Raw genomic sequence first — 121,896 nt, 5'->3', positions numbered from 1 at the left:
ATAGTTATATTGGTCTTTGCAGTTCCCTAATTCAAGTTCAAATTGATATTAGTCTGTATCTGAATCGAGGATCTAACATACTATTATTTTGCAAAATTTTCCTCTAAAGGATAAAAGAAATTACTACTAATTAAAATGGAAAATCTCAAACATTTTCACGAGCTATAGTGCATTCATCGCGATGAATTTTCGTCGGATTCATTGTGTATTTAATTAAATCGTAGGCATTGTCCGATATGTCGCGTCATATTGCTGTGAACGGGACGACTGATACCGCCTGGAGAAGAGAATCGCGAGAGCGCGCGCGGTTCAAACGTATGTAAATGGTTCGATCGAGTGTGTTACAGGAGAGAGAGCGAAGAGAAGAGGAGTGTCCCGCAATCTGAAAGTAACGGTACGCGCAATCGATAAAAAGGAACGCGAAACATCCGTCTCGTCCCTTCTCGTTGTAGACCCCGTGTTTTCCACCCCTCGGCTACGCCGGCGAAGGGTCAATGTCCGATCACGTGGTAAAAAGGGCGAAAAGCGTTTCCCGAAGAGAAAGAAGCTGAGAGAGACTGGAGAAAAAGAGCGAACTTGAACCTGCCAGCCGAAAACGTGGAGCAGCATCCACCAGGCCGCGTAGCAACAGGCATCTGTTGCGATAGAAGATACGATAGACACCCCGACACGCGTGCTTCATCCCCCTCTGCCATATCTATTACTGTAACTTTGTCCACTAATTAAAAATACTACTACTTATTCGAATCCTACTACGCAGATTATTTCTTTTAATCTTCTTTTAGATCGTCTTCGATCGAATCGTATTCTTCTATCGTTACAACATTTTTTACATTTGAGAAAAATATGAAAGAATCGTTATTGGTACGCGTCATGTTGCATTAATAATTGTAATCCAACGTTAAACGACTGTCGTAAAGTTAACACGTTTCGATAACTACGTAAAATCAAAGTCTGATTTGGTTACCGACTGATTCAATGGTACTTCCACTCTCTTGTCTCGTGGACGTTGTCTCAGAGGAAAGCAAGCGATACGCATCGTGCATTCACTAAATGCAATCAAAGTACTGGCGAGCTTTTATTTCAAGTGAAATTTGCCGCTTCCTTTACCTGGCCCAACGAGATTCAAAGTAAATCTATTTTTAAAAGATGAGAAAGTGCTAGGTAGGACACTTTTAGATAAGGAAAATATTACAAGATCGTCGTGTAAAAATTCCAAAGTTAGAAAGAACGACAGGTATCTGGAACCGTTAAGCTGGAAACGACTAACGATACTCGTGTTACAGTATACTGTTGGTTACGTCAGTTTCGAGTTATAATCGAAATACACGGGTATAGGCGGAACGATAAAGCAAAATATTTACGAAGCGGCGCGGAGAAAGAGGTAATTAAATAGAGCAAGATTTACGTGCAGGGCTCATGTTCTCGTGTGGTTTTTCACAAACATAAAATCGAGCGGTGTCAAAGCGCGCAACGCATCGCGCCGCTACACCTTTCGTTTAATTAAATCGTACGGCGTCCGAGACGCGTAAAAATAAATTACGCGCGCTACGTGCTCGTCGTATCTCCTCTCCGCTTCTGGCTAGCTTTCGATCCTCGCACGGCTATGTCCTGCAAACAGAACCGGCATCGTAGCTTCTAATCGGTAGACGGAGCGTAATTTAGTCGCGTATCGGTTTGGACGACGCGCGTGTCATCGGACTCGTCGCGCGGCGGGCGAAATCCCGGCGCACTTCGCCGAATCGTCCACCGGAAAATAGGCGTGGACGCCGCGAAAAAACGTGCTAGCCCATGCATGGAAAATTGTCCGAGTGGAATTGTCTCTGCGCGAACAAAGAAGGGAAGTGTGGTCCGAGGAGAGCGACAGAGTTGAAAGAGCGACCGAGACCAGCGAACGGAGGGAGGGACGAGCAAAACGGAGAACGGAAGAACGGGAGAGAGGAAGAGGGATAGTGAGAGAAATAGCAGGAGAAACAAGCAACGAACATGACAAACAGACTGACGTGGACTCGCTGAAAGCATGAAAGGATAAACGAATAAAACTAGTATATTAAGGACGATAAATCTGTTTTTCTTCTCTTTTTTCCCCGACATCGAGTAATTAAAAGTGCTCGTCCGGCGGGATTAAACGCAAACCGTACCAAGTCCTGTAACAGCGCTGATAGAAAAACTGGCTTTGTTTCGCTAAAATGGTAATTAATCCGTGCTCCATGGACAAATGAGCCAGCGAAACGTCGAACAGTATCGTTTCGCTGGCGTTTCCCGCGATCCAACCGCCAAGAACATCTTTTCGAAAAGATGTCATGATTATACGATCTTTCCAATCACTTTCGACTTATAAATTATTTCTAAATCACTTGTAAATAAATATTGAAAAATCTATCGATTCTATATACACATTTAATTGCTCACGCAACTGGTCAAATATTCCGAATATTCAAATCTGTAACAGGACATGGTTTTATCTACTTATCTATATATCTTTTCTAAAATGTGTAATTATTTGTATTATGAATATCTGGTTATTCACTTAGTGATACTGCGGAAGAGATTCAAAAAAATGTTAAGGGATTTTATTAAAAAATGAAACAATACCTAAAGTAAAATTATCTTCGATCAGAAAAGAATTAATAATTTAATTAGTACAACGTAATGACAATATTGATCGTGCTGTAAAAATGAAATTGCGCTTAAAAACACAAATCAGAAATTACAAAAATTTTGCAAACGCTAAACGAACAAAATAAAATTATCTTCTCCGTTATTATTAGAAGAATGTTCACATTAAGAAAATACTTGATCGATTTTCTGACCCATTGTATATCAGGTTAGAAAATATAGCGGTAAAGTCAAAACGAAGCGGAGGTTCGCTTCGAAAGGTAACCGAGGAGTTGTACTGGGCCGCAAACCCTTTCGAGTTTACACTTTATGCTCCTGAAAATCTGCTCTATGCATTATGTAGAGCGCTATACACCTGTTGTGCCGGTATTCCTTCGAGGACGAGATCTATTCGACGAGCTAAGTAAGCACAACATTCCTGCCGCGCGCTTCTTGGGGTAACGAAAGCGCGGCGGAAACGCAGAATGCCAAGTAGCTGGGATAGAACGAGACCGATTCGGCTGGAAAGTTACGGGGTTGCATCAAATTACGGCGATAATTACCTGTATTAAAATTCATTGCTTGTTAGAGTACGTTTTCTGCAATTTATGCGAGCCCTCTTGGATCCGTTTGTTTTTCCACGCTATTCCAGCGATATCGATTCTATCATATTGCCTTTTCTTAATTCTAAATTAACTTCCCCGGTATAGTAACGACTGTTTTAGCCAAATCGTTTGTCATATTTATTTTATATCGAATGCTCGGTGAATTGTTTAATCTTTAATTTGATAACCAAAAGTTTTCGCTCGGATACGCTCAACATATTTCTTCCATACTTCAAATAACATGGGATGATAATTTCATTTTCATACTTCTCTGAAAACAGTTAACTTTCCGTTTCTGTGATCCACTAGGAACAGTCATAAACAATTCGTGCCAAAGATTATATGAAACTACGTAATATATGGTGGCTACAAAAAGTATTTGCATACCGTTGTATTTATTATAGCATTAAACTCAAGTATATTAAATTTCATATCATTTAGCGGTACTTTCATACGGCATACAATACAATTTCATACAATAGCAAAAACTTTGACGCTATAAAAGTGAAATGTAGAACCAGATAAAAATGCGCTTTATTGAAAAATAAGAGTAAATGGGAATAATATTTTTACTCCATGTACACGTGGCTCTTCTACCAAGATTCTCAACTTTTCGACTCTATACATACTCGTGAAAGATAATTGCTTTTGGTTCTGCGATAAAGGAAACCTCATCTTGTTTATGATTTTGATTAACAACTTGTCTATGCGTCTGTTCATAAACCATCTAATTACTGTGTCTCACACGTATGGATACCCCCGTGATCAAATTAACTTATAAATGTATTTAAAACTTTCTTTTTCACAATTTCATTTTCAAAATAAAATAAAAATAGCCGGGAAATGTATCTTGTCATGTGTCAAAAAGAACATAAAAGAACATACAAAATTTCGACAATAACACAAAGGCTTTTATAACATAATAAGGCTTAAATAACATAATCCTTTCGCTAATTATGGTTTTGCCGATAAGAAAACCTGAACTGTATCTTAAAGAAGCGAGAGTCAATTTTGTCTCGGACTACGGGAAAATTCATCGGAAGTAAGATTGCACAGCGCGAATTCACCCTGTCCCTATGTGCTACCTAAGACACACGACCATCGTCGACACGATGCAGTGTTATCATAACCTAGTAACGCCAAATATTGATTTTGACACGTACACGTGACGAACCGCTAGACGACGTTCGTATATAATGCGGAGGGTAGGAGAGACACACGCCTACATTTAAGCATACATATTGGCGTGTGCACGCGTCTTCGGCGCCTCTGCCGTGTCTCCGTGCACATACGTGTGCGTGGTACGCACAACCACGTGGAGAGAGTACACACACCAATCACGTATCGTCGTATTCGTCGTATTCGTCGTACACACGTGGCGCGAGAAATCATTCCAATGTCCGTTCGATTCATGCACGCTGTCGTGTGTGCGGTGCGCGCGTCAAATTCATGTACCTACACATTGTTAAGACGAAAATTCCCGCTCCCCTTGTGCCTGTGTCCTACGCGACGCCATTTGAGACGCGTATCGAGTGTTACAGAACAGCGATACGCCCGTCCGTTTGCATTCGCAAGAGAAACAATACTGATTCCCACTACCATAAACTCAAGTAATTACAGGCATTTCGAAAAAATACAATATAAACGAATGATGTTTTCTTAGATAAAATTGAATTCTTCGTACGTGTTGGCCACTACTTTTGTAATTTTTGCAATCTGTAAAGAAAGGATATATCGATATGATATCCTTGTGAATGGTGAAAATATTTGAAATATCACTGTCGCTATAAATTTATAACCAATCATCCGAAATTAAATCATTATCATTTGGTTTTCGAGGCGATGTTTTCATAGGCGGTTAGTATAACTGCATATGCGCCATGTAAAAGGAGGTCATGGTACAACCAAATAGCAATAATAATGCAACTATAAGTTCCGTCCCACCACACGACATTCTAAAACGTAAAATTCATAGAAAATGAATTGCCCGCATTCGAGCGACATCTATTCATTCTTCATCGAGTGGACAACTATGCGATTGCAGGTTTCTGCATTTTTTATCCCACGTATTGGGGGCTCCACAGTCTCCATACCATTTTAGCGTTATTTCCAACATTACCGATTCAGCATAAGATAAGACTGGTTTTCCTGTTTTATACTTGACCGATCGGCGCGCTTCTCTACTATACCGACCATCAACTTTATCCCAGAACTGATTTATTATAAATGCAGGAAAACACCAAATGAATATTTTAGTGTTTCATACAGAAGAATTACAATATTAATCATGATCGGAATTAAAATTAAATCTTACTAATATATATGTGATGATATCAATAAAATCTCTACGATATCTGTTCATCCTAACACAGATTTAGATACAGAATTTAATACATATACAATGTACTGTAGGCTGAACTTCAAGAAACTTTTTAAATTTGTGAGCGTGATACTTTGTTCAAACAATTATAAAATAAAAATCTATATTTATGCAGAAATCAATGAAACTATTCGATGAACTTTCTAATCATATAATACAATCTCGATTGCAGCCAATCAGCTCGTATTATTTGTTATATAATTAATAATTGTATCACGTACAGTAATGCGATTAGTAATTATATATGAAATAATGCCAATTACCCGAGTCTCACCGCGTGGAGGTTGCTGCGAGTGGAGACTCTCCCTATCCACGATCCCATCCACCTCTCCTTTTACGCAAAAATTGACTAATTTTGCATTAAAAAGTTTAAGAAAATTCTTTTTTTGATGTGCATTTACAAAACGTTCAAACCTTTGACCGCTGTGCAAAAGGAACATCAAAAAATCATTTAAAAAACCGACGCGAATAACTAAACCTGACAGTAAAAAATATAAAACTTAAATACTATTACTACTATTATTATTAAATAATACTTTAATTATGAGTGCATTTAACCCAAAACTAACCGCATGCACCGAAAGCGTTGAAAGCAACTTGAAAGCATTGCAAGCAACTTGAAAGCATCCTATTTGCTAATTTCAAGAAAACCTCTACTTAATTGATAATCTAATTTAATCTGCCTAGTAAAAACCCAAAGCTCTCATGGGTTCTAACTGCACAAATATCTTAATATAATAAAAGGACTGGGAGAAGGGGTTTCTCATTTTATGAAATGATTTCTTCAAAGTATACCGTATATTTGTATCTTGAAATATTTTTTATCGCCTCTTTCCACTGTTCCTGTAGATATTTCTGAAACAAACTTGAATTTAAATCAATTAAAACAAAATGAAAAATTTTGTGTAGGCCCTACCTATCAGGGTCTAAAAAGGTCTTTATATGTATGAACCTACCTACCACGAATCTAGAGATTTCTTTAAACCCTACTCATCAGAAATCTAAAGGTCCTTTTATTTACCCTAACTATCAGAATTCTGAACTGCTTCTCCATGGGTTCTGATTAGAAAAATTTGGAGGCATACTTGTAGGGATCTCATATAAAAGAAAGCTATCTACACGAAAATTTAAATGTGATAAAGGGAAGGAACGGAAAATTGTTTAGAGCACTGTATGGGATATATGATATAATTGTTTTTCAGTCGATTTCATGATGGATTCTGAAACAGACTCAAACCACAAAAAGATTAATTCAATTCTATGAATATATGTAATTAACTACCAATGAAGGAGATTAAACATTAAACATATTTGTTTCTTCTCTTTTAATTCATATTATTTCGTATTTAAGTCGTTTGTTCATATGTATCTCCCAATAGTGATTAAAATTCCATGCGTATAATTTACACTTTCTACGAGTTAATAAATCCGGTTATAAAACATAATTATTGGATTAGTACATAAAAAAAGCAGCTGAAAGAAAGATATATTAGGCACAAGGAAATATCAAATCATCAAAACCTCAATTTAAACTTAAAAATTTGAATTTAAAAAATTGAACTTAGATCGAATTGAAGTACTAAGATGAAAAAAGAGCGATTAAAACCATGTAATTTATTTCTAAACCATCAAATGACCTTTCATTTGACAAAGATAAAAATAACTTTATTCACTAAACTAATCAATAACCAATTCATATCAGTTGTTTCAAAATATGACTATAATAATGGACATTTACTGTTATTAATTTTATGAAGATAAACTGAAAATTCTTAATTACATATGTCTTAGTACCGCAATAATATTAAAATATTTCACACCTTTTTCACTTTTCTTTAAATACAATAAGAAATTATATAATAATATCATTCAAGAATGATACTATGCCTCCGAAAAAATGTTCATCATTATTAAGTAAACATATCTTAGCAGTATTTCCAATCACAAATGCTCTAATAACAAAGGGCGCTGAAAAATAAATGACTCTAAAAACCAGAAGGACCATCAAAGTATCCACTCAATATAATCCCCGGCAACAAACCGTGAGTGGAATATTTATTCTATTTTGCAAACTTTGATTTACTATACGTAGTTATAAAATAGAAAATTCTCAAAATCAAATCGCGATGAATGTTGCATCATATTTGCAATATTAACTAATACATTATTAGCAAAAAAAAAAGGAAAAGAAAAAAGGAAAGAATATCTTTGTGTGAATTATTTGCGCAACATTAATATCTATTAATCTATGCACTCAGATTTAAATGTTCGCAACACTAATAACAGTTCAGCGTAGCCATATAAAAGGCTACCGGTGAAACCAGTGAAGATCTAGGAGCAGGAACGTGCTTCCACAATCCAGTGGAAGAAGATTGGGCATAATATAAACGCAACACTACTTTAAAAAACGCGATCATTCATCGACGCAACTCTAACTAGTAAACTAATTAAAACAATCACGATTGAAAGTCGCAACACTAATTCTTAAAACAAAAATAAAACTAATATCCATATATGAAGAAAAAGCTAGTTCAAATATTATACTATACTAGTACAAACTGCAATATTAAAAAATTAATGAAACTTTAATACTTTTAAATCTAATTTAAATGAAGGAAAAATGTTAAAGGAAACAAGAAAAGTCTAAAATGTATTACTCTCTTAAAATTTCTGAAAATTCATAATCAAAATTGCAAAAGAAAATCGCGATATCGTAATTCGCAACTCTAAAGCAAACACGATTATCATTTTATCGCAAATCTAATTCAAACCATAAACATTCTCTCGCGACACTAATAAAAAGCCGCGATATTATTTCGTAACTCTAATTCAACCCGTAATTAATCTCTCGCGACAATAATAAAAAAAACCGCGATTTGCCCAATGTGATGATGGACCGATATATACATCGGCCAAAAAAAAAGAACTACTACTACTACTACAAATACTAAAAACGAGCATATTAAAAAAGTAGTAACAAGAATGACTTTCCATGCTCTGGATGACCCACAGAATGGAAAACCATTAGTAGTTGCCCTCTTGAACGGCAGTTTGCCGGGCCTCTTCGGCTCATAGCCTCTTCTTGCTTCGGGCACAATGCCCGCTGAAACTTAAATGTAGGCTCGAGTCTTTCTAATCGCAAAATAAAGAATAACTTATAAAGGTAAAATAAAAAGATAAATCGCGAATGCTATTCCCAATGTATATGGACGACCAACGATCATAGCGATCGCTGTCCGTTCGCATATGCGTGCTCGAGCAATAAACGTTCGTTTCGGAACCTACTCGTACCCGCGACCACGACCGCGATATTCGAAAAATCGATAGGCAAGGCTCAAGACAAATGATATGCTCCATTCGTGATGCCAGCTTCGCCGTCAATTTTTCAAATCAAATATCCTGAAACAGGTTGGACACGCGAAAACGCGCCTACCCGACGAGAGACTGTGCCAACCTGCCCGGCCCTACCTACTTATAGTTAACATTCATACCAGAAAATATGCTACCTATCCTGCCCGGAAACCTTTATTTAAAATTTAAAAAAATGGCAAAACAAACACACCAACATATTCACTCCAGGGTTCTCACACATAACCCGAGCGCAAAGGCCTACACTAGAGAGACGTCCCGGGACGCCTCCGACACCCGAGTTTAGCATACAACTTTCACACTCTAAAGTACGTACCATTTTCCTGAAATCGACTGACGATGGCTAGCGACCATTGCGAAAAGTATGGTAAAGAATCCATATTTTGATTTTAATTAAGTATATCAGAATTTTAGATTTAATTAAAAATTCATCCAGATGCTGTATAAAGTATAATCATAATATATCATCTAAATAAATAATATTATTAGGATATACGATACGTAGTTCGATATTATTATAGGTAATGTAATAGTTAATATTAATAATATTATACTATTTATAATCTCCTATACATATTTAATGACATTATTATTGTAAATTGAAATTTAGAAGTATGTATCTACTTTAAAGTTATAATGAATAGCAAAAACGACGCAATTCCACAGCCTAACCATACACACACAATGTGGAAAATACGTCGCGCACGATACACTAACTCAACGTCAGTCGCTGAAAAATTATTAAACTTATAAACTAGTCATCATGCCCATTGTCTTTGTCCCACCCAAGTAGCACCTGAACACGTGAGTGAGATCCTGGCAACGAGCATGGGAGGGGTTAAATCTGAAAATCCTATGCTGAAAATATGATTAGCATATCTATTAAATTTTGTATCTTGCGGGCTAATATTCTTTCATTTTGTAATCTTATTTCGTTTCAAATTTTAATGACTCTGTTTATGCATATTTTAATTTGCCAATTTAATAAATTACTAAAAAGTTACACTTGAATGAAAGGAAAAAAATAAAGAATACATTTATAAAAAACAAACCAGATTAAGATTCAATAAATACAAATAGTAATAAATTCAATGTATAATAATAAACGTAGGGTGGGGGACCTTTGTTTGTAAGCGGTGCGTGAGATATGTAAGTATAGGTTTGTCAGATTCACACGGTCATTCACAGGACAACACCGTGTGTTCCAGGATATGTTTTCAAAACCTACGTTTACAAAAATAAGAAACAATACAAACGTAGACCTATGTTTAGAAATTTGACATACATATCATCATCTAATTTAATATTTAATATATAAAGTTGATTAAGAGATATAAAGCACGTAGATGGTAATTTCTAAGTTCGATAGAAAATAATATTTTTAGTCAAAAGATTATAATTAAATTATAATAATGAAAGAGAAAAGAAGGGAAAATGTTAAAGACGAAAGAAAAAAGGAAGGATAACAGTAGGGCAATATATGTATAGTATAAGGATAAAAGAGAAAAGATTATGAAAGGCATATCACCATAAATAAAATGATCCTCACAATCAACCAATGATCCGTACCAAATAAACTATCAATTATACTAAAATAAAGCAATATGTTTCGATCGCGAGGAAGCGCGTCAATGGGAGTCGTAAATTTCCGTTACGATTAGAATAATCAACACCACGAATAGATCGATTCCCTATTTCAATTAGGATAACAGGGGTGGTTCAATGAGTATAACATTGCGGTTAACAGGTTATAATATATATTATAATATATATATATTTTTTTTTTCAACAACTTTGTACAGAAGATATTTACGCTGTTGCGTAAGATATAAGTAAAGTAAATGAATGATTGATGGGTGAGAACCCGGTAAAGAGATGTTGACTGTTCTAAAGTCGATGAATCAGTCCCGAGATGTCGACTGATCTGTAATGGTATATCAAGTGTGGTCCGGTGACCATGCTGTTGCAAAGGAAAACTCTTGTTCGGTGGTGATCGCCTCATCACTGGTCGATTGCGGGTGGAATCCTGGGAAACATGGTAAAACCTACGTTTCCCCTATTTTTACCTGATGGAGCAATAATCATAAGGAACCTTTTGAATCGAATTTTTGGTTAAGCAAACCTGGTAGGTTATAAAAAATGGAGAATTACTACGTGGTGAAAATCAGGCACATCAAACAGAATGATACGCGTAGATTCCACACTTTTCGGTACTAAAGTGATGTTTCATCCCGCCAAATATTCGTCTAACTGACTAATCAATTGATTGGTTCAGGCAGTTTGGAATATTTTCAATCAAAACCAGCGCAAGAAATAGAAATATTGCTGTAATATTTATTTAATCAACGAAGTATGACATTTTCAGGCCATATATGTATGAAGAATTTTGAACGTTTTACTTTTTGCTTTAAAAAGCTGATATATATACATAAACGAACGATTCCTTGAAAAAACATTGTGATATGAGAGAAATAAAGAGCAAAGGAAGAAGAGAAAAGAAATGAAAGGGAAAGGAAAAAATGAGAGAGAATATAATGACAGTGAAAAGGAGAGACGGAAGAAAATAAAGTGAACATATCCAAATCTATATTATACTAACGTCGATAAGGTAGCACGTGACATGAAAATGGTAAAGAGAACAGGTAACCTCTAAAACGTGGGACATGAAAAAGTATTGTATGTCATGCTGTTATTCCATCCTATATCTCGTTTATGGTCTAGCAACATATATATTTATATTCGAATATAAAAGAGAATCTTCTTACATCTAACAGTACTAACTTCGGTGGTTAAATTGAATATAAATTTCTAAACACATCGCTTCAGAACATTTAACATAGTCCTCGCCTGTGTTTTTGATTTTTTGCGCAGTCGATATTTCAGAGGATTGGGTACGAAGAGCTATAAAAAATTGTGTCTACTCTAAATCTCAGATATTCAATAGTGCTTTATCAGATCGTTATTTATAGAATTGATACGATAAAAAATATTAAAATATATTTTGTGTACATGGAAAAATATACGCAACTTACGTTCAATTTTCCCGCCACTTCTCACGAGAGTCTACAGTATCTTTATCTGCTAATAGGACTAAAGTGTATAATACAACGCTAGATGGCGAAGCAAACTTATCTGTAGCTTGAAAATATCAATATTTTCGAGACAATTCTGTAATCGTAACCTGAGTTGCATGTAAAACAAACAGACGACAAGATATTTGTTTGTTTATCAAAACTCATTTTTATAATACATCATTAAATATTTTATGAGCATTTATAAGTAACAAACGAAAAACTTCTCATAATAAAAACAATATTGTTGTTGTACCGGAAATGACAAAGATTAGGAGGGAAAACAATATATTTTTGGCGAAAGTTCATAATTTTATCAATTCCTGTACAAATAGTTAAAGTTGTTATGGAAAATATGATCAGAAATTTATTATAAGGTTGCACAGCAGAATGAAATGATTCATTACCATAGAATAATTAAACCAATGAATAATGATAAATCGTATTCTCGAAATGATTCCGCGAAAAATGAAACCGCCATTTTAAAGCGTTCAAACACCCGTGGCGGCATTAACTTTCGACGTGTCATCAGTAAATATATAATCTAGGCTAAAATAAAAGAACTTAAACGCATAGAACGTTTAAAAAAAAAATTCAATTTATTTTGATGATGTTTCTGAAACAAATTTATATGGAATTTTATCGAGAAATTCGTCTTTCAACGAACCTGCCAGATAGGGTATAGTCGCCTTCAAAAGTATTTACGTCATAGCTGCCATAAACTCTAGGTACATGTGTTAGATGATAAAATCGAGCAAGGCGCTTCCTAAGAAATATTTTCCTCGTAAAAAACTGATACGATTTTGTAAATACAACGTCCTCCTAGGATCAACGGTTTTAAGGTTATGAATTTTCCAAGATCATTTATTCGATGCATCCTTTCGAACGTGTTGGTAGTTACTGTACCACTAAAGCGAGGAAGAAACCCAGTGGTCGCTTCGACAGTCGCGGCCTATTAAAATATCGCACTGATTGGATGCAATTACACGTGAATGTATCAATTTTTAGAGATGATAAATACACATTTGTTATATAAACTTATTACATATGTAATATAGTACAGATCACTTCATATCGTTAAATATATCAATATATAAAATTCCTTGTTTCGTAAACAAAATGTTAGTATTGTTATAGATAAAGATAATGAAGTTCACGATATAGATGATATGAAATATGCAAGGAAAATAAATTCCCATTTACAACAGCCATTGTTCATATTTAGTTTAGCCTAATGAAACTGGAATCGCAACTGATATTCATTGAACTACTAGTTTTTATGACATATCGGTAGAATGTATACTGATTGTCATATGATGCGACTATATGCCTGACGCTATGAATCTCGAAGTAGTCGCTTTGTACAGTCCATTTCGATAAAACAGTCCGAAGGATTGAGAAAAATCATATTTCGGTCTATTAAATTATATACATTATTAGCCATTGGGCGTTATAAGAAATTATAAAGAGACAAAAATTGATCCGGTTTGGTATACACAACATCTTCCCAAAATGTCAGGTTGCATTGTTATAGGTTATTGAGAATATATTTTCTGGAAGTGAAATAGTACTAGGTATACGAGTCGACTGTACTGTAGACGCCACCGGCAGCCACGAGCGGTCGCTTGAAGTACAGTTACAACCAAAATGTTTTTACAAACGTATTGGCGGAACGTCAAAATAGGATCATTCGATCGCAAAATTACGAGTGGGGCGTCATGAGAAACTTGTAGCTCGCAAAAAACTAACACGATTTGGTGTATATAGTATTCGTTTTTAACGTATCCCTGCCGAGATATCTGTCTTTGAAGTTCTGCAAAGGTAACGTATTTTCGACTCACTGTATAGGGTGACTGTACCAACGGACGCTACGGGAGTCCGCAGCCGGCATAGGTTCAGTTGGCAGCAGAACGCACAGCGAGAAGGTATACCATGGCTGATATTTCGAACGAAGAGCTTCGTAAAGAAATCACCGGTAAGTGGCAATATCCTTTGATTTACCATACTCTAGTCTACAAATATGATAAAATTAAGTTAGTAATCATTCGTGGTGCAAGTTATTGGTACGTTTGCGACTAGGAATATGTAGAAAATCGGGCTCTTTGCTCTTGCGACGTGACGACTTTAGCGCGCACGATGTGACGAAGTGGCGTGCCCCACGCCGGCCATTACAACCACGATTCATCGTATTTCCACTTACGTACAGCTTTATTAGAATATTGCATCTCCGAACCATTTCGTGTAATCTACTATTAAAATTTTTCTAAAATTTTTCGATGTCTTGGGAAAATTTGGATTCTTCCTTGGTTTTCTAGAAAATGATAGCTTTCCCTATCCTATCCTATAGTATACTGTATGACGCGTCTGACTGTGGTGGCGCGCGCCTGAAGCCATCGCATGCTTCATATCTCGCTCTTTCTCTTGTCTCAACGTCTTTTGCACCGTGAAAAGCGATCTCAGCATGGACCGTGCCCTCATTTTCTAGAATATTTCAACGGATCCTGCTTTTATTTTTTATTTTGCCAGGCCAAATATAGCCTCGTTCCTCGAATTTTACTCGCTTGTTATAGTTGCTGTTACAACGTATTCCGTTGTCATATTTACTCGATAGCTTTTACCTTTTCCCGCCGCCTCAAAATGGACACAATGTCCATTGATATTTGTTAATGCCTTTTTTTTACTCTGAATCTCTTTTACTTTAGCTGTTTATCGCCTTAAATTTTTGCTAATAAATTTCCGCCGGAATTGTAAATCACGCCACCGATACACTCGAACCTTTTAGCTATTTTCCATTATTCCAAGGTCCAATGTATTCTACGATCGATCAGCCGATGTAAAGAAAGCAGTTTTAGAAATACAACCAATTTATTACATTTTCGTGATAAAGTTAACTTTCAGAAATTTTTTTTCTCTATGATATAGAGAATCAGCAACCGGCACAATGAATGGTTGCCATTTTCGTTCAATATTTACTAGCTCCGACGCGGGAAACTACAATACGTTACCCTAACTTTCATGAAATACGCCGCATTAAAAATTTTTAGGTTATTTAAATAATTAGTAGCATTACGATAATTGATCTTTTATTAATAAAACTATTATTTGTTATATTTTATAAAATTTCACATACTTAACTGTTCATGAATAATGTATAAAATATAAAGAGTAGATTGAAAGTAAAGTCTGTATAAATAAATTTGCCTACCTTTTTTTAAATTTTGAATATTTGAGTTATCAAAACAATTTTTTACATACAATGCAACATTTGCATTTTTATGTTTAGCTATCCTTAAGGATGCGGATCTTACTACCATGTCTGCTAAAAAAGTAAGGCTACAGATTGAAGGAAAACTTGACATAGACCTCACCGAAAGGTAAGAACTCATTTAAAATGTATCGTCAATATTTAGCATAAATGTCTTTTATTAGTCATATTTATAATAAAGGAATCAAATTTTCAAAGATATTTATTAAAATTTATAAATATATACATATATTGTTTGGATACCACAGGCACTCTTGCAATTAAAATAATTCAAGTGTGAGTTTATGTGTATCCTAAATGAAAAGAAGGATCTCTGTGTGAAACTGTTCTCTTAAGTTTTTACCTCGTTCCTCCTTCAACATTTTCTTTGAAATTAAATATATTTTTATTAGTATGTTTTATTTTGTGTTTAATGTGGATTGTATAATAACTTCATGTATAGGAAAAAGGAAGTAGATACTTTAGTTATGGAGTGTTTGCAAGAAAAACAAGATGGAGCAAAGAAAAAGAAGAAGACTGCTAGTGAAGAATCCGAAGATGGAGAGGAGGAGGAAGAAGAAGGGTCAGAGGAAGAAGAGGAAGAGGAAGAAAAGAAACCAGCCAAAAGAAGTCCTGCAAAGAAAGCAATGAATAAGCGTAAAAAAGGATCTTCTGATGATGAAGAAAGTGCAAGCGATGATGATGCTAGTGATGAGGAATATAATCCAAAAAAACCAAAAGCTACCCCTAAAAAAAGTAGGTATATCACAAAATTTTCTGCATATGTACATGTTCATTGTTCTATAGTTATAACTTGGTATATTTTTAATAGATAAACCTGGCAAGAAAGGAAAGAAGAAGGGTAGTGATAGTGATAGTGATGAAGATTGGGGTAAGGTTAAGAAAGCCCAAGGTGGAGGAGCGAAGAAAGGTGGAGGTGGTGGTAAAGGTGTTGGAGGTAAGGGTGGTTATACTCGTGCTATCACACTATCTCCTGAGCTTTCTGCAGTTGTTGGTGCTGAACAAATGGCACGACACGAAGTCGTAAAGAAGATTTGGAGTATCATCAAAGAAAGGAATCTTTATGTAAGTGTTACTTTTCGTATGGCCTTTTTTTATGACATACTTTGTTTCTAGTATTCTAATACACTTTCTTATTTTATAGGATCCTAAGAATAAGCAATATGCAATTTGCGATGATGAATTACTGAAAGTAATTGGAGTAAAACGTTTTAGAACTTTTGGTATGATGAAGTACCTCAAAAATCACTTTGTAGATTAAATCATCCTTGAACCACGAAATCTGACAGGTTATAAACATTGTATAACGTATTCCAGGATGCAAAGTGCATCTCTCCATCTTTCTCACACGATACATACATAAATATACATACATACAAACACAAACATATTTCTTGCGACTTAAGACTTTAGCCATGTTTACATCATTCCGATGAATTCTGTTGTCCATGGTAGCTGCTTTGTCTTATTGAATGTTCGCAATGTAGCATCTTAATTTATGGGCATTATGAAAGATGTGGCTCGTTAACATTGTTAAAAGCTGCCCAAAATGTGTATGCAAATGATGACCCACAGGTAGGAATCCAAGTAGATTTGGTCAATGATATAACGGTATAAAAAGGAAGGGTCAGTACCATGGACGTGCGGATGATTTCGAAATGTGGAAAACATTAAAATGGCCGATAGTCAATAAGCTGGTTTTAAGTCAATGTATTCAGAGTTAATGTTCTATCGTTTACCTGGTGGTTCTTGTAAACAGTCCCTTTCACCAAGTATGAAAATACGGTGTGCCGTTGTGGCAGTATAAAGTAGCGAGAACTACTTTAAATTCTTTTTTATTTTATTACGTGACAGTCAATATCTGAAGAAAATTAAATACAAAGGATTATAATAGCAATTATTGCGTTTGTATTTATTTGGATTTTCTTTTAATCGAAAATTTCCGCCCGAGTATCACACAATATTTTCATCTTTTTATTTTTAATGTTGATTACTTTTCTGCAATGGATGTAACAGAGAGATAAACAGTTCTGTCAACAAAGAGAGAGAGAGAGGAGTAATGATATGTGGTAAGGCTAAAAAAAAAGTGCGAAAAAAATTAAGAGAAAGATAATGCGAAAAATCAACATCCTGTACCTCTTCTGTATAATTGTTATATTATACACTGAAATTATTACTAAGCGAAATTTAATTGTATTATCATGTAATTAATAATTATTGTCGTAATATAGGTTTCTTGGTGTAAAAAATTGACCTAACTCTTAAGATTTAATGGTAAAATAATGTATTCAGTGAAGGTACAATGCATGCATATTAAAAGTCACAGTATGTGCAGCATTATGCAATGTTGAATTGTAGAAAATAAGATAGGTTGATGATACGAGGTGTAGAATTAATCCTAGTGTGGATATTCACACCTCGTTGTATGGAAAAATTTGTGTATTTTGAATATAAATTAATGAATGCTGGCCTAAATTAATGGAAGCCACAAAGAAATCATTGCAAACAATTGACGATAATGAAAACACTACAGTGAAGATAAAGATGAACGTGTACACAGAATAACAAGTTATAATATCAGTTTGTTTTTTAAATGAAGAAAAGTACAGGTTATGCCCTGATATTTCGTAAATGTATTTGAAAACGTCATTAAAAGATATTGCTTTCATTTTTTTTTAGAGTGCCCTTTGTAGCTTCATTCTATCGTAGATGTCCTCGAACAATCCTATCCAATTCGTCCTTTAAACTAATATAAAATTGAATACATATTTATAAATGTTCGAGTTCGTCTTCTAAGAAAGATAGTACGTGTTGATTATCATCGCGCCTCCCCCGCAAGCCAAAGATATAAGTTAAGAGTTTCTTTGTGTTCATATAATTATCTCTCCTCGTTTGAACTTCTTTATTTCGGGGCGGAGCTGCTTGTACGTAAATACCGTATCGGAAATTGGATTTATATGTTTGCGTACTGCGTGTTGTGCATCGGCTTATAGTTGCCTAGAAAGAAGAGAATGAAATCTTCCCCTCCCCTTTATACTGTTTATTAACAGTACTTACTAAATGCAATGCTCTGTTTCTTAGTTCCCAAAGATTCGAAGAATAATTTTTGTCAATGGAAGGTGGAAGTATATGCAAATCTGTTTGAACCATTTGATGTTGACAAGTTTTTAATTGAGGTCCTTCTTCCGACAACCTTGTTAATTAATATTTATGTTTTAATAATTTCAATGTGTTTCTTTTTAAATATTTTAAATACTAACACTTCTTGTGTTTGTAGAGCTCGAACATCATCGTGTACTTGAAACAAATACACATATTCAACGTGATTGCGTATGTAATCAAGAGCCTCATAAATGTACCTGTGAAAACTTATTATTTATCCATTTATTTATTTCGATACACTTATGTTTTTATATTTTGATGAAGATACCTATCAGGATCTTGTCCGAATTGTTGGGCTGCTAAAATCGAGCAAAATACGTAGTATTTTCCTCTCCATTTAATAATACCGTTATTCGGATTTCCCGGGATCAATGCTCCGTGTTCACTAACGAACTTCCACGCGCAAAATCCTAGAAACTGATGATAAATTTATTAACCTAGGAAATGTTTTGTACAATCAGTCATTTAGCATATCTAGTTTACATAGTATATCTTACGCATAATTTTACCTCTAAATTTATATTTTCAAAATCCTTAGTTTCATTAGGGTGATAGATAGTGCACTCACCGCATTCCCCTGAAAAAGGAATTTATAATTTAATTTGTAGCTTTCTATGTCTAACCAATGTTACAATGTTAATTTGCAATTCATCTTATTACTTATTGGTTCACCCATTGATTGCTCCAGTCTTTCAGCATCTGTGAGGACTTCTTCGTTAGACAGCATATCGGTCAATAGCGGTTCGTTGTATGCATTCACGGTCTATTGAATGTTTGGTTCGTTGCAGCTCATATACATATATAATTATATATATAAAACAATTACCTTTGTACTCAGAGTTTGAAGTTCCCAGAAAAAGTTATTTATGCCACTTAATATAATCACCTCATCTTGAAGTCCCATCCATATATCTGCTAAGTCGATAAACTGTGGCTGAAGAATTCACGGATAAGACGTAATGTTTTTAAAATGAAAAATCATGCAAGAGATGTACAGTATAATTTCTTACATATACTTGAACAGTAGGAATAGCAGTCCTATATCTCACGGTATCATGAAGCTTAAACAGACGTCCTTGAAGACGTTCCATATAATTTTGTATTTCTTTTTCGCTTCGCTCTACATCGCTTAACAGTTTTCTATAACAAACAGGTTAGTTTTTGAAATTATTATCAAATTAATATTAACAAATCTTAAACGACACACCTGACGTAAATTTCTTGTTGCCGACATGCAGTTAACATTTCGGCTGCCCAATTCACATTCTCAATTGTATAAACGCCAAATGGTATTAATTCTCTAATGAAACATATTTTTTCGATGGCTGCAGTGAATTTATATATTTTTGTCATTAGACGTTCCAAAAATTCCATAATACATTCGCGCGTTTTTTTAGTAGCTTTTTGCAAAATAGCTGGCACTAAACAGATATTTTACATTAATGATCTGTTTTTCCATAATGTAGCAATCGTTCTATTAGTCGCCAAAGACTCACAATCGTCGATGCCTTCGCCTCCGCGTTGGTTATCTCTATTAAATAAACGTATTCCTGCAACTATGCACATTAATTCCATTAGCTGTTCTTCCTTCTCACGTTTAGACATCTTTACATACTGTTCTAATTCCGAAGGTTGAAAAACGCTTTGCAGTGCCACCGATACTTCTCTAAAAAAGTAAACTTTTACCTCCAATTAATAATAACCAGTATCATGAGAACGTGTTTTAATATTGTTACTTGAGTACAGAAGATACAGTAGGATTTCCAAGACCACTTAAGAAAGTAATAACCACCAACATCTTATGGTATAACTTTTCTGACTCCTGTTTATTCGATAATTTCTCAGTCTGACAAATTTCCGCCACTAATGGTCCAGTTTTTTGATGTAATCGCAACCTATGGCGCTTAACAGTCTCGTCTATACAAATTAAATATACATATTTCATTGTCCTATATTGATCATTTTGCATTCTTAAAGTTTATTTTCACCTCTATCATGATAGTGCTTCGCAAAATATAATTGACTTTTTAATATCGTTAAACTTGGTTTTTCTTGATCGCATATTTTTTCAACTATCGCTTGAATAATTTTCTCATTATTTTCTTCATCGTCTATCTTAATTTCATATATAGGATTTAATTGAAACAAAGTGAGCTGTAAACATGTAGGAAAAAAGCCATGTCTTGTGTCAAATTAATAATTATTTAGGTTAATTTAATATTGAAATTTCTCGCATAAAAGATACATACCAAAAAGGAAATAAAATCTTCAGTCACGTCTACCTCGTGTTCTTGACACGCGATCATTATACTACTTATTAATTCCCTTCGCAAATTTTCCATGATTAAAATCTAAATACAACTGATCATATGAATTAATATTTTAAGTTGCCGTCGACCGACTATATTGGTTTGCTTTCTAAAGTTTGATCGATATCCCAAACACGACCTTTTACATTCAAAGCTTAGTGCACGATTACTATTTTATCTATAAAAAGAAATGTCTTTCTTTTTTTAGAAATTTCGTATCGAAGAACTGAATTTTTTTAGCTTTTCTACCTTGATCATTGGACTGAAGATAAAACGACTTTTATTATATTTTTGTGATTTATAATAGTTTATTAGTTCCTGCGTACTTCTACTGTTAATTGGTTAGCAATTCATATTTGCAGAGGTCAAAAGAACGAACTCGTGAATAATAATTATTAAAGCGGAAAAGGAGAGAAAAAAATACAATGAAAACATACTGAATGTAATGCACGATTTAAATGCGGCTGTAATCGGCGCGCTTCGAGTTCGGCGACGTTCGTAGACGTTCGTAAACTTCGATGGCTCGATAAACGGACGAGGTGGGGGCCAAAGCTTCGTCAGAGGTGTCGCAACAGTCCAAACCGACGGAGCAGTCGGGTTGGGTGGCCAGTACGGTGTGGTGTGTGCGTCACGAAAGCAGATAGAGCACGGAACGCAAAAACGTGATTACCGGTTGTCATGACGTTCGCGTAAGCATTGTGCATTGCGATTCGCTGCCCAAGAAACATGTTGAGTGATATCTGGTGCTCGAATTCGCTATGTACCGTCAGTGGTGCGACGGTGCAGTGCAAATTAGTGCTGGTTTTGGTACTACTCGCGATTCTACCTGACGTATACACCGAGAGCCATGGTAAGTCGTTAAAATTCTCTCATCTTTGTAAAAAAAAAAAAAAAAAACAAAACAAAACAAACAGTCAGTCGAAGTAACCGTCGTGTGTCCTGTAGTTTTCAATGGCGCGATTATTCCAACCTCCCTCTAGCTTTGTTTGTTTGGATTACTTTATGTCTTTAAGAGCTAAAAAGTTATCACGTTCTTGCCTGCAGTTACTCACTAAATCTTGTAAACATTTGTATCTGAATTGTAATTAAGCATGCAAATTGTACAGGATATGTATTTGTAATATTTTTATGTGACAGTCGCGTACCGTTTAATTCGATTGATTATCATATATGCACGTTTATGCCTATACATAGACATACCTATATGTATTGAAGTTACACTGCTTCGATACACACGTTTCATTGTGGATCAGACAAATGCTTCTTCTAGTTCGTATCGTCGAGACAAAAGCTATCGAAGTAAAATACGAAAGGTAGGTCGAGAATTGTTTCGATCGTCGAATGTTTAGTCGAAGTTGACGTTCATTTTTTAAATAAAGTTGATGGAGAGGCTTGTGTATATTTAACGTATGCGCATATTGTAAAGCGCGCAGGGTGGTAGCTTTCGAGTGGCCAAACAATGCAAACCTTGCTAATGCGAATATAGTGTATTTTAACGTATACATTAATGCGAACGCGTATCCTTATTATTCGATATTCTCCCGATAAAATGCAATCAAGTTAACGTATTATCGTATTATATATTATAATAATTGATATTAGCAACAAAGAAACGTACAAAATTATAGCGGCCAGAAAAACAGGCGAAGAAAATCTTCGTTATGTTTCGGAAGAAGGATAAGCTAGGTGACGTTAGACGGATCGATGAAGATTTACGAGCAAACCATATACCTAAACAGATAATACTCCCGATCGTACCGACAATTTATAGGATATTCGGTTTAATTATTTATCAGGATAAGATGCATATAATAATATATAATATATACATAACTCTGGAATAATAACATACCTCTCTATAACAAAATATGAGACGTCTCATTTTCTTCTTCGATTCGCTATCTAGCATGGGTTGAAATATTATAAATATTAATATTCGTATTAGTCTAACTTTAGATTTCAGATTTGAAATCTAAAGAATCAATATTTGAAACTGAGATCTCGAAAGTTGGACTGGAAGATTTGGTCATTATTATCAATAGTTTAACAAACATAAGTGAATTAAATCTTTCAGTTGCAACCGACCGATTTAAGAAGCATTTCGCGTTATATTAGGATAAAAAACGAACGCTATGAAATGCACCGTCGCGTCGAGGCCATGTATAAGAGAGTAAACGGTTGACTCGTTGCAAGAGGTTGTTTCTGCGAGTTACAGGCTCGCTGCTTCCGTGAAACAATGTATGCTAACGAATCCGTTGAGCCCTCTCGAAAAACCTCGTCCTGGTTTTCCTGACAAAACAATATTTTTTGCGTTACGTTTCCTAAACACAAACGGTACACAAAAACAGGCTGCGGATAGGCGAAGAAAGCAGTAGCACTAACAACGGTTTAATTATTCGTGGCGGCGCACGATCTTGCGTCGTGTGTTCGTTATTTTCTCGTCCTTCTCGGAACGCTCACTAGTCCGTGAAGGTACTCGTAGAAAATCCTTGAAAGTGTGCCTATAGTCGGTCGGCTCATCAGTAGCTGTAGGCTTTCCGCGGTAATCCTGTCCATTCGTGAAACTTTTATCGATCTATAGCCTGTTGTTTTCATTCCTCTACATTCATACCGTATGTGTTATAAAAAAGTTTTTTGAAATTTCATTAACACTATAACGAGACACATGATGTCATAATAGTATTGGTGAAAATTGAAACCAATGTAAAAATGTACACGTATACTATTATTACAGAACGTTTACAGCATCAAACGAGATTAACGAAGATTGAACGTACATATTACTTTGTGTATGCATCGTGAAACGTTAAACAATATACATCCCTCTTTTACGTAGTTACGTTCATAATTGCTCTTTAATGTAGGCTAATTAACCGAGTACCATCAATAAGTATAGTATTACGAAGCTTGTTTATCGAATGTTGGAATAAAATAACTGCTGCATAGTAGAATATCGATGCAAATGATAACCATGGAACATTGACTCGAATGAAAAGTCAATAAAGACAGAGAAAGTTCGTAGGTAGTGGACGGATGTCTGGGACGTCCGGTGTGTTCGTATGATTCATTGGGCGAGACGAGCTTCAGCTACACTCAAAGTCAACCCGATCGTTTGCCTCTAATCGATGATTAATCCATCCTCCTTCAAGGCGTCGACATGGTCGAGTGGTTCTTCGAGTTGACGAGGTGTGTACGTGTATACCATCTCGTACTTTTTGGCTTGCGTTGCCCACATTATCTGCAAGAAGTTCGAGTCACCGTGATTTTCGTTTCTCCTGACGCGAAAATATTTTTCAGCGTCGGTTTCGAAAATAGGAACTTGCAGTATAAACTCTTTCTTTCTGTTACACTGTCGTTTAAAAGTATCCGCACACTGCTTCTCTTTGACAAGCTTATGGAAAAAAGATTTACTTAATTATTCTAATCTTTATTATTGCTATAGTTACGCATGGTAGAATACTATAGCGCAATGGAATTGATTTTAATCGTAATTTCTAATATTAAATGGTATTTTGTTCGAAAAACTCCTTGCCTGTAGATTGCTCGATTTTTCAAACTACGAATTAGACTAAGAATCTTTTTCTATAACAAGCAATCATTTAATTGGAAATTTATAAGAAATTTCGTTATACACCTTTTTAGCAAAATGATTAATTTGCATTTGATTTGAAAATTTGGAAAAATTCAGTACTATTAAAAACTAATACAAACTTACCAAATATACTCACAAATGGTAGTCGAAATAATTATGCGTTTCTTTGATTCGCTAATACTCAGATTTCAGAGATTAGCGATGCGTGACAAATAATAGAAAGAACGTCTCATCGTCTGTTTCTCAATCCATCGTTCCGCTTTCCAATCGAAGTAATTCAAACGAGTTTGAGAAACTCATTGAATCGTATTTGCGAATCTGTGATCTTCTACTGATTAATCTCTCCTTTTCATTCGATTTTCGATTACGTTTAATCAGAAGTCGCTTGTCTTTGCTCTTGTCTTTGTTCATTCTTAAAGAACTTGCTGCGATTCAAAAATGCGAGAGTTAGGGGTTAAGTAGAACGAACGATTACTATGACCACAACGCTACGATCGAGTCAAGCGAGAGTGATTCATGAATAGAATCATTCTATATTTACTTGGAACGAATTAACGCAATTTCCATGATCGTCAAACGACATAGTATATGCATACGGATTGTATCAGTGCGGCGCGACGTTCATTTAAGTGGTTGATCATAAATATAAGCGGCGTCTAACGGGGAAGGTCGATTCACCGCGACTTCCGCTTATCGGTGACTCCGCTTACTCTCCAACCAGTCGATTTATGGGTTCTCTCGTACTCTCGGCACTCACGACGTATACTACTGTTCATAAATATGTAGAAACTTTGGTCGATTTGGATTAACGATATGAATATTACTAAAACATATGGTAATTATGTGATTTAATAATTTTTCCCAATTTTCATTATTTGTCTCAAGTCTTTTCTTTAAAAGCTCTACTTACTGTATATCTTTAGACCGTATTTGTACAATTAGACTTCCTGTTAAAGGTCTTCGTGACAATATATTACAAGTATTACAACTTAATATCTTGTCTAAAAATTTAAACAAGAAATCAATCGAGGGAATACGAGAAATTAATATACCTCTTATTATTTTTATTATTAAGAAAGCAGCAGATTGTAAAATTGTTTTCTTAAGTGACAAAGGCGGTGCAGTCTAACACTTGCAGATTCCGTTTGTAACTTTATTTTTATATATTTTACGACGACCCCAATAGAATAAAAATCGCCCTGCATCTTTCTTACACTCTGTCAAAAAGTAAGTGTCCATATACTTTTGAATAGCACTGTAGAATTCTGAAATCGTTTTTCGTATGCCGATCGTGCGTTTCCTGTTCCCGGCGACCGATATTAGGATCCATACCGGTTTACACGTACCAGAGTTAATCAACGCCGATGATTAACTCTGATATGCGAAAAAAGCAATGTCGTCTAACTGTAAACCACGAACACGAGTTTCTCCGTTATATCGAGAAACATTCGCGCACGTGTTCTCTGGATGGAATGAAGGAAAAGACTCGCAATTGCGTAGTTCCATTGTCGTTGTTCTCTTGCCTTTGTTAACAGACACGTATCTGCCAATTTGCAAGAAGACTGTAATTAAGAATGAGTTTACGGTTGGAACAGTTGGTGATTAAAAAGTCTTATCTCTGTCGGGTCAGCGTTCATTCAAGATCGCCATAGCTTTTACATTCTGTTTGAAAGAAGAACATCCGAAATGTCGAAATTAAAACGACATGATAATTTCTTTTTATGGATTAATTCCCATAACCAATAATTTGTGAAATTTCTTTGTAAAATTCATTTGTTTTATTTTCAATTTTATAATTCTGTTGTTTATATAGAAAGACTTTAATCAAGATTTCATTAACGTTAATAACTTCTGTCTTGTAAAATATTACTAGAAATATTAATTTATATATGCAAGACAGGCTATGAAATTAGCTGAACGTAATTAACCTGTAGTGTTTACCTGATAGGTATTGTCATTTGGCTTTGAATGTTTGCAGTGGATAAATAATTTGTTTACTCGTTTCCACGAAATCGGAGAGAATACAGTATTGAACGCACGTTGATAATCGATGTGTATCAACGAATGCGAAAACCGTGAATAAATAGGAGAACAATACCGAATTCTTGCTTCTACGCGCAGTAATAATTAATCATGCGTTCTCGCCGGGGAAAATGAGTATATTGGGCCATGTCGATGATTCACTTTGTGTAAAAACATATTATCTGGATTTAATGACACGGCACTCGACATTGCAAATTAGTGATATGTATGTTGCGCAATTCGGGATTACTTGTCGTGAATTCTGCGAAAATGTTCATCCATTCTCTCTACTGAAAATAATTGAATCGAATCGAGCCCCGATAATCTGATCCAGTTCTCTTCGTTTATTTGAAAATCCAACGATCTCGTCGCGTGGATCGAAGCGAGACGATGTTAAAGAGTCGCGTGGAGCGTCCAACAGCGATCGAAAATCGTTAGAATGAAATACCGACGATTCATTGGACAGGGGTGATCGACGATTTTCATTTGCACGAGTCTTGATTAAACGTTCCCCGGAGCGTCTGTGACGGGGCAACAATGCGGCTGCGAGAAAGGCAATGGAACCTCGCCGCGCCACTTTACATTCTTCTTCATTGTCTGGCCGTTAAAACGAGCCGCGCCGCGCCGCGTCGAGATCACCGTCGGGCAAGGAAAAAACTGTCGCGGCGTCCGTGACGAGGATGCGACACCCCTTCACCCTATCCGGAGCCCGGAGGAGAAACGCGTCTCCACAAAAACCACACGCTTTGGATGTTTCATTTTTTGACATATATTGCCACAAGTATTAGAATATCTCTTTATTACCTACTTCAACCATGCACAAACCAAACTAATCAACTCCATCAGATTTCATCGTTTGATTCTAAAGAATAATTATTAGTATAATATATGGGCTATCCCAGGGTTTGATAGAGAAATATGTTCTATGGATATATATTCTAAGCAAAAAATAAACAAATCTTATTTAGAAAGTTGTAACAAAAATACAAAGAGAACGAAGTAGCAAACTTGCAGTTACTATGTTATGGGGCAAAAATAGGCTTAAAATTAACATAATCATAGCTGTGTTAAAAAATATTCCTCGCTCCTATCTATACGAAAATGACTTCGTCATCTAACTATTGCCATGAAGTTCATACTGATTTTATTTCGTCTTACTGAATTAATCAATCTTGATGTCAACTTAACACATGTATTGATATTTTGTGTTTGATATGTTTTTCTTGTTGAATTTATCGACACGTAAAAATCCAATGACGCGTTCTGATACTTATGGTCGACAGTCTATGTCGCAAATGGAGATTCTATACGTTTTTGATCGAATCACTGCTGGACATTGCGGCTGAAAGCTTAAACTTCGTCGGACAAGGCTTTTAGATAACGTTGGAAAGTTTTACTTCGTGTCCTGTGCTCCGCAACTCTTCTGCTCCTTTTTTAAGGAAATCCGGTCGGAGAATCGATGTTCCGTAGCGGCGGAAATCCGATTAATTAATCCCGGCCGAAATCATCTTAGATTTTTTTACAAAGTTCAATGCCTCTCGAAGGCATTCAGTTGCGTCAAAGATCGCAAACTTTAGTCACAGTTTTTAGTCACAGCGTATTTATTTGTTCTGCTTGGACCAATGGTCCGGTCGTGTTTTCACGAGCAAACTTATTCTATAACTGTATATATACATTCCATAACTGTGAGTTCTTTCACAGAACTTGATGAATTTGTCATCTATCAGTGAAAGTTTTATATCTTTGCATCGAATAGGTTTTTTCCATTTTTCACTCGATAATATTAGGTCGTCTGAAAAGTTTCTTTCTGTTTTATAAGGGAATAATGGATGCACAACATTTTTCGTTTTTCATTATTTTGTCGAATTACGTATGATCCATTTTGTTATATCAAAATAAAGATCACAACGTTCGACAGATTAGGTTTCATCTTTGTATAAAGATACGTTGTTGTAAAAGACGTGTCTGTAAAAGAAAGACACTTTTCGGACAACCTAATATTAAAGTACAAATTGTATTTCTCGTATCTTTTTCCTGAAATCTCCATTTGTAAATGAAAATTCAAGTTTTCGTGACCACAAATAACAATCTTACCTACCAAGTATCACGAGATTAGACTAGATATTCCTTATATTCTCGTATATTATGCGCATTCCGTATATTTTTACACTTCCAAATATCTCATAATTGCATAAATAACCTCAATTTATTTATCGTAAAATGTTTGCAAACACCGTACTGATACTATTCAGAAACATGTTTTCTGGCATTTACGTGCTTTAAAGAGTCTACTATATAAAAATATATTCATCATTACAATGAGAAATACGTGCGACGACACGATAATTTCCGCTATAAACGTCTCGTTAATTGTGCGGCAAGCGTAGTTAGTAAGAAAGAATAAGTCGATTGTATTTAAATTGCCGCTGCTGTATTTTATTCGTCGATTTTCTATCGATATGGCGCGTCAGTGTCTGCTACGATCTGCACAGAAATAATCACGCAGCGAAACCTGGCGTATGGAAATTGTTCACGGGACGATCGTAGGAAATCTCAATTGCTAGACGAGGATTTGAAGCAACGGGACGGGCGTAGGAAAGGCAAGCCGTTAAGGCAGGGCTCAGCAACGGGTCAAGAGCGTTAAGCTCAATGAGACGACGATCGAGGCGACGAAGAGGCTCGTGCCACGTGTGGGCAGAATTTTATAAACGATACGTGCCAGCCGTGGGCGAGCCGTACCAGCCGACGCATCGTTCGCAACATCCGCAGATTATCGCGATTTCAGTTGTTCGAAAAACCCCACGCTTCTTTTCGAACTATTCTGTCCACGATTTCTCCACGTTCAAACTAACTTTTATAGTTTCATCTTGAACAAACTTTGCTCGAGATCTCTTGAATCTCAGAGAAATCTCAGAGAAGCGCTACAAACTGCTTTCGTCCTGTTCAAGTTGATTAATGGTACTATTTGTAGTTCGTAACTCCTAGAATTCATGCTTCTACAGAAGTATTTAGATTTGAGTAAATTTTTGTAATCTATCCTCTCGCATTGTTACGCATAGCATGCTATTTAATCGCCTAATGTAGTTTAATATTACTTTGTCAGGTTCTATGCTTAATTACGTTGGAGCCCCACGGGTAATTGAAAAACAGAATCGAAAATCCCGAACAGCGCGATAGCGCTTGTCGTAATCGATTGCGCAGAGAAACAAGCGGCGCAATAGCGCTCGTCAATTTGTTACTTTCTGAAATACATCTATATTATTATATATGCGGACTATTAGTTTATAAATATCTCAAGGTTTGTTCAATAAAAATTATTGAGAAGATAACAATGAAATACAAAATATCGTCAGTTGTCCGTAGCGTTTAAATGTACTGGGACTTTCCGACACAAAATTTAAACAGCGCAATCGCGTTGCTTGGCACTCAAACGGTTAAATCTACATTCTCGTATCTCATCATTTACCATCAACAGAGAACATGTATTAAATAAGAAAATAATAATAATAATAACTTTAGATTATGAGAAACCGGAAATGAAGTTCGTCCTTAGTCTATCTTGTGATTCGGACAAGTAGTCGACGTTATTTTTGCAATCGTTAAAATCGTGTCACATTCGATCGGTCCGCTCGATTCGCGGGCGATGAAAGTTTCATCGATCGACCTTCGAGACTCCGGCAATGGGCAGAGTCCTAGATTCCTCCGCAGTGTTGGTGTTGCCAATGTCGGAATTGATTTTGAAACGGGCGTTCTTGAAGGAAAACAGGATCTGGTCTCCGAACTAAACGGTGTCTCTTAATCTCACTGTGTTTAAAAGCGCGTTTCTCTACGTAACATACGGACGCGGACGTTTACTGCGAGAGACGATCGTAAAGCTTTCCGCTGGCGAAGCGTTGAACGGATAGAACTAAAATAAAAGTCCAGCTGTGGCATATGGGCGCCACTATCACGGTTTAAATTACCATCAGTTTACTCTTTCACCCTTTCTCCATGGCTGGAGTTCTCGTGAACGAACCGGTTCGACGCCCAAGTAACCCCGTCACGCACATTTGAAATTTAAAACGAGTTACGCGAACGTTTAAACGTACACGGTCGAGGACGACTCTACTTTCAATTGTGACGAAAATACCGCTTCTATTCCTTCTTTTCTTATTCTGTTAACCGTGGCAATAAGATCTCGACCAATTGCAGTACCGCTAAGTTAACTAAGAACGCTAGAACTTATCGCCAAAAATTCATTGTACACTTTTTTATCGATTCTGTTCTTCTCGTTGGCAAGTGGTTACATTTTCATCCGAGGCTAAGAAATAAGTTTTCTTCGAAGTCCCATTGTGGCCTGATTTCTAGAGTTGCGTTCGTCCCGACATCTTAAACGTTGCACCGTTATTTCGGACAGTAGGTCGTGGCAATTGACACGAGGGACTCTCCTTGACTCCAGCCCTGTTTAACCATCCAGCCATATTTCAAGGAAAAATAAGTCAAACAAAGCGAATCACGATGAAATGTCCGATTTATTATTACAAGTTTAATTACTCGATTTCTCGAGCGTTATTTTTGCAATCTTTACATTGCTTATTTATTCACGATAGTCCTTTTATATTTGCATTGAGGCATAAAATTAATTTATTTTACTTTCTATTTTTCTAAAAATATATTAAAATTTAGCCACAAACCGAACAGGCAAATAAACTTGCATGACGATTCAGTGTTTCATTCAATGGTTTAAATCCATGATTACATCACTATACATTCTTTCTACTCTTTTCCTACTTTTCGTTTCCGAAATTGATCCGAAGTGTGGCTTCTAAACAATTCATATGTACTCTATAATTATTACTGTCCACGAAGTATGAAATTATGTGTCGATTAATTAGACACGATACAGGGGGTGTAAACAAGCAAGCAAAATTATACAGATGGGGGGAGAGAGGCACGAAGGTAGTGTTGACGATGCAACAACGTGGCCAGGCGGCAATCATCGAATCCCCTTAGCGAGTGGCGTTCATTGTACTTCCGAGTCTCATTGAAGCCCGGCTATTTCCGTCGAGGCTTTCCAAACACGCCGACCATTGGAACGAAATTATGCGACGCGTGCCAGCGGCCGCCATATGCTCTCGAATTAAGCTCGCTTTGCGAACTCGTGGCTTGGACCCGTGAATGCCCAGGAAACCGACGACCCCCTCTGTTCCAATTCCACCTAGAGGATAATTGCGCGAGGAGACAATGGCCTGGTTCACAAACTTGACGACTCGTTTCGAGTTTCGAGTCGGTTTACGACTCGACCGTTTAATCGCTGCTCCCAACCGATTCGCGTCGATGTCACGTAGCGTTACAGATGTTCTTCGCGTCGACAAACGTTCGTGTCCTTCGGCAGCTCGTTATTTCACGCTCGTTGTTACTTGTTGCTCGTCAGATGATCGTCATTCAGAGTGGACCAATGTTGCTGAAACAGACATTCCATCTTTCCTCTTCCATGTCTATTTATTGCTTCTCTAACATTCTCCATGCTTTTTGCACTATTTTCGTCGAATAGTATCTTTTCATCGTCAGAAATCCTTTGGCTTATACTTGTTTGCGACTGTTGTGCTTCGAGGAAACAGTATGCTATAATGAGTCACGAAAAGCATCCATATTATCCTCCCTCAATTAACAACTTTGAATAATTCATATGTTTTCGCGAAACAAGTTTCATCATTTTGAACAACGAGAATGTTAATTAATTAAGTTCCATTATTTCAACATCCGCATCATTGAGGAGAATTTTAAAATTAGCGTACAAATGTCTATGATTCATTATATTTTCAGGAACGTTATACATTTTATTATTATTACATAACTTTGGCGTATTATTTGATTGTTCGATCTTTTATGAGCTAAATCTGTTCTCCTATAAAAGTGGAAAATTATCTTCCTCCGCTACAGGCTTCGTTCTAAAATGTCAAGAAAGTAAGTACAACACAGATTGCGCTACAATAATCACGAAGTTAGCAAGGTGCGACGTCACGTTTCACGTTCATCACATTGCGGTTTGAAATAATTGTATCCTATTGCGCAATTTCGTTTGCATTTGAGTCGACTGCTCTCCAGTTTTGCGGTGACGCTTCTTATTTCCGGTCGAGTCTTTTGCACATTCTTTCAAGGTGACATTACCAGTCATCGTGATCGTTCGAATGTTTCATCGGTTGTTTGCAAGCGTTGCATCCAGGCCGCGGATTTTCTTCTCGTTGAACGATTCAGTGGTCAATTCGGATCAAGCCACCGGAACAGAGTCAATCTGGACCAATTATGCAAATCGCCGTGTTACCGTTAAATTGCATCCGCCGAGTGCGACATTAACGTCGGACTTTTCATCGTGAACGCGAAAATTATACGACACGTTGATTTTTCTCTAGCGTTGTCCCACGCTTCAAAGTTCCCTCAGCGAAAATGGATATCGTGGAATCTGTTTTTGGTCGAGTTCGTTCAGAAAATGCGACCATCTCGAAGACATTTCCTTTGAGTTCTAGTTCGCGTCTCTGTCGAGATAAACGCAGGGAAGAATTTTTATGAGAAGAGCGTTTCACACTTTTATGAGAATGTAGCGCGGTTCGATTTGTCGTAAGAATCAAATCTTACTCGATATAGTAGGATAGGGTTACTTAAGCTACTCAGACACCATACTGTTCTACCGCCATAAATCGAAAAGTATAGAGAATAACGATTATGTTATAAATATTAGTTCGTAGAATTTATTTATTATTTGGAATTCACGATTCTTTATACCATTTCCTTCTGATAAATATAAACTTGTGAAATTAAGTAATATTTATCTTTAAGAAACCAGACAAACAGGTAAAACACTTTTTAACAGTTTTGTCCCACTTTTTTGAATTTCTTTAAAAATTGAAGGAAATGTTTGTGACAAATCATACGAAGTTACTGTACTATTAAATTGACATAGTAGGTCCATATGTAAAAACAGGCCACTTGTCACTTTATAAACGATTTACTAAGTACATCTAAAAAAGATTCGTGTATTTGACACTAGAACTACCGATAGTTAACACGAAGCTATTTCTACCAAAACCAGTGAAAATGACAGGTCTTTAAAAAATACGTAATAATAGAATATTTTTATATTTATTGATTCATTACTTTCTTACGGAAGGAATTCCATGTTATGTAGTACATTTTTGGTATTATTAATCCATCTGGGACCATGATCCCTAAACGAGTGTTGACACATTTATAAAAGTGTAAAAGCAGTCATTTTCACTGGTGTGGTATTTCTAGTGTTAGCATCTAGCGATCTAGCGATCGATCCGGAATTTTCCTGGTAACTGATATCGTCATAACGAATGATACGCAGTAAAAATTTTAAAAACGTGTGGGAAGTTGTATAAAACGAGGAAACTGGTTAATTGGGGTTCCACAAACAGATTGCAGGACCCTTTAACACTTTGACAAGTACCAGTTATTTTGTCTGGTATTGGTATAAGTAGCCTTGATACAAAACTATTTTCAGTTTGGAATACGTAAAAAACACAATAAAATTCATTATATTATTCTTTTAGTTATCGTTACGAAAGTCATTACATCATTGCGAGGGGAAAAAATATAACACGAAGTACGAATCTTAAAATAAAATTGTAAAACCAATCAATTTGATCGGTGTGGTATTTCTAGTGTTAATCTATTTAGTACGACCAGTCGAATATTCAGTCATAATTTGATGCAAATAACTTGAGTAATTTAAGAGAAAATAGGTCATTGAGTTTGGCAATTTTTAGGTATAGGTAGAATTCGGTTAAGAATTCTCTTAAGATGAGAAAAAGATGCTACTACAGAGAAGTAGCTACTAGAGAACAGTAAAAGATACGATCAAACGATCGAATTGCACCATTTCGTATATTAGCTAGAATTGCGAAAACCTGGATTGTTGAAATCTGTCAGAATCACAAGTAGCAATCTTTATACTTCGAGTCGAATCAATGCGAGAGCTGACTTTTCAAAGCGTTCTTTATACTTTAGCAACCACTTCTTTTAGATTCTCGTATTCATCGTTGAAACTTTACCGGCCAAACATCGACCAGATTCCACGAATCTTTCTCCTCATCAGAAGTCTATCTTTACTCCGTCTTTATAGCTCTCGTAAAGTCGAACCAGTGGTCGATGTATTTGTTTTCAAAAAGATCGCCGTTCCTAGTGAAAAAGTTCCCTTGAACTCTCTATAAGTATCATTGCTTTCGATGATGTATTGAATACAATTGAAATACTTTCAACTCTCCGACTATTAACGAGCTGCATATTTTATCAATTTCTTAATTTCATTAAACAAGTACACGGTTAATGTTCAATTTAAAAAAAATTAAATTACCTACTTCCATGAGTTGATTTATTACAAAAAGATTACGTAGATGGTAGCAAACTCCAAGACAAGCTTCTAATTAATTGAAAACGTATATTAAACTTTGTATTTAATAATATTTTCGCATCAATACGAAAATTTGATACTATAAAAATAGAATGTAGGCCTTGATACAGAGTCTATATTTAATACGCATTTAATCACTCCGCTTTGCTTGATTCTGGTTCATCAAACGATGATAATGTTAAAGCTTGAGACTCCTCGGCAGTGTTATTTAATTTCTATGACCGTGACAAACTGAAAGATACTGAAATCGTAAACATAGGGGCTGTGGTCTGCAAACAATCTTACTTTGTCAATGAATTTTAGTATCGCGTAATGATAAAAATTCTTTAACTCTTCGCCTTATCCATCAAGTAAAATATTGAACACTCGTGACGATGATGAGCAGAACCTCTGCCAGATGAGAGTAAAATAATTTTCTGATGTGCTATCTCTGATTAGGGAATTCTAGTAGCGTTCTATGTTTCAAGATCGTCCGTTAGTCCGGAACTCGAAGCCGTGTTGCGGATGTCCGATGTCTTGAGTAGTTCTCGGAAAGATTCCGAATTACATATTCTTCTTCCTCTCTCGACCATAGTTCTGCTCATCACGCGTGACTAAAGATACAATAAGTTTCACGTTGCGTGAATCATCGCACGAGAGGTCACGTTCTTTCTTCCCAGAATCATTTTACGGTTCGAGTAGTACTTACATCGTCAAATGCGACGGAACACCTCGATGTGTCATAGAAAAAAGGAAAGAACGAACGTTCAAAGAGGAAACAACGTTTGTCAGGAGGACGAGCGTTTTTAAGGTGCGTGGAAATCTTCGTTACTTTTCACGTTACTTTCGCTTCGCTGTCGCTTAATTCGAGAAAAGAGTAAAAATCAAATCCCGATAACCAAGATGTTTATGCATTTTTGAGAACTTTGCAGGTGCACGAATGTATAAAATTCATTAGTAAAATTTACATATTTAATTCGGTATATTTATTATATTATTAAAATGTCGCTGTATTAAATATACGACCATCCTAAGCTAAAAGGTTTTACCTACCATTTCTAAACTGAAGAAGGCCGAAGTTTTTATCATCTTCTCTGTGCCATCTCTGTTTTTCCTGCTCCGCAATTACGTGAATTCTGTGCATTTTTGAATTTTCCAAAAATGCATAAATTTTCCCGGTGTAATACTATACTTTCCTCGCAGATGACAACGCAATTTTCTCTGTTGCCCAGCTTTCGATTCATATCGTCGGATAAAATAAAAAGGACTTTGCTACCAAGAACGTCGAATGACTTCTATGACTCACACAATACGTCGTCGGATCGTTCGGATCTTCGCATCGATCGATCGATCGATCGAGATAGTTTTTGTAATCCCACCGTCGTGTTCATCCGTTTGTGGTAGCCACGTGTCCCTTGGTTTCCCGATTACTCTTCAGTTCTTCACAAAGAAAAGAACTGTAGAAGGGTGTGGCGTAGCCTGAGAGGAAGACTGGCGTCGCCACGTGATCCAAATCTATTCTCGGCTTAACAATGGATCACATTCTTAAGGCGACTGCTAGTCTAGACTGTATCTTGGAAACCGTACTACCGAAACGTCTCTTCTTTTTTCGTTTCACCAAGGCATCCGACTGCAAGTCTTCCATCCAAGCGTGATTCAATGTCATAAATTGAATCACTCTATTTGTTAGGTAGACTATTTGCTGAAGACTATTTGGATGTTCAATTCGATTTTCCGCGTTCACCGTGTTTATAGAAATTGCGCAGGATTGTGTTCCTTGATTCAGAAAATTGGGAAATCTATTGGAAAGCAATCGAGTGCAACCTTGAATCTGGTGTGACACTACTGTTATATACACGTGTATAGTGGTTATACATATATGTATATACACTACGTTTCTCGTCTAATTCATATAAAACATTCTCGGTGAAGTTTATGTTAGAAGATTATTCAAACTAACGCGTGTCGTTCTTAAGTACAAATGGTTATTTTGCAAAATAATGCAAAACCGAGATCGATTAATCGTTTCTTTGGTAATTTAAATAATTATCATATTTTATATACAACTAAAAGACGTCATAATACTTATGAACTGAGATTTACGTATCACCTCCGGTATCCATTAAGAGCTCGTTTCAATTCATATCAGATATGCGTGCTACTGACGTTGATATGTTAGTTGCACGCTGTACAGCATCAAAGGATGTACGACCAAACGTTGTTGGTTCGATGGCTTGCTGTTGAGTGGGCGATAATTTTTATTCGTTTTCGATGATAAGTGAAACGACGAGTATCTATGCTCGAATGAGAGCATAGATACTCGTCGTGTCGCAAGAATAGTAAGTAGACCATCGAACTAGAATAGGGGTCGATGCATTGCGAACGAGCGCTTTTCCATAGATCCGTGGCCAGAGCATCGTCGCGTCTGTTTCTTCTGTCAAGTTATTCCCGTCGTGACAACGATCGTAGTATTTCTCGTAGGGTTGTTCGCCTAAAAGTAGATTCAGTAGGACGCTTTTAAATTCCATCGACTGGATTCTAACCGCTGCAGGATGTCTCGTGGTTCGGAAGCTTCCGTTTTCCGCTCTCCGATACCACCTTTTTCTTAAGAAAATTTTTCTCCAAAGGATGATTCAACATGTTTTCTGAGTATATAGTGTTTACTTTCATATATATCGCAAGTCATCGAATTACTGTAGAATCTGGCCTATACGAAAATATTAACGCGATATTAACTTATCTTCCTAAGTGAACGCGTTATACGTAATGTATCAATTATATCGAAAATTACACTAAAAAATTGAAATTGTAATTAAAACTGTTGAGGTTATTAGATGTATGTGAATACAAAGGAACGCGTGGATAAATTGTAAGATAGAAAAAAATATATATATATAAATAATATATATAAAATAAATAAATATATATATATATATTGAATATTAAAGTATAAAGTGTAGAATACAATGTGAGTTGGTCCAGATCCGCACGCTAACAGTGTTACCCTAAGACTGAAAAACCCTGAACCCAACGTTGCATGTGTACCGAATATGGTTTGCCTTCGACGCAGTCTTTTGTCTATGCGCTGTCGATGGCTTCAGTGCTTGAGAAAACTGTAGACGTAGAGTTTTCTTAGAAGTAATGACTACTTCAACAAAAACATATTATATAAGTTAATAATATATGTTGAAAGGGCTAGTGAGGTTCATCGTTTTCACCCGTTAGATTATATTCTCTGAACGAAAGATGATAGTCCGCTTGAAGGCAGCTTACGAGGAACGAAAGAGGGCAGATGTTTCGGAATCAAATGGTTGGCGATCGAATTAATACGAGTTGAATTCTAGCTCTTCTTGTAAAATGTATCTTTGGTAACGATATTTTCTGTCGTGTTGGTCTCGTACCAACTTGACCGATTTTTACTGAATTCTTTTCAAATGTCTCATTGCGTTCTATGGAAACTTCCCTCCGGTGTTTACAGATTCGCACCTGGACTCCTTCATTTCCAACGAATTGTTCGGTTTTACCTGCATCCCTAGCCGGCCTCGATCGCTCGTAGCCCATCTGTCGATCTTAATCGGCACGCACGTCTAGAAAAATGGTTCTCAACTCGCTGTTCCCTACAGAAAGTGTCCCGAAAAAAATCCAAATAGCTTTAGCGGTATTATTGTAAGGAATAGTCAAACAATCTCATTTTTTTCTAAGTACATTCCTCTTAGCGACGATTAAATGAAACCTTCACATAAAAAAATTTGATTCTTCTAAATCAATAGAAGTGTAAACGAAAAGTTGATCTTACGTTCTTATAATTGCCATAGTCCTCGTGTGTGGTGAATCAGTCATTCTCGTAACGGCATGGCAAGAGGAAATGGGAACAGTGTATCATGAATGACGAGGGAGTAAATTTTCGTGGCACGAGCTTGATGGCCGACAGCTGGACGAATTATGTAGATCATTTTTCGAAAAGTCGAAGGCTGGTGACTTGATCTGGCACGCTTATAATGTAAAACTGTATCTTTTTCTTTCGTTAACGCGATCGTTAAAATTTTACGAGCAACACCGACTAGACTTTTTATTCACGTGTTAGTAGGTCACGCACTAGTTTTATACTTCCAAACAAGATAATCATTAGGTGACCAGAAATAAATCCAAAATCTTCTAAAATATAATAGTATATAAATAAAATCTTGTTACAATGTAATAATTAATTGCAAAACGAAACACTCTTATTGTCAATGAAAGTTTTCTTTTTAGTTTTAATCCTCTGCTAGTTCTGCATGTTTGCAGTATACGACGAATTTATTTACGATCATTTTCAACCTCAATTTTCTACCTGAGCAATTTCACGTGATGCAAAATACTTGGATGATAGTTGAATGCAGAGAATAGAAACTCTTTTATGGATAGAAACTGTGGAAAGTCGTACAAGCAGTTCATTTTCACATCATAATTATAAATAATCTTTCAATAAATTTTTTTTTCAAGTAATTTTTCTCCACAGATTTTGCCATTTTTTAAACTGATAAGCTTTATTCTTCAAACTTACTCTTTATTCGATTTTTTCCTTATACGGAACACAAGAGAAAGTACGTACAGCCAGCAACGTGGCGGAGAATAACAAGAGAAAATGAGTAGTAGAAGAAAGTGGAAAGGAAGATTATTATTAATCGCAACGTCTGCAACGGTTGTCAGAGGCGAGCTTTGCCAAGCCTCTCTTCGAGTCGCTTTCAATTTGCCCGAATTTTAAGGGAAGCAAAGGGAATCGCGGGCTTTGCGTTTCCATTCGCCAAAGCTGCAATATTCCCTGAAACGGCGAACCGGTTAAATCGCGAAATTCATTGCTATTGCCGGGCAACAGTTGAACGAAGCCTGTTATCGTTTATTGCGCTATAAATCACGACGACGGTAACAATAATTGAATCGTTTCTTCGCGTCGATATTTCACATTTTCCTGCGTCATTTCCGGTTTCATTTGTTTCACAGTTTAGCTCTGCTTACTAATAATTCGTTCCTCGAATTGATGGAAAAAGAAGAATTTTCTAAATAGCTAGAGCTTCCTATTTTACGTGTATATCGCCATATAAGTCATGCCTGTTACTGAGAAAATTATTGTTAAAACGATCGATAGACACGATTTTCTCGATTAATTTTATTATTTATCCGTAAGTTACGCAGTCGAATTAAAATACGCACAATTCTATATTGTGATATTAAAATTATGTACGTTCCAATGATCATTTCGCCCAAAGTAGGCAAGTGTTGGGTCATTTATGAACGTGAGTGTATCTTCGATACACCTTCAAAACTATCAACTCTGTTTCTGCCGATAATACGAAATTGATACTTTCTCGAGTGGATCATACGTCCCGGAAGCTTCAACCGTTTTATAACGTCACGTTGTTCTCTTTTTTCTTTTTTTCTCGTTTTCTTCCACGTTATCGTAAAAAGCAGATGCGGCTTGGCTGGTTTTTCCCGGATTTCTGTTCTCTGCTATCTAGCCCGGACACACTCCGACCGGCTGAAATAATAGGAAAAGGTCGTGGCTTTACGGAAGTGTAGAGTAGCTGCGAGCTTTTCGTCAAAAAATTCACATTTTAAACTTATTCCTTTCTTTCCTCGTTTTATCTCTTTCCTTTTGATAAGAAGAACAGACTCTGGCAAAAATCTGACTAATACGGACAATCGTTCGGGGGGCCGTTGTAGAAGCGTGAAATCGCTCGTTAATCTGGTTTCTCGATTAAACTCGTAGCCGGTTTTTCATACTTTCGCAGATGAAAGTTCTGTTGTTTCGAGACGGTCTGGCGAAACTTGCTGACAAAAGCGGGGCCAATTAACTCGAAATTAACAGCGCCGCGATGAATTTAATGGGAAAAAGACTAGCTGAACCGTTAAACTTTTTACCTATCGCGAGTTCTTTTCTCTTTTTAACACGTTTTATCGTTCGCCGCTCCCTCTAGCATTTCCTCCCATTCTCTTCAGAACATCTCAAATAAAGTTCAATTATTTCGCATTGCTGACTTTGTTAACAACAAGTGCACGGTTCTTACTGCCATGAAATTCCAATTGAATTTGGAAGATGGCGGAGACAATACGAGGTCGTGAAATTGGTCAGTAGTTGAAGTTTACAAGCGTCGTGGTCGAAAGAGATAATAATTTGACACGTTTAGGGAGGAAAGTATTTACTCTTGTAAATAACTTTAACGAATATAGCACGTGTATTATACGAAACATTTTAGAATTTCATCAGCACTCAACGCACTCGTGACGCTCAACTATCATGATGATATTGGTAAAGTTTGAAACAAATGTGGAAACGTACGTAGAAGCTACAAGATATTGAGCGCAAGTACAGTGGCGGAAGAAAGTTTAAAATATGTGAAACTGTACCTACATGAGTATAAGTAAAACTTATATTAAACATATTTTTCGTGCTAAACGCTCATCTATCACAGACCTATATCATATTACATTCATTTCTCTCGTCAATTATAGTTCAGTTTTGTGAAATTATATCGTTTCTCCCGTTTTATTCTTTAAACTGTAAACTTTCTTTTCGCCATTGCTGTACATATTTCTTAACGATCGTAAAGGTATTTTTAAACGGGTAAAATATTTAACGGGACTTCCTTTAACGCTTATTACGTATATGTTTTAAGGTGACTATTCTTTCATGCTATATAGAAAAAGTCTTGAAATATTCGGTACTTTTGTCCATTCCAATGCAAACTGTCACATCGTCTGGCTTATAATGTACGATTTAATTTCGGGCAAACGACCGGTCAAAATCCACTGGCCACGCTATGCGCGGCCGATTTAACTGGGCTCTCGGTTAGGTGCGAGACGACGATGACTCACGTGCCAGGTTCGTTGGCTTCGCCGACGTTTTATCGACTTTCCATCGTCGACTGGATGTGCACGCAGGCGGCGCACGGTTTGTTGTTCCGCTAATACACAGGAGGCGCATTTAGGAACGAGAAATAGTGACTGGCAAGTGCCAGGTTCGCCGAGCGACATCGATTACACACACGCGCTTCTGCTAACGGTACACGATCGCAATAAAACGAGAGTAAACGTTACGAGCGGTTTGGAGCCAGGAGTATCGACGCGTCATGCGTGACTCGCTGATAGTCTGCGGGAGAATGTCAGGAACCACGGAATGCAAAGTAAAAGGAGTACAATTGTTCTCGCTCGGTGGTAACGACAATTGCTCGAACACGCTCGCTTCACGTTCTTGCTAGTACCTTCTCCTTCTCCCTTTCTCTCTCCTTCTCTCTGTCTTCCTCTATCGTTCTCTGCGATTTACGTTATGAGATTAAAGTAGGAAACTTGGCAAAGCGGTGGCTGGTGGTTTCACCACGATAGTGGGATCGAAAATGGCCCTCGACTATTAGAATCTGTAACTGCGCGAAGATCAAAAGCAAACGAGATTACGAAGACTGATGGATGTGGTGCTTTATAGTCTCTGGTCATCGAATTACACACGAAGGATTACGAGAGAACATTTTGATAAATGTCTTTACTGTTTTTATTGATTTCTTTGATTTAATGGCACTTTATGACAAAATCGTGGTGTAAGGATTGTAGGAATAATAGCGGTACCGGAACAATGTGACGCGGTTGAAAATGGAAAGAAATGGAAAGGCGTATCTATATATCTGTTGTACATTGTCGAAGCTTTGCAGAATCAAAGGTACAACTACATTCTGCAAATTGTGTTTTAAAATTATGAGTATGGTGGAAAAATACACCGTTTGCTCTCTAAACCAAGTAGCAAAATAATTTTGATAACATGCTCTCCTATGAAAGGTAGAAAATGTGGTTTATCAAGTTCTTCTGTATCTTCGCAATTTCATTTCTTTAACTGCTAAGTATATATACTAAGCATCGTTAAATACGTTCTACAAAAATACACGAAGCAAAACATGATTTCTAGCGGTCGTTTAATTCCCTTCTATGGTAGCGAACATGCATTAAAATTGTAATTTTTTCGCTATCGAACAGCTACTTTAAAACACTATGCGTCATGTCCAATGACCGTCGCAATCATCATCGTATGTAGATCCCTAAAGCGAACACGAGAAAGGCGTCGTAAGTCGAAGGGCTTCGTAATATCTTGGTCGACATCGGTCGACCGGCTTACGTGTGCGTCTTACCTGCGTCGTGAGTGTGCTTTTGTTTGACCTCTTGGCCGCTCCATGCTGCAACTTCCCGTTAACCTCGTCCAATCGTCGACTCGTTCCTTCGAACGAAACTTTCCACGCGATTTTTCAACACACATAGTATCGTTTCGAACGAACAGAACGAGTTGTTCGCATCGAGGAGTTAAAATATTCGAATAAGACATTATTTCCGGTGGGAACAAGACGATAAAGGCAGCGTAATCTCAGGTCAACGATATCGTGTTTGCATGGGTGTCGTATTTTTCACCGACCTGTTCTATCGACGTAGTAAAGAGGAAGACCTACGACAAGCCGCAAATACGTGATCGGAAGTTCTCGAACCGAGTCGCGGTTACATCCTCCAGAATCTTGGGAAACCAACCACGTGATCGACCGGAAGCGCGCCTAAGAATTGATAGTAAGATAAATCGTTGTACATAATTCGAAAAATTTCTAAGCTCACGTTAATTATGGCAAAATTTTACGCATATATAAAATCATATTGTTTAACGAATCATTGACGGAGGACAAAAATCAACATCCTTACTTTCTTAAAAATCGCGGGCGGGAGATCTGAATCGACGTTTTTCGTTTCACTTAATTCGAAATATTTTCCAAAAATGTACGAGAACTGAGGTAAAATTTATTTTACGGTACACTGCCAACAATGTGTTCAAATAGAATACGACCATTGGAACGTGAATTTAGCGATATTTTTGGTTACGAATTTACGTATAGCTAACTAATCATGCATTCTCGCGTTTGTTCCTGCATAATGGTCGATATTTCCCTTCCTTTTCGTTTGGACACTACGTAAATGGTAAAAACGCAGCTATACGAATATTATGCAGAAAATACATATATATATAGAAAAAATGGGACCACATGGAACTTCAAACAATGGAACATTATTCATATGTAAAATTTGTCTATAAATAGCATCGGTTCGAAAACTTGCCGAACTTCTCGGTCTCCACAAGTGACCTGATCGTTGGAACAAACTTCAGAACGATGCAAAACTTCGATGGCCAAAAGCTTACATACTGCAGCGTGCCAAGTTCTGATTGGCCTTCGAGTTAACCACGTAATCTCTTTGTTCAATACAAAGTTATCGAGGAGCACCTGCTCGAAGGAAGAAGCTCGAACGTCACAACGAGTATTATCTTTGCGTGACTCGAAGAATTTTATCTTTCCCTAGCTTACGATAGCGTGGAGATTTGGTTAATATAGTGTATCGATTATTCAATTATCACGCGATTGTCGCGCGCGGTGAAGTATTTTTGCTGGCGACGCGACGCGTGGACATCGGGTTCGCCAGCGTTGTCATAATTACGCGCTGCGTCGTCATTAAGGGACATTCGCAAGAAACGCGGTTTAATTAAAGTCGTTGTAAATAGGCGGGCTCGCGACAGTGTCTCACAGACGTGCGCCATCCTCGCTGCAAAACTCTGTCGGGACTTTCGTTGATTAACATGCAAGGAACGCGTCGCGACGACTCGCGTTAATTATCGCGTTCGAACCGATGTTCCGACGTCTCAGAGACCTTCGCTATTCGTACGCCAAGTACGTACTTGTACACAATTTTCCGACTGCGTTTTCGACTGCGTGAAAACGCGAAGATGGAAATCGCCTGTAAAGAGAATCGTCAAGAGGAGGAAATTGTCGGCAAACGAGACGATCAGCCTTAAGTCTCCTTTGGATTAGACAAGTTACGCGAGTTCGATTCATTCGAGTCAAAGTAACATTCGAGCGTCGATGTTTAATGGAAAACGATATCGAAGGAAGTAATTACGCACGTGCACTATTGGCTATAAATATTAGGACACCTGCTCGTTGTATTTATCGGAAAACTATATAGCAGATTTCACTTTATGTAGAGTTTTATTACGAGATGCGAATATTTTATTATCATGCAAATAGAGTAACAGATTTATAAAAAAACAATTAAAGATTGAAATGTATAAATACAATATATTAATCGTCGCTTTTAATATTTAGTAACATTATCTAATATTTACGATCAGTATATGTTCAGTAATTAGGTACTGATAATACTGATAATTAGGTACAATCAGTAATTAAGAACATAATGTAATTAAGATTAAAAGGAAAAGAATATAGATATTTTTACAGGAAAACCATTTTAGAATTCATTACGGTGTCAATCAACTTCATGTTACCAAAATTGTCCTTTTATTTGATTTCGAAGCTAAATATGTTTCTCCACATTTGTATTCACATCCTTCTTTTAATTTTGACGAAATGATATATAGCTATTTTATTTTATATTTGTCAATAATGTCGAGTTTCTATTACTTCCACAGCTTATTTGATTGCTTGGTTCGTAATAGGTGAACCGTGGATTTTTATGCGTTTATGGTACGTTGTAAAAGTACAAAAATATACAGAGTTATATAATATTCAAGAATATATCAAATATTCAGTGTGCAGCGATCTTTGTAATTTCTACTAAGCGAAATAAATTTCTACACACGTTGGTTCCATTCCCTTCGTTTTGCTTTTAAAAATACGAAATTGCATAAAAAACCGCAGTTTATCAATAGATTAATTCGAGCGGCGCTCGTTAAAGGGACCTGTGGCAATTTCTGCTTCAAATCGACATCTCTTTTCCCCGGTGTTTCGTTAATTGCATCAATTCCATATTTCGTTCATTCCTTGCCAATTCCATATTTCGTTGCTCGCGATGGTTCGATGGGGAATTTCGTAACTTTCAGAGGTCAGCAGTTTTTAAAACCTCGACCGTACGTTTTCAATATCGGTCGATCGATCGATCGGTTGGAGGAACTTTCGGATCACGTGCCGAGTGTACGTGCTCAAAAATACGGCGCGTGAAAGATCGTACATCTAATGGAAGCGCTTCCGAATCTTTTTTACGACGATTTCCATGAAAAAACCGAGATGGAAACTTGATGAGCTGTTTTGAATGTTGCCGTGTATAAAAGCTGGAAGGAAATTGAATTGAATTGAATCGTGGGACGCTAATAAAATTCAAACCGGCGATGAGATATTAATTTCATCTTTGTTTTGTACGCGAATGAAGTTTGTTTAATTAAACGGACGTAAAAGTATGCGGTACGGCGATCCTTGGAGAAATTGCAGCATGAGTCAGAGAAATCTCGAGCGAGTGTGTTTCGGATCGATACTCGCGGATACGGAAAAGTTGCGAGAGGGAATGGACATCGTCGTGTCTTTCAACGGTTCTTCGAAACTTGAAAATGCTTGTCGCAGTCGAAAGTTAAAAAGAAAGTTTCTCGTGCGACGCTTGTTTTTTAACAGGAAGTATTTGCGCTTACGTTTGAATTCGTTGGTATTGCGTAGCTGGTGTTTTAATTTTCTCCGAAGTAATCCTTCTTTCTTAACTATTGTTCTCAAATTTATTTCTATTATAAATTCATCGTTGAAATATTTGGAAAATTATCTGTCTGGATATTGAATGAAGATTAGATATTTGATATCATATATCGTATATTCTTTATTCTTACTACGAGTTACAAATCCTTTTGCTATATTTAATTATTTTAATGTAATGTAAGAGAATTTAGCTTCACACTAAGAAAACAATTGGAAAATGAACTTTGCATATAACGTTAGGAATTAATATTATTGAACATGCATAGATAGAAGACTACATAGAATACACCAGAGCCTATAAAAACTATTAATTTGTTCATGTTGAAAATAAACGAAAGGTGTATACACACATATAGATGCCTATGGGAAGTGGAGGATTAAAGATGGCTGAATTCCGTGCTTTCTTTTCATGTATGCGCAACATGCACCGTTACATCTAAATACGCTTTTGTCTTTTTCTTCTTTTTTCTTCTTCCGGTTTAGTATGTGAGAATGATTCAGTTGACGCGTGATGTTGAACGGTTTTTCTTTCCTTTGTACCTTTTATTAACACGTGAAGTGTCGTATCACTCATCAGTGAGCAACAGTCAACTTTCCATTCAGGCTATGGTGTATTAGTAATCACATTCCGATTTCTTTTTCGGTAACATACATAAGTTCATTCATACGCTGTTCGTTTTACATATCAAATACTTCTTCACCAACAACATAATTCTCTATAAACAAACATATAGTGTAAACAAAAAATCACAGAAATCAAATATAATATAATAAATGTTAAATAATGTGTTAAATATAATAAAATTATATAAGCAATATATAATATATAATAAGCGCAAGTCCATGTTAATTATCGTCGACGATAATGATAACGAATTACGATTAAGTTATGTTGTAAAAGTTATATCAAAGAAAGATCATTGATCGTCGTTATGCCATGATTCTCTGCACATCCGTCTTCGGTGGGACATCAAGAGGCACCTATTAGTAATTTAGCTGCAAGTTAGCCCGCATCGCGTGTAATTGATCATGATTCATGACTGCCAGCCAAGGCCTCTGCTTTTTCGCCTCTCCGTTTGAAATCGGTCTTCATACTTTTTCACATTCGACTCGTTTACTTACGATTTCTCCGTTTTCTAGGATTTAACGAGAAATATATGTCAGATAGCCAGTAAATAACGAGAAAGAAAGCACATTAAATATTTGACAAATCGTATACCATGTTAGAATACTGGAACATGTTATTCGATAATTTCTCCTACCTGATAAACCGCATATCCAAGACTCCTGCACGTTGTAACAATATATTACTTTATGATAAGATAAGGTTACTAATTACTACTAGCGTGTACCATCGGGTTTTAGTTCAGTATTATATAACAAGTTACATCAAAGATTAATTACTTTTGGGGCAGATCGTATGCGATCATGGGCGAGGTCAAAGAACGTGTAATTCCATTCATAACGCCACAAGTTCTCGTGACAGAGTCACAAAATCTAAGGCCATTTTTAGTACTGTCGACGTGAGTGGCAGCGTGGTGGACCCACTAACATCGACAAGACGAAGCAAGGGAGAACTATCATAATGTGGTCGTTAATGATGTTACACGTATATCTCCAATCCTATTTGTTCTATGTATAGAAGCGAATCAGTGGCCATACCAAATTTCGTTGAAATCCGTAGCGAAAGTCACGTCTGACGTAGCCCTTGTAAGGAAGGAAGTCTCCCTGGAGAATCGGAAAAAAAGGGAAAAAGGAAGGAGATGGTGCGTAACGGGACTCGCGGGAAAGCGGGTAGTTTTCGGTGAATTGTATACAAAGGAAGAGAGAGCGAGAGATCGATACAAGTCGCGTTCTGGCCGATTCGAATCCCCGAAATTGTCGGCGGCGCGGCGCCGGGTTGAGGCCGGTCCCCATTCGGTAACCTCGAGCTTCCACGAAGTGTAACGCACTCCGTGCATCGACACGTAGAAAAAGAGAGCCAGGCCAACGACTAAAGAAAGAGGGAGCAATACGGAGGGATGCCGGCTGCTTGGCTACTTGCGTAGGTGTGCGTGAAAGTGCGTGCTCGCACGTACACCATCACGTTTTATATTGGGCGTGTGTCATCGCCCCGCTCTCGCTACTACGCGTCCTGAACGCATAAGAGCTCTTTCAAGAATCCTGGAGCACTTTCCTTCGAGCACCGTTTCGCGTTTCCCTCCCCGCCGCTTTTTGCTAATTAGCTTTTTTAGCGTCCTTGCGTCGTCCGCGAACTGTTTCTTAATCTCGTGAACGGCGTCCTAACCGTAGCTTTAAAACCGCCCTTCCCGACACCGCCGACTCTTTCATCTCGTCCTCCTGCATTATTTCTCCTCTTTTATTATTGCCGTTTTCTACTTTTTCGTTCTCTTTCCCTTTTGATCTATCGCAGGGTAAAATTCAAACGAAAAATCACAGCTCCCGTCCTATTAACGTTATCAAAGGCGTGTAGAACGCGTCGCTTGTTTAATCAAGCACGGTTTCCGTGATCATACACCGTACCGAGTTTAAAACACACGTGCCTTTGTCCGGTGAAAAACAACGCGAAAAAATATAAGGTTAAATATAAAGTTACCCGAGTTTGATTATTTGATTATATCAAAGCACTGGTTGACGCATCTTTCATACCACGAATTTAGCCAGGATGTTTCTATTCCGATAAAGTGTCCCTCGACAGACGGGTACACCACAGTTCATAAGCGTTAGCAGATTACTTTACGGAAGGTCATTAAAAATTCATTAAAATATTTCTGATTATACATCTGCTTCGGAACCGTGTGGGCTGCGTAGAAACTTGATATGGTATATCATAACAATTTGAGCTTCGTGCGGTATCCTATAAAAATGTTGACTACTGTGAAATAAAACATAACAAAAAGGCAATGGATGCTGTAAACAAAATATTATGAATGTGTTTTTACGTTACACGTTTGAATAATACGAAACCGTTGTTGATATATTAAATATAATATCGGTGGATTTGAATCTTTTCAATCACTGAAAAAATACACGGCAATTCAGACCATATGCTTGTCACAGCATACGTCGTGATAATAAAGATCTGGTGATTGATTAATTCAATTAAACATTTTTTCTCGATCACTGTTCCAATCCATAAAAGCTATCGTTAAAGAAGATATTTATGTTATTATAAAATTTCACTACATGTCGTTTCAATACATTTTTCTTCATTTTAGACACATAAACGAAGGTGAATTAATTTTTATTGGGTAGAATTTAGTTCTTACCAGTATAAATACAATATCATTTATTTTTGAGAGAAGACTAAAAGTTGAACGTTAATAGAACATTAATAAAACATTAATAGAACATTAATAAAACATTAATAGAACATTAAGAGAACATTAAAAAATGTGAAATCAGTAAACAACGAAATAGTTGTATCTAAAAGATTATTAATCCAAAAGACGAGATCACTCGTCTTCGCTGATAAACAAGTCAGTTTGTAGTCATAAGAATATGAATTTGTATGAACATCCGCAGTGTCTATTATATATTGGCTCGGTTCTGGCGCGTTTCTTTTTTCCAATAAACCCTTCATTAACCATTTTACCGTGAATTAAAACGACGATGCATCGCGATAACCATGTTGCAAAGTTTAAAAAAAAAAAAAAAAATGAAAGAGAAGGTTGTTTCACCTGCATATTTCAGATATAATTATTTACCTAATTGGATAATATGCAATCTCTATATGGGAGATTTTAAAGTAGGATACACGTAATGATTAGTGTATCGTCGTAATAAATATAAATCGTAACAATTTATAGCTTTTCTTTCCTCTACGATGGATGGGTTAGAATCGTCGCCCATCTTCCAGTGGAACAAGGCGTGACAGCGCATCGATACGATGGAAATTAATAAAATCGAAAATAATTATACCGCGACTCTGAGAAACGAAGAGCGATGATTCTGGTCTTGTTATCGGAAAGCCATTACTCGAGCGGAAGCACCGCGTTTCTCGATCGCTCTTATCCCGCTAATGGCTGCTAGCCGCATCCTCGAAACTTTACTATTCCATCGTCGATCGGTGTCGTCGACTATCCATCGCGAGGCTTAACACCGCCTAATTACCATCTCGATTAATCACTCGCTTGGGCCATTCGCGATCGTCGAACAGCTTCAAGTGCACAGAGTTTCTCAAACAACGAATCATTTTCGTAAGAAACGTTGCTGCAAGACCGGAAGCGTTCATCGGTCGACGTACAAACAGACACGGCAATAACGAAGATACGTTATCCGAGGTAAAGTAGATACGAGAGACGAGAAGATAATGACGAGGACAGTCCACCCACGATTTTCCTGAACGTGAAATCCGCTTGAATTCTGTTTCCAACTTCATCTCTATCTTCGAGGCTCGTCGTCTTTGTTTATCCTTAATTCGTTGGTGAAACGAGATTGAACAACTAGCCGCATTGTCGTTTAACTAGAAACTTGTAGATAATAGTGAAATTAACGAAATCTCGTGTTTCTAATGACAATGACAATCTTAATTTAGAATGCTTGACGATGTTATATGAATTTTTACAGATGTTCGTAAAGACTGTGTTATTCGATGAAAATCGTGTAAAATATGAAGTTACGTTTGTACTTTAAGTAAAGACGTTTACGCGGTAAGGTATAATAGTAAAGACAAACGAATCTCACTTGGAACGATTCAAAGGTGTTAGATTAGTAACAAACGTGTATTGCCAATATATTTCAAGAAGCGAAGAGAGAGCTTCTTTTAAAATTGAAATTAATCGCACGATGTAAGAAGAGTTAAACGACTCGAAGGCAACGAGTCAAAGTCTCAGCGTGGCTCGAAGGTTACGTGCAAGCGATGGAACGCTCGTCGAATTTGCCAGGAACGGTCGAACGCGCGAATTCAACGTGGAATCGCGGCAGACGCGGAAATAATTAATCACGAGCGTTGCTCGTCCGGTATCTGAGAGAATTTTCAGCGAGTCGATAGTACGAACGGGCAGAGAATTATTATCCGTGGCAGTCCATTAATACACAACCGAATTAGTCGGATCCTTTCGTTCGAGGTACTCTAGATCGAACGAGCTGCGCGTCTTCAGATAGCTTTCCTTATTATTTCATTCGTCTCATTAAGAAATCTGCTTCCGTTGACGCGCGCCGTTGAGTAGAAAGTGAGAATTAACGGGTACCAGAAACCGGCACGGAAATAAAGGGAAAACGACGAAGAAAAAGAGGGAGGAAGAAAAAAAAAGGGAAAAGGGAACGTCGAGGAGTAGAGACGAGAAACGCGACGTTATTTCTGGAGTAGGAAAACACCGCGTCTGCCCTGCTCCCGTCGAGCATCAGAAATATCGACGCAGTCTCTGTGTATGCGTGCCGACCCGATTCTGAATATTTCGTGGATATAGGAGAACTCCGCTGCTATATATCGTCGGGAAACAAGTAATTTATATAACTAGAAGTCGTACAGGGTATTTGAGTACGGGACAAACTGGTGGCACAACTGGAAAAGAGATCATGAATGTAAGTATATTAGCCGATAGCTAAATCTTTCCATGATATGAGTCATATACAATGGCAGTGTGAAGCAAGTTCATAAAGTAAGAAATATAAAAAGACACTTTAATTTCACGAAATGGATTTATATTTAATAAGTACAGTGAAAAATATATAATATGGGACAGGAAAGAGATGTTTGTTACCAAAATGATGAAAAATCTTTAGTAATAATAATCTATTTTTATTTCGGTCCAGAGATGAATTTGCCTTCTTTATACTCATCCCTCCGTATTTTGTATATTTACATAAATCATTTATACGCTGACCTAGCCATAAATTTACTTAACCTATTCTTTGCTTAAATATACTAATACGATCTATTCTCTTAACGCGAAAAATGTTTACTAATAAAAGTTATTAAAATTCATTATGTATCGACAATAAACCTTCTTTTATTCACCACCGTATTTGCAATCATTTGGAAGAGTTCAAGCACTTACGGACGATAGTGTATAATCCACAAACACGAAGGGATTTTGATTGAGAAAGATCTTTATACGGAAGCTTTCCGATTTCTTCTATGGCTTCCACCCTCTTCTACTCGGCGGTATTACGCGCTCGAGTGAATACAGCATATAGAGGATTCGAAAGCCCAACATTTACGTCCGATTCCTATTGCATTTGAATTTTTTCTCCTTTCCAACATGGTGTATCGATTCATAGGAAACTTTCTGCTTGATCTTGGAACACAGAGAGCATTGAAAATCCCAGTATGATTTCGTTCGTCGAATATTCGATCTCGTTTCACTTTGTTCACCTGTGACCGGTATATGTCGCAAACCGATTCCTTTCTTTTTCCTTTTATCCATCTCATTCTCTTTCGCCAGTAAAATTGCAGTCTTCGATACGCGTTTGGAAAAAAAGAGTGCGTCCGATTGCGCGGTAGTACATGTTCGTATAAATCCACGTGCCAAGATTAATCGCGTGTTCGGTCAGCCAGATTTACGCGCGCTTTGACAGAGATTCGTTCGACAGTTGAACGAACAGGGGATTCGTTGAAAATTGATTTCACCAAAATCAACCTCTTTGTAACTCGGCAATCAAATGAAAGTGCTTTTGCAATAAGAAATAAAGTAATAAAAATTAATTAAAAGTCGGGCACCTTTTCCAACGTGTGTTTTTAAATATACGATTAATGTTACAGATGATCTCTCTATATATCGCAGATTATTAATACAACGAATAATTGACTATTCTTTCGTACTTTTAGTAAATATCTTGTAACTGTTATATATATTTTCAGGCTCGTTTCAAATTTGACCTATATTATATTCGCGATAACCGTGCCTCGTTAGTGCTAATGAGATTTCAGAATGTTTTTTATGATGTATTCGTAAAGGATTTGTAAAAATGTTGGCATACTTTAGAAATATGTCATTCTAAATTTTAAATAATACTCTTTAATCTTTAATTTTCGCTCCTTATCTTATCTTAGGCAATTTTTTAAATTTGGAAAAAATCCTGCTTATCTGATCTGAATCTTAAAGGCTAGGTAATCTGAGAATAGAGAACTTTCCTGGAATCTTGTTTTCGAAACATCGTTGGAATATCGTAATTACGTAATTTATGTCTATCCGAACTGCGGATTTTTATTAACAAACGTAAAGAAATGGAACCTGTATAACAATTTATTTCACTCGTTAAATCTCATAACGAGTACTTCGTTTTGAATATTTTACATATTTTAGCATATTACGTGTATTTTATACGTTTTTGCTTATCCTTTAAAATTTCTCATAAATGCACGAATATCCGCAGTTTGCGTATTTCACTTTTCCACGTACACGCAGATGCCAATATTTCGTATCTACCGGTCTTTTAAAATCGATTCACCATGTAATCACGATAGAAAAAAAAGCCGAGAAGAAGAGCAAGAACACGAAACATTGACCAAACATCGTTAACGAACTAATTTCTGTATCCAGAGGGTGGTAAAAAAAGGGAGCAAAAACGAAGTATACAGAAGGGATCTGGATGTTGTAGGAGATTTCCAGTGGAGGAGAAAAACCTGACAAAGGGGATTACGGAACAAAGGAATTAGCGAATTAAAAACGGTGAAAACAGGAAAGGACGAAGCGCGCCTCGGCCATTGAGATTCCATCCGCGAGCGTATTAGCCGTAGTTGCGCCAGCGGGAAAGATGCGCCGAAGCTGAAGGAGAATCGTTGGTTGCAGACGGAGGCCGATAGGGGAGAATGGGTCTGATAAATCGATTTCACGCTCGCGTTGCTCGGGCGCAAATTAATCCGGTGAATGCGACTGAATCGTCCCCGGAAAATGCTTCGACTCGCGCGAAGAGAACCAAAGATCTATGAGATTCAACGCCAGCCAAGAAGCTTGACTCACACGGAAACAAATACGTGGTTCCTTTATATAATATAATATATAATAATGAGAATAAAAATTGCGTGTCATAAATATTTCTTTAGTATTAGTGTCAACGCCACTGATAAATAATGTCAATAAATCGGCGAAACGAGCACACGCTATCGCGACACGCAGATACGCACGAACATTTCACACGAGACACAATAACCCCTTATTTCGTTTGATATAACGAGACGCAAGATAATAAAAGCGTGCGGGATGCGGATTTAATTTTGATTTATCGATGCAAGGGGCAAGTGAATGCAGACGAATACTATAAACTCCCATTCATAAGCTAGTCGTAAAAGCTACGCTGATCAACTCTATAAATTGAGATATACTGGAAAGTAAGTTAAGTGGAATTAGTGTAAACTGGAACGGTTAACTTTACATTTTGATAAGGAAAGTCAGAAAGCGAGAAAACCACTCGACTCCACCGACAGGTATCATAGATGGATTTTACAGTATAAGAAAATGAGACCTTTTGTTGAGAACAGGATTTGACTACTAAGGAAAATATAATCGATAATATCCTTCCGTTATAACATCACGCTCAAAAGTTCGTTGTAGCCTTTTGATTTTATTAGCAAGGCTCGTTCGTTATAGCTTTCATAACGTTTCAGAATTGTTTGTTAGAATGAAATCCCATTTATCTGGTCTTGTCTGTGGACAAACAGTTTATATAATTGGAGTTCATACAATAAGAGTTTATCAATCTTCTCCGCTACCTATTATTTTTTGTTCGCGTAATAGGAGCTAGCGTTCAGATAAACGAATTCAATCAACGAAAGTTCATTTAATACGGATATTAACTAAACTTTCCTTCCAATAAGTCCCAATAATTTTACTCCACCGTACAGTAGAAAAAAGCATAAAAAACATAATAATTTTACAAAACGGATTTATATTTAATAAGGGCGACGAATAAATATAAGACACACAACAGATTAGATGACTGTTACCAATATGGTAAACAAATTTTAGTGCAAACGTTAGTTTAATAACATTGTTTTATCCGCCACTGTACTTAGAAGAGGCATTATATTAATATGAACATGAACGATACGATTAACAGTGGATATTTGCGTAAAATATCGAACAGTTTGTAACATCCATCGTGAGTCATACTACGTCACATGCCTTTGCCAGTCCCGCCGAACCTCCGTACCAACTATAATTACGAAGTTTAATTGACTAACGAGTGCAGACGGGGATCGGCGAACCAGTGCAGAAATGGAGCTCTGATTGGTCCATTCACTAAACCCGACTTCGTTCATTCACGTAGCAATTAATTCGAAAGCGTCTAGCTGCGGGAGTCGAGTATAATGTTCCTCGTAGAAACTTCTCTTCCTGCAATAAAAAAAAAAAAAAAAAAAAAAAAAAGAAGGAAGGAACGAGCCAGAGAACGTATCGATATCGGCAGTTTCACGACCGAATCTGCAAGTCGACCCGGCTCTACCAATGATATTCCACGGTATATTTCGATCAGTTGGCGTAACTCGCCTGCAACGAGAAAAGAAACCTCACGAATTGAAACCACTGTATAGACACTTTATTTCTTTCGTTTGAATTATTATTCAGCAATGAAACGTTGGGATAATACAATTCTTTATCGATTATCGAATTAGAAGCACTTGGAACTTTTAACATTCGTTACTTTTTTTTAAGAAAATTAAGAAACGTAAGTGAATTCTATTAGCAAAGTTTATCAATTACTGAAGTATATTTGATACATATAAGGACGTTTATGGAGAAAGTCCATGAAATAAAATGATAAATCGAGTAAATTGTTGGTCGATGAATTGAGAGTTTTAATTCCATTTTTTAATATTAGTCAGGTTTGTATCGATAACCATAGTCTCAAAAAGCTTTGTTCTGAGAAACGCTGTATTTATGATCGTCTACGTTTCTATTTATACATATAATAAAACACCAAAAATATTGTGTCTGTGCATTCAATAAAGAAGATAAAACAGTCATCCAGGAACAGCTCATAAGCTACTTAGTCGAAAGATCTAATCTTTGGAATTTTTGCCTGCCCGTTTGTTTCTCTATTTCCTCTCGCATCACGTACAAACTACCGAACGAATTTTTAATCTTATTTTCTCCTTCTTCTTGTGCGTGTGTAGCTCAGTGTCCAGACAAGAAAATCAGAGTTACGTTTCATCTGGATCCGTTTTGCAGAAGCCGAGAAGCTGGTTCAGCAATAATTTGAACAATCAAGAACAATTTACCATTTATTTAATAACAATACGTGCGTGTATATAACCCATTCTTCTAATCCTGTCTGCATAACCAATTTACCTACAAAACTGAATTTTCCGCGTTGTAATTCGGTTCAACCAAGAACTATACTGGGACGACCGAAACAACGAAGCACCAGCTTTGCATTGTCGCACGGTTAAATCGCCTGTATGTTTGTCAAATATCTACAATTGCTCGATTTATGATGAGTTTTAACACCGGTTTAGTCAGCACCTGATAAAGTTGATAATTTCACGAGGTCGTTGAACGAACGGATCGTCGAATTCAGTGGAATCTTCTCAGGCTGGTGCAAGGTTTCCCTCGCTAACGGACATATTCCGGTGCCACGGGACACATGTGAAATCGGGATAGTGGGCATGGGAACACACGAAATGCAGATCCGCCTTCGCATATGCCTTAACGCACGCACGTATGCGCGCCGTACACCGAATTAACAACGACCTAATTGACCGTCGCTAATTCCCTCGTTCTCAACGCCTGGCCTCCCCCTCGTCGGTTGCGTCCACGTCGCGTTTTACGACGGACATCGTTAACGCCGACAGCGTCTCTCAAACTTTCTTCCCGTCTCTACTCGATCAACACCGAGAGAGCTACAACTAGAAACTTGGTCGATGCAAGTTTTCTACTCGACACCGTTCTTTTCTATCGCGTGTTTTTGCGACCGCGAACCCAATTTCTCGGGGCTCGGCTTTCCCACTAAAGTACTGTACGTAGATCATTATATATCGTAATTTCCTAATGAAACTGTGTCGTTTTTCGAATACGCTTGCCATATCATGGACGTGTCGTTTCTTCCAATAGTTTTCAACGTGCAGTGACTCACGAAAGTATTCGAACGCTCTTAGGAACTTTCTATGTACGTTATCGCACGAAAGTTTGGAAAGTTAATTATATTGGCTCGAGAGTGGAAAAAATTAAGTAGCTGAGAAAAGAAATTACGTAATAGAGACATGGACGAATAATATGTATACAACGAAGAAATTATATACTAATAATATATTTATGGAATTATTAAAAGACGCGTGCAATTTAGAGCTCATAATATACAGCAAATAGCAAAATTGTATCAAGACTGGAAGTTGCCCTAATTATTTCATCGTGATTATATCTAGAGTATTTGAAACGGGTCTGATAGCGTATATGGAAGTTACAAAATATTTATTGGAAGCATAGACTTTGCAAAAGGTCGAAGATATTTGTACACTCAGTTATTCACTATGTAGCTAGACTATCGTTAACACTAATTGTATGTACGTTCAACACTGTGTACTATTCCTACTGTCTTCTAATCTTTTGCTAGGTGTGTATGTTTGCAGCGTACGTCTCGTAGCTTCTATATACATTTCTGAATTCGTTTCAAATGTTGCTATTATAATCACGGCAGTTGTGTCTCGTTACTGTGCCAACAAAATTTCGAAAATTTCCATGCGATGCGAATAATATATTGATAAAATAATTCCGTGGTATGCGTCCGGATGCTTTCGGCTAAGCTAACTGTTTTCCTGAAAAGCTTGACGGAGTTGTGTCACTTTTACACACACGTGCAATATCATCGACGTATCGCTTCTTCAACGGGTTTTCAAACTAATTCCCGTCGTCGAGCGTCGATGCTGATATTTTCGTCCCGTGTTCTTGCAACTTTAGCCACCGCGATGGCATTAAAGATAAGCTTCCTCTTTTGAACGGAAGCTCGAATCCCGTACACAGAGTCGCGAACTAAAAATATCGTCGGGAAGCATCGATCAGAGGGAACCGGATTCGGACGCCAAAGTATTCGGCCTTGATCAAGTCGACCTGCGTTCAATTCGTCTCGATCGGACTTCGTTTCCTCTCAAAGGGTCGGAAAAAAATTTGCGCCTCAAAGCCAACGAAGTTGTGCGTTCGAAATAGAAGAGGGGCTTGGCTCGCGATTCGTCATTCTGCTGAGTACGAGCGCTGGAGCGTGGGTTGCCTGAGCGTAGGTATTAAATGAACTGTAATTATCATTTATGCTTTGGCAGACTTCACGCTTCGTGTTTTGTCCGTTCCCGGTGAACGATACGTGAAAAACCCGAGCGAGAAACAACGTCGAGAACGCGATGATGGCTACAGACTTTCTTGTCCGCTTTTCACGCAGAATACGTATTTCGCAAAGATAGTGGAAGTATTTAAGGAGTCAATTATCCATCGTACCGGCCAGCCTCGATATTCAATGGAGCTGTATTTAACACTTGTTATATAACACTACTAGTTTTCTACTAAATATATGTTTGTCGTAAATAACTTCTATATTTAGACTGGTTTCAAATTTTTGATTAATGTACTCGTGACGATTGTGTCTCGTTTATAGTAGATGAAACTTCAAAATGCATACAGTATATCGTTAAATACTTGGCATAAATATTTGCACACTTTGCAATGTTAAATTGAATGATTTCCACGGTATTTGTTTTTTTAATTACTTTATTATAAATCTCTTAATTCGTCCGTATCATACGCGTGTCTTATAACGTAAAATAATAAAGTAAGATTCGTTAGACTTTTATGATAATCGCAATAAGTAGATATTATGATAATCATAGCATTGCAATACATTACACAAAAGTTTCTTTTTACTGGAAAGTATTGGAATACTTCTGTGCGCGAATAACCTTGTAAATGATACGACGTTAAACTTCAGTTTAAAAAAATGGATGCGGCCCTTATTTTTGCCACAACAAACGTCAAGCGAAAATATCGCTTTCGACGGGGAATTCGCGAAGAACATCGACAAACCCTCGGTGAAACTGGGCTCGCGCAAATAACTCACGTTTCCTCGCCAGACAAAGTTTCCTCGATGGTTGGAATTTATCAAGGAATTCAGTTAGCTCGGATTTAACCGAGCAACCGTAATTTCCATCCCCCGAGGAGAGAAAGAGTTGGTCGAATTACCCGACAGTCGAAGACATTCTACTATTCCTACTGGGTATTGGAGAGGCGAGACGAGGTCTTTTTTCAAGTACGGTTTACCGAGATTAAATATTTTCAGATTACCGAATGACGAGCCTTCCACGCCACCGTGAAAACAGGTCGATTAAAACCATGAACCATGAACTTTGTTATAACACAAATTTAAAAAGTTGTAGAGTACGAATTCGTTGGTCAACTGAAATGATTTTGATTGTGGATAACTATTATATATGATTAAAATCTGTTTGGCTGCTGGTGGTTATCGATGAGGAAGATTTGTTTGAAAATATCATGTGATTTACTAGCGACCATTATCGACGCCGATAAACTTCTTTTTTTATCGCTTTCCATCATCTTCACTTTCACAATGCTATTAGTAATATTGAAACTATCAATAATATTGATCAAAATATTCGACGATGATCGACAATAACCAAGAAGAGAAATCGTCATCGATAGTAAGAATAATACTAACCAAAAAATATTTCCATAGCCAATACTAATTACCAGCAAGCAAAAAATGTTCTCATCATCAATAATGATTACTCGTAACTAAAACCGATTTCCATCGCCGAGAAAATGATTACCAACAACCAAACAGATTCGAATCATCTGTAATGATTATTCGTAATTAGGTGCAATATGAAAAATTGATATCTTCTAATAATTTCACGCTATCGAACATTTGTTTAAAATTGTACGATTAGTATTATCGACGATAATATTGATAATAATATTAAGATTATCGAACTTAAGGTTATCAACAGAAACTCTCAAAGAGACGCTCTGAAGGATCAATATGTATCTATTGTCGATACAACGTTGACGACCTTAAATATTAGCGATAATACTGATCGTCTGCGTGCTTCTTAATGATCACTGCCTTGGATTCATCTTTTCCGTAGAAATTTAAAACAAATAACCATTATTTTTGGTGTCTATTTGAAACGGAAAGGTGATGAAGCAGACAATCGATGTAACGAGGTCCTGTAAAAGCTGGAGTATCATCGATGGAGAAAAATGTGGGTCATCGTGGAATTTTGATTGGCCGTTTAAACCGCGTAGAGTCGTGGCGATGGCGCGAACGGAACCGTCATAAACATGCGCACATGTGCGCTGTTTATGGGAACGAGATTGACGTCAAGGGTGACCAAAGGAAAAAAGGACGGCTCGCAAAAAGATCGGCCAAATGTACGCGCGAACAAGGTCCCTTCGATAGACCGAACGACCAACTTTATCCCTTGACGCAAACGATGCTCAAAGAACTTCCAACTTTCCTCCCCTCCTTTTTTTTCAGTTTTTCCGCTTAACGCTCGTTTAATCGCGTCCCAGAGGCGTCTTGTACTATTAGTTGGCAACTAATAACGTTAGCGAACTCGCAACAAATCGTAGTTTGTAAAGTTCACTTGCGCAAACAGTTTTTACAATTTTGCGAGTTGCAAGTTAGGTAACTGATACGTCGCTTGCCAAAATAAGCAAAACCTTAAATACGCGAAATCGCAGAAAAAGTATTGCAATTTCCTCTGCGAGCACGATATTATTAGTGCACTTTATAAATATTTGTAGCAATATATTATTGTACAAGCAACAGCCAGTAACATGACTCAGTCGATAACAAAATCAATAATATTATTCACGTTCATATGAAATTTCTCGTATAATTATTTATGACTCGCGTTATCTAAAAGCGTCAAATATGAGAAATATTACCATCGACTGACATTTAATCCGTACAATTTACTCGCGGCATTTTATCCATTCTATTGATTCTATCGTGCAAGAAAAGATATTAGTATCGGTGATTTGTAACTTTCAAAATTTCACTAATAATTGGTTGGATCGTGCGGGATCTTTTTTTGCAAACGAGAGCTTGCGTAGGATAAATGCACGTGCATGCTGCAGAGGAGATTAATAATGGAGCAAAACGAGATCTCCACAAATCAGTTAGACATGGCGTAATAAACGTTTTCGCATTAGCGATAATTATATCGTACGTGGACGTTCAGCAACGGATTGGCCGCATCATTTTGCGAACCGCTCATGTAACGCATCGGCTCGTGACGAATATTAAATTCTGGTGGCACTGGTCTGTCGCAAATATTTCGTGCCGAGGCTGCACCTTGTGGCCGTAATTGAATTCATATAACGCGGATTATAGCACGTAATGCGGCCTGAAAATCATCCCGACTGAGAGTTTTGTAACTCGTGCGAGTATTGTAATAACTACGCTGCGTCACATGCTATATAATTTTCAATTGCTTATAGATAACTTTTATTAAAATATATTATATTACAATATAATATAAATTTCACTAACACTCTTATGTAACACCTTTATCACGATTATATCGTTGAAGTTTGAAACAAACTTAAAAATATATATAAAAACTGCAAGACATTTATTGCAAACATTCGCTTGGTAGAAATTCGCAAAGTATTTAAACAGTCGATTATCCACTACATTAATAAATTTCGATATTCCATGGGGCTATATTTAACGCTTATTATATATTTGGTGTATGACTATGCATAAATAATTCTCGTCTTCCCTTAAACCCAGTTAGAATCTTGATATCGATCAATAACGACAGCCACGTGCCATGAAATTTTCGTCTCGTCGTCTATCGACGTGACAGCTGTTTGTAGAGGATTAAAGTACAACTTATCGAAAGGAAGCAAGCGTTTGATCGCAGAACGAGTACGCGATAGCATATGAACGGTAGCGTAATCGCAAAAAGACGTGACACAATAACAATGAGGTTACATGGAAAAGAGAGCCTGTAGCGTGTCGACGTCGGAATGATTCATTCGATGCGATTATAGTCTTGTCAGAATTCGCACGATTCGGCCAGCAACGTCGTAACCGGTTTTGATTTCCGGCTAGAACGTCAACAGGAAATTAACGACAAATCGAATGCCGTAACAGTCAGGTGGATAGCTTTAAATCCGTTAGACAATCGGGAAGTAATTATGGCTTTGAATTTGCGTCGCGTCGACCCAATTAGACTAGTCTGAATTAAATGCATTTTCCGATCAATTCGCAATCTACCGTGGAATTCATCGGCCATTGCGATGCGCGCACGGAAGGAGAAGGTAATCGTGAAAGTATAGTACAGAACCGGTTGCAATGGAAACGTAACGAAATTACGTTGATTCGCGTGCGTCCACTGAAATCGCCGGTCTGTAAAACGTACGTATTACAGACGGTACAACACATCTCGTAGCTACGAAGCCAGTGAAAAATTTTCAACGATAGAAATTCCTTGAAAAGCAAATTAATCGACTCCACTTTCTGGAAAATTATTAATTTCACACAGATACTCGCCACTATCTAGGTACATACATATCTATACTACATACAGTGACGAATAAAGGAAAGTTTAAAATTGATTAAAATTGATAGATGATAAATTTCGTACTAAAAATTGTTTACTATATTGATAACAGTCGTTTATTCGTTATCTCTTATTAAGTATGAGTTTTCGAAATTACAGTGTTTTTCTTATACTTCTTATTTTATACACTTCCTTCTGCCCGTCACTGTAATTACTATCCAACATCACGAAAAAGAAATTTTCATCAAGCTAAGAGTAATTAGTTTTAGCGAATAGACTTAAGTTTCTAGACTTTGTAATTTATGTCTCTGGACATTCGCATCTTCTGTCATCGAAGAAGCGACACAACGTTTTTGATTACCCGACAGATTGAAACTTTGAGAGGATAGACATTTTAGCAATTTCTTTATAAGTTAAAACTTATAACTAAAGATTCTAACAGCTACTTGTCTACCAGCTGTACCAAGTAGAACAAAAGTATCCATGAATTCTGTCGAGTGGAGGAATGGACAAGGTTGGAACGGTCGATAGTTGGGAAAACGGAGGCAGGAAGCAAAGTTGGTGGCGTTTGTGAAAATTGAACTAGAGTTGGCCCTAGAGGCAGCGAGCTTGCTCATTGTTCGACTGGATGTCAAGGACCTCTCATTCTCTCTGTCTCTCGATGTAATTAGCATCGAAGCACGGGAAACGCGGACCGCTGTTTGTCGGACGCGTTTCCCGCGGGCAAATTTCGGAACAAGGGCATTCCCGCGGGACTCTTGCCAGCAAACTATAATCCTCTGCTCACCGCACAGAGGGATCGATTTTCCTTTCGAACGCCGCCCGCTCGTTAAAATATGCGCAACAAAGGGAAGAGAATATTTCTCTAACGATTTCCACTGGTCGACTCTGTTGCAGGACCGTCCCCAGATTTCAGCACGCACACGCTGGTTAGACCGCGAGTCTATCACGGCAGGACCAGGCGGCACATCTCCTCGACCAAAGAGAACGTAAGTTGCATTTCTCGATGCTTCGTCACTCTTTTCTTATATACACAATATATCTACGTTTATCGTATTTTGTAATACAATATAATGTAATATATAGTATATTTAATCCTTTGTATACTCGGAATCTGTCGTGACACGTTGTAGCATGAGTTTTGCAGACGTATTCAGTTGTCGTTTATTAAATTATCGAACATAAAATTCGTATTCAAAGATATTATCTTTCTTATGATTAGAAGATAGTCTCATTCGTGCGACCATTTTAAGCGTTCTAGAAAAAAAATGAAACAATGGTTATTTTGATTTCGTTGGGAAAAGATTCATAAATCATTTCATCCTAGAGACAGAGATCTTTTTTAGTTATCAATTTAACGCAGCCTACAGTATATTCGAAAAGGATGAACTTCTTTGGATAATTATTTCTCTGAGCGATCATTCGCACGATCACGTTTTAAACGTTGACATTGACGTATAGATAACAAGCAGGGACTATCGTTTTTTAATAACTACACTTACCATGTACATTGTTGGAGTAATTTAAATTCCTGTCACGTACAATTTCTAAACTAACGACACGATTAAAACAGTGTTCATCGTTCGATTGTTGTTAACAATAGCAACGGTTCCTTATTTAGATCTTACAGTAAAAGCGCAGTATATCGTTCGAATAATTATGAGCGATAATCGCTCATGTATTTATATCCTTCCTTTTCAATTCTATCACGATTGCAAAGTCACCTTATTTGCATTTCTATTACACGTTTTACGCACATTACACACTTATTACACGTATTGACAATCAGCGTTATTTCGTCGTTACCTGCACAGCAGCTACAAAAGGTATCAATGATACCATAAATTTTCCAATAAAGAGTTTTTTAAATTCAACATTTCATCCACATGGCGAGAAATTTCTGTAGTCGTACGAAGCACCGCTAAATCATACAAAAATTTAACTGAATCTGATTAATTGCATATACGAATGCTATGAAAAGTACAACAGCGGGTCGATAGTTTCTGTAGCCACTGTATATTCCCATTTAGAGATACTTGGTTGCAGGAAAAAAGTGGCTCGTCTGCATCGAACCTTACCATCGCGGCGAGATTTCTCGTGAATTATTTTATGCGTGGGGAAGAACAAAAATCGATGAGTAATTAGCAAACGCTGTGACTGTCTCGGGCACATGTCTGCATTTACGCAGCCGACTTGAAATGCTAGATACGAGCCGCCGCGTCGACGCTGCAACAATTTCGATGCAAATGTCGCGCCGCACTGCGAATACGTAATCTAGAATAGCAGCATTAACTGTGACCTACCTGTCGCACAGAGACGAGAGGTCGCGGCAGAAATTTCATCGATGACACACCAGGGCGAGGATATTCGACCGCGACGAAGCCGAGCCTGGAGCTTCCATCGCGTCGTAAGCTCCATCACGGACTTCATCACGGTTTTCGTTCGCGCATCATGTTCGCTCCGAAGCTGTTCCGGAGATGTGTTTTGTGCCGAGCTATTTTTAAGCCGATGAATCCTCTTAACGCGAGATGCGTTGAAAACAAAATAAGCGAAACAGCTCCGTAGTATTTTCGACGCGAGGTAGATGGACGACGATAGTCTGTGGTTGAAACCGAGCGAAGCATCGTCGAATCCCTATCAAACAACATAAAAATACTTGCAGCTACTAATTATCAGAGTGCAGGTATTTGCGTATTTAGGAGAAATTTGACGGTACAAAGAACGCGTAGAATCCAGGCGAAAGTACAAAGGGTACACGGGAGAAAGAAATGTGAAATTTTTACATTTCTCAGAGAACGAAAATTTATTCTTCGGTATAAATACAATTTTGCAACTTCATATTTTCTCACAGATATTCTCATAGATATTCTCATAGATCAAAACATTTTATTCTTCGTTTTATTCTGCATCATCCTCAACCTTTACTTGTAATTTTAGATAATATATGGCACGTTAAACCGTGTGAAATGAAAAATGCCCTGTGCAACTTAATTTCTTATAATTATTGTAAAGTTGGGAAAATTAATGCGATATAACCAGCGGTAAAAAGCACACGCAGGGGCATACGGAAATATGTCAAACTCAAAATGCATTAAAATACCCCGCTTTTCCCGTGGACCCTTCGTCTATAAAATATTTAAAGTAAACTCTTTACAAGATCAACAGTTTACAATTTATTTAACAATTAAGAATTTATAATGTATTAACGGATTAAACATTTTTGTATCTACATTTTGTAAATTACAATTACAAAAATACGAATTTGCATAAACATCTACGGTCGACTCATGATCAACGCAAATTTCATGCAAATTTATACTTTTACGAATATACTTAATTACGAAAGTAGATCCTCGATAGAAAGTTATTTTACCTATTAAATATTATATTACAGAAGACACTGTCCTTTGGATATTTATCGATGCTTTCGTGTCGTAAAATTTTGTACAGTCAAATTTCTAATAAGTACTTAAAAATTCACTGCCTACCAATGATATTTGAATGCTCGATTACGAATACTGATGCTGATTTTAACGAATACTACGTGGTACCGAAATTTGACCTTTCGGACCTGTTACGCGAAAGCTGCTTAATCGGTAGGAAAAAGTTCGTCACGTGGAAGTTGCAAAACGATTGGAAGGAGAGAGAACAAAGATAAACTGTGTGGGTATATGGATGGTGAAAGCCAGAGTCTGGTGTCTGGTTGATCGAAACATCCACGTGCTCCGCACAGTTCGAGAGTTACAACGATTCCACGTTACACGCGATTCCGGTGCTTCTCGTCGAGCAAAACGATACGCGCGGCTGTAGGTAAACACAGCCAATAGAAGCGAGAAGCAAAGTTTGTCCGATGTTCCACCGGAGAGAGAGAACTACTTGGATGCGCGTGCACGTTGCCTTGCTGTTTGCCACTAGTTCGAAAACATTAGCATAGACAGCCGAGATAAATAAATCGCCCGGTGTTCAAACATGGCACACTCTTAGCCGCTTCCGTTTAATCCTTGTGCGCTATGAATCGGTTTGGAAAGATCGCGAAATGCCACGATCCGATAAAAAGGTAGAAGATACAGTCCTGTAAAAGTAGGCATCGATTTTATCCTTGGAGTTTATGAATCCGCGAAACACGAATAAAAGGCAGATTGAAGAAGTAAACAGGAAGGAAATTGATTTCGAATTTATTCGCCCGTTAAATCTTTATTTGCACATTAAAATATGTTAAACGTAGTAGCTCATACGTTTCTTGTTACGTGTTATCGGTGTGTAGAACAGAAAACGAAACGTTGGAATTATACGAGAATTTTGTTAGCACAATATACGAAGATGCTGCAGTAAAAATGATTAAAATTTCGAACGCTCATTAGTCGTCTCGCGATCTCATTTGCAATATAACGAGTAGAACATTCTTCTTAATATTACGATTAATGCTGATTTTACGGCCGCGCTATATCGTGTTCAACAACGATACGATATAGACAATTGCCACGGGAAAATTGTTGAAACAGTTTCGGACCGTAACGGGAATACATTTGTAACGGGAGTTGTTGTTTGAAACGGCAATCCAGAAGGCGAAGTGTTAGGATTACTCGAACGGAATCAAAGTAGCCGAAAGTCGTTTTGCTTTAATTCCATCAGAGAGGGAGAGAAAGTATAAGAAAAGGGAAGAGAAGAGAAGAAACACGTAGAAATTGAGAACAAGGAAACAATCGTAGTACGTGTATAGTGGCTGAGGCATTAGAAGAATCGCTTCGTTGCCTAATGCTACAGACACTAAAGTAACAGCGATCTCGCGGCGTCAACGAAGTAAGGCAATTGACCTCGTTTCTCGTTATCACGGGGAAGAATGAACGCTATCAGCGCGTCTGTCCGCCGCGACGAATCTAATTTCCTGCTACGTAGGGTCGCTTACCATACGTCGCAACTCGCAGCTGATCTTTTCGCGCCAGCATCATTCGATTCACTGATTACACGCGATCTCGATTTTCTAATGGTTCCCGGGAGAAAACGATCGGATGCGCGAGACTAATTCGTAACGGTTTGTTGATTATGTGGCCCAGCGTAATAGAGAAACCCGATGACTATTTCTATTCTGCTTTTACCGTGGCAATTTCGTTTAATAATAAATATCGATAATAAAGCTATTGATATTCGTGGTAACATTTATTAGGTTGTCCGGAAAGTGTTTTTCTTTTACAGACACGTCTTTTACAATAACGCATCTTTATACATCTTTATATCTAATCTGTCGAACGTTGTGATCTTTAGTTTGATAGAACAAAATGAAACTTAATTCGATAAAATAATATAAAATGAAAAATGTTGTGCATCCATTATCTCCTTATAAAACGAAAGAAACTTTTTATTTTCTGTCAGAAGTTGAAGATCTACTTCGTTTCGTGTATTTGACGTCGAAAAAGTAGAAATTCCAAGGACCACGATATCATTATTTTCCAAATTTATTGCCGATGTTTTTCTAATTTTATAAAACTATCGAGGCATCAATACGTATTCCTATAAAAGGTTTATATCTCTTGCCTTAACAGAGAAAAGTAGATGTATTGGGCGATTATTGTCTCCGTGGTCGTTGGAAATTGCAGCGAAAATTACCCTTCGATAGAAAATTCTTCGATAGACTCTTCAACTATTTTCGCATTCTTTATTGTTTTAACTGTGTGCATGGCAGCATTTTGAAGTGTTTTTTATTATTTAATTTCTCTTATCGCCATAATTAGATAACTTGATTGTCGCGTCGCATTTACTGTTGCTAAATAAAAAGTATTGCCAGGATAAAAAGCAGTGCAAAGATAATAGGCGATCGAAGGAAATTTCCGGTCGAACGTAATATACAAAAACGTATTCATAGCCATAGAATGGAGGACGCTCTTCGGTTAACTGTCGGTGAATTCTGTTGGTTTATCGAGCTTCGATGATCTCATCGACGATGCAACATGCCAAGAAGAAAGGCGAAAGAGAGAGGCAAACAGAGGTAAAGGGAGATCGTGTATATACTTAGATTCCCTTTATGCGGTTCGTGAGTTTGCAACCGCAAAGGAAAATAGAGTAGTTGCTGTGCCGTAGCGTGTACACTGCAAGCAACTAAACTCTTCGACTAAAAAGTGCATCGATAGGAGAAATTCGCCGTGCTGATCTCGTACGAATCGCGATCATCGATCTAGATTGTCTGGAAAATGCTTTCAATTTTTCGAATAACGCACACAATATATACATATCGAATACTTTCGTAAAGTTGAAGATCCACTGGCAAGCTAGGCAATCCAAGGGCATTTGCTTCAATGCATTTATACGGAACCATTTCCGTTGGCAAGCTAAACTAGTCCAATCACTTGAAAAATTGATTCTCTACAAATATATGGAAGCGTTTCGAAGCCAAGTTCAAGTGCCTCGAAGGTCCATTTAGCTTGGCCTAGCGCGAGATTGCCTCGTGAACAATTTTTCGTAGACCTTAGGCGCATCGTGCAGCACCAGGTCCTCGGGGAGGTCTGTCGCGTCCTTCTGAACATCCTTTTCTCGCCTGCTATCACAAACGAAAGAACATCGCTCCCAATCAGTTGTGTATCGTAAAATCGGCGTCACGACTTTTGAAACAGATAGGAAGGGTCTGTGTGTCAAGAACTTTTGCGATTTACCGTGGCGCAGCTTGGATTAGCTTAGTCTCAGTGAATCTCCAGCTTAATCCACACACACACGTGTGGGATTAATACACACACGTCAGGGTATTTTCTTTATAGGTTTATCTAAACTACACACACAGGTCTTGCTACTCACGAACAAGGGTGTCTATGTTCATCCTAAACGAATAACGATAAACTGGTTCGAAGCTATCTTTACAGTCATGGTTTATAGTTATCGATGATTACGAGTCATTGTATCGTAAATGCAAACAACTCGTTGGCAACCGCTTCACGCGATAATTATCTGCCACCATATAACAACCAGAGGAACAGGTTCGCCTTCAACGGAACCGGCGAACTATCGGGTAGCTTGCAACTGCGATAAAGAAAAGTGTGCAAAGTGGCCGACTGAAAAACCGAGAACGTTTGCTAGAGCACAATGGAAATTTCTTTGTGGATTACGTTAATCATTAGCGGAAGCGTAGAGCGGTTCCTTTGCCCCGGTCTCAGGGGCCTCTAGGACACGGAAACGCCAGTTCCTTCATCCTCTATGTTCTTCTAACCGTCGACCTAGTCGCCGAGGCGAGATTAAAAGATGCCTTTCATCCTATACAGCACCTACAAAGAGCCCCTCTGTACGTTACGTACATTGTGCACGCTCGCTACGAGCTCGTTAACCAACCGAATTTCCAAGAAACCCGTCAGTTCGAATAATTAACGCGTCTTTCGCGTGGCTTATCGCCGTAACAATTAGCAAGCGCCGGCCGCGATTCACCTTTGAATTATTTTCGTTAATCCTAACGTTAACCCTCCTCCCTAATTCTTCTCTCGCGTTTAACCACTACGGTAACCGCATTCGGGATTGCCCACGCTAATTGCAATTCCTCTCGCCACCAGGTGTTTATTTCAAAATTAACGCGATAAATCCGCTTTGGTTATGGCGTGCTTCCTGCCATCGCGGTATCGAATAACGTGCGTTAATATCGACATTTTTCAGTGCTACAATGAAAAATTGCATATTTCGGATTCCCGGGTTTTGTATCGGTAGACCGCGCGCTTTAAGGAGGTGTCCCGAATTAGAACATTCTAAAACAGCGTCTTTTGTGATTTTTTTTAGGAAAGGAAGAAAGAAATGAAGTTATTGAATTTTGAGATATAGTTTTATATATATTTAATGAATACAAAAAAAATTTTTTTAAAGTAAGAAAAGAATTATAACCGATTTCTAAGCCTATTTCATGGATTCATCTTATTTAACGAAACGACGTTCTGCAAATATCTCTCTAAAAGAATTGAAAAGTTCACGAAAAAATCGAGGAAAACGTAACGTACTGATATAAACGTGATTGAACTTCGAAAAATCACAAGCAAAAATACAAGACGTCTGATCATCGTGAAAGTTTAGATCTGTGGTAAATGTTTAAAAGTAATCTGATTAGAATTTATCGTCATTCGTTGACTATTTTCGAGACTACCGTTCTTCTCCTTTTTCCTGTTTGTTTAAACTAGCTTGTTAAACGACAAAGCCTCGATCTTAAGTATAAACCAACAAGTTAACACTTTGACTGTCACGTTGATCATATATGACCGGCCACGGTTTCTCCCGCGACGTCACGGTGGTCATTGCTGATCGGAATGCTTGAACTTCTTAGAATTGTAAAAATTGTATGAAAATTGACATTTAGGGCATTTTGAATATACCAGATAAATAGAAGGTACTTTGAAATATAAAGTCCCATTGAACAATTACACATTTTTATTAGAACATCAATAAAAAACAAGTGAGAACAAATCTTGCATCTAACGATGCACTGTGTTAAAACATTTTAAACATAATGTGGCTCATCGATACAATCTAGACAATAGGTGGCCACCTTTTTGGTCCGATTCTTAGCAATTTTTGATCCTAACTGTTTAACAATTTTTTTAATACCACTCTCTGCAAAATTTTCGTGCCAGGTACGTTTGCCCTTCTTTCTTCTGCATTTCGTGTCGCAATTTTTGTCGAATAAGTATATTTCACGGCTCTGGTGAATGGCACTGTGTAAGATGCATTGCAAGTGCCATTCTAAAATCTGATACCTTGATTTTTGTGCTTGTTGCTTGTTTATAGAGTATCATCGCGTTTGAAATTGATGTATTTAACAATAACTCTAAAGCTAATTTTATATACCACTTAAGGCTTCTTCCATGTGATGCGAATATGCTATCAGTTGATCTGATAAACCTACAGCACATTTTCCTCTTTTGTAATCTATGACTACCATTGGTTTATCACAAACATAATTTTTTTCGCGAACCTCTACCATTTCAGCCAAATGTTTCGTTGAAATCATAAAAATAATCATAATACTGTTTACTAATATCTTCTACATGTTTCAACAATATATTCTGCACGTTTTGCTTACGATGAAATAACGAATGCGAATGGTTTGTTGAAATAAACGAAGCCTTGTTGTAATATGTCGCTATCAACTGTTACCAAGGTGCCACGGTGGTCACCCGTGACCACCAATAAGATAAACGGTCCATTGAGGAAGAATGTTGTCTTATATCATCATCATTATTATTTTGCCATTATATACTTCGAATAATAAAAATACTCTCGTGGCATCCTGAGCGAAACATGTGATTTTGGCGTGACAGTCAAAGTGTTAAATTATTGCATTACGATTAAGGCGTACAGTTCGACGTTCCACACGTTTATAGATTACGTTCAGTCTTATTTTTTAATTAGGCTCGGCTCTTCGTGAATTTCTAAATAATAGTTACGAAACTGTTTGAATACTTGTGGTGCAAATATAGCATCATAATGTAATAAAGGTAAAATATGTGCATGAAACGAAATCGATCCAGTCTTTGCCTTCTAAAGGTTAACTATCGATAAAGCAAGTCGCACGATAAAATAATGAGATATTTTTCCTCGAGCTTCGTTCCAGACGATCGATAAACAGATAAAGACTATTGGTTAACGCTTACACCACGGTAATCGAAGAAACGAGACATCGCGTGATTAAAATCACATAATGAGTCATTAGTGTGTTTCAATGATCACACGCTGACTCTGCAAATTACACTGTCCACTATCGCAGTTACGATCGTTATACTCTATTTGAAAAATGTTACACAGCCAACGATTAAAGAAGGTTTTATAAAAATTACGTAACAGGAAATTAACAAGAATTTACGCATCGGTAGATAGAATTTGCGCGAAAGTACAGGCGCAAAGTCAACTTGTTGGTTTGGCAGTTGAACGCTAGATAGTTGAAAGAAGAATCTCGTGGAACCACGTCCTTTGAGGCGGAAACGCTGGAAACAATGGGACGGAACGGCGCTCCTCGTGGCAAAAATACTTTGGCAAAAGGATCGGTCACGAGACCTTCCGTGTTCCCGGCTCGTTTCCTGCAAAACGAGAACGCAATCAAGGACAGCGTTATGGAGGACATTTCGTGGAAACACAGTTCCATGACAATAGTTGGGTGGGCGCGGTGGACGAGACGCGAGGATCAATTTTATGAGAATCTCCACGAAATCCCTCTCCTTTAACCAGCTTTTGCGATTTCTCCCTAGGGACTCCTTTTTCCTGCTTCAATAATACAAGTTACCAAGAGAGTTCCCCTTGGTAATTTCGAAAGATCTATTTCATTTCTTTCTTTCAAATTTTTTGCTGTATAAAATATCGTGCCAACTATTTTCACAATCTTCTGCTTTCTCCCAGAAAGACCTTTCTCTACCCCAATAATATGTGCCACTAAGGATAGTTTCAACAAATCGAATTCCTTTCTTTTTTAAAGCTTTAAATATTTTACTAAAATATCATACCTACTCTTTATGAACTTTTAGCTTCCTAGTTCCCGTTTAATCAAAATTCCTTTGATATTGTTTTGACGCTGCGTGATGTCTGCAGGTATTTGGTTTATGCACACGTACATGCGTTAACTTCCGTAGGTGCCTGTGTATAGATCAGTGACATGTATTCGAGTACATCGAAGAACATAGAAAATGTTTGTCTTTTTATTGGGTTGGCAACTAAGTAATTGCGGATTTTGTCAATACCACCTAATGACAAAATCCACAATCACTTAGTTGCCAACCCAATATTTCTGCAATAAATCAACCGTACGAATATTTTCGTCTCTTGCACTGCCTTTTTCTTCTTCAGGTTTCGTTACATATTCCTTTTTAGAGTTATATTATTCAAACTCTAGCAGCTTGAATTCGAATAAATCGGTCAACCTGAATGAGGCATAGCCGCGTAAAGAGATATTGAGAAAATTGATCCGAGCATTGTTAGTTTTACTTGCTAATGGACCGGTTAAAAAGACCTGCGCCGGCGAGAATCGTGGAAAAGGCCTGACCCGTTTGCACATTAGTTTCTCGATATCGACAGGGAACGAGCACGGGTCATGGCGGTAGAGCAATTGGAATATCGAGAAATGTTTCCCAGATTGGCAATCGGCCAGGTATGGATTGCTAACTGTCCAACGACGATGATAGAATCCACGCCGGTAGAATTCCGTGGATCATCTATCTTCGATCCAGGCTGCATCCTCCGACCGTGCTCGGAATATCTGAAACGTAGCCTGACCTGGGAAAGGGTTTTCATTGCACGCCATGTTACAAAAAAGAGCACACAAAAAATGAGGATTAAAATAGAGAGAAAAATGTAAGAAATCATTTTCGGACCTTTTTTATTTTCCGACTTTTCCAAGCATAGATTATAATTATCCAAGTTGTCTTGTTTTTTAAATTCGGGTTTAAAGCATGTTAACGCGTTCTTCAATACCATCGAGTATTTATTCAACATCGTATTCAAGATCAGTTCGATGTAACACGTATTGAAGCACATATCTGTATTTGTGGATAATTTATTCCCGAACATAAATTTACTATCCGACTTTAATAGAACAAAATGAATTCTTGAATGAAAAACACGAGTTATAATAATTTATTTAAATTTTATACATTACATTCACGTGTATATACATTGTATACAGTGCATGCTTTCCCACTGTTTCAGCTTCCTAATTCAAGACCTCTTCGCGTCGCTCGTAGTATTTTTGTTTATGAAAATTATTCTCATTTTGTTTATGAAAATTATTCATATTCCTTGTAATATCTTCCGAAATATTGAAATGTAAATATAAACGTCCGTTCGTTGTATTTTCACTGTATTTTCCTCGATATCGATCGTCGTAATCGTGGCATTGCTCATTTCCGAAACACGTGCGCTATATCAAATATCATATCTAAATATTCCCTTCGCGATCACTAAGCGAAACAAACGAAAGTACGTAGAATAATTTATCTCGTTTTTCCTACCACTTCTTTTTTAAATCGTTTTCATTTTCGTAAGACTACTTCCGTTCCATCAGCATGTCAACAATGATAATGCGCGTATCTTCGATACGAAGATAGGATATTTCCTGTTCGTGGAAAAGTGAGCTGTCACGCATTTCCTATAAATTAAACATGGGATGGATTCGAGCGAGGCACGGTGCAAACAAGATTCGTAAATTCATTTGCCTAGTCGACGCGCGCGTAAACACTCGTCGGAAAAAGCTCGACGCGCCTAGCCCCGTCCAGTCGACTTCGAGCTCCATCGCTGTAGAGAATATAAATTTTTTTAACCGGTCGACTTTTCGTCCCACCTTCAACCGCGAATCGGTCACACACACACACAAAAAAAAAAGAAAGTTCGGGCATGCGACGGAGATCCGACATTTGACGCTCGTGAATAAAAATCAATTTTCAGTCAGCCGAGGGTCAACTGCGGAGTTACGTTGCGTTAAAAGTATATGATCTTTAGATATTGAAACTTGACAATTTCTGTCATCTGTATTTTGATGAACAAAATTTAATACGAGAAGAGTGGACTTTCTATTAACACTAGAACTACCGATAGTTAACACGAAGCTATTTCTACCAAAACTAATGAAAATGACTAGTCTTTAAAAAAATACGTAATAATAGAATACTTTTATATTTATTGATTCATTACTTTCTTACAGAAGGAATTCCACGTTATGTAGTACATTTTTGGTATTATTAATCCATCTGGGATCATGATCCCTAAACGAGGGTTGACTCATTTATAAAATCGTTGAACCAGTCATTTTCACTGGTGTGGTATTTCTAGTGTTAGCATCTAGCGATCTAGCGATCGACCCGGAATTTTCCTGGTAACTGATATCGTCATATCGAACGATACGCAGTAAAAATTTAAAAAATTTAAAAAACAGATTGCAGGACCCTTTAACACTTTGACAAGTACCAGTTATTTTGTCTGGTATTGGTATAAGTAGCCTTGATACAAAATTATTTTCAGTTTGAATACATAAAAAACAAAATAAAGTTCATTATATTATTTTTTTAGTTACCGTTGCGAAAGTCATTACATCATTGCGGAAAAAAATATAACACGAGGTATGAATTTTAAAATAAAATTGTAAAACCAGACGATTTGACTGGTGTGGTAGTTCTGGTGTTAAGTTGTCTGAAAAGTGTCTTTCTTTTACAGACATGTCTTTTACAACGATGCATCTTTATATAAACATTCTTTTTTTTTATTTGGTAGGCTTTTTACAATCAATTCTCTTTGAGAATTATAAGTAAATTATTTTGGCGTGGTACTATAACTTGGATTATAAGAGTTTATAATATGCTTGATTCTAGTTGAATCTAATGCTTAAATCTAAAGGGTATTGTCTTTTAGTCTGCGGATCTGATCCGTAGTGTCAAGTAATTGGGTAACTAATGGGTTTTGTTGATTGTTAACTCTTATATTATCTGTTACTGAATTTGAATATTTCTTCTTTAACTGTGTGTGTCTTAAGGCCGCGATGTATTGTTTCGTTGGTAACATACCAAGATGCATCTATTAAGGATCTTAGAGTTCTTGATTGGTTTATACAAACATAAAACCTAATCTGTCGAACGTTATGATCTGTATTTTGATCAAACAAAATGGATCATACGTGATTCGATAAAATAATATAAAACAGAAAATGTTGTGCATCCATTGTTTCCTTATAAAACGAAAGAAACTTTTCGAACGACCTAATAGTATTCGAAAATTCCATTATCCGTGTATTTTTGCCTGCTTGTTAAATCGGATATAGAAAGTTCTATGTTATATTCTCGCGTGCTAAGAGAGGAAGTTTCACAGTTTGAAAAAATTGCCTAAATTAACATCAATTATGCGAACCGTTTCTGTTGCGTACAGATATAAATAACGGAAAATGTTAATAGCAAGAAAGAGTAATTTATGCAAGATCTGGCGTTACGTCGCGAATTGCGCTCTTCGTTGTATAGGCCGGGGAAATCTGGCTTTTAGAAAGCAAAGTGGCGCATGGAACATCGAAATAATAGCTTTTTATCGTCGGATCGTTGAATCTGGAGATCGTTAACGGGGGAAAGTATTTTCCGGCTAGGTAAACTGGTCGGTCAGCGATCGAAGCTAATTGGCCCGTTGGCTCGGTTTTCCGGCGGATTCCATTTCCACGCGATCGCGATGTGTTTCTTCTTTTATCTCGATCCCGGTAGCTCTCGACGTCGTGCCGCGCAACAGGTGCATAATGTCGAACTTTGAAGCGATTATAATGCGTTCGAATACCGATTCGAAGAAGTTTTATCGGGTGTTCGCGCGGAAACGCGCGGTTTCGCGATAGGAAAATGCGCATTGCCATTACGCTAACTTGTCCTTGCCGCTTTGCTTCCAGGATGTCGAACACGCTGACGTGCTGACGGTGGCTTTCGAACTAGACGGCGTGCAACGTGTCCTAGACCTGAGATTGAACACCGATCTAGTACCGGTTGGATATCAGCAGCGTCATCAGCATCGAGGCACGTACGTGGTGCACACACCCTCGAAAGTGGTAAGTGTAGTTCTCCTATGTTTCACGCTTTTCTATACAGTTCCAGATCATCGAAGCTCCATCGAACACTTTTAATGTCTTTCAGTTTTTTTTCTTTTTTTATTAAACTTGAAAGGCGTGAAATGTAATAATGGAGTTCATCTAATTGCTACGTTGATTCGTGTTCCTTTTCTTTGCCTTCCACTTCAGCTTGTATCTTTGCAATTTACTTCGTATACACTACCGTGTCATATATTTCGCGTTCCCATTATTTCGCTAAATATTCTGAATTCTTATCTCGAAATCGGTTAATGTGGTGCTCGAGGATAATTGCACGGCTGATGTTATCAGGCTGCAGATACTTTCGACGATATCTAAGCCAGGTGAATCGTCCGAACCACGGGGAACATATATAATATTCTTGGATATTATATAATGATAATTATAACAAATAAAATAAATATCATAGATCAAATAAATTAAATCAGACGAATCAAGTAATCGCTATATACAAGTAATAATTTTTGGACAGCTAAAAACAATTTACGATATACGTGACAGTAAAAGTAAGCAGGATCTCGAAAAGTATCCCGTTGGAGCTTGCGAATCACAAATTGAGCGTCCATTCATCCGCAAAAAGTAGTTTCTGTCGAATGGAAAGCAGACACGATTAATCAGCTCTTCAATACGTTGAATCAGCTCGAGAGGATTGGAAGAGATAATTAAGGGCGAACTATGTGCAACCGAATTTCAAGGAACGTTGCTGGAAACGAGATCGTTGGCCAAGTATACAGGTGCAAAGAATGTTGGAATCGATAACGCTGACTCACTGTCCAACCGTACAGGACGCCCTGCTATAGACGGACACGGTTTCGAGAGTATCGATCACTCTTAAATAACGTTGACGAGTAGCGTGCACAGCATAAGCGAACTCGAACGTTACTCACGCTTATCCTTTCTTTAAACGTTCCCGACTTTAACTAATCTTCACGAAGGAGCTGTCTACTCGACAATCGTGTTCGTTTAGGGACAGCTCGTTTAGGGACGATGCTATATTTTACGATGTTTCGATATGAAATCAACCTTTTCATCGTTTATCAGTGAAGCTCGTATTTCTATGAAAATTTATATTTTTATGGGTATGATAAAAGAGATAGAAGTTAAAGATTCGTTTTACTTATTAGAAATCGTAACGAATATTCTACTGTAGGTATGTGATATAGTTTTGTCGTATATTGTATGCATTTTTGTTTCTTTGGATTTTGCACGAATGTGTAAAAATCTGCGGTTCATCTGTCGGCCTTTGATACGATCGATCTCGTTGGCAAACATCCACCGTGGCCATTGCCTGAGTGTAAAAGTGTTTGTCTAAAATGGGATGTTTCGTTACAAAGATCGAATAAAATCGTGTGGTTGCTTTTATAACATTTTCTGCTGCAAACGGCGCATTACCAAAAATCGTAAAAAGAAAGGAACGTTTTCTCGAGGTAAGTTTCCTATTCGTTCATTTCGAAGAGAGTCGTAACTCTGCCAGTTCCGTTAGGATCGCGTTCGCCTCGTGAATCACGCGAGGGAAATAACGGCCTTCCCTCGATATACGATGCGCGGAAAGGAAGAAAAATGGCTGTCGACATTTTTTAACGATTCAAACACCCGACATTGATATAAATTTTTTACCGTGTCACGTTATTTACGGTTAATGAACGAGAATAAAACATCGGTCGGCCGCGTATAGTCGAGTTCGTTGCGCTGCGTGTTTTCGTCCGTTCCACGTTTTATGCAATTGAATAAATGAATTGGCACGTCCAGTTGCCTCTCTCTCTCTCTTTCTCTCTCTTACACTCTATGGTTTTATTTGCCCTCGCAGTCGCGGCCAAACGGACGAGCTAATTTCGGTCGTTTAAATGGGGGAAATTCTGCGAATTCAACTAGTTAGAACGCTCTTCAGAGGTTTCGCACTCGAAACGCCAGTAATTATAGCCCTTTGTTCTTGTCTCGCTTCTCCACCCCCTCTCGCGTTGCAAAAAGAAACTTTGGTGAAATTACGTTTGCACTGGATAAAATTTCGCTCTTCAGAAATCCAGGTTTTCCCTCGAGAGAGGAGACACGAGTGAACCTACGCTACTCTACCTAAGAATCTAGAGGCTTTGATCGATTTTTAGCAATAGTACACCCGTCTCTCAATTTACGCGTAGTATCCGTTCTACATGGATTCGTTTTACGCGAATGAAAATCGTGTAAATAACGTCTATCAGCGCGAAAGGAAAGATAGCGCAACGTAATATAGTTTTATCCTTATCGTATACAGTACTGACGCGACTAGCCGCGTAAAAACTGCCGCGTAAAGAAAAGACTGGCGTAAATGAAGCGCCGCGTAAATTAAAGGACCAGTGTATGTGTATTTCCGAGTGAAGGATAAATTGGTATTTGGAAGCTACACCTGCGGTCTTTGTATTGTGAAATCAGCGTACCATGAACCTAAATTATCTTTTAAAAAACGTAGCGACGATATATTTTACTATTTATTATATCTAGTGCCACATTCATAGCAGATGAATATCACTGATCGTGCTGACGCTTCTTAATCCGACTTACAATACAATGAAAAAATGAAAAAAACCTAGGATAAAGAGTTTATCGAGTGAGAAAATAATTCTCTGGCCTGGCAGTTGTGCACGCCAGTTTTATTATTCCATGTCGATTTTCAAAAACCAATTAACGCTATATACGTAGCTGTGACGATTATAAAAAGTAAAATCATCGCAATTATATTATCTCCGCAATTTTGTAATTGAAATACGATTGGTCGAAAATAGGCAAACATCCGGATGCTTTTGTACGGTAACAGTTCGCTAATTTCATGATAATCGCCCGATAAATCACTTTTCCGCGAGAGGCATGTTCCTGATGACGCTTGCTCTTGGAATCGCGCGCGCGCGGCGAATTCTTGTTTGGAAAGTGGAGATACAAAAGGAAAAGGAAAAAATGGCTGGTCCAATGGGAATCTGGGCCAACTATATTTGTACCGGTCGGACGCACGGCTGAACACTGCACGTCCGGGATATTCGTCCGGACCGACGAATGAGAATCCTTCTTAGGCGGCGGTCTAACTTTTCGCCTTTACTTCCTGCATCGCTAAAATGTAACGCCCGCGTCAACTTCCATTCCTTTCTTCAGCTCCTTTCTAATCCCAGCCTCTTCCCCGTCGTCGTTGACAAAACTTTGACTGAAATTCTTATCCGTTCGCATTTGCATCGCAGGTCTTTTTATCGCGACGATCCTTTGTAAACGGTAGCCGGAAGTTGCCAGCTAACTCTGGGCCGTTCGTGCCAATTCCAGAATTTGAACAGTCGCGGACAATCGACGAGGGCCAACACTAACGAAATCGATGTTCCATTGAAATTCGCAGGAATTATGCCACTATCAAGGTAGCGTTCGTGACGTTCCTGGTTCTTGGGTAGCGGTGTCTACGTGCAGAGGGCTGCGTGGTGTCGTTTTCGATGGCGAGAACCTGCACCACATTCACCCGGAAGAAGAATCCTTGGACTCGCAGCATTACGTCTACAAGCACAGCGATCTGGTTGCCAATCATACTTGTGGTAATTATCGCAATCTTAATGCAATTTTAATGGTAGATGAAAATGATGGATGGTAGGCAAATGATGAAATCCATGTCCATTATGTACATTCCCGTTCGCACGTACTAAGACACTTAATAGAGAAAAGAGGACAGACCTGGCAAGCTATTCGGGATGCATGTACGTATGTAAACACACACACATATATATGCTACCGTACGTGTATAAGTATTTGCACGTTCTCAAATAATAGCAAATGTATAAAACTTACTTCGAATAAAGCTGTTTAATTTAACCATCGCCTCTGGTCTTACCTCAGGCAACGATATGTAGTTGGTTGATAATGCCAAAAACAATAGTTGACGTTAATTAGTTTAAACAAAGAAGCTATAATCGAAGGTGGATGAAAGTCGTTTGTAAGGAAACGCCTTAAAGTTAAATGACTCGAAGCGTTTATCCAGTGTTAAAAGATCTTAGAATGTTTGGAACGTGTATTTCTAATCTAAAAGGTTTATATAGGTTTTTGTAAATTAATAATAAATTTCATAAATAAATTTCAGCTATTTATTACAGATAACTATGGAATATTCTATCGATGCAGGTATATCCCCTGTTTCAGTTTCAATTTAGCTGAACGTTTGATCCTAGTTAGGGCAAGAAACGGAGAATTGACAATAGAAAAACATTCTTCTATCGTAACGTCGAAAATGTAAGAGAAACGTGGATACTTTGATCGAGTTGCACCAAGTGTACAAATACTTACGCACGGTAGTGTACGTGTACGTACACATACGTCACCGAACAGACAATATGTTGGGTATTTCGGTTCTACGTAACAGTTATTCGGAGTAAAGGTTCTTCATAACCGTTTTAAAATCCAAAACGTCGATATTACGACACTTTCCAAGTCCCCTGGTTTAACCCTGTTCACAATATATTTCAGTTCGTCGCTGATCAACGACAAGGAATCTTGCGAGAATTTCGCAAATTCGTAACACGGATATCTTAAACTTCCTACATACCATATCCTCGTATCCTTCGATGCTTGCCCTTCCTAGCTCTCGATAGGAAGTCTCATGGATGATGAGACCGGTTCGATCTAGTGCTACGTTAGCCTGGTTCGTTGCAGCGCACGCGCTCCTTTCCTGGCCTGAAGGACCTGTCTCGCTAAGACTGGTCTCTCCTTAACTGTCTTAACGAATGTATGAGCAAGATTCTGCCGGCTCCCTCCTCTCTTTGTCCTTAACTTTACCAAGAATCCGACCGAGACGATGATCTTAGTTTTTTGTTCGGTACAGGTTACGAAGGAACGCCGCACCATGTTCTCGACTATGAACACCGCGGGATCGTCAACAGAGCCACGAGGGTAAGATATGTTGTTTTAAGGTCTGTTGTTCTAATCATAGGATTACTTTAGTTTTTTTTAGAACTGCGAAACGTTCGTGAATACTCTTGATCTTGGCACACTCGTGTCGAATTGATTCTTCTTCTTCTTCTTCTTTTCTGTTGTTTTCTTTCTTCTTTTTTTTTTTTTTGCTTTTTTTTTTTTCAAGTGTACAAGTAGCTTTATTGACGATCATAAATTGTTAGGATACTTACTGATATTAACGGTTTTCACTGTTTTTATTTTTTATTTATTTTATTGTAAATCTATCATCATAGCTTCTAACGTGTACAATAGTAAATAAAATATAATTTGTTAAAGTTTGCCAATAGATGTAACGAACAATGTTCTAATACTTAGGACAGCGTAGTTTAACTGTTAGACGCTCGATCAATGTAACTTCCTGGGTAATTGGTCATTTTTACTGGAAAATTACTTGTTTGTACTGTCATTGCAAGTGAGCCTTTTTTTCTTATCAAATCGTATTTCTCTTTCATTAGAAAATTTCTGAAAATATGTAACTTCGTGTTGATAGTATCCTTAAAACATTGAAAATCTTTCTCTCGATAGAAGCGAATGAAAGTTCGATTGGAAGATAAAAGACTCGAAGGATTGCAGCTGCAAGATCGGCTGAATCGTTGTACTCTCGTTTAATATCTCGAATTGAATTTTTTTCTTCCAGCACAAGAGAGCGGCTGAAGCGATTCGAGGACCCTACAACGCTAACAGGCATTCCCGATACGTAGAGTTGGTCCTCGTAATCGATAAAAAGGAATACATTGCTCTCGACGAGAACGTGGACAAAGTTTATCAACATTGCAAGGATATCGCGAACATTATCAATGCAGTTAGTACAGCCTTTTTCAATATTTACTCTACTCTTCAGAAATATCCTAACGCCTGATTATCTTTTGCGAAATATATGTGCTTTAATTAAGAAACTAATTACGAATGAGACCAACTATAATAATCTTATTCTTTATGAATAACACTTTGACTGCCACGCCAAAATTACATTTCGTTCAGGACGTCAAGGGAGAATTTTTATTATTCGAAGCATATAATGGCAAAATAATAATAAATTCGTGCTGTAAGATAACATTCTTCCCCAATGGACTATTTATCTTATTGGTGGTCACGGGTGACCACCCTGGCGCCTTGCTAACAGTTGATAGCGACATATTATAACAAGGCTTCGTTTATTTCAACAAACCATTTGCAATTCGTTATTTCGTCGTAAGCAAAACGTGCAGAATATATTGTTGAAACGTGTAGAAGATATTAGTAAACAGTATTATGATTATTTTTATGATTTCAACGAAACATTTGGCTGAAATGGTAGAGGTTCGCGAAAAAAATTATGTTTGTGATAAACCAATGGTAGTGGTAGATTACAAGGGAGGAAAATGTGCTGTAGATTTATCAGATCAACTGATAGCATATTCTACATCACACAGAAGAAGCCTCAAGTGGTATATAAAATTAGCTTTAGAGTTATTGTTAAATACATCAATTTCAAACGCGATGATACTCTATAAACAAGCAACAAGCACAAAAATCAAGGTATCAGATTTTAGAATGGCACTTGCAATGCATTTTACACAGTGCCATTCACCAGAGCCGTCAAATATATTTATTCGACAAAAATTGCGACACGAAATGCAGAAGAAAGAAGGGCAAACGTACCTGGCACGAAAATTTTGCAGAGAGTGGTATAAAAAAATTGTTAAACAGTTAGGATCAAAAATTGCTAAGAATCGGACCAAAAAGGTGGCCACCTATTGTCTAGATTGTATCGATGAGCCACATTATGTTTAAAATGTTTTAACACAGTGCACCGTTAGATGCAAGATTTGTTCTCACGTGTTTTTTATTGATGTTTTATTAAAAATGTTTAATTGTTCAACGGGCCACTGTTTATTTCAAAGTATCTCCTATTTATTGATTATATTCAAAATGCCCTAATTGTCAATTTTTACAATTGTAATAATTGTAAATGATCACCGTGACTTCACAAGAGAAACCATGGCCGGTCATTTATGACCAACCTGGCAATCAAAGAGTTAAACTATATCATTCTACGTTTCTACGTTTCGGTCAAATTTAAATACCATCGCTACGAATTGATGAAAATTGTCAGACACGTACTTACATACAGGCAATAGTATAGATTTTAACTAAAATAATGTATCGATTATAAAACGAGAATTCATCGTGTTTCAGTTGTACATGCCACTGAACATATTCATCGCGTTAGTCGGGGTGCAAGTTTGGTCTGACGCGGATGAAATAGCGTTGTCTCCAAACGGGGACACCACCCTCTCGAATTTCCTTCGGTACAGGAGGGAGAAGCTAGTACAGGACATGCCGAACGATAACGCCCAGCTGTTGACGTAAGCCAGAAACGAAAATATTTTTTAACGACATGCTTCGAAAGCTGCTGTCAAAAATATAAAATAAGACACAAGCTGTACATGCGTATCATATATTTGTAAAAATATAAAATATATTTTTAGCCGAATCACTTTCGAAGGAGGCGTGGTTGGAAAAGCGCTTAAGGGACCAATATGTACGTACGAATTCTCCGGTGGTGTCTCGATGGATCACTCGAACGTCGTGGGATTAGTAGCAGCTACTGTCGCTCATGAAATGGGTCATAATTTCGGTATGGAACACGACTCGGCTGATTGCGAGTGTCCCGAAGAAAAGTGAGTTCATTTTCATTGTTATTTACCGCTTGGTTTTGTTTAAAAATCTACTTTGTATATTTTGTATATTTTTGCATACCGTCAACTTACGTTCCACGTATTCTTGTAGCTTTAAATTTCCTACGAAACATAAACATCGACAGCCTGTTACTGCTCCGCAAGAAGAGTTGTCTTCTCCTTGTTCTTTGAATTCAGAAGCAGCAACTTTGCTTTAGTTTCACCAAATAAATACACGATCAGAATGAAATTCTCTTTCGTTTTCGAGAAACAAACGACCTACTCTATAAGACGACATAAGTAATAGTAAATTCCAAAGTAAAGTTTCAAGTGTTCGCAACACCATTCGTAACATCGCTCTCTGTACTTTTCAATTTACGCAGTTGACCAATGGCTCGTATGTTGAAACGTGGCCAATTTTCTTTTATTCCGCGAACTATACGTTAGAGCGAGTAATGTGGCAACGACGCCAATAGGTCTTAACAACGATAGAAAAATTTAAATAAAAAGGAACGAGTCAATCAGGCAATGAGTATGGTATATTTGCTGTTTGAATCTCGTGATCCCACGGTCTTTCGTCGGTCCTCTGTGAAACAAGGCCATCGATCTGCATTCGCAGGATGGCGTCATTACGATTACCGTCATTTTCGCTAGAGTAACATCGGGGTCTAAACACGCTCGATTGCATCTGATTACAGATGCATCATGGCATCGTCGAGCGGCTCGTCGGGACCAACGCACTGGTCCACTTGTTCTCTGGAGCATCTGGCTCTGGCGTTCGAGCACGGCATGGATTATTGTTTGAGGAACAAACCGCAGAAGCTGTTCGATAGCCCGATTTGTGGTAACGGGTTCGTGGAACCCGGGGAACAGTGCGACTGTGGCCTGAAAGAGAACTGCGATAATCCCTGTTGCAACGTGACCACCTGCATGTTGCATAGTAATGCGAGCTGCGCCACCGGCGAATGTTGCGATTTAAAAACTTGCAGACCGAAATCAGCAGGCACCGAATGCAGAAGCGCCGAGCACGAATGCGATTTGCCGGAATATTGCACTGGCCAGAGCGAATATTGTCCCGTGGACGTGTTTAAGATGGACGGCGAACCATGCAGCATGGGAAAAGCGTTCTGCTACCAGGGCTCTTGCAGAACTCATAATGACCAATGTAAGCTGTTATGGGGACCTACTGGAACCTCTTCCGACGCACAGTGCTATGACATGAACAATAAAGGCACGAAGCATGGCAATTGTGGCTACAATCGAATCGAGTCTAGCTACGTCAAGTGTACCGACGAGTAAGACAAGATGATTTTTCTTTCCTCCAGTTTTTGGTAGAATTATGTTACGTTCTTCATTAAAATGTCTTATTTATTTCGTTTGGAGATGGAAGAAAAGCGAGGTCCGTTCTCTTTTAGAACACAAGTGGTAGGGAAAAGGAAAAAGAGAAACATAATAGGACTACGCTTTTCTTGCGTCTCGAAATGAAATAAATAAAATATCTCTATAGAATGTCTGTAAGTAAGGAAGAGAGTATGGACTGTATTGGTAATAATGGAACTTGATTTCTTCTTTATTTTAGAAATCTTTTGTGTGGAATGCTACATTGTAAGCACCTGAACGAAAGACTAGAATTCGGTATGGAATCTGTGGCGATTCTCAGCCATTCGTTTATCAATACTGGAGGGAAGATCATACCCTGTCGTTCGGCTATTGTGGACCTAGGATTGAATCAGGTGGATCCTGGTCTCTCTCCAGATGGCGCAAAGTGTGCACCTGGAAAGGTAATAGAGAACTTATAATGCAACAAATAGTTTTATATAAAAGTAACAGTATAACTAATGTTATGAAAATGAATACTTTCAAAATATTTGGGGATGTATAGACAGCAAAGGCATATATTTAAGCCCTAAATCAAAGAACAAATTTTGTGATATAAAACCAGTTAACAATGTCTTGAATTCAAAAATTAGTTTCCTACAAAAGACAAAAGACGTGACTTGTTATATTTCTCCCCTCTATTTCTCATATATAAGAACAGGTCTCATACATGTAATAACAATATTTGTAATTACAAGAGCGTTGCAAAATGGTGTCTGTTACTAGCAGACATTCAGTCCAGATAAAAGAAAGTTTGAATAGCAGAAGATTGGTATATTAGAGCGTAGTGAAAGTTCGGCTATCGAAGACTCTACTATAAAATGTTTTCCAACGTGAATTGTAACGCTGAAATTTCGTGATTTCGATTTAGATGTGCGTGAATCAAAAATGTATGCCGGTAGCCGATTTGCGTGCTTCCGTATCCGGAGGGAAAGCATGTCCTAATAATTGCGGAGGCAACGGAGTGTGCAATAGTCTCGGTCATTGTCATTGCAATCGTGGCTTCCGGCCACCTGATTGCACTCAACCTGGCGTGGGCGGCTCCGAGGACAGCGGTCCCGCGGAGGATCCGAATGGTGAATCAATTTTATTCAATTTATCGCAACCGAGCACAATATCATCGACCTTACCACCCATGAAAACTAATCTGTTTCGTATCGTGTATTTGTTACAGCGAGGAACGACTTCATAATGGCCCTGTACATTATCTTTTTGGGGATTATACCGATGATCGCTCTGTCCTCGTTCGGTGTTTGGTACGTGAGAAATCCTGGCCAGCACTGGAAGAAGAGCATGATGTCAACGTACGTATCTAGTCTCGACCGTGTTACAGAGAAATGCAAACCGCATGCCTTTTCGTCGCGCGGTGCTCGCAGGGCGAATTCGAGTCACAGGCTCGGTAAAAACTTTTACGAAAGGGTGGTCATTTTCTTTTCACCTCGACAAGAGAATTCTCGTAACTCAGATAGAATATTTACGATCAGCGACAATCTGCCGCCAAAAGAGAAGCTTCAGATAACTAAAACCGATCTGATATCAACTACTAACCCAGACGCTATTAACTGCAGCAACAGCATCGCGAAGAGAAAGTCGATGTTGCTTAGCAATATGGATCAGAGTGTGAGTAATAGGAAACCTGACATCTCTGAATCTGATCAATCTGCTCAGCCTTCGTCTGTAGAAGGTCAGGCAAGGAAAAATTCCATTAGGACGGAATTAGGCACGAAAATAGCGGAACGTATTCAACAGATGCAGAAAAAACCCACGAAGAATATCAAAGGGCTCACGCTTAAAACGGAAGTAAAGTTCGAGCATTTAAACGAAAGCTCAAGTGGTAGTGTTGGCGTTACGCCAAAGACAGGTGAACCGTTGCTGCCCGATGGGAAACCATATTCGAAGGCACCTGCACCCTTCTATAACAAAAAACCGCCACCCCCACCGGCCCCAGCACAAAGTTTAAAGCCAAAGATTTGATCTTTTTCCTATATCTTGCGGACACCCGTTGAAGATCTTTCAAATTTTCTTAAACCTTATTACGTAGATATAATCCTTTATCCCCCCCCCCCCCACTTTACTATATCCACGCATAGTATAGAATATATTTTTTAGTGCGAAGGTCGCAGCAATATTTTCTCATAGAAGCTATGACCTTTGCATTATGCAGTACAGGGTTGAGAATAGCGGTGGCGGTTAATGCAATTTAATTCTTATCGTTGTCAAAACGACTTTAAGAAGTACGCTGTGATTTTTATGTTGTAACAGTTCTGTTGTGGCAAACAAAGAATACTCTATTCTACTCGCCGAGCTTCTTCCTTTAAGGATTCATGTATTTAATTTGTCAAATCTCCGGGCACCGCGCAACTCGTAAAAAAAGTCCTGCCGTAGCACGTTTGCTGTGCACCTTTTAAACATTATTCCAATTATATTTTTATAAATAATATAGTCGAACGAAAGGATATAATTTTTTTATTTGTAACGTAAATATCGAAGCGAATAGATATTTCGCGTGTAAGTGATTTATTTATTCATTTGGAGGCTATAGAGGAAGAGCACGATAAGACAAGAATGTCGTCAAAGAGTACCAAATTATCTTTTCCTTTGGTTTACCAATTAGACATTTTTCCATGCGGTTTTTCGTACTCTTCAAAATTTAGATTTTGATAAAATGATTTTCATAAAACTTTTGGTCAATTTCACAGTTATTTTAAGATATTCCTTACATGCACATGTTTGAATCTAATAAAATTGATTTCATTTTCAATTATTCATCATCAGAAGGTAACGTAAAATTCATAAAATCAGAGAAGTATACTTATCGTGTTTTTTTTTCTGTAATCTTCGCTTACTATCGTTATTTCATGCTCAAGCAATGATATATACATAAGTTAATAAATAAAAGTATATATGACGTAATATAATTTTCAACTATTATATGTAAATGCATTTAAAAGACGCATATTACGTCATGTGGTAGTATTACCAAAAACTGGGTGATAATAAAATAGAACGAAAACGGCTCTCTACTGACTCGATCAACGTGAATAAGCATCTATGGCTAGTCATTGGCCTAATTATTTATTCGATTAATACCTTAACGAATGGAAGAAACACGTTCCAGGGAAAAGTTGAGAACCGTGATTTAGAGCATGCATAGAAAATGAATGTTATACGAGCATGAGCATGTGTGAGTTTCTCTTCGATGGCTTTTGCATTTTAAGATTACTGAACGACTCACTTACAATGGAGTCGATAAATCAGTATTAACGGGGTGACTCAACATTCATAATGATTCCCGATTGAATAACTTACATAGAACAGAGCTCGACGTTTGATTACTTTTTAAAAATCATTCAAATCATTCAGATATATTTTCAATATCCTAAAAATAAAAATCACACGGGGAAAACACGAGAAGCTGTTTTTCGTTGACTTTCTGATTTTCATGCCGCTTGACGACTGAAAGATAATATTTGAACGTAATGCAGATAATTGAGATGGAACATCTGTCGAATGTAAAAAGACATAAGACTTTTAAAACGAGGTAATAAATATAGGAAATTTTGTAAAAAAAAAAAAAAAAGAAATTCGAGAGCATATCTAAACAAAATATTAAATTTAAAGACGAACACATATCTAATCCAAAAACGAAGAAAAAAGATAGGCTGTGGGTTGATTGGAGAATGCAATGAATTTTAAAATGGCTCTCTTGTAAAAAGCAGAAAGTATAACTTAAAATACTCTTCCCTCGTCGTCCTCGTATCGAAATTGCTCATACTTGAAACGGATCAATTGTATAAGTTTATTGAATAAACGTAGTGTTTCATACAAAATCTACAGAATTTTCTTATGTAATCAAGAATTTCCTTCCTCCAGAGGGCTTGCTACTAACACTTTAATCTTTGACTAACTTTCCCTGCAACTTTCTCTCGGTTTGCATGTGTTCGAAAGATTTCTGGATCTGAATGACTGCGTTTATCGCGCACGAGTTTGTTTCCTTCTTTAAAGCTGCATGTGTTGATTGCATCGTTCCGCGATCAGGCTACAAAATTTCTAAGAAATCGGAACCTTGGTTTGGTTGCTGTAGCATGTGCTTTGAACACCTCGATTCCCTCCAGCTTACGATTGTGCTTAAAATTTCAGGACCGATCGTGGCCACAACGGACTGTCCATCAAAACGATCGATCGTTCCAGTCCCTTGCCTCGTAACATCGAAACGATCGATTCTAGTCTCAGTCAGGATCCAGCGTGCGCGAGTTTGTTGCCGAAAGCGGATACCGACGAGCGTTACAACAATAATTTGTTCGGCCAGTTCAAAGGTTTCACGATCACGCCGATAAAAAATCAACCGAAGAGCCCTGAGCCGACCAAGCCAGCACCTCCTCCGCCCACGATTCCAACTGTAGCTATTAAGACTAACATCAAGACAGTTCCCAAGTGCAATCCAGCGCGCAGTTCGCTCCTCAGTTCCACTACCAGTTTCAACGAGGTGCAGTCAACCGCACCAATTCTGCCTCCACTGAATCCAGGATGTACAGCTCGTCCTTTGATCAGCAGCCCGGTATTGGCTGCAACTACGTGCACATCGGTGGAGCTAGTGGCTCCTAAAATTTCTAACAAGTCTACTATAGACGGTCCAACGAGACCAGCACCGGCTCCGCCGATCTCCGCTGACATTCAAAAACCACAGAGACCAAGCAGTACACCTTTAACCAATTTACTGGTGCCAGAGGCTGAAAAGAAACCAGAGAAGGGCAGCACTTTAAATAGAATCGCCTCGATGCTTCGACCCAATTCCGGTATCATGAAAGGTAGCCTGCAGATGTCACAGAAGGACGAGAAGACAACGAATTCTCTGCCCAGAATACACCATCATAAAGCGAACAAAGTGATAGATAAAGAAATTTTGAGAAATTTGGAGATTTCCAATCCCATCCCTCAAAAAGAGATTGAAATTCCTACACCAGCGATTCCTGTGATTCCCGCGGCTGATGCGGAGAAAAAGAACGTCGTGTTGCGCGCCCAGTCCATGAGAGACAGCAAGATCACTCCGAGACCTGCGATTCAGACGTTCGGATCGATGCGACAGACGACACCAGTTAAAAGACCCACCAGCATCCCCGCGAGCACTAGGCCTACGGCTCCTCCACCGGGACCTCCTATTCCTACAACGACGGACAAGATGAACGAAAGTGGGAAGATCCCTGGACTGCCTGGATATCAGACACCGCAAGTGAAGAACCCGCAGAAGGTCGTGGACAACGCGTACGACGATTGCATGAACCTCGTCAGCGAGTCGTCGCTAACCAAAATAACAGAAGAGTCACCCACCAACGACAATATATACGCGGTCATAGAGGAGACTCTGCCTGAGAAGAGCAGGAAGAACATGGAATCGGAGAAGCAGATCGACAACGAATACAAATTACCGAAACGCGTCGATCCCACGGCCAATTCCGGCGGATTGGAAACGATGGGCCTGTTATCGGAGATCGTGTCGGAGATATCAAACAGAAACTTTGATTCCATATATTCCACCGCTACTCTAGCTAGAAAAGCGCAAGAGAACGAGGGTGCGTCGAAAAATACCGAGGACTTGGGTTACAACAATTCTCTTGGCACTTACATGAACTCGAGTCATTACAAATCGCCGGGCAGCATTTATTCCAATTCCGCGTCCGGAAAGTTTAACTCGTCCAGTTCCACGACGAGCTCGGGTTACCTGAATCCATCAGCGTTAAACGTGCCACAACAGGAACCCGAAAAAATTGCCGACAGCAACAAGCCTAGCAAAGGGAAACTGTTGTCGCTGAATCTAGCGAATCCGAATCTAAACGACGAGATATCGAAGGAACTGGGGATGAAAAGCACAGCAGAAGACGCGGGGCCTCGAAAACCGATCATGTCGATGAAGAGTCGACCGACTCAGCGAACTGTTACGCACTCGAAAAGCGACGAAGGGACAAACGACAGCAAAGAGCCGTTGAAGCCGCCTCTTGGAAGAACGAAGACTCCGCCGAACATCGCGAAAGGTTCGATCACGAAGGACGCGAACTCCGGCGCCAGACAAGCTCTGGACACCGCGTCCAAGTCTAAACAGTATTCTGACAGTAGTTTAAAGAAGCAGGGTTCGAATGCGAGCGTGGACTCAACCGGGCAAAATTCGGATACGAAGGGTGGCAATGCGAATCAGTCGAACGGTAGCCTAGAGAAGCAGGATTCTCACACGAACGTTAATAGATTATCTCTGAAAACTGTGCCTTGTAGTCCTAAGGATAACGGGGGAAAGTTTAACAGTCCGGATTTAGTGTCGAGCTGTTCAAATTCTAATCAAATCAGTACAAAGTCACCGGACGTTGTAGGAAACAATGCAAAGCTTAACTTTCAGTCGAAAAACGTTCAGAAAACGCCGACATTGTCGCGAGGCAGTACTACGAAAGCACCCGCCACCCCGATTAAGCCATTGAACATTGCGTCCAAAGGAACTAGTCTCGCGGAGAAAAAGAAGTCTCCAACTGGTAACACGAGCGTGACTAAATCGTTATCCGCTAAGGAATCGGCTACCAAAAGCGCACAATCAAAGCCGAGTCAAAAGACGGAGACGAAAGATTCAGGGGCGAAGACGAACCCGGTGCAAAGAGCAGCGAGCAGTAAATCGAATGTGGCCTCCCTTCAACAGAAGTTCGAGGCAAATAAGAACGTTAACGCGCCAAGAACGATACCCAATGTACATAAAACACAACGTACAGTCGGCAAGACTGAAACTTCGAGTGTTAAGAAATAAGCGATCAGAGCACACTTGCACAATAATATACCGACTAATAATATTAGTAAATTGACAAGTCACACGTTATAGGAAGTAAACTTATCTTATATCGTTTTATAATTCTCCATCAAATAAGGTAATCAGATATTTTGTAATTGAAGACTACAGAGAACAAACATGATAAATCTATAGGAAATCTGTATGTTATCACGACTAATCCTATATTACCTAAACTGTCTTTTTTGATTTAAAGATTGTATGTGTCGATTCTGGAATATGTTAAAAGTATTATTTGTCATTACATTAATTATTCGGTTGATTTTCTACAAAACTTGTTGGTTTTTTCGTTACCTTTAAGAGATATAATATGTAATGAGATGGTCTCTCTAGGTCGTGTTAAAATACCACCAAATGATGTTAAAATAAGCTTATCATGTTTACCCGTGTGGTTTTTGACTTGTCAGATTTATTTGAAGAATTTCATTCGTTCCATTAGCAATTTGTTAATATTATTCAAGCGTATTTATTGGTAGTGGCAACTTGTAACTTGTAGCTTGTAAAATTTCATTAATGGTTTAATTGTGCAAGACAGCTCTGATGGATGAGTAGGTGGCCAATCATAAAAAAGAAGTATGTAGGATTTATTTAAAATATTCTAGTCTATCGATCATTGGATGAAAACTTATGAATACTTCTATTCAAATATTTCTACGATATTATTTTATTTAAATGACCAGCCACAAAGTGGAGTCGTAATAGTACAATGATCAACTGTTCATTCGGGAAACCGAATGAAAGAATTGGTTGATCGAAAGCCACGCTAACTTGTATTTACTGTCAGAATACTGAAATTAGGTTGTACCGATCGCGAGACGCGCGACGCGCGACGCAATATTATCGCTGTAAATAGTAGTTACTTAAAAATTCTAATATTTTTTGTAGAAATTATCCATTATATCGTAATATTCGAATGTACGCGAAACATTAACGATCGTCGAGGATATTTATCTTAAGAGCATTTTGTAAAACGAAATGAACAGAATAAGCAACAATTATTTTCAAAAGTTTCGCTCGATGCCGCAAAAGGAACGCGTAAGAAATTATATTGAACTCTGTGATATACATGTAACGAGAGGTAATACAGAAACATCGTATCGTACATTATTATAAGTAGCAGATTATAGATGCGACCAAATCTATCATTTTATAATATCGTCTCACGTGAAGAAAAAGAAAACATTGTGAAACTTCGAGAATATAAGAAATTTTCAAGAGGACAAAGATTAGTTTCGAAAGGAAAACCATATCCAAGAAAGATAAAAAAAAAAAAAAAAGAAGAAACTCTATGGAACAGTAGCTCTTTCCAAAGACTAACTAAGCGTCGTCGTTAAAGTCCGTTTTCGCAAATGCGATCGTACCTTCGAGATTCTAATGCGAATCAAAATTTAGGCGCGATTTAACTACGAGAGCTTAAACGGTAGTGTCTGCTAGGGTTTTAACGCTGTGTTCGAAAACGAAGCAAAATTTCTTCTACGATAAAAAAGTACACTAGAGTACAATGGTAGAAATATTTCGTTCAATGCATCACCGCCACTACGATTGTTCTTTTACTTTCGCACGAATTCTTTGCATATTATAGTAAGATACTAAAGAAATTCGGACGTTGCTGTTCGATCGCTAATTACTTAGCATCGTTAAATACGCAAAGACTAAGAGGAAATATTTATTTGACTGATCGATGTAAATATGTTTATAATGTAATAGGTATAAGTAACATTTTGTACAATGTACCTTCGTGCTCGCTAAGTTATAATTCGCGAACTATCTTTAAACGCATACATGCGACTTCAGCATTTAGCTTCTTCACGGTGTCTCGTTCGATCTGCTGTAAAGCGTAAAAAAGTTCTCCTGTATAAAGAAGAACAAAAAAAAAAAAAAAAAAAAAAAAAAAAAATAAAACGAGGGAAGAAAAGGTTTTATTGAACGATATGGTTGTAGCGTGTTTGTGCATTTATTATTTCAACAAAGCTATCTTTCGCTATGTACGTTTCTCGTGTATAAGATTGTTCGCTTGTACGTCGCTTGCGATGTTTTAATTTATACAGTTCCTATGTACAGTCGCCTCGATGTATTAATTAAAGCATTTTAGGGACCGCAACTTAAGTTCAATAAAGCTTTTCAATGATTATTCTTCGTTCGGGCATCGTTTATAGTCGTTTATCGCTTCTCTTTTTCTTTCCACGCAATGATGTCGTATGTATGGCTCCAGTGTAAAGACAATCAGACGTTTTGCACGGCATACGACTGTAAAATAGAAAATAACGCCCTTCGACAGAAACTTGGCCATAACTGATAGATAAGATTATCATATTTAGGCGTACGATTCCTTTTTTACATACAACGTTTAGATTTGTTAAACGAAATTGTTTACTAAAGATGACTTGCAGCTAGAGTTAATAGACATCGTTGCATTATCCGTTCAATACCAAAGATAAGTTACGTTCCACGTGTTAAAGGGCCAAGATGTACGTTATCGTAACTACTTAAACGTTGTCTCATAACTTGTATATTTCCTAATGTATAGTAACGTTACAATAAATTCTTTATTCCGTGCATGCGTTTTATCTGTCATTAACGACGGACCAATAAAGAGGTAGGTAATTATACTATAATAATAAAATCTCACAACCTGTATATGCCTACAAGCGTTATAACGTGGGCTAAAGAATTTTCAATATAAAAGATTTACTATTTTCTATCTAATTGTGTTTATATTTCGCATTCATTCATAAATAGAAACACTGAATGGATAATAGTGAGTTTTATGTCGCCATTTATTACTTACTTTAATGCGAAGGGTGCGGAGCAATATGCTTCCATTATTAATGACGCAAATAAAATTCAAATCTTTCGATCAATTAAAAATGAAAGATAAAGGAGTTAAATAATTATATATTGTCAAATGAACTTTCGGTTTTTATTTGCGTAAAGCAGATAATAGATAATGGACATAAAAAAAGATATAAATGTCAAAAAATCAAAGTATCTCGAATGAGAGGCATCTTCCCCTTGTATCGTTTCTCTCCAATAGGAATCGTTTGTGCAGAACCGTAGTTTACAAAGAAATGAATTTTGTCAATAAGTTTTATTATAATGTTGTAAACATCATTGTCCTTAGAAAACTCTAAACGTACCTTTTTCTTCGTTATCGTGGTCGTTCAGGCAAAGTATGTTTATTATATGCACCAAGATTGGCACTATATAAAAAAAATTAAGTTTCTCTATATTCAATGTGTCACGATGAAACATTCGATTTCACGCGATCATAAATTTATGAGTCGCGGGAGTGTTGAATTACTCGTTTATTGATCGCTGTCAGTGACAATAATCTAAGAAGAGTGTTTCGTTGCCAAATGTTATCGTACTATCCCAAACATTATGTACCTTTCTATATTAGAGTACGCTATTGTGATTTGCTAAGGAACCGATAACCTAACAACTATATCGAATGTTAGAAAAATTTCGCATAACATTTCACACATGAAATTGTAACGACATTTAATGTTTAGCAGCTTATTTCGAGTTTCGCGTCTGTGTTACAAAATAAAGTGTACACATATGTGACGCAATGTTCTAATTCAAATATTTACGGAATTGTTACACGTCGAGAGGAATTAATCATACTTTACAGGAGATTGCAAAATTGTATATTTTTATATAGTGAAAATGGCCCATGCATTACCGAAGCTTATTTGCACTCCGATAAATACATCAAAAATGTGTCCATCAGATTTCACTACTACTCTATCTGATGTAAGTTTGACGTTTACGATATTTATGTATTTTTGTTATGTTATATTTTCATTTTATTATTTTGCAATAGGTGTTACAATCGGATCCAGTAAAAAGGTTACTCAATCAACCAAATATTATTGTTAAAAAGATACCTTTAAAAATAAATTCAACATCTGTCTCCAACGATAATGTTTTAACAAACAAAATACATAATGCAGATCCAAATGTAAATAGAACAAAACAGTCAGAGTTATCAGTAATACCTTTACAGACAAATCAGGAGGAAAATACAGAAGATAAAAATTTCTTACCTTCCAAGAAGCATGGTGAATCAGAAATTACATTAGTCCCTGTTACGAGAGAAAGAAAACCTTGTGGTCATTATGAACCTTGTGAAAATATTATATGCGAAGTGATAGTACAACAATATGTAGACCGTGATGGATCATCACCTATGTTAGCCATTAACATAGAGGAAAGTGAAATAGATGCACCTGTTTCAAAACATTGTGAAAATAAAATGTGTGATGCATTAAGCATTGATCATGATCGTTGTCGCAGAGCTATAATTAGACTAAATAGATGTAATCAATCAATAACTTGTGATATTTGTGGTATTATGTTACAAACACAAAGATCTCGTATATATCACAGGAATTGTATAAGGAAAAATGAATACAGGCATAATGAAGCAAGCAGTGCCAAAATATTAAAAAAAAGAATGAGAGAACGAGAAGTTCAAATAATTGAAGCTTCTAAAATGAAGAGAACTAATTATACAGATCCTATTACAGGGTATAGCCTTGCAATGGAAACTTTAAAAAATAACAAAGAATTAATTATTATTCCGAAATCAGTTCCCTTACAGCAACAACAACCACCTCCTTCACAACTACCACCACCACCACCATCACCATCACCACCACCACTATCACCACCATTACCACCACCACCACCACCACCACCAACAACAACAACAACAATTACTATAAATTCTATGTCCACAAAACAATCTACTTCACAAATAAATAATGTCAATGTTTTTGGGAAACTTTTATCCAATATACCAATTGTATTACCACAACAAAGTATAGTCCTTAGCAAAACACAGAGTTCTAATGAAAATAGTATATCTAATCCCATACAATTAGCTGTATCAGAAACCTTAACTAGGTCGTTCATAACAACAACCAGTACAGTTCCCTTACCTCAAAATCATTACATTACATTTACAACACAAGCTAATACACGTCCAGTACCAATAAATGAATTACTCTTGCCACACTCACAAATTGTCACAACACCGATTCAGCCTAAACCATTGTTAACACCTATACGTGTTGTACCTATAACTAACTTAATAACAGAACCATCCTTACTGCACAAAACACAGGGTATACCAAAGTTTTGTATCATGCCAGATGATAAAGCACCATCATTGACTATAACGAATTCACAATCTACTCAACATTTAGCAATTGTGCCAAAAGTTGGATTATCAACTAATTCAAAAACAGCATCACAGGAAAAGAAAAAAATAGTAAAGAAGAAACGAAGAACGAAAGTTTTTAAATGTGACTATTGCCTTAAACACTTTAGTACAGATTGGTATTTCAAAATACATGTTGCTATGCATAGAGGTGAAAACCAAGTCACCTGCAAAATATGTAAACGATTGTTTAGTAATCGATACGATATGAAGAAACATATATTCAATGATCATGAGAGTCAAAGCATTAGTCCTAGTATATGTAATCAGCAAATTACTGAAGATTCACGTAAGTATTTAAATTATATGTACACATGTAGTGTATATGCATTTGTTGATCACATAAAATATCACAGACAAAAGTATAATGAAGATATAAGAACAGATATCGTAAAAATTCTTTCTAATGTTATAGAGACAAGCAACCTTGACATACAACAAGAAGTAAAAAAAGAAGATAAAACAAATGGATACATTATTATGCCTACTCAAGAAATTGTCAAAAATATCAAAACAGAACTACGTCATGAAGTATAAATCATTCCAGATTAGCAACTCATTGAAACAAAGAAACAATTGTCTAGATTAAATCGTCTGTTATAAATTTCGAGTAAGTTAATTTGTAAAAATATGCATAAAACGAAAATTTTATGTTACATTGTACAAACATACATATGTTTTATGTAATTGTTTATTTTAATTTCTGAAAAAATTATTGCAATATTCTTAAATTCCATAAGACAATATTTGGTTTATTTATAAAAATATATTTACTTTATTTATGAAACAATTCTAAATATTTTAATGAATATCATAGAAAAATGTATTATATGACTGAACAAATTTAATATTTTTTAAATGAGAACGATTACAAAAGTCGACGAAGATTATGTATATAATAATGTAATCTTTCAAACTGTGATATATGGCCATCTTTCCACTATAACTTCTTTTCAAATTATCTAAAAATGTATCGTCCTTAATTGCATATTTAATATAACTTTAAGTACAATAATATCTTTTTATACACTGAAATAAAACTATGATTATGGACGTGGACGAAAATATGATAGACATATCTTAAAACGCACAAAAGAATAATTCAACAGAAAAGAACGATGTGCATATTTTAGAACTGGAAAATTTGTTATTGAATGTAAGAGTATTTTATATGGAAAGAAAGTTAAATGCCATTTCTAATACGTAGATACATATAAGTTATATTGTGTTCCTTTTATTTTCAAATAAGTTGTTTAGTTGAAAGTATTCATTCACATAGACTAAAATTAATATACGATATATATTTATCTATACTCTTTTTTTATTAAATTATTTTTCATTTTTACTATTTCTCAACAAGAACTATTGTAACTTTTACAGAAAATTAAACGTGTAAATATTTCCTTGCTATTGAATAAACAGTATTTAGAATAGGAATACCAATATGAAAGAATTTAAAATTTTTATATCGTTATAGAAGCTAATTTGAGCTTCGTAATTTATGTTAAGGTTTTAGTAAATGTTAACAGAAGAATAGACGAAATATTTTGCAAAGATATAGTTCCTTGGTAATAAAAATGAGTATTATGTGCCTTTAAAATTTCAATGTTCCTTATATAAATAAGACAGTTAATTCAGAAAAATAAATATTGATTATAAACAACATTAATTTAATTAATTCGTTCTATTATCTTTAATTGACAATAAAAAATACAATTTTAATATAATTGCGTAGTTAAATGGAACACTTTTGCTTTAATATAAGTGTAATAAAGAAAATTATATGTGCATTTAATATTCATAATACTCAGTGTACAAAATTCAATGTAATAGTGAAAATAGAATCTAAATGTTTCACAATTGTGCAAAGAAATGGTGTTATTAATGAAGGATATTAAGCAAATTATTTTTGAAATCATAAAAATCACTGAAATGGTATATCAAATAAAATATATTCTGAGCAAAATATGTCATAAAAAATTGTCTGTCGTATTGTATTTATATAAAAGGTTTTAAAAGAATAAATCACTATTTAATATGAAAACTTTTTATTCAAAATAATTGTCTTTACAAACTGACTGGTCAAGAATTATATTTCAAAGGCTGAATAAATATGATATTAATATTATGTATGATATAAGAAGTTATTTAGTTATTTCCTTAAGAATATATATTACATTTTTATATTTTTAGTATTTCAATTCATATCCTGTCTAAAGCCTCTAACATTATTACACTATTTCCACGTATTACCTAAAATGATAAGATGAATTCATTAATTCAGCAGTAATTCATTTGTCACCACAAAAAGAATTCACTAACTTACCACCATTCCAATATTGTTCTTTGTACCATCTTTGCATTCTTCGACACTTTCATCTATAACCATATTCATAAACGGATCAAAGCCACGTAAAATTCCAATAACATGTCTTCCTCCATTGAGTTTTACTAATGAAAAGAATACATTTTGAAGAAATAACATCAATAAATATAATATAAAATATTATGACTCCAAAAACAAAATATTGCGTATAAACATAACTGCATAAACAATAATATTTAAGATATACTTATATACTCACGTGATAATCTTTTATCCATATATCTAAAAAATAAAAATAAAATTTTGTTACGCTTTGATACATTTACAATGTACAAGGATTAAAATTCAAATAATCTTAAAAATTAAGAAAGAAAATTAAAATGTTTATAACCTTTATACATATACTACTTAGAAATTTATATATTATTAATGAAGGATATTAAGCAGATTATTTTTGAAATCATAAAAATCACTGAAATGGTATATCAAATAAAATTTATTCTGAGCAAAATATGTCATAAAAAATTGTCTGTCGTATTGTATTTACTTTTTAAGCTCTGGAGGATGCGCCTTACTCATTTTTAAATTGGTTTTTCTTTTCTAAAGAATACTAATGATAAATTACTTCCACAGTTATGGATATGTACTTTTTCCCGGCTTTTGTCTTCTTTCACACTATGATATTAAAATCAGCGGCGTGCCAACTATAGCCAATGCATGCACATTAACATCGTTTTTAGGTTATATGAATTGAGGTACCAACCTTAAAAGAACAAATAAATGCTGTGTTACGTTAATTTAAATAAATATATAATTATTATACATTACGGAGTTGAAATGAGGTACAAATAAATTTATGTGAATGAATTCTGAAATATAAAAAAATATAGAATATATTTTTTGCTTTGACAGATCGTATCCTATTCTGAATCAGCTGAATTGATTTCTTTAATGTACTTTGCAAGCCATACATATTATTTTAAAAAGGAAAATACGTGTGTACGCACATATTGTAGAACGATAATTTTATTTTTCTTTTTCTATACTAATACATGAAGTAAATGTGACAATATAATATACATTTGACTCAACAAAACAACATAACCATCATTTAATTTCGTCAGTAGATTTTGGTCACTTTTCAAGTCAGAAGTATTCCTATTATATATATTTATTCGTAACGTACATCATACATGCACATGTAATCTCATTATTTAACATATTATATTTTTGCAAGGTACTGTCAGTACAAAATATAAGTACATTCATATTTATAAAAGTACAACGTTCACTTGCCGTCGAAAGACGGAAGAAATAATGTTTCTCTTAGAACATCTCATAAAACATCAGAGCAAGCAAGAATTTCGATAGCGTACTTTGCATTTCAATCTAATCTTAATTATCATTTGTTGACTTTAACTTTTTACCTATTTATTAATTTTGCCATTTCGATTACTCAAATTCTTCCTTTTTTTTTTTTTTTTACTAGCTTGTAAACAACTAGCTTGTAAACTATGAAGATATAGAAAAGCACAAATCATCGATTTTTATCGATGACAAGGTAATTAAACGTATGTGACAATTCTTTTAAAAATCTTCTCGAAAAACTTGCCCGCGCGGAAGATCCTAAAACCAGTCTGATAAAAGCGTCAAATCCTTAATCTTACATACATGTTAATACGTACATCCAGTTAAATTACTGCGTTACAGATAAAATGTACAATTTGACGTTTTATGCATTTCCAGGTATTGCACAGAGTAGAATACAATATTGTTTAATTAAGATCGTATCGAGTATTTCATTAACTTAGGAAATACCCAGAAATCCTCCATAATAGATACGAGAATTGTAGTGTACTTTATACGTTGGTCAAAACAGATCAGGTACCTCATTAAGTTTCCAATCGACTAATTGTACATTTTACCTTTAATTATCTTACGTCTAATTCTCAAGGAATCGCTTACGATTATCATTGACATACACTTCGAAAACAGACATTACAAATACCAATCGCCACAACAATCAAGAAAATGTAGCATAACCATCTAATTCCCACAAGCATCAACAAGTGTCATCTTCTATTTATTCTATAATATAAGCAAATTAGTAATTTGCATATTCAGATGGCCTGAAAAAATTCTAGTGAGCAGTTTAGCATCTATTTCAGTGTGTTGATTCATAACAATTTTCTATTTGCGTTCCATCCTTTTGATTATTTTCATGAAAATATGAATTTGAAAGAACATCAGTAGCCTAATAATGAAATATGGTAAGAAATTAGTAACTTTTAATAAAAAATAGCAACTTCTTGAAAACTGTTATTTCATCCACCAATAGAGATAAAAATTAGTAAAATCTAGCATGTTTTGCATCGTAACCTGAGCGATGGGAATTGGAGGGTTACAACAGTAATTGAGTGCATGTCATAGCTTTTCGTTAAATGAGCGCGAGGACTTATTCAAGGTACCAATTAGCTTCTATGATTCTTGCAATGGCTGTTCATGCTTACTTTTATCACTAACGCTATACATGCGAAATTGTATGTAAGATGGAACGGATTTAAAAGCAGTCGTAGGTAAACGTCTCGACTTCTTCGAGATATAGTAAACCTTCATATAAAATAACTAACCTTCGCTTGCACCAAAGGCGAAGGCAATAATCAAGGGCCTCATGACACAAACGATCCTTGTTCAATTTATCAATCTTTTGCAATAATACTACGTGTATAATAATGCATTTTAGTAGTCAGAAACAACACTCGCAACATGGAGGAATCGACATTATAAAAAATGATTTATATCTCGACTTATTGTCGATTGAAAATTGTTTTTCTGTAATTTCATAATTTAGATTGTGTAATATAAGGAATATTTTGCTTGAAAAAATTGCTATTGAGCCAAAGTTAAAGTAAAATGTTAAAATATTCTTCACTTTTCTGCAGAGAGGACAAACATGAACAATGATAGTTTTATTACGTAATAGTATATAACGTTAAACGTTTTTGCGTAATAGTATATTACGTTATACATTATTACGTAATAGGATATAACGTTATACGTCATTACGTAATAGTATATAACGTTATACGTCATTACGTAAGAGTATATAACGTTATACGACATTACGTAAGAGTATGTAACGTTATACGTCATTACGTTATAGTATATAACGTTATACGTTATAAGGTAATAGTATATAACGTTATACGTTATAAGGTAATAGTATAAAACGTTATGCGTTATTACGTAATAGTATATAACGTTATACGACAGTACGTAATAGTATATAACGTTATAAGTCATTACGTAATAGTATATAACGTTATACGTTAGTACGTAATAGGATATAACGTTATATGTTATAAGGTAATAGTGTATAACGTTATACGTTATTACGTAATAGGATATAACGTTATACGTCATTAGGTAATAGTATATAACGTTATACGTTATAAGGTAATAGTATATAACGTTATACCTTACTACGTAATAGGATATAAAGTTATACGTTATAAGGTAATAGTATATAATGTTATACGTTATTAGGTAATAGGATATAAGGTTGTACGTCAATACGTAATAGTATATAACGTTATACGTCATTACGTAATAGTATATAACGTTATACGTTACTACGTATTAGGATATAACGTTATACGCCATTACGTAATAGTATATAACGTTATACGTTACTACGTAATAGGATATAACGTTATACGTTAGTACTTAGTAGTATATAACGTTATACGTTATAGGGTAATACTACATAACGATATACGTTATAAGGTAATAGTATATAACGTTATACGTTATTACGCAATAGGATATAACGTTATACTTCATTACGTAATAGTATATAACGTTATACGTTATTCCGTAATAGGATATAACGTTATACGTCAATACGTAATAGTATATAACGTTATACGTTAGTACGTAATAGGATATAACGTTATACGTGATAAGGTAATAGTATATAACGTTATACTTCATTACGTAATAGTATATAACGTTATACGTTATTCCGTAATAGGATATAACGTTATACGTCAATACGTAATAGTATATAACGTTATACGTTAGTACGTAATAGGATATAACGTTATACGTGATAAGGTAATAGTATATAACGTTATACCTTACTACGTAATAGGATATAAAGTTATACGTTATAAGGTAATAGTATATAACGCTATACGTTATTAGGTAATAGGATATAAGGTTATACGTCATTACGGAATAGGATATAACGTTATACGTCATTACGTAATAGGGTATAACGTTATACGTTAGTACGTAATAGTATATAACGTTATGCGACAGTACGTAATAGTATATAACGTTATACGTTATAAGGTAATAGTTTATAACGTTATACGTTATTACGTAATAGGATATAACGTTATGCGTCATTACGTAATAGTATATAACGTTATACACTATAAGGTAATAGTATATAACGTTACACGTTATTACGTAATAGGATATAACGTTATACGTCATTACGTAATAGTATATAACGTTACACGTTACTACGTAATAGGATATAACGTTATACGTTGGTACGTAGTAGTATATAACGTTATACGTTATAGGGTAATACTACATAACGTAATACGTCATAAGGTAATATTGTATAACGATATACGTTATTACGTAATAGGATATAACGTTATACGTCATTACGTAATAGTATATAACGTTATACGACAGTACGTAATAGCATATAACGTTATACAACATTACGTAATAGGATATAACGTTATACGTCATTACGTAATAGTATATAACTTTATACGTTATAAGGTAATAGTAAATAACGTTATACCTTATTACGTAATAGGATATAAAGATATACGTTATAAGGTAATAGTATATAACGTTATACGTTATTAGGTAATGGGATATAAGGTTATACGTCATTACGGAATAGTATATAACGTTATACGCCATTACGTAATAGTATATGACGTTATACGTTATAAGGTAATAGTATATAACGTTATACGTTACTACGTAATAGGATATAACATTATACGTTTGTACGTATTAGTATATAACGTTATACGTTATAGGGTAATACTACATAACGTTATACGTCAGAAGGTAGTACTATATAACGATATACGTTAGCACGTAATAGGATATAACGTTATACGTCATTACGTAATGGTATATAACGTTATACGTTATAAGGTAATAATATATAACGTTATACCTTATTACGTAATAGGATATAACGGTATGCGTTATTACGTAATAGTATATAACTTAATACGTTATAAGGTAATAGTATATAACGTTATACGTTATTCCGTAATAGGATATAACGTTATACGTCAATACGTAATAGTATATAACGTTATACGTTAGTACGTAATAGGATATAACGTTATACGTGATAAGGTAATAGTATATAACGTTATACTTCATTACGTAATAGTATATAACGTTATACGTTATTCCGTAATAGGATATAACGTTATACGTCAATACGTAATAGTATATAACGTTATACGTTAGTACGTAATAGGATATAACGTTATACGTGATAAGGTAATAGTATATAACGTTATACCTTACTACGTAATAGGATATAAAGTTATACGTTATAAGGTAATAGTATATAACGCTATACGTTATTAGGTAATAGGATATAAGGTTATACGTCATTACGGAATAGGATATAACGTTATACGTCATTACGTAATAGGGTATAACGTTATACGTTAGTACGTAATAGTATATAACGTTATACGACAGTACGTAATAGTATATAACGTTATACGTTATAAGGTAATAGTTTATAACGTTATACGTTATTACGTAATAGGATATAACGTTATGCGTCATTACGTAATAGTATATAACGTTATACACTATAAGGTAATAGTATATAACGTTACACGTTATTACGTAATAGGATATAACGTTATACGTCATTACGTAATAGTATATAACGTTACACGTTACTACGTAATAGGATATAACGTTATACGTTGGTACGTAGTAGTATATAACGTTATACGTTATAGGGTAATACTACATAACGTAATACGTCATAAGGTAATATTGTATAACGATATACGTTATTACGTAATAGGATATAACGTTATACGTCATTACGTAATAGTATATAACGTTATACGACAGTACGTAATAGCATATAACGTTATACAACATTACGTAATAGGATATAACGTTATACGTCATTACGTAATAGTATATAACTTTATACGTTATAAGGTAATAGTAAATAACGTTATACCTTATTACGTAATAGGATATAAAGATATACGTTATAAGGTAATAGTATATAACGTTATACGTTATTAGGTAATGGGATATAAGGTTATACGTCATTACGGAATAGTATATAACGTTATACGCCATTACGTAATAGTATATGACGTTATACGTTATAAGGTAATAGTATATAACGTTATACGTTACTACGTAATAGGATATAACATTATACGTTTGTACGTATTAGTATATAACGTTATACGTTATAGGGTAATACTACATAACGTTATACGTCAGAAGGTAGTACTATATAACGATATACGTTAGCACGTAATAGGATATAACGTTATACGTCATTACGTAATGGTATATAACGTTATACGTTATAAGGTAATAATATATAACGTTATACCTTATTACGTAATAGGATATAACGGTATGCGTTATTACGTAATAGTATATAACTTAATACGTTATAAGGTAATAGTATATAACGTTATACGTTATTACGTAATGGGATATAACGTTATACGTCATTACGTAATAGTATATAACGTAATACGTCATTACGTAATAGTATATAACGTTATACGTTATTACGTAATACTATATAACGGTATACGTTATTACGTAATAGTATATAACGTTATACCTTATTACGTAATAGGATATAAAGATATACGTTATAAGGTAATAGTATATAACGTTATACGTTATTAGGTAATAGGATATAACGTTTTACGTCATTACGTAATAGGATATAACGTTATGCGTCATTACGTAATAGTATATAACGTTATACACTATAAGGTAATAGTATATAACGTTACACGTTATTACGTAATAGGATATAACGTTATACGTTATTACGTAATAGGGTATAACGTTATACGTTAGTACGTAATAGAATATAACGTTATACGACAGTACGTATTAGTATATAACGTTATACGTTATAAGGTAATAGTATATAACGTTACACGTTATTACGTAATAGGATATAACGTTATACGTCATTACGTAATAGTATATAACGTTACACGTTACTACGTAATAGGATATAACGTTATACGTTGGTACGTATTAGTATATAACGTTATACGTTATAGGGTAATACTACATAACGTTATACGTCATAAGGTAATATTGTATAACGATATACGTTATTACGTAATAGGATATAACGTTTTACGTCATTACGTAATAGTATATAACGTTATACGACAGTACGTAATAGCATATAACGTTATACGACATTACGTAAGAGTATATAACGTTATACGTCATTACGTTATAGTATATAACGTTATACGTTATAAGGTATTAGTATATAACGATATACGTTATAAGGTAATAGTATATAACGTTATACGTTATTACGCAATAGGATATAACGTTATACGTCATTACGTAATAGTATATAACGTTATACGTTATTCCGTAATAGGATATAACGTTATACGTCAATACGTAATAGTATATAACGTTATACGTTAGTACGTAATAGGATATAACGTTATACGTTATAAGGTAATAGTATATAACGTTATACGTTATTACGTAATAGAATATAACGTTATACGTCATTACGTAATAATATATAACGTTATACGTTATAAGGTAATATTATATAACGTTATGCGTTATTACGTAATAGGATATAACGTTATACGTTAGTATGTAATAGTATATAACGTTATACGACAGTAGGTAATAGTATATAACGTTATGCGTTATAAGGTAATAGTTTATAACGTTATACGTTTTTACGTAATAGGATATAACGTTATACGTCATTACGTAATAGTAAATAACGTTATACGACAGTACGTAATAGCATATAACGTTATACGACATTACGTAAGAGTATATAACGTTATACGTCATTACGTAATAGTATATATCGTTATACGTTAGTACGTAATACGATATAACGTTATACGTCATAAGGTAGTACTATATAACGATATACGTTATTACTTAATAGGATATAACGTTATACGTCATTACGTAATAGTATATAACGTTTTACGTTATAAGGTAATAGAATATAACGTTACACGTTATTACGTAATATGATATAACGTTATACGTCATTACGTAATAGTATATAACGTTATACGTTATTACGTAATAGGATATAACGTTAAACGTCATTACGTAATAGTATATAACGTTATACGTCATTACGTAATAGTATATTACGTTATACCTCATTACGTAATATTATATAACGTTATACGTCATTACGTAGTTATATATAACGTTATACGTTATTACGTAATACTATATAACGGTATGCGTCATTACGTAATAGTATATAACGATATACGTTATAAGGTAATAGTATATAACGTTATACGTTATTACGTAATAGGATATAACGTTATACGTCATTACGTAATAGTATATAACGTTATACGTTATAAGGTAATGTTTTATAACGTTATGCGTTATTACGTAATAGGATATAACGTTATACGTTAGTACGTAATAGTACATAACGTTATCCGACAGTACGTAATAGTATATAACGTTATACGTTATAAGGTAATCATATATAACGTTATACGTCATTACGTAATAGTATAGAACGTTATACGTTATTACGTAATAGGATATAACGTTATACGTCATTACGTAATAGTATATAACGTTATACGTTATTCCGTAATAGGATATAACGTTATACGTCAATACGTAATAGTATATAACGTTATACGACAGTACGTAATAGTATATAACGTTATACGTTATAAGGTAATCATATATAACGTTATACGTCATTACGTAATAGTATAGAACGTTATACGACAGTACGTAATAGGATATAACGTTATACGTCATTACGTAATACTATATAACGGTATGCGTCATTACGTAATATTATATAACGATATACGTTATAAGGTAATAGTATACAGGGTGCGCCGTTAGAATCCGGACAAAAGAAGTTTTGTGCAGAAAGTTGTTTATTTAAGTCAATACACAAAAACACATGAAAATGTTGTTATATCTCATTTAAAGGGTCCTTGCTGAGAACTTTTATTCTATGTAACCACCCTCTGCCTCTATGACCTGCTCTATTCTTGCTCTAAAGCGCGAGCACGCTGACTTCAACTGGTCGCGTTTAATTGTCGCGAATTCTGACTCGATAGCAGCTCGTAGGGAGTTGACGTTGGGGTGCCTGCATTTATTAGTTTGTCTCTCGATAACGCCCCACACGTAATAGTCCAATGGGTTTAGGTCGGGACTGTTAGGAGGCCAGAAATCTTTCGACCAAAACATGTCCACATTGTCAGAGAGCCAATTTTGAACAAGATGACTTGTGTGAGCAGGTGCGCCATCTTGTTGAAATAAATACGGCCTTCCAGAAGCCGTAATTTCCATCCACGGCTTTATTACTGTCTTCAGGACCTGTCAGAAGTTCCCGGATCTTCCAAAATCATGTCTTGGGCCCTTTGAATAATTTCTGGCGTCCTTGTTGATTTTTCCCTAACCTGAACTTTTCTCGCCGGAGAAGGAGAACCCTTCTCGAACCACTCTGAGGCTGCGTATCTCTTAGCAATGTCGTATACCGTCGATCTTGGGTAGCTAAAGAATTTTATAATTTCGACCGGCGTTCTCCCGGCGCGAAGACTTTCTATAATCGCCGCTCTTCTATCGTATTCCGGGTTTTGCTTAACGAGTTCTGTCATTTTGAGGTTATAGAAGACTTATTGACATATTTAACTAACTTCAGAGTCAATCAGCACAAACATCTGAATTCTAATATGGTGGGAACTACAAATTGAATTCTGTCCGAATTCTAACGGCGCACCCTGTATAACGGTATGCGTCATTACGTAATAGGATATAACGCTATACGTTATTAGGTAATAGGATATAAGGTTATACGTCATTACGGAATAGGATATAACGTTATACGTCATTACGTAATAGGGTATAACGTTATACGTTAGTACGTAATAGTATATAACGTTATACGACAGTACGTAATAGTATATAACGTTATACGTTATAAGGTAATAGTTTATAACGTTATACGTTATTACGTAATAGGATATAACGTTATACGTCATTACGTAATAGTATATAACGTTATACGACAGTACGTAATAGCATATAACGTTATACGACATTACGTAAGAGTATATAACGTTATACGTCATTACGTTATAGTATATAACGTTATACGTTATAAGGTATTAGTATATAACGATATACGTTATAAGGTAATAGTATATAACGTTATACGTTATTACGCAATAGGATATAACGTTATACGTCATTACGTAATAGTATATAACGTTATACGTTATTCCGTAATAGGATATAACGTTATACGTCAATACGTAATAGTATATAACGTTATACGTTAGTACGTAATAGGATATAACGTTATACGTTATAAGGTAATAGTATATAACGTTATACGTTATTACGTAATAGAATATAACGTTATACGTCATTACGTAATAATATATAACGTTATACGTTATAAGGTAATATTATATAACGTTATGCGTTATTACGTAATAGGATATAACGTTATACGTTAGTATGTAATAGTATATAACGTTATACGACAGTAGGTAATAGTATATAACGTTATGCGTTATAAGGTAATAGTTTATAACGTTATACGTTTTTACGTAATAGGATATAACGTTATACGTCATTACGTAATAGTAAATAACGTTATACGACAGTACGTAATAGCATATAACGTTATACGACATTACGTAAGAGTATATAACGTTATACGTCATTACGTAATAGTATATATCGTTATACGTTAGTACGTAATACGATATAACGTTATACGTCATAAGGTAGTACTATATAACGATATACGTTATTACTTAATAGGATATAACGTTATACGTCATTACGTAATAGTATATAACGTTTTACGTTATAAGGTAATAGAATATAACGTTACACGTTATTACGTAATATGATATAACGTTATACGTCATTACGTAATAGTATATAACGTTATACGTTATTACGTAATAGGATATAACGTTAAACGTCATTACGTAATAGTATATAACGTTATACGTCATTACGTAATAGTATATTACGTTATACCTCATTACGTAATATTATATAACGTTATACGTCATTACGTAGTTATATATAACGTTATACGTTATTACGTAATACTATATAACGGTATGCGTCATTACGTAATAGTATATAACGATATACGTTATAAGGTAATAGTATATAACGTTATACGTTATTACGTAATAGGATATAACGTTATACGTCATTACGTAATAGTATATAACGTTATACGTTATAAGGTAATGTTTTATAACGTTATGCGTTATTACGTAATAGGATATAACGTTATACGTTAGTACGTAATAGTACATAACGTTATCCGACAGTACGTAATAGTATATAACGTTATACGTTATAAGGTAATCATATATAACGTTATACGTCATTACGTAATAGTATAGAACGTTATACGTTATTACGTAATAGGATATAACGTTATACGTCATTACGTAATAGTATATAACGTTATACGTTATTCCGTAATAGGATATAACGTTATACGTCAATACGTAATAGTATATAACGTTATACGACAGTACGTAATAGTATATAACGTTATACGTTATAAGGTAATCATATATAACGTTATACGTCATTACGTAATAGTATTGAACGTTATACGTTATTACGTAATAGGATATAACGTTATACGTCATTACGTAATACTATATAACGGTATGCGTCATTACGTAATATTATATAACGATATACGTTATAAGGTAATAGTATATAACGGTATGCGTCATTACGTAATAGGATATAACGTTATACGTTATTAAGTAATAGGATATAACGTTATACGTTATAAGGTAATAGTATATAACGTAATACGTTATTACGTAATGGGATATAATGTTATACGTTATAAGGTAATAGTATATAACGTTATACGTTATTACGTAATAGGATATAACGTTATACTTCATTACGTAATAGTATATAACGTTATACGTCAGAAGGTAGTACTATATAACGATATACTTTATTGCGTAATAGGATATAACGTTATACGTCATTACGTAATGGTATATAACGTTATACGTTATAAGGTAATAATATATAACGTTATACGTTATTACGTAATAGGATATAACGGTATACATTAGTACGTAATAGGATATAACGTTATAGGTTATAAAGTAATAGTATATAACATTATACGTTATTACGTAATAGGATATACCTTTATACGTCATTACGTAACAGTACATAACGTTATACGTTATAAGGTGATATTATATAACGTTATGCGTTATTACGTAATAGGATATAACGTTATACGTTAGTACGTAATAGTATATAACGTTATACGACAGTACGTAATAGTATATAACGTTATGCGTTATAAGGTAATAGTTTATAACGTTATACGTTTTTACGTAATAGGATATAACGTTATACGTCATTACGTAATAGTATATAACATCATACGTTATTACGTAATAGGATATAACGTTAGACGTTTTAAGGTAATAGTATATAACGTTATACGTTATTACGTAATAGGGTATAACGTTATACGTTAGTACGTAATAGTATATAACGTTATACGACAGTACGTAATAGTATATAACGTTATACGTTGTAAGGTAATAGTTTATAACGTTATACGTTATTACGTAATAGGATATAACGTTATGCGTCATTACGTAATAGTATATAACGTTATACACTATAAGGTAATAGTATATAACGTTACACGTTATTACGTAATAGGATATAACGTTATACGTCATTACGTAATAGTATATAACGTTACACGTTACTACGTAATAGGATATAACGTTATACGTTGGTACGTAGTAGTATATAACGTTATACGTTATAGGGTAATACTACATAACGTTATACGTCATAAGGTAATATTGTATAACGATATACGTTATTACGTAATATGATATAACGTTATACGTCATTACGTAATAGTATATAACGTTATACGACAGTACGTAATAGCATATAACGTTATACGACAGTACGTAATAGTATATAACGTTATACGTTATTCCGTAATAGGATATAACGTTATACGTCAATACGTAATAGTATATAACGTTATACGTCATTACGTAATAGTATATAACGTTATACGTTACTACGTATTAGGATATAACGTTATACGCCATTACGTAATAGTATATAACGTTATACGTTATTCCGAAATAGGATATAACGTTATACGTCAATACGTAATAGTATATGACGTTATACGACAGTACGTAATAGTATATAACGTTATGCGTTATAAGGTAATAGTTTATAACGTTATACGTTTTTACGTAATAGGATATAACGTTATACGTCATTACGTAATAGTATATAACGTTATACGTTATAAGGTAATAGGTTATAACGTTATACGTTACTACGTAATAGGATATAACGTTATGCGTCATTACGTAATAGTATATAACGTTATACACTATAAGGTAATAGTATATAACGTTACACGTTATTACGTAATAGGATATAACATTATACGTCATTACGTAATAGTATATAACGTTACACGTTACTACGTAATAGGATATAACGTTATACGTTGGTACGTAGTAGTATATAACGTTATACGTTATAGGGTAATACTACATAACGTTATACGTCATAAGGTAATATTGTATAACGATATACGTTATTACGTAATAGTATATAACGTTATACGTCATTACGTAATAGGATATAACGTTATGCGTTATTACGTAATAGTATATAACGTTATACACTATAAGGTAATAGTATATAACGTTACACGTTATTACGTAATAGGATATAACATTATACGTCATTACGTAATAGTATATAACGTTATACCTTACTACGTAATAGGCTATAAAGTTATACGTTATAAGGTAATATTATATAACGCTATACGTTATTAGGTAATAGGATATAAGGTTATACGTCATTACGGAATATGATATAACGTTATACGTCATTACGTAATAGTATATAACGTTATACGACAGTACGTAATAGCATATAACGTTATACGACATTACGTAAGAGTATATAACGTTATACGTCATTACGTTATAGTATATAACGTTATACGTTATAAGGTATTAGTATATAACGATATACGTTATAAGGTAATAGTATATGACGTTATACGTTATTACGCAATAGGATATAACGTTATACGTCATTACGTAATAGTATATAACGTTATACGTTATTCCGTAATAGGATATAACGTTATACGTCAATACGTAATAGTATATAACGTTATACGTTAGTACGTAATAGGATATAACGTTATACGTTATAAGGTAATAGTATATAACGTTATACGTTATTACGTAATAGAATATAACGCTATACGTCATTACGTAATAATATATAACGTTATACGTTATAAGGTAATATTATATAACGTTATGCGTTATTACGTAATAGGATATAACGTTATACGTTAGTATGTAATAGTATATAGCGTTATACGACTGTAGGTAATAGTATATAACGTTATGCGTTATAAGGTAATAGTTTATAACGTTATACGTTTTTACGTAATAGGATATAACGTTATACGTCATTACGTAATAGTAAATAACGTTATACGACAGTACGTAATAGCATATAACGTTATACGACATTACGTAAGAGTATATAACGTTATACGTCATTACGTAATAGTATATATCGTTATACGTTAGTACGTAATACGATATAACGTTATACGTCATAAGGTAGTACTATATAACGATATACGTTATTACTTAGTAGGATATAACGTTATACGTCATTACGTAATAGTATATAACGTTTTACGTTATAAGGTAATAGAATATAACGTTACACGTTATTACGTAATATGATATAACGTTATACGTCATTACGTAATAGTATATAACGTTATACGTTATTACGTAATAGGATATAACGTTAAACGTCATTACGTAATAGTATATAACGTTATACGTCATTACGTAATAGTATATTACGTTATACCTCATTACGTAATATTATATAACGTTATACGTCATTACGTAGTTATATATAACGTTATACGTTATTACGTAATACTATATAACGGTATGCGTCATTACGTAATAGTATATAACGATATACGTTATAAGGTAATAGTATATAACGTTATACGTTATTACGTAATAGGATATAACGTTATACGTCATTACGTAATAGTATATAACGTTATACGTTATTCCGTAATAGGATATAACGTTATATCCTATTACGTAATAACGTATAACGTTATACGACAGTACGTAATAGTATATAACGTTATACGTTATAAGGTAATCATATATAACGTTATACGTCATTACGTAATAGTATAGAACGTTATACGTTATTACGTAATAGGATATAACGTTATACGTCATTACGTAATACTATATAACGGTATGCGTCATTACGTAATATTATATAACGATATACGTTATAAGGTAATAGTATATAACGGTATGCGTCATTACGTAATAGGATATAACGTTATACGTTATTACGTAATAGGATATAACGTTATACGTTATAAGGTAATAGTATATAACGTAATACGTTATTACGTATTGGGATATAATGTTATACGTTATAAGGTAATAGTATATAACGTTATACGTTATTACGTAATAGGATATAACGTTATACTTCATTACGTAATAGTATATAACGTTATACGTCAGAAGGTAGTACTATATAACGATATACTTTATTGCGTAATAGGATATAACGTTATACGTCATTACGTAATGGTATATAACGTTATACGTTATAAGGTAATAATATATAACGTTATACGTTATTACGTAATAGGATATAACGGTATACATTAGTACGTAATAGGATATAACGTTATAGGTTATAAAGTAATAGTATATAACATTATACGTTATTACGTAATAGGATATACCTTTATACGTCATTACGTAACAGTACATAACGTTATACGTTATAAGGTGATATTATATAACGTTATGCGTTATTACGTAATAGGATATAACGTTATACGTTAGTACGTAATAGTATATAACGTTATACGACAGTACGTAATAGTATATAACGTTATGCGTTATAAGGTAATAGTTTATAACGTTATACGTTTTTACGTAATAGGATATAACGTTATACGTCATTACGTAATAGTATATAACGTTATACGTTATAAGGTAATAGTATATCACGTTATACCTTACTACGTAATAGGATATAAAGTTATACGTTATAAGGTAATAGTATATAACGTTATACGTTATTAGGTAATAGGATATAACGTTATACGTCATTACGTAATAGTATATAACATCATACGTTATTACGTAATAGGATATAACGTTAGACGTTTTAAGGTAATATTATATAACGTTATACGTTATTACGTAATAGGGTATAACGTTATACGTTAGTACGTAATAGTATATTACGTTATACGACAGTACGTAATAGTATATAACGTTATACGTTGTAAGGTAATAGTTTATAACGTTATACGTTATTACGTAATAGGATATAACGTTATGCGTCATTACGTAATAGTATATAACGTTATACACTATAAGGTAATAGTATATAACGTTACACGTTATTACGTAATAGGATATAACGTTATACGTCATTACGTAACAGTATATAACGTTACACGTTACTACGTAATAGGATATAACGTTATACGTTGGTACGTAGTAGTGTATAACGTTATACGTTATAGGGTAATACTACATAACGTTATACGTCATAAGGTAATATTGTATAACGATATACGTTATTACGTAATAGGATATAACGTTATACGTCATTACGTAATAGTATATAACGTTATACGACAGTACGTAATAGCATATAACGTTATACGACAGTACGTAATAGTATATAACGTTAAACGTTATTCCGTAATAGGATATAACGTTATACGTCAATACGTAATAGTATATAACGTTATACGTCATTACGTAATAGTATATAACGTTATACGTTACTACGTATTAGGATATAACGTTATACGCCATTACGTAATAGTATATAACGTTATACGTTATAAGGTAATAGTATATAACGTTATACGTTACTACGTAATAGGATATAACGTTATACGTTAGTACTTAGTAGTATATAACGTTATACGTTATAGGGTAATACTACATAACGATATACGTTATAAGGTAATAGTATATAACGTTATACGTTATTACGCAATAGGATATAACGTTATACGTCATTACGTAATAGTATATAACGTTATACGTTATTCCGTAATAGGATATAACGTTATACGTCAATACGTAATAGTATATAACGTTATACGACAGTACGTAATAGTATATAACGTTATGCGTTATAAGGTAATAGTTTATAACGTTATACGTTTTTACGTAATAGGATATAACGTTATACGTCATTACGTAATAGTATATAACGTTATACGTTATAAGGTAATAGGTTATAACGTTATACGTTACTACGTAATAGGATATAACGTTATGCGTCATTACGTAATAGTATATAACGTTATACACTATAAGGTAATAGTATATAACGTTACACGTTATTACGTAATAGGATATAACATTATACGCCATTACGTAATAGTATATAACGTTACACGTTACTACGTAATAGGATATAACGTTATACGTTGGTACGTAGTAGTATATAACGTTATACGTTATAGGGTAATACTACATAACGTTATACGTCATAAGGTAATATTGTATAACGATATACGTTATTACGTAATAGTATATAACGTTATACGTCATTACGTAATAGGGTGTAACGTTATACGTTAGTACGTAATAGTATATAACGTTATACGACAGTACGTAATAGTATATAACGTTATACGTTATAAGGTAATAGTTTATAACGTTATACGTTATTACGTAATAGGATATAACGTTATGCGTCATTACGTAATAGTATATAACGTTATACCTTACTACGTAATAGGATATAAAGTTATACGTTATAAGGTAATAGTATATAACGCTATACGTTATTAGGTAATAGGATATAAGGTTATACGTCATTACGGAATAGGATATAACGTTATACGTCATTACGTAATAGTATATAACGTTATACGGCAGTACGTAATAGCATATAACGTTATACGACATTACGTAAGAGTATATAACGTTATACGTCATTACGTTATAGTATATAACGTTATACGTTATAAGGTATTAGTATATAACGACATACGTTATAAGGTAATAGTATATAACGTTATACGTTATTACGCAATAGGATATAACGTTATACGTCATTACGTAATAGTATATAACGTTATACGTTATTCCGTAATAGGATATAACGTTATACGTCAATACGTAATAGTATATAACGTTATACGTTAGTACGTAATAGGATATAACGTTATACGTTATAAGGTAATAGTATATAACGTTATACGTTATTACGTAATAGAATATAACGTTATACGTCATTACGTAATAATATATAACGTTATACGTTATAAGGTAATATTATATAACGTTATGCGTTATTACGTAATAGGATATAACGTTATACGTTAGTATGTAATAGTATATAACGTTATACGACAGTAGGTAATAGTATATAACTTTATGCGTTATAAGGTAATAGTTTATAACGTTATACGTTTTTACGTAATAGGATATAACGTTATACGTCATTACGTAATAGTAAATAACGTTATACGACAGTACGTAATAGCATATAACGTTATACGACAATACGTAAGAGTATATAACGTTATACGTCATTACGTAATAGTATATATCGTTATACGTTAGTACGTAATACGATATAACGTTATACGTCATAAGGTAGTACTATATAACGATATACGTTATTACTTAATAGGATATAACGTTATACGTCATTACGTAATAGTATATAACGTTTTACGTTATAAGGTAATAGAATATAACGTTACACGTTATTACGTAATATGATATAACGTTATACGTCATTACGTAATAGTATATAACGTTATACGTTATTACGTAATAGGATATAACGTTAAACGTCATTACGTAATAGTATATAACGTTATACGTCATTACGTAATAGTATATTACGTTATACCTCATTACGTAATATTATATAACGTTATACGTCATTACGTAGTTATATATAACGTTATACGTTATTACGTAATACTATATAACGGTATGCGTCATTACGTAATAGTATATAACGATATACGTTATAAGGTGATAGTATATAACGTTATGCGTTATTACGTAATAGGATATAACGTTATACGTTAGTATGTAATAGTATATAACGTTATACGACAGTACGTAATAGTATATAACGTTATACGTTGTAAGGTAATAGTTTATAACGTTATACGTTATTACGTAATAGGATATAACGTTATGCGTCATTACGTAATAGTATATAACGTTATACACTATAAGGTAATAGTATATAACGTTACACGTTATTACGTAATAGGATATAACGTTATACGTCATTACGTAATAGTATATAACGTTACACGTTACTACGTAATAGGATATAACGTTATACGTTGGTACGTAGTAGTATATAACGTTATACGTTATAGGGTAATACTACATAACGTTATACGTCATAAGGTAATATTGTATAACGATATACGTTATTACGTAATAGGATATAACGTTATACGTCATTACGAAATAGTATATAACGTTATACGACAGTACGTAATAGCATATAACGTTATACGACAGTACGTAATAGTATATAACGTTATACGTTATTCCGTAATAGGATATAACGTTATACGTCAATACGTAATAGTATATAACGTTATACGTCATTACGTAATAGTATATAACGTTATACGTTACTACGTATTAGGATATAACGTTATACGCCATTACGTAATAGTATATAACGTTATACGTTATAAGGTAATAGTATATAACGTTATACGTTACTACGTAATAGGATATAACGTTATACGTTAGTACTTAGTAGTATATAACGTTATACGTTATAGGGTAATACTACATAACGATATACGTTATAAGGTAATAGTATATAACGTTATACGTTATTACGCAATAGGATATAACGTTATACGTCATTACGTAATAGTATATAACGTTATACGTTATAAGGTAATAGGTTATAACGTTATACGTTACTACGTAATAGGATATAACGTTATGCGTCATTACGTAATAGTATATAACGTTATACACTATAAGGTAATAGTATATAACGTTACACGTTATTACGTAATAGGATATAACATTATACGTCATTACGTAATAGTATATAACGTTACACGTTACTACGTAATAGGATATAACGTTATACGTTGGTACGTAGTAGTATATAAGGTTATACGTTATAGGGTAATACTACATAACGTTATACGTCATAAGGTAATATTGTATAACGATATACGTTATTACGTAATAGTATATAACGTTATACGTCATTACGTAATAGGGTATAACGTTATACGTTAGTACGTAATAGTATATAACGTTATACGACAGTACGTAATAGTATATAACGTTATACGTTATAAGGTAATAGTTTATAACGTTATACGTTATTACGTAATAGGATATAACGTTATGCGTCATTACGTAATAGTATATAACGTTATACCTTACTACGTAATAGGATATAAAGTTATACGTTATAAGGTAATAATATATAACGCTATACGTTATTAGGTAATAGGATATAAGGTTATACGTCATTACGGAATAGGATATAACGTTATACGTCATTACGTAATAGTATATAACGTTATACGACAGTACGTAATAGCATATAACGTTATACGACATTACGTAAGAGTATATAACGTTATACGTCATTACGTTATAGTATATAACGTTATACGTTATAAGGTATTAGTATATAACGACATACGTTATAAGGTAATAGTATATAACGTTATACGTTATTACGCAATAGGATATAACGTTATACGTCATTACGTAATAGTATATAACGTTATACGT

The 121,896-nt window shown here is 35.7% G+C and overlaps 5 protein-coding genes across 5 annotated transcripts; 3 read left to right on the top strand and 2 right to left on the bottom strand.

Annotated features, from left to right (window-relative positions):
• The first annotated feature begins 13,842 nt into the window (after nt 1–13,842).
• Nucleotides 13,843–17,966, top strand: LOC132911991 (uncharacterized). The gene is made up of 5 exons (XM_060969055.1): nt 13,843–13,998; nt 15,307–15,397; nt 15,731–16,023; nt 16,100–16,353; nt 16,433–17,966. Exons 1-5 carry the CDS (start codon nt 13,956–13,958, stop codon nt 16,547–16,549), a joined length of 798 nt encoding a protein of 265 aa, XP_060825038.1. The 5' UTR covers nt 13,843–13,955; the 3' UTR covers nt 16,550–17,966.
• On the bottom strand, nt 17,704–20,956 carry LOC132911993 (cilia- and flagella-associated protein 206-like). Its single transcript, XM_060969057.1, has 13 exons — nt 20,700–20,956; nt 20,439–20,604; nt 20,187–20,367; nt 19,947–20,116; nt 19,658–19,871; nt 19,461–19,590; nt 19,277–19,384; nt 19,111–19,213; nt 18,960–19,027; nt 18,719–18,867; nt 18,549–18,647; nt 18,346–18,481; nt 17,704–18,285 (listed from the first exon to the last, which is right to left on the bottom strand). The coding sequence occupies exons 1-13, from the start codon at nt 20,790–20,792 to the stop codon at nt 18,058–18,060; spliced, it is 1,845 nt and encodes a 614-aa protein (XP_060825040.1). The 5' UTR covers nt 20,793–20,956; the 3' UTR covers nt 17,704–18,057.
• A 310-nt stretch (nt 20,957–21,266) lies between these two features.
• On the top strand, nt 21,267–95,654 carry LOC132911989 (uncharacterized). Its single transcript, XM_060969052.1, has 13 exons — nt 21,267–21,609; nt 63,647–63,738; nt 77,100–77,255; nt 80,644–80,833; nt 82,111–82,178; nt 82,879–83,043; nt 84,420–84,589; nt 84,713–84,904; nt 85,600–86,196; nt 86,481–86,682; nt 87,150–87,354; nt 87,453–87,582; nt 90,419–95,654. Exons 1-13 carry the CDS (start codon nt 21,486–21,488, stop codon nt 93,057–93,059), a joined length of 4,932 nt encoding a protein of 1,643 aa, XP_060825035.1. The 5' UTR covers nt 21,267–21,485; the 3' UTR covers nt 93,060–95,654.
• A 136-nt stretch (nt 95,655–95,790) lies between these two features.
• On the top strand, nt 95,791–100,369 carry LOC132911990 (uncharacterized). Its single transcript, XM_060969054.1, has 3 exons — nt 95,791–96,854; nt 96,925–98,614; nt 98,741–100,369. Exons 1-3 carry the CDS (start codon nt 96,768–96,770, stop codon nt 98,860–98,862), a joined length of 1,899 nt encoding a protein of 632 aa, XP_060825037.1. The 5' UTR covers nt 95,791–96,767; the 3' UTR covers nt 98,863–100,369.
• Nucleotides 100,357–101,447, bottom strand: LOC132911992 (probable small nuclear ribonucleoprotein G). Its single transcript, XM_060969056.1, has 4 exons — nt 101,199–101,447; nt 100,911–100,933; nt 100,652–100,776; nt 100,357–100,578 (listed from the first exon to the last, which is right to left on the bottom strand). The coding sequence occupies exons 1-4, from the start codon at nt 101,228–101,230 to the stop codon at nt 100,528–100,530; spliced, it is 231 nt and encodes a 76-aa protein (XP_060825039.1). The 5' UTR covers nt 101,231–101,447; the 3' UTR covers nt 100,357–100,527.
• Between the last annotated feature and the right edge of the window lie 20,449 nt (nt 101,448–121,896).

Source organism: Bombus pascuorum, chromosome 11, assembly GCF_905332965.1.
Source record: "Bombus pascuorum chromosome 11, iyBomPasc1.1, whole genome shotgun sequence".
In the NCBI taxonomy this organism is placed as follows: Eukaryota; Metazoa; Arthropoda; class Insecta; order Hymenoptera; family Apidae; genus Bombus; species Bombus pascuorum.
The sequence above is the reverse complement of the archived record's forward strand: the minus strand, read 5'-3'. Positions and strand labels throughout refer to the sequence as shown.

Excerpts from the sequence above, each read along its gene's own strand:
- LOC132911991 (XM_060969055.1), top strand. The coding sequence starts at position 13,956 with ATGGCTGATATTTCGAACGAAGAGCTTCGTAAAGAAATCACCG. Across the intron at positions 15,398-15,730 it reads GACATAGACCTCACCGAAAG|GAAAAAGGAAGTAGATACTT; the intron begins GTAAGAACTCAT and ends CTTCATGTATAG. Across the intron at positions 16,024-16,099 it reads AAAAGCTACCCCTAAAAAAA|ATAAACCTGGCAAGAAAGGA; the intron begins GTAGGTATATCA and ends TATTTTTAATAG.
- LOC132911993 (XM_060969057.1), bottom strand. The coding sequence starts at position 20,792 with ATGGAAAATTTGCGAAGGGAATTAATAAGTAGTATAATGATCGCGTGT. Across the intron at positions 20,368-20,438 it reads GAAGCACTATCATGATAGAG|ACGAGACTGTTAAGCGCCAT; the intron begins GTGAAAATAAAC and ends TAATTTGTATAG. Across the intron at positions 18,482-18,548 it reads GCTCTACAAACACAAGAAGT|GTTGTCGGAAGAAGGACCTC; the intron begins GTTAGTATTTAA and ends TTAATTAACAAG.
- LOC132911989 (XM_060969052.1), top strand. The coding sequence starts at position 21,486 with ATGTTGAGTGATATCTGGTGCTCGAATTCGCTATGTACCGTCAGTGGT. Across the intron at positions 63,739-77,099 it reads TCTCCTCGACCAAAGAGAAC|GATGTCGAACACGCTGACGT; the intron begins GTAAGTTGCATT and ends CTTTGCTTCCAG. Across the intron at positions 83,044-84,419 it reads TCGCGAACATTATCAATGCA|TTGTACATGCCACTGAACAT; the intron begins GTTAGTACAGCC and ends ATCGTGTTTCAG.
- LOC132911990 (XM_060969054.1), top strand. The coding sequence starts at position 96,768 with ATGGCCCATGCATTACCGAAGCTTATTTGCACTCCGATAAATACATCA. Across the intron at positions 96,855-96,924 it reads TCACTACTACTCTATCTGAT|GTGTTACAATCGGATCCAGT; the intron begins GTAAGTTTGACG and ends ATTTTGCAATAG. Across the intron at positions 98,615-98,740 it reads GCAAATTACTGAAGATTCAC|AGACAAGCAACCTTGACATA; the intron begins GTAAGTATTTAA and ends CTAATGTTATAG.
- LOC132911992 (XM_060969056.1), bottom strand. The coding sequence starts at position 101,230 with ATGAGTAAGGCGCATCCTCCAGAGCTTAAAAA. Across the intron at positions 100,934-101,198 it reads CATCCTCCAGAGCTTAAAAA|ATATATGGATAAAAGATTAT; the intron begins GTAAATACAATA and ends TTTATTTTTTAG. Across the intron at positions 100,777-100,910 it reads TATGGATAAAAGATTATCAC|TAAAACTCAATGGAGGAAGA; the intron begins GTGAGTATATAA and ends TCTTTTCATTAG.